The sequence below is a fragment of the Phocoena phocoena genome, chromosome X (genome assembly GCF_963924675.1).
Source record: "Phocoena phocoena chromosome X, mPhoPho1.1, whole genome shotgun sequence".
NCBI classification, from domain to species: Eukaryota; Metazoa; Chordata; class Mammalia; order Artiodactyla; family Phocoenidae; genus Phocoena; species Phocoena phocoena.
The window spans coordinates 15,042,826-15,185,495 of record NC_089240.1 but is presented as its reverse complement, the minus strand read 5'-3'; the positions used below and the strand labels follow the sequence as shown (position 1 = coordinate 15,185,495).

At 39.7% G+C, this 142,670-nt stretch overlaps 1 protein-coding gene and 1 pseudogene across 2 annotated transcripts; one reads left to right on the top strand and one right to left on the bottom strand.

Moving 5' to 3' along the window:
* Positions 1–21,665: 21,665 nt before the first annotated feature.
* On the bottom strand, positions 21,666–22,160 carry LOC136142377 (peptidyl-prolyl cis-trans isomerase A pseudogene; annotated as a pseudogene). Its single transcript, XR_010657824.1, has one exon. The product of XR_010657824.1 is annotated as a peptidyl-prolyl cis-trans isomerase A pseudogene (transcript).
* A 49,456-nt stretch (positions 22,161–71,616) lies between these two features.
* Positions 71,617–138,396, top strand: SCML2 (Scm polycomb group protein like 2). The gene is made up of 14 exons (XM_065900548.1): positions 71,617–71,638; positions 74,623–74,691; positions 79,226–79,296; positions 80,098–80,332; positions 83,980–84,068; positions 95,138–95,381; positions 120,171–120,388; positions 124,091–124,217; positions 126,727–126,930; positions 127,649–127,831; positions 132,726–132,839; positions 133,534–133,788; positions 137,021–137,172; positions 138,268–138,396. The coding sequence occupies exons 1-14, from the start codon at positions 71,617–71,619 to the stop codon at positions 138,394–138,396; spliced, it is 2,112 nt and encodes a 703-aa protein (XP_065756620.1).
* The last annotated feature ends 4,274 nt before the right edge of the window (positions 138,397–142,670 follow it).

Here is a 142,670-nt window from a genome sequence, read left to right as displayed (position 1 = left end):
CACTAATAAGTGACAGGGAGAGAATTCAAATCAGATCTTTCTGTCTTCAGAGTTCATGTTCTTGATCACAACACACTGATGTCTCTTTAAGTCTAGCATGAGTTCAACTATGGGGGAAAAATTTTATATATATATATATATATATATATATGTGTCAGAGAAGATTAGGGGAAATATATGCTAAACTGTTAACAATCATTACTCTGGTCAGTGGGCTCATAGGTGATTTTCCCCTGCCCTTCTACTCTTTTTGTACTATGCGTATTTTTTTACAGTAAACGTAAATTGCTTTTATAGTCAGGATAAATAAATAATTGAATCTGCTTCTTTTCTTAAAAATAAGTGTTGAAGAGAGGCAGGCTTTCCTTTTTCTTGATTGCCATGGCATGTCTGCTGGAGGTTGCCATGGTAGATGGATAGAATGACCATGGTAGAATGGAAAGGCCTTGGTCTCAGCCCAGCTTCTGTGCTCAGCCACAGGTACAGGAACCCATCGGCCCATGGATTGCACTCTGTTTCTCGTCCTGCTGAATGAATCAGTGCAGATGAGAATAGCACTTTAAGCAGGCATGCTTTTTGATTTTACACTATAAATTCTTAGTTATCATCTATCTCTAGTTTGAGTATCACAATGGACACGTTGGTGCACCACGCTGAGCTCCCTTCAGTGAAGGGCTTGTTGCCCCAGCAGCTGGGAGTGCTGTTGGCAGGCAGCCTTGAGGTATTGGCCATTTAAGGAGGTGTCTCAGCTGCGGAAAGCCACCTGGCCCAGGTGGCCAGCATCCAATGACTGATGGGTGCAAGGTTATATAGGGCTGGCCAACTTGGCCCAACGCAGAACAAAGCTCCAGAACCTCCCGAGGCTGTGGTTGGGCCTGTATGACACATAGACTTTTCCCTCTGCCCAGTTCTGCTTCCTGTCCCTCCCTTTCACGGGAGTGGACACCAAGAACACTTCCTAATAAACCTCCTGTGTCTATCTCAGAGTCTGCTTCCAAGGGAACCCAACCTGTGACAAGTCTCAATTCTTATTTTTTCACTAAAAATTCATCTCTTACTCAATAGAGAAAGTGGAACATTATAGGAGGAAAGGAGGAATGGAAAGGCATTTTATAATTTAGAAGATATCAGCACAAATAGCTAGCTTTCCCATTAATCCAAAAAGCTCCATTATCACTAGGCAACTCTGGCTAAGAGAATGTCTAAATTATCCCTGCTGTCAGAGGAATCTGCAAATGGAAAAGCCTTTCAACATGCACCTTCCCTAAAAAAATGGAATCTAGTGCGGATATTTGGGGGCTAGTGACCCTTCTGTGCCACTCAAATCCTCTTCCTTGTGGGATGTACTGGTCACAGCGATGTTCCCGTTTCTCAACCATCTGCCTACCCAGTGGCCTCAGGCTTTATCCGGCTTGTCACCAAAAGGAATCCTTATAGCTCTTAAGATAAAATGCAAGGACAGCCAAAGTCTGACGATTCTTCTAAAGTAGACTAAATTTCTACAATGTGAAGTGCTTGCTTCAGGGACAGCAATATAGAGTAGAAATATGGAGGCCATGCACTGCTCCAGAACAGACCAGGGAAGAAAGGAAGTTTTTGGAAGCATCTGTTGGTAGTAGCTGGAAGGGAAGCAGGTGGGCCATCACTGGGTCCAGCTAAAGAACCAGGAGGGGATTGGGGGAGCATCCCAGTCCCCATAAAGTACTCTGTCACAACTCCCTGCTGTCCCCCAGGGCCTCAGGCCTGCTCCCAGCCCACCTATCAACCCATCCCTGACCACTTACCATATTGTACACGTGTACTCCCAGGCCCGGCACCTTCCATCTGCACCTGGTGTTAGGGAAGCAGCCACTTCTGCTACCCTGCAGGTGGGTGGGGGAGAAGAGGAGGGTCCATATGGAGATGGATCGCTGGCATTCCAAGTCAGAATCTTCAACACATTTTTTACAGAAACACTGCTGTCATATGACAGTGTTTGGGCTCTAGGATACTACTGTACTCCTGGAGCACTGGTTAAATGTGTTTTGTAAGTTGAAGTCTCTCTCCCCTTTGTCCTCCTCCTTTCCTTCTCCCTCTCTTCCCCCTCATACACACACACACACCATTAATTAAAGGACCTTACAGTTTTCTAAAAATACAAGTTTCAGATAATATGCATTGATTTCATTCATTCGTTAAGCTGTAACACATTTCTATAGACAGAACGTACAAGGAAGGAAGTCTGTGTGCAGGCCCACCCCTGCAGCAGTGCGCTCAGATTATACACACATGCCCTCAGCTTGCTTTGAGCTCCGCTGCTCACAAGCAGGGTAACCCTGAACAAGTAACTTCCCCTCTTTAAGTCTTGGTTTCCTCATAATTGTACCTTCCTTAGATTAGCTAGAACTCAAAAAGCATCAGGTTTTATTACCATAAAGTGACTACCCCTGAAATAACTGCAACCAGGCCTATATTTACTCAGCCCCCAAAAGGCTTCTTTGCCTCTATTTCAGATTAAATATGGTTCCAAAAGCTTTCTTTCAAAATGTCAAATTGGGGAAAAGACTTAGTCATAGTTAAACAATTTGAGGGAGCAATGGTGCCAAATTGACACCATCTGGGAAATCCTCTGTCTATATTTAATGCTTAATCTTCTCACTGTTTTTTTTTTTTTTTTTTTGCTTTGCATTTTGTCCTGTTGAAAGCATCCAGTTGTGGTGGTGTCTGTTACTCAGATACCCGAGTCATAAAAATGTGCAAATCATGGGCAAAACCCTGACCTCACACTCTCTTTCCAAATTTGTACACTTTGCTTCTTTTGTAACCCACATAAAAGTCAGCGCCTCACATAATCCAGTCTCCATACTGAATGGCATTCAAAGCAGCACAGCTCAGCCTCCAAAAGTAACTAAACTTCACTGGAGTCTCTGAGAGAGTGCCAAAGCAGGCCCAATTTGCAACTCCCATAATACTTATAATCCAGTTTTCCCCTTCTTCTCACTTGCAGTATCTCTCCCATCATGTAAGTGCCATGAATTTCTCAATCCCTCATTCTCCACTTAATATTTTTTAAAAATCTCTCTATAACACCTAACCTATATGATGTTTTCCCTTTTTGACTGACCTCCTCGCCCCCAGTTCAACCTTTTCTTCTCCCTGCTAGCATCTCTTGCTCCCTTTTCCAAAGTAACATTAAATCAGTCATGCGCCTTGCCATTCTCCAGCTCTTTCTCTTCATTACAAACTTTTTCACTGGAGGGGTATCATGGAAGGAATTGAGTTACACCAAAATTCATATATTGGAGATCTGACCCCCCTTGTAACTGTATGTGAAGATAGGGCCTTTAAAGAGGTAATTAAGGTTAAATGAAGCCCTTAGGGTGGGCTTGAATCCGATATGACTGGTGTCCTTATAAGAAAGAGAAGAGACGCCAGGGATGTGCATACACAGAGGAAAGGCCATGTGAGGATACAGCAAGAAGGCAGCCGTCTGCAAGCCAAGGAGAGAAGCCTCATGAGAAACCAAACCTGCTGATATCTTGATCTTGGACTTTCCAGAACTACGAGAAAAGAAATTTCTGTTGTTTAAGTCACCCAGTCTGTTACTTTGTTATGGCAGCCCTAGCAAGCTAATACAAAGGGCTTAGAGCAACAGATTGGTCTAGGCAAGCCTTCCCTAAAAACCGTATGTTCACATGGACACACTGTATTCTTATTTAGACAGTGTATTTATTTAAGTTAGCTTTCATGACGGTGAGGGTTGAAAATATTATTTGCGGCATTCAAGCCCCCACCTACAAGGCCCCTCTTTCCATCACCAAATCCATCTAAACCCCAACTCCTTTACTCTGAGATATTTGAGCACCCTGCTCCACTCTCTGACCTAATTTCTCATCATTTCCCAGCTCTGAAGTCTGCTGGATCCTAACCAAGCAAACCTGCCTCCTTTGACCATGGGCAGCTGGCCTCTAGGACTGGACCTCAGCATACTTTGTGTCCCTTCCCTCCAGCCTCACCTTCATCAAAGAAATGCTCATGCCATTGACCATAAGCCTCCGTAGTTCGCGCACGTACTTAGAGCACTGTGCCCAAACGAAAGAGGTACACACTTCCCCCTCTATATTCGTGTGCTAGGGCCGCAGTAAAAAGTACCGCAGGTTGACGCGCTTAAACAACAGCAATTTATTGATTCACAGTTCTGGAGGCCAGAGGCCCGAAGTCAAGTTGTCGGCAGGGTTGGTTCCTCTCCTTCTGAGAGCCGTGAGGGAGGATCCTTTTCCCTCCCTGGCTTCTGCAGGCAATCCTTGGCGTTCCTTGGCTTGCAGACGCATCACTCCATTCTCTGCCTTCATGTTCACGTGACGTTCTCCTTGTATGTGTGTCTATGTCCGAAATTTTCCCCTTTTATAAGGATACCAGTCATATTGGGTTAGGAGCCCATGCCAGTATGACCTCATATTAACCAGTTACATCCTCACGACCCTATTTCCAAATAAGGTCACATTCTGAGGTACTGAGCGTTAGGGCTTCAACATATGAATTTTGAGGGGAGAACACAATTCCATCCAGAACACCCACCTTATACAAAAATATCTCTGAAGTTTCCCAGAGCACTTCCTCCTCCTCCCTGGGAGTTGAAGACGAGAGGGGAAATGGCAGAAAACACCATGGTAGAAAGACCACTCCATTTTCAGAGAGGATTTGTGAGCACACTGTCTCTGTACCTCAGGCTCCCTATTAGTGATGTGAAGGGGCTGGGGAGTACTAGCTTGCTGATAACACTCCTAATTCAAAAATTCTCCAATCTATGGAAGTAAAGTACTTCAATTTCAATAATGAAAGGGGGTGAAGTTAAAAGTTCCATAGACTTATTCTGATGGTCATTTTGTAATATATACAGGTATCAAATCATTACTTTGTACACCTGAAACTCAGTTAACGTTATGCCAATTATACCTCAACTTAAAAAAAATTTTAGTTTAAATTAAAAAATATATATATGTATACCAGACCTTTCCACTCACATGTTTAAAACCCTCCAGTATGTAAATCCACTATACTTCAATAAAAAGAAATAAATAAACTTAAATACATAAATGAATAAATAAAACTCTCTGGTGACTTCCCATCATATAAAAAAAAAGAGTTCTAGAGCAGGAATTCTTACCCTGAGGTCCATAGATTTATTTCCAGTGGGCGGGGTGTCTATGGCTCCCCCAGATTACACGCAGAATGTGGATTGGTCATGTGCATCCCTCTGCCTTTCTTAGGAGACAGTCCATATTTTTCATCAGATTTTCAAAAAGGCCATGCCTCCCCAAATTTACAATCTTTGGGACGTTGAAAGGCTCACGTCTGGCAGAACTGACCACATAGCGACCACCAAGCAGCGCCGCCATGGGCTGAGGCCTCCCATGATCACCTATAACTTTTCTTAGGAATGTGTCTCTCTGACTCAGCTTCTCCTGCCTGTCGCCTGTCATCACCACTTCTGCTTTCATCCCTGACTTGATTTCACTCAGCCTGTCCCGCCCACCTCATCACTGATGAGGCTCCACTTCTTTGTGGGTCAATCTCCCTGTATTGTTTTTTTTTTAATTTATTATTTATTTATTTATTTATTTCATTTATTTATTTTTGGCTGCATTGGGTCTTAGTTGTGGCACGTGGGATATTCTTTGAGGCACGTGAGATCTTTCATTGTGGCACGCGGGCTTCTCTCTAGTTGTGGCATGCAGGTTTTCTCTTCTCTAGCTGTGGCGCTGGGGCGTGGGTTGAGTGGGCTCCGTAGTTTGCGGCACATGGGCTCTAGTGGAGGCACGCCAGCTCAGTAGTTGTGGCATGGGCTTAGTCGCCCCACCGGCATGTGGGATCTTAGTCCCCTGATCAGAGATCGAACCTGCGTCCCCTGCACTGTAAGGCGGATTCTTTACCACTGGACCACCAGGGAAGTCCCCCACTGCATTCTAAACCAAATTATTTAATCTCTCCCTACCTCCATCTCCTGGCCTCACTTGAAAACTGTGTCTATCCAGATACCAAGTCTCCAGATCTCCAAATCTTCCCTTTATCAGACATCAGAGAGGGTCATGGTGGGGCAAGGTTCTGACCCCTGAGCTGCCGTGCGCTTTCCCCCTCCCCACCTTGAAAGTTTAGCTGGACTGAGGTGGAAGGTAAAGGCTGGGACCTTGGGAGCCTGGGTGCAAAGGAGAGCAAGCAGGTTTACAATCTGGGAACTGGACCAGGTTCCTGTTAGGAGCAACATGGGTTATGTAGAGCCAGAGGGACAAACCTAGTCAGAGTCCCTGGAGACTCCAGTGGAGACCAAATACAGACATTTGTTCCAAAGGCCAGAGACAGGATCTAGATTGTCTTGCAAGGCTAAGAGTTACACGTCAGAAGGAGACCAAACTCGGATGAAAAGCAAGTCAGGAACAAGCGAGAAGGGTCCAGGACCACAGTCATGGTTGGTCTAAGATATTCATTTTTATAACGGCAGTAGAGTGGTTAAGAACGTAGTTCAAATTTCAGCCCAGCCATTTCCCAGCTGACCTTGGACAAGTTACTTAAGTCCTTCATGCCTCAGTTTAGTCATCTAAGTGAAGTGAAGCGGTGAGTTCAGTAACACTTGGCTTCTCTGAAGTTTCTCCGGAATAGAATTTCTAAACAGAAACACTTGAGCTGATGTATTGCTTAAGTCTGCTTTGGGGGACTTCCCTGGTGGCGCAGTGGTTAAGAATCCGCCTGCCAATGTAGGGGACACGGGTTCGATCCCTGGTCCGGGAAGATCCCACATGCTGCGGAGCAGCAAAGCCCGTGTGCCACAACTACTGAGCCTGCGCTCTAGAGCCCGCAAGCCACAACTACTGAGCCCGCGTGCCACAGCTACTGAAGCCCGTGTGCCTAGAGCCCGTGCTCTGCAGCAAGAGAAGCCACCGCAACGAGAAGCCCACGCACCGCAACGAAGAGTAGCCCCTGCTCGCCCCAACCAGAGAAAGTCCGTGTATAGCAACAAAGACCCAGCGCAGCCAAAAAAAAGAAAAGAAGTTTAAAAAAAAAGTCTCCTTTAGGCATACATGTACTATATAAGCACATATACCTTTATCTGTTTGTGCATGAAAACTTCAAGGATTCAGTACAGGATCAGTTTAAGTAATAACATATTTGGCATGATGGTTTTCTCAGCTAATTACTACTAAATGGTATTTAAGATTTGTATTTCTTCCAAAGAAATTTTTTAAAATTTTAATAAAAGAGAGGCAAGCTCCTTCCCTTGGTGCTTATGATTTAAATCCTTCCCGCCCTCTTCCCAGTTATTAGTCCTACAAGATTCCTTCCCTTTCCAGCTCTTGAACCTACATTGGTTCTTTTCTCCTCTCTTCAATTACACACAGGTCTTCACTATCCTGGAAAAGCCCTTTCACTGCTTCCTCTAGTTACCATCCCATTTCTCTCTGTTCTTTACTTCTGTACTTCTTGAACACATAATCAATATTCCCTGCTTATTGCTGAAAATATCGTGGTGCCGACAGAATGAAAATATGAAGACAAAGCAGGAGTGATGTGTGGAGCCAGTAGTTTTGCAAAATCTGATCTAACTCAATAACTATTAACTGCATTAGTCACTGTGTTAGGCCCCCAGGATACAAAGTGAATCAAACATGGGAGGTAAGGGCTTCCCTGGTGGCACAGTGGTTGAGAATCTGCCTGCTAATGCAGGGTACACGGGTTCGAGCCCTGGTCTGGGAGAATCCCACATGCCTCGGAGCAACTAGGCCCGTGAGCAACAATTACTGAGCCTGCGCGTCTGGAGCCTGTGCTCCGCAACGGTGGGGGGGGGCTGCGATAGTGAGAGGCCCACGCACTGCGATGAAGAGTGGCCCCCGCTTGCCACAACTAGAGAAAGCCCTCGCACAGAAACAAAGACCCAACACAGCAAAAATAAATTAATTAATTAATAAACTCCTACCCCCAACATCTTAAAAAAAAAAACCAACATGGCAGGTTCAGGAATGGGCTCCAGGTCACAGATAATAATTGATGGAGCCCAGATTCAAACTTAGGTGTGTGACCCCACAATCTTCTTTGGATGGGTTTACCTGATGGCCAATGAAAAGCAAGAAATGTGCCGTGGAGTTTCAGAGGCAGACGTGCTTAATTATTAGTGCCATTTCAAGATAGACAAGAAGTGACAGGACTGGGAAAATGAGAGCTTCTGAAGAAAACTGAAGATTATCCAAGATTCTAAGTCCTCCTGGGTGTCTGTGACTAGCCAGAGCTGAGAGAAAGCTAGAGAACATTAGAAGCTCTTCTGGACTAGATTCTATCCTGTTCAAAGGATGCTAGGTGGGCAAGCAATTGGCAATGCCCATGGAAACCTGGCGTTCCTCTTGTGCTGGTCAGCATGGCCCTAGAGGCCATACTCTCTCCACCATCTGCTTCTCCCTTTCTCTCTTTCCCTGGTTCCTTGTATCTTCCTATCCTTATTCTCCGAGAAAAGGCCTTTGGTGCACCATTTTTTCTCTTAATCATTCATCTCAAAAAGTATATATAATACAATCCTGTGGCTTTTAAGACTGCACCCAAATCTGTATCGCCAGCTGTGACTTACCTCCCAAGCCCTCAGTCTCAAATCTCCTGCTTAATGGATTGGCCACTTAGATGTCACTTTAATCTCAAAATTTATACAGGTGAACTTCTTATAATGTTTCCCAAAGCTTCCTGCCCTTCCCAATGCCATTTACTGTCCTTAAGGACATCACTATTCTTCCAACCCTTAGAGCCCTCTTCAATTTCTCTTTAGTCTTCTGGATGTATCAGTTGTTGAGTTCTGTCAATGAGCTCCCAGTTTCTTTTCATTTCTTCCTTATTTCCACTCCTGGGGCCATGATCATAGCTCAGGCCATGACCTCTGCATGTCATTCAACAATGACTTTGACCTCTGAACAGCTTCTCCTGCCTCTGGCTCTCTCTCCCCTTCAATCCACCCTGTGTGGAGTTGCCAAGCAGATTGCCTAAATCACAACTTGGATCCTGTCACTGCTTGGCTAAGAAAAGCCATGACTGCCCATACTCTACTCTACAAAGAAAGATCCAGGCTCCTCAAGGGACTGTGGAGACCTTTTGTAGGCTGCTCTTCCCCTGGCAGGTAGAGGCACAAGCAGAATGACCCAGATGGGGAGAAGCTTCGGACTTAACAGAGTCCTGCTCCAACCAGCTTGCCATCGTGGGCCAGAACTTTGGACTTACCCAACCCTCTGCTGGCCATCCAGGATGCCCCACTCTGTGACTGCTGTGATTTGACACATTCTGTTTCCACTGTTTGGAGTACTAACCCTGTTCCTGCCCACTATACAGATGCCAGGCAGCATCAAGATCCCATCCCAATAAGGACCTACTCTATAGCACAAGGAACTCTATTCAATACTCTTTAATGGCCTATCTGGGAAAAGAATCTAAAAAAGAATAGATATATGTATACATATAACTGATTCACTTTGCCGTACACCTGAAACTAACAACATTGTAAATCAACTCTACTCCAATAAAAATTAAAAGAAAAAGAGAAGACCCTATTTCATTCCCACTCTTCCATGAAGCTTTCTCAGAATCTTCTCAGTGCTCCTCCCCTCTTCTGACCGTCTCTGAAGCCGTCATTTGAGCATTAATCTTCTACTGCCATCACTAGATTTCTTGCACTGGCATGCCGAATTGTCAGTTTTCTCCACATCTTTGTATGGTCAGCACCAAGGAAGCACTAACATAAAAAGTTATATTTAATGACTCTGCACAATAGATAACCTTGTTACACTTTTAAATATTTAAAACATATGAAGAATAAAGACACCAACATAACAGACAACCATACTACAAACACCCAGATTTAACAGATGCTAATATTTAACAAAATTTGCTTCAGAAATCTTTTTTTTTTTTTGGTTGCGTTGGGTCTTTGTTGCTGCGCACAGGCTTTCTCTAGTTGCAGCGAGCAGGGGCTACTCTTCATTGCGGTTCACGGGCTTCTCATTGTGGTGGCTTCTCTTGCTGCGGAGCACAAACTCTAGGCGTGTGGGCTTCAGTAGTTGTAGCACGCGGGCTCAGTAGTTGTGACTCGCGGGCTCTAGAGCGCAGGCTCAGTAGTTGTGGCACACGGGCTTAGTTGCTCCGCAGCATGTGGGATCTTCCCGGACCAGGGCACGAACCCGTGTCCCCTGCCTTAGCAGGCAGATTCTTAACCACTGCACCACCAGGGAATTCCCCAGAAATCTTAAAAAAGAAAATTAAAATGTTACAGAGAACAATTAAAGCCTGCCTCCTCCTCCAACCCACAGATATACTTGCTTCTCCCCTTTCTCTCCAGAGGTCACCACTGTCCTCATTCCCATGAATGTTTCTACTTTTAACGATATATGCATATTTCTATAATTGTGTGCTTTAAAATTTTACACAAATATTTTGTATCTATCCGTTCTGATGTGACTTTTTTTCCACCTAATGTTCTGTTTTTGAGATTTATTCATTGTGTCATTATAGCAGTTGAATCAGTCAGTCCCTATGAGAAAGAGATGGGGAACCTGAAAGATTTAACTGAAGGAACTCTTTCTAGACGTGTGGGGGGAGTTCTTTGGCTGCTGGGGAGTGACCTTTATTACAAAGCAAGGTGACAAATTAATGCCCAGAAACGCATTATGATGGTGAAATGTGTTGCCTTCCAAGAGCATTTGTGTTTTAAGCAGTAATTTAAATGGCTGGAGGTCTAACAATGGATTTTAAGACAATTTCAGAGAACCTTTATGACACTTAACACATATAAAAGCAACTTCTTTCTCCCCTTCCAGAGGAAAGTCCTTGTCTTCTTTTTCATCACTTCCTCCACAAGCTTATTTTATTTTTTCCTCATCCAGAAGAGCTCCTAATCTTCTGGCCTTGGAGGTGTAGATTTTAAATAGGTCCACATCTAGCTGAAGACTGCTGTGTTCCATCCTTCTTGTTTCCAGGGCTTCCTCCTGGCTGCAGGAAAAACAGTGGCTTTTAGTGTTGATCCACAGTGCCATCTGCTGCCTGAAAATGGGAGGTGTCGCAAGTTCCTTCGGCGCGTATTTTCCAGGAGCAGTTTTTTTCTTAAAGGGGACAAACATCATTTTGGTTTGTTTTGTTTCGTTTTGTAACACTCATGAACATATGCACTTCTACGTAACTGAAAACCTTTCCAAAGCTTTTCGTCGGCTAAGACGACATTGCCCAAGGAGTGGATTCTGTCTCAGGGGGTCTGAATCTGAGATTGTGCATTTCTAACAAGCTCTCAGGTGATGCCAGGGCCCCCGGTCCCGGGACCACATTTGAGTAGCGAAGGGATAGAACAGAGTAGTACGTGCGCCTGGGCAGGGGACTTTTACAGATAACCCTCCCTGGAGGTGTAGATTTAAAATAGGTCCAGATCCTGTACCAGATTGCCGTTTCATTTTGTGTTGCCCTGGCTTCCTCCTAGCTACGCAGAACAGTCACTTATACTTGTCCCACAGTGCCATCTATTGTCTGAGAGTGGCAGGCACCTGAAAGTTACTTAACTGTGTACGGTGTTTTATCAGGCGAGTTCCTTCTCTAGAAGGGAACAGAGATTACTTGTTTCTTTGGTGTTTTGTTTTGAAACACTAATAAATAAGGGTTTTAGAATTTGAGCACCTGAACTATCTAAAGTTTTGATTTTTATTATGTCTTCATTTGACGGTGCCAGAAATGAGGTTTTCATTCAGTTAGGCTGTTGGGGGAGGAAAAATCATTTTCCCTCTACCCTTCTAGGTTCTTGGCTGAGACCTTCCTGTAATATAAGACAGATTCACAAGAGAAAAGCAAAGAGAAGTTTAATAATATATACCCTCCTGTATAAATGGGAGAGACCCAGAAAAAATGAGTAACTCTTGGAAATGGCCCAAGCCATCACCTTAAATACCATCTCCAGCTAAAGACAAAAGAAGATGTTGGTGGGGGTAGGTTATCAGGCAAAGCACAGAAAACAAAGGTAAGGGTGTTATGCAGATTTACGTCCAAGCCTTGTCAAATGGTAAGCATTTCTAGAGATTTAGAGTCCTCCTTTTCCTGGAACAGAGAGGGAGACACCCTTACAAATGAAGATTTCCCTTATAAATATAAATGTCTCTTAACAGAAGGTAACTTCTTCTGGGTTTTCAGAGCTTTTCCTGTCTGCAGTTTCTTAAAAATAACAAGGTCAAAATAATCCTTATGCCAAAGGGGCATATTTAGGGGTAATCTGTCCCCTTCAAGGCTTTCAACCCATCAGTATTTTTGGAGCATCTACTGGGGGCAAAGTTCTGTGCCTAGACCTCTGCAGGGATTTGTAGGTAATGAGAGCTCCCCAGGGATTGGGCTGGAGCAGTACAAAATCCAGGTGGAGCGTGAGGGAGCTGCTGGAGAGCCAAGCTTCCCCTTGGGAGAGAGAAAACTCAGAGGGGCTTCTTGCTGCTGTTTGGGGAAAGATACCAGAGAGGGACCATCTCTCTCCTTCCCAGGTCTGGAAAGTAATCTCTAGCAGGGGCATTTACAGGCCACACCCAGCATTAGGGCACCAACCAGAAAGCCCCTCTCACCAAAGCATCAGTTGTGGCTTTGAGTCAGGATGCTTTAGTCTGCAAAACCTCCATTGTATTTTGTATGGAAGCAGTGAAAGTGCCTCTCCTTCCCCTTGGAGTGACCCTTTGTCACAGGGTACAAATTCAGGATTGCTTTTGTGCCAAACTCCTACAGAGTTCATAATGAAACCATTTTCCCACTTAAAAAAAAAAATCCTCCTCCCTTACCCACAGGACTTAGGCCTGGTTCTGAGGGAGCAAGGCCACGAGATAAATTTGAGTGACCAGTTTCTTTCTGGGGGTTACTCCTCACACCGCCAAAGCTCTGTCACTGCACCAAGTTTGATCCTCTGTTTCTGTAGGATCAATTTGTTCCTGGGAGGCTCCCCAAGCTGTGCCTGGGTTCGTGCCCTTTCAGTTGCAAGAGTTAGAAACCCAAGTCATCTGGCTTAAGGAAAAAAAAGGGGGGGGCTAGTGTCACTGGGAAATCTGGGGGTGACCCTCAGGCATGGATGGATCCAGGGGCCCACTGGATGTTAACAGAACTTTCTCTATTTTAACGCTTAGTTCTGCTTTTTTCTCTGCTTGGCTTCATTCTCTCCTCCACATGGTTAGAAACATGAGCAGCAAAATCTTCAGACTTATAGCATTGCAGCTTGAGAGCCAAGGAAGATGAGAGTGACTCTCATTCCCAGCACCCATATATGTGATTCTCAGAGATGCATTCTAACAAGCCTCATTTGAGACATATGCCCATACCTTGAACCAATCAGTGGCTAAGGGGACATGGTAGTGAAGTCAAGTGCTGCAGTAGTCTGCCTCCATGATGGTCCCCAACGATCCCCACCTCTTGGTATGAATGCTCTTGTGTAATGTCCCCCCCAAATTGTACCAGGCTAGTCTGTGCAACCAATGGAAAAACGCAGATGTGCCGATATGTGACTTCTGACACCAGGTTATAAAAGACCCTGCAGCTTCCTCTGGGTCTTTCTCTCGGATCATTCCCTCTGGGAGAAGCCATCTGCCATGTCCTGAGGAGAGACCCACATGGTTTGGAACTAAGGTCTCTGGCCAACAGGCAGCAAGGAACTGAGGCGTTCTGCTAACAGCCACTAGCCTTCAGATGATTGTAGTCCTGGCCAACATCTGGACTGCTACCTCATGAGACGCCCTGAGCCAGAGCCACCTAGCTAAGTTGCTTCCAAATTCTTGATGCATAGAAATTGTGAGATAATAAATGTTTCCTGTTGTGAGCTACTAAGTTCTAAAGGAATTAGTTACACAGCAATAGGTGACTAGCCCATATGCCAACCTTCGTGGTCAGGGAAATGAGGTAATATAGTTGAAAGTCCCATCCAAACCAGAGCCAAACCAAAGGACCTGAGTGGAAGTTTCCCAAAGGAAAGCTGTGGTGCCGATACCTTAAAAATGGAGATCTTGCTGATCTTTGAAATGATGCTGGACAGGCCAATATAACAGTTGTCTAATACCATTCCTCATACAAGCAGGCGTTCAGCCACCTGCCAGGCCTTCAAACCTGCCCAGGTTGGCCTGAAGCTCAATGGTGGCCTTGGCTCCAGTTACTACTACTACTACTAGAGGATTAATTATCAAATATACACAGATATTTCTGGTCCTCATTTTCCCTGTTACCAAGAGATGGGTCTTGGCTGCCAGCTGGGTGACTGTGGACAAGTTACCTGTCTAAGACTCAGCTTCCTCATCTGTAAAATGGGGTAACAGTTGTATCCACCTCTTGGGGTGATGGTGAGGATTAAATAAACATACGTGCATAGCTCAGTACTTCCCATGTGATAAATCCCAAATATATGTTGCTGTTAGAGTATCTGGATTGGCCCTAAATGCAATCACAAGGGTCCTTAAGAGAGGGAGGCAGAGGGAGATTACACGCACAGAGGAGAAAACAACGTCGCCACGGAAGTAGAGGTTCGAGTGGTGCTGCCATGAGTCAAGGAATGCTGGCAGTCTCAACAAGGAGGAAGAGGCAAGAAACAGTCTCCCCTAGAGCCTCTAGAGGGAGTGTGGACCTGTTGACAACTTGATTTCAGCCCAGTGAAACTGATTTCAAACTTCTAGCCTCCAGAATTGTAAGAGAATAATAGCCTGTTATTTTAAGCCACCAAGTTTGTGGTAATTGCAACAGCCACAGTAAACTAATACAGTATTATTAACTAAAAAGTCACCTACAGCTGTCCAGTCCATGGCAGGCAATGTAAAAGAAGATGCAGAAATGGGAGTGGTTTTGTAATTAGACTTCATTGTTCCTGACCTTTCCTATGAAATATACAGAGATAACCTATATTACAGAGACATAGGTATTCACTTTTACCTTGCAAGCTAAAGAAATAAAAAGAACTTGGCAGAATATTTGACCTGAAAGATCTAAAGAGAGAAAAAGAGATTTTAAAATGCTGCTTATGCTTCTTTACTACCAATGGCATAAACTTCTGTGAGATCTACTCTCCTAAAAAAAACTTTAAATTGTATAAACACATTAGTTTTGGATCTCTTTTCTGACAATTCTCTTTAGAATGCTTCTTTATCAACTTATCACCTTCAAATTTTGGTAGACTGAGGATATTGCTAGTAAAATTTGTCAGTGGAGCAAAGACTTATCTAAGCCATCTATTCAAATTCTGTTTGCAGACTTCTATTTCAGGAATGTAATTAAAATCCATTACAGAAGCTTGAATTCTCACAGGATCTAATCTCTGCTGGCCAATCGCTTTTGTGAATTCCATTCCAATGCTATATTAACTACACGTTGCATTTAATTAAAACTCCTACTTTGTGGTCCTTCTCCTACGCTTTATGCCTTGATATTCCTAAGGTGAACCTGGCAGTCACTGCTTTGTATGTGCATCATGTGTATGTTTTGTACTTACAGGCAGTTCTACAGTGTAGAAAATTAGAGTTTGTGCCTTGAAATTCATAATGTCTGGGGGACTCTTTCCAGCAAATGTTGCCCCATTGATGGAGGATCAGTAGCTCTAATATCTTGGTTCTCACCAAGCCACCTTCAAAACTACCCTATCCTGGGTGCTAGGGCAAAGTATGTTAGAACTGCAGGGCACAGTTGCCTGGGTGTTATACAGACAAAGACCCAGATAGTACAGCCATAGAGACAAGAACTCCTGTTGCCCATTGATTTAATTGTTGTGTGTGGATACCAAAAATAGAAGCAGATTCCACCTCTCCTTTCCTGGCGTCCCACTAATGACATAATGATGGATCAAATGTTAAAACTTCCAGAGCTTAAAAATCCTGATTTCACAGTAATTGAGCTCCTTTAAAATTGTCATGACAGTGTGACACAATGACAAAGGAGGTGGTTGTGAGAGACACAAACCTAGCAGAACAGCAGCAGGCGAAAGAGAGAGGACTGCAGCCCATATGCCCAATACGTAGACACCATACATGGTAGGTGACTGGGCCAACACTCATGTGCACGAGGGGATCTGAATGTGAGATCTTTTAAAACATTAAATTATATACCATGATTTTCAGTGTTTGGATCATCTGGATCCTGACACCCTTATCTCATGAGTGCTGAAGCTTTATCATGACTTTTCATCTGTGGCCCAATGCATGCTGTTTATCTTCTGCGGCTGACTCTGCTTTGGGCTCGTGTTCAGTTTGTTCTAAACTGAAAATAAAATTACATTTAAACATAACTGCTCAGGGTCAGAGACTTGGTGGGTCGTAGGGAAAAGGGAGGTCCCTGAAGCCAGTCAGATCCTTCCATAATGCCACATTGCCTGCTTAAGAGGTGGGACATAGATTTATTCATGTAAGTTATTACTCACTAGAAAATTCAGAGGCAATACAAGGAGGCAGGTTGTCGGGTACAGTGATGTAATAATATTTTCTCAAATGATCATTGTAGCTGCTACCGCAGCTAATAATTACAATTAAACTTCCTTAATGAATATACCAGTAACATTGACTTTGTGGTTGAGCTGAAGCATATTGTTGTATTTTCTTTTTTTTTTTTTTGCGGTACGCAGGCCTCTCACTGTTGTGGCCTCTCCCGTCGCGGAGCACAGGCTCCGGACGCGCAGGCTCAGCGGCCATGGCTCACGGGCCCAGCCGCTCTGCGGTACGTGGGATCCTCCCGAACCGGGTCACGAACCCGTGTCCCCTGCCTCGGCAGGCGGACTCTCAACCACTGCGCCACCAGGGAAGCCCTGTTGTATTTTCTATAATGAAAATCTGTTAAATAAATTAATTGTGTAGACCAGACTATTGAGTGGAGAGGCTGTATTCAATCCCTTTAGAGGCGACAATTTACATATAATACGTAAACACTTGATATGCTAAATATAAGCGCTAAATCAGTATGCTGATGACAAAAATTTTTATCCTGGGCAATCCAATCCAAAAATTGGTTTCCTGGGCAAGGCATCACTAGTCCAATTACAGATGCTATTATATATATTCTTGAAAGCATGAAAATGTGTTTTGCTTTAGATCGAAATATTCCTGCTCTTCTCTAAATGAATATGCTGCTCTTACTTCAATGTACTTATTGAGTCTGACTATTTCTAAAGTAATAGAAATCTGGTCTAACCATGTCATTTTATGAGTTAGTACACTGAGGCTCAAGAGCTTCCATGATGGAAATATACATCATCTTGTGACAATCAGGCTACTGTCATAGACTTGAGCAGTTTCTTTCATACGAAGTCATTAGCACTTTCCTGCTGCTGCTGCCACTGTAAGCTACTACTTCTGCCATCTATTCCTCCCCCATCTATTTGGTTGGTATGGTCAATTGGCACCTGGCATGCATTTCAACCTCCTTCTCATGTGTATGCTGGGCTAAAAACTACAGGGGCTAAAAAGCTAAAAACTACATTCCCCAGTGGAAGTGAGGTAGAAGGCATCTTCCTGATGCTTCAGTGTTACCGCTGACAAGCACAATCCTGAAGACGAGAGGTTTATGCATCCATGATCTGGGGTCTAGTCAGCCTGGTGGGTGTCAAGAGGCTGTAGCCATGGAAACTAGATTTTAGCTATGCATCTGTAACAGGGAAGAGCTAAATCAGACTCCATGTTGGATCTGTTTCTTTGACTTTAACCTTTGTTTTGTTTTGTTTTTAAAATTTATTTAATTTTGGCTGTGTTGCGTCTCTGTTGCTGGGCACGGGCTTTCCCTAGTTGCGGAGAGCGGGGGGCTACTCTTCGTTGTGGTGCGCGGGCTTCTCACTGTGGTGGCTTCTCTTGTTGTGGAGCACGGGCTCTAGGCACGCGGGCTTCAGTAGTTGTGGCACACGGGCTCAGTAGTTGTGGCTTGTGGGCTCTAGAGCGCAGGCTCAGTAGGTGTGGCGCACTGGCTTAGTTGCTCCATTGCATGCGGTATCTTCCCGGACCAGGGCTCAAACCTGTGTGCCCTGTATTGGCAGGTGGATTCTTAACCACTGCCAGGGAAGTCCCTAACCTTTGCTTTTCGTTGCTTTTGTTATTGTAATCATACATAATGGCCTGCCTCTGGGAACCCTGCCCACCTGTGAGTGGCTGCAAGAAAAAAAGAAACTAACACATCCCCTCATCAAGACTGGTGATTCCAGGAGATGTTTTGCAAGACTGATGGACCTTTTCCTTTACTTCCTCACTGCCTCTCCCTCTCTGATTCTATAAAAGAAACTGGCATCCAGACCTAGATAAGATGGTTTTTCAGAGACACTAGTCTGTCATCTTCTCAGTCGGCCGGCTTTCCGAATAAAGTCGTATTCCTTGCCCCATCACCTCGTCTCCGATTCATTGACCTGTTGTGCGGCGAGCAGAGCGAGCTTGGACTCGGTAACACATCCAGTCATTATAGCAGCAACTCCTGCTTTTCACCTTCTCCTTCACTGCATTATGCACTTTTCCCCCAGGAAAAAGTGGCCACTAGGACTTCCTCTCTCCCCACTTTAGCTACTCTGGGCTGCTCTAGGACAGCTGGAGGATCCAGGACTCTATGTCCACCTTGCCCCTTGCAGTCCCTGTAAATGAAAGCTGGTGGGGAGCCCTGGGAGTTTTAATTCTTTTCTTGCAAAAACAAACAAACAAACTTATCATTTCTGGAGAAAAAAAAATCTTCCTCATAGTATAAATTTGGATAGACAGCATAGGAAAAAAATATGGAGGCACTTGAAAACTTTCGTACTTGATCTGTAAGAAACGAGGAGCAATTAAATGCTTTTAGCGTGATGACGGTGGTGTTTTAGAAAGATAAGTCTAACAAGCATTAAAGGAGAAGAAGGTGGAATCAGGTAAGCTATCTATCTAGCAGGCTATTTTCGTAGAGACTTCGTTCATTCGTTCATTTGACCGACACTTATCGAGTTGTTATTCCCCAGGCTTTGTACCAGATGCGGAGGATACAGTTGAAGCAAGACTGACTCTGCCTTAGTGAAGTTTATAGTAATTAAGTGAGAACTGACAATCCAGCATAGTAAGTGCTAAATAGAGGATACTCTGAAAACACAACAAAGACAAGTAGAAAAAGCAACATTTAAGCTGACATCTGAAGGATGAGTCAGGAGTGACTCCACCGAAGGATGAGGCGAAGCGGCGGGAAGAACCATCCAGGCAGATTGAAAAGCACATTCAAAGGCTCAGAGGTGAGGGAAGAGAGCTTCTTTGAGGAACTGGAAGAAGTTCGGTATGTCTAGAGCCTCTGAGTTGGAGGGTAGGGAAGAGGAGGGGGAAATGGGGAAATATGAGATTGGAGAGAGAGAATGAAGCCTTGAAGGGCTTTCCAAGCCTGTTAAGAGGTTCAGGATTTCTCTAGGGAGCAACAGGCAGCTACTTAAGCAGAGCAGGGACATGATTACTTTTGCACTGTAGAAATTCATTCTGGTTGTCATATGGAAAATGGATCACAGGGGAGGAAACTGGAAGTTGAGAGACCAGCTGGGAGGTTGCTGCCCTAGGCCAGGAGCAAGACAACCATGGCCTAGATTAGGGCAGTGGCAGATGGCTGTGGAATGGACCCAAAACCCTTTTCAAAGAGGGATCTTCAAGACACCCCTTTGTACAGTTTCTCTAAAAAAATAATTTTAGTTTTTCAAATTGCATACGTAGAATTGTGGGCTTTGATACATCTCTCACTTGGCCATGTTGGGATGTCCTAACCACTGGACACTATTAACAGGCACCACCATACATTCAACGGCAGCTGCTAGAATGAATGGCTTCGGGCCACAGAGAATATAACCAATTCCTATAGGTAGTCGTGCAAAATTAAATCGATTTTGTGATGCCAAATGTCTTTCTCGGTTCTCCAACTGAATTCTTAGTTTCTAGAAGGCAAGGCTTGTGGTATGAGATGACCCTGGAGAGGAAGGAAGGAGTCAGCTCCTAGGGCCTTGTAAAACCCAGTAAGCACTTTTGTCTTTATCTGAAGAACAGTGGGAAACCGTGGAGGGATTCTAGGTAGGGAGTTGACAGAATCAGACATGCCTTTTTTTTCACATTAAAAAAAACTTTTTAAACTTAAAAATTCCACTTACTCAAAGGTATAGAGAATAAGTATAAGAAACTGGCAGAAAACCATCCCTCCAGTTTTAACAGCTATTAACATTTACCACACTTGATTCATCTATCCCTTTTTTCCTTCTCTCTCTCCTTTTAGTTTTCATTTTCTTTTTGTTGTTTAGTTTTAATTTCATAATCATAAACTGAACTTTGCAATCCAGTTAAACTTGGAGGGGGATAAGGGAAATATGGAACCGAAAGAACTGCAGTGAGAGTGTTACCGAGCCCAGGTCCGCTGCTCGCCGCTTGAAAGCCAATTCTCAAGAGACAAGTGTTGGTAGGAAAGGAAAGGTTGCTTTATTTCGGAGTCTGGCAACCGGAGGTAGGGGGGGGCGGGGGGTGCACACCTGTCCAAAGGCCGACTGCCCCCCTGACAATCAGGGGACAAGAGCTTTTATAGACAGAGAGAGGGGGCTACCTGCAGAAAAAATACAGTCAGCTCTGACAGTCATCTTGAAACTGGTCGTCAGTGGTCTGACCAGCATCAATCTCGATCGTTTTAGGTACAGTGTTGTAGTTTATCTTATGACAGGGCCGAAAGCAAGCTCATCACATGAGATGAGTTGTGCCGAAGTACAGCAGTAGAGGGCTGCCGCTCGCTCAGGCAAAACAGCGCCGTCTGTCCTGCTGTGGTAGCTTTTATTAAAGCATTATCTAGGTTTACACCTTAAGGCTTGTTTTCTTAACATTTCAGAAATGCCAAAGCAGCAACTATGTTTTTATCAATTACACAGGCAATAATTGGCTTTCTTGAAAACATGCTGTGCTTCGTCCTTGAGCGTAAAAGCAGCACAAAGCTCCCACCATTATTCTGATTATACTGAAGTAGCACAAGGACATTTCCTTGTGTTCCCACCATTCTGATTATACTGAGGACATCTCATGGATCAGTGCCCAAAGCACTCAATGCTTCTTCGCAGGCCCCCGGTTTGCCAGGGGGCGGGGGGCTCAAAGCATCCAGGACTGTTTGCAGTTCTGGCTTATTCGCATGCCCCCGGTTTGCTGGGGGGTGGGGCTCATGGGTCACGTCTCCTTTCCATGTCCTCAGTTATCCCACTACAGTACAGTTAATCTTCAGTTCCAGGATCGGTTTGTTCCCATTTCTTTGAGGCCAGTAAGAATTGTGGCAGCTGATGTCATGGCTACAGCCTGCTCATCATGTAGGTAAGTTCTTCCACATGGTGGGGGTCTCAGTATCTATAAGGCAGCTCACAGGATACAGCTCAGAACATGATCTATAGCCCTTAAGGAGGAACTAAAGGTCCTTGACGTTGCTTAATGACTAAACTATTATTATTTGGTCTCCTTTGACTGTTTTCCTTTGTTTCTGCATTTTCTCACTTCTCTGATGAAACTTATTCTTTGGCTAAAGTTTTTCACAGGCAAAAGGCAGGCTGAGGACATGGAGGGGGGGCGGCAAGGACCATAGGGTCCTGCTCCTTTTCAAGAGCACAAAGATTATAGGATATTTTGAGCAGATGAGGTTGAAGGGGTGCTCTCCTGAGCTACAGAAGGAATGGTCTGGTGGTTAAGATAAAACACAAGTCAAATTTATTAGATTTGTCCACAGTCAGCAATGGTGATCTTCTTGCTGGTCTTGCAATTTCTGGACCCAGAGCGCTCCATGGCTTCCACAATATTCATGTGCTCCTTCACCTTGCCAAAGACCACATGTTTGCCATCCAAGCACTCAGTTTTGGCAGTGCAGATGAAAAACTGGGAACCATTTGTGTTGGGGCCAGCATTTGCCATGGACAAGATGCCAGGACTCGTATGCTTCAGGAGGAAATTCTCATCATCAAATTTCTCCCCATAGATGGACTTGCCACCAGTGCCATTATGACATCTGAAGTCACCACCCTGGCACATAAATCCCGGAATTATTCTGTGAAAACAGGAACCTTTATAACCAAATCCTTTCTCCTCAGTGCTCAGAGCACGGAAGTCCTCTTCTGTCTTTGGAAATTTGTCTGCAAACAGCTCCAAGGAGATGCGGCCCAAGGGCTTGCCATCGATGGCGATGTTGAAGAACACGGTGGGGTTGACCATGACTGGGCGGGGCAGGAGGCTCAGGGGCAGCAGTGTCTGCAAGGTGTCTCTCTCTCTCACTTTTTAAAATGGAAATATTTAAAAATAAATCCCATACGTTATGACATTTTACCTCTGAAAACTTCAGTGTGCATATCTAATAAATAAGAACAATTTCTCGGGACCTCCCTGGTGGCACAGTGGTTAAGACTCCACCTGCCAATGCAGGGAACATGGGTTCAAGCTCTGGTCCGGGAAGATCCCACAGGCCGCGGAGCAACTAAGCCCGTGCGCCACAACTACTGAGCCTGCGCTCTAGAGCCTGTGAGCCACAACTACTGAAGCCCGCACACCTCGAGCCCGTGCTCCGCAACGAGAAGCCACCGCAGTGAGAAGCCCACACACCACAACAAAGAGTAGCCCCCGTTCGCCGCAACTAGAGAAAGGCCACACGCAGCAACGGAGACCCAACACAGCCATAAATAAATAAATAAATAAAAGGAAGCTGTCAAACTGTTTGCCAAAGTCATACATCTCCATCATTTGTATATAAGAATTTTTCAAAAAATAAACCACAATTTCTCAAGTGACCACAATACTATTATCACATCTAATAAAATTAACAATAATTCCTTAACATCATCTAATACCTACTCTATATTCCCCAATAGTCTAAAAAAAATGCCTTTTGTTACCGTTGGTTTTTTGGAATTAGGATCTAAATAAGGTCCACACATTGTGTTCATTAGGCCTTTTACTATTTTTTTAAATTCATCTAATTTATTATTTTATTTTATTTATTTATTTTGGCTGCGCTGGGTCTCCGTTGCTGTGCGTGGGCTTTTCTCTGGTTGCTGCGAGCGGGGGCTACTCTTCATTGCGGTGCGTGGGCTTCCCATTGAGGTGGCTTCCCTTATTGAGGAGAACGGGCTCTAGGCACGCGGGCTTCAGTGATTGTGGCACGTGGGCTTCAGTAGTTGTGGCTCACGGGCTCTAGAGCGCAGGTTCAGTAGTTGTGGTGCATGGGCTTAGTTGCTCTACGGCATGTGGGATCTTCCCGGACCAGGGCTCAAACCCGTGTCCCCTGCGCTGGCAGGTGGATTCTTAACCACTGCACCACCAGGGAAGCCCTATTAAGGGCTTTTAAATCTCTTTTACTTTACAACAGTCTTCGCTCCCTCTTCTTGTTTCATGCCTTGACTTTTGGAGGAAACCAGGTGAGTTGTCTGATGGAATATTTAACCCTCTGAATTAGTCTGGTTACTTCCTCATTATGTGTTTAATTTGTTCCTCTATCCCTCATATTTCCTCTAAAGTAGAAGTTAGATCTAAAGGCTCGATTGGATTAAGGCTCAATGGTTTAGAGAACACAGCATTTCATAGGCAATTCTATGTACTTCATCTTGATCACATCAAGATGCATAAAATGTCTGTCATCCCTCTTTTAGACTGAACACTGGGTTCAGGTGATGACAGTCTGATCCATCCATTGTAAAGATGCTTGTCCTTTACAGTGAGTGATCAGTGACGTGATACTTTGGTCTCCTGATATCGTCTAGTTCCACGGCCGCCTTTCCTGTAATGGTTTTATCACCCCTTGATGATTATTATCTGTATCAGTTATTTCATTAGGCGTGTCAAAAGTGGAGATTTTATAATTCTGTCATTCCTCTTGTGCTTATTAGCTGTAATTCTTCCGTGGGGAACTTTTTTCCATCAATTAGGACTATTTGGCAATCCTAAAACAGGATTATTATTCTTTTTTTTTTTTTTTTTTTTTTTTTTTTATGCGTTACGCGGGCCTCTCACTGTTGTGGCCTCCCCCGTTGCGGAGGACAGGCTCCGGACGCGCAGGCTCAGCGGCCATGGCTCACGGGCCCAGCCGCTCCGCGGCACGTGGGATCCTCCCAGACCGGGGCACGAACCCGTGTCCCCTGCATCGGCAGGCGGACTCCCAACCACTGCGCCACCAGGGAAGCCGATTATTATTCTTAATAAAGACTAATCCTTTCCCCTTCACTACCAGTTTTCAAAGCAAGGTGTTGATGACCGAGCTACTTCCAATGGCAACTAGTAAGTCTATTTGTTTGTTTTGGCTTTCTCTTTTCATATTATCAATTCGAACTCATGGATTTTACACACTCAATGTGTTTTAATCCATTCTATCATTATGTTTTATGCCCAAATTGTCTCCTTTTAGGCCAATGGGGACCACTCAAGGTGGTTCCTGCTTCTTTTTTTTTTTCTTCCTGTTTCCTTCTGACAGACTTCTTAGTCTTTGATAGCTTCCTTGCTACCTGGCAGGAAAAGGGTTATCTCATGCATTTCATGCCGCTGACCTGGAATCAGCCATTTCTCCATGGAGTCCTGGTTCCTTTTAATGGAGAGTGGCATTTAAAGACCAGAGTCTGAGTGGTAAGAGTAGATTTGCTTTTGAGTAGATCACTTAGACTTCATTGAGAAGAACAGGAATCTAGGAGGACAGAGTGGATATTTGGGGACCAGCTAGGAAGCTATTGCAGTAGCCAAGGTCAGATGGCTTGGATGAGGGAGGTAGTGCTGGAGATAGGGTGAAGTGGATGGACTTAAAAACTATTAAGGAGGTGCAATTGACAAGGCTTAGTGAAGGATTGGAAATGGTGGATGACAGAGAGGGAGATACCAAGGTTGACTCGTAGCTTTCTGGTTGATTGATTTCTGGGAATCAATTGATAGACTTGATACTCAGAGCACTGGTAGGATCAATTGATTCTTTCAACTCCAATTGAAAAAATAAAAATGGTAGATTGATATTTTCATGGAGAAAAAAGAATGTTGGAGAAGACCCGGTATGTGTGGGAAGATCATAAATTCAGTTTAAGGCCTGATGAGTTTGAAGAGCCTTTGAGTCATGCAAGAGATGTCAAGTAGAAGGTGAATACAGATGTCTGGCACTCACAAGAGAGGCCTGGAATGAGCATAAAAATGTGTGTGTAAGTCATCTATGCATAAGTGGTAATCTTTTTTCTTAAACTCTGGTTCTTTATATATTATGGAAATTAATTATGTGACTGTAATTTGTGTTACAAATATTTTGTACTAGTCTTTAAACCTTTAGTGTCTTTTAAAATGGGACAGAACGTTTAGTTATTACTTAGTCAAAATTATGAATATTTCCCTTGATGGTTTGTGAACTCTTTTCTTCCTCAGGATGAACAACTCTGCATCAGGTTTACAAACATGTTCCCATATGTATACTTTTACTATTTTCAGAGATTTTTATTTTTACAGTTACACCCTCAATCCATCTGGAATTCCTTTTTGTTTATCGTGTGGAGTAGGAGTCCTTTTTTCCCCCAATGGATAGCTAATCATTCCAACACTTCTGACCAGGCTGTCCTTTGAAATACCACCTTTATCGTATGCTAACTTTTCACATATATGAGTATATTTCCAAACTCCTTATCCTGTTTCATTGATTTGGTTTCTTCATCAGTACCTTGTTGTAGAGAACATTTTGATAACTGGTGAAGTGTTATCTCTAGTTGGGTATTATTAAATTCTAGTTCTGAGATTTAACCCTCTTCTTTTGTTAAAGAATCCACAAGGTCCGTTCTCTGCTTGCATTTGTCATTACAAAATCTCATTGTACACATTATAGTTCCCAGGTTTACTGGAAATTTTCCTTTATATTTTAGGTTCAGAAAGGATTATAATCTTAGCATCAGTCTTTCTTAAATCACACCACACTGGTGTATCCTGGGATACTTTCTGTCAGCCAACCCTCCCCATGGGGTCTAGATTCTGGTGAATTTCTAATAGTATTCATTTCTTTTTGATCTTGGGTCTATGTTTAGGAGTCTTTCTATGTTAATTTTGACTGCTCTCTAGCCATCCATTAAGTACCTCCTTTAGACTAGGAAACTGAGTTATCTCAGCCTTTTCGTATTTAATTGAATGCCATCAAATGTTAGCTTTGCTTTCATTCTGACAGGTGGGCAAACTCTTACCATTATTAGAATTTAAGCAGCAAAAGAGCACAGAGGAGAATGTCTAACTTTTCAGCAACTTTTAGGTTGCTTTTAGAAAAATGTTTTTCACTGCTCCCAGACCATTAAGAAAGTATTTGTGTGAGTGAAGGTTTTGTGTGAAGCTAACTTTGTAGCTAGGAAAGGAGGGGTGGCTTGATTGCTATGGCTTGCCTAATGCATATTTTTTAACTAGAGAAATGAAATATAACATCTTTTAACTTGAAAAGAAAAAGAGCATGACATTAATCTGATCAAGATGTGACTAGTAAACGTTTTCACTGTTCATCAAAATCCTTATCATTTAAACTATTATAAGGATTTTTTTAATGTGAAAAATACAACACAAATTAGTTATACAAATAGCCTTTGTCAGAAGGCCTTCCAGCCTGGAGTCTGCCACATGTACAGAATTTTGAAACCGATTAGACTTAAGTCCTTTTACAAAAAGAGCTTAAAAAAAAAACACCACTCATCTACATCCTGATGAGACAAGTCATTTGCGTGTTCGCTGAGTGTCTCATAAAGCCCCAAACTCACCTTGCCCACCCTTACAAAACTCTATGATATATTTGTACATTTTCCCCCTCAGTCCTTTATAGGGGCTATAGCGATTTCTTTGTCTCTTGCCCGAAATTTTCTCTCCTGAAAACTCCAGTTCATCTATCAAGATCCAGTTCAAATGTCACCTCCTCTGAGAAGCCTACTTTTATTTTCCCAGGCAGAATTAGTCACTTTTCTCATAGTAGACCTTCCTTACTTCTGTAGGTATCAGTTTACCGGCCTTTCAAAACTCAGAGTTCCTCAGCACCAAACAATATTCCATGGTAGTTGTGCTCAATAAATGGAATGAATGAAGGAATAGTAAAAGCTGAGGCTTATCTTATCTTTCTCTTCTTGATATTCCAGTCCTTATTCTTTTCCTTAATATGCTCTCAGAATTTTTTCAATAATAATAATAATGTCTTGTTTTTTATAGTGTTTTATATTTTCTCAAGTAGTGTCATCTGTTTCTTTTCAGCCTTTCAACTATCTTTGGATGGGTAGGTGGATCCCCCCCACCTCATTTTTATCGATGAGGAAACCGAGACCCAGAAATGCCAATGCCGTATGACTGCCCAATCAGTAAGAGAATCAGAAATGGATCCTGGGTTTTCTGATAACTAGTCTAATGTTTTTTTCCACGATATGACACTTTTTCTACAATATCTTCTATTCTCCAGAGATTTAGTTGAGTTAAACTACAAAAACATGCAAGGCAAATAGCATTTTAATGTGAAACTTTGAAAACTTTCCTTTAAATAGGGAAAAAGACAAAAATGATTATTCTTACCACTTCTAATTCATCATTCTTGAATGTCTTAAATATTGCACAATTTAAAATTTATTAAAAGAATAGTTTAAAAAGCAGAGTCTACTCTTAAATCTCTAACTTTGTATTTTCTTTAATTCCTGCTCTGAGCAATAGTATTTGTTTTGATCTGAAAAAGAACCCACAAATCATGATTTTTTTTTTATTGGTACTCTACATACATAAATTACACTGGCATGCTTCATACATTTTTGGATGAACTATGTCTCTTTATAACATCCACATGAAAAGTTTTCTGAATTACATAAAGAGAGAAAGCAGTACCAAAATATGTTCTTGATTATTAGCCATTTCTTGAACTGGTGCAAGCAAATGCATGAATGTTCCAAAATTATTCAGCTATTGATTTGGAACTTGGCAAATATTGTTCCACATAATTGGTGTTCCCAGAATTTCTTCCTTTGTTCCTCTTTTCTTCTTCAAATATGTGTTCTCCTTGGATGATCCCAGCTCTTCCTACGGCTTCACCTTCGAGGTGCCAGCTTACAACTGCCAGCATTTTAACTCTATCTGTGATCAAAGTTCTTCACTAAGAATTCTCTCAAGCTACTTGATACTTCTTCCTTGATATCTCAGTTAAACTGAACATGGACTTATTATTCTCTCCACTTCTGGCATTTTGTCTCCTCCCTCCCACCCCCTCCACAAATCCTGTAGGACCCTCTTCTCTATTCCCAGGACCACTTCTGTGTCTCTGGCCTAGTCTGTCCCAAGAGTGTCTTATCTGATCCTTTGGTCCTCTGCCTTTCCCTACTCTATCCCCTTCTTCACACTGCTGTTAAATTTTCCCTCCCCAAACCAAATCTGACAGTACAATTTCTTTGCTTAAAATTCTTCCCTGAAGAAGAGACAAATCTCCCATGCAGAAGAATTGCAAATAATTTATGTAGATACTCCACCCTCAAGAAGGTGGAGCTCCACACACACACACACACACACACACACACACACACCCCTCTTGAGAGCGGGCTGCACTAAATTACTTCTCTCCAAAGAGTATAGTATGGAAATTGTGGGGGATCAGAGGTGAGAGGAATAACTTTATAGTGGAGAAACCTGGTAAACACTATTCAGCCAGTTGATCAAGGTCAACAACACCAGTGATAAACCATGTTGATAGTATGTTCCCTTAATATAATGTGATAATAATGACATTTTACCTCTGTGTTCTTCTTGACAGAAATGCATAACCCTATCTAATCATGAGAAAAGCACAAGACAAATTCCAGTGGAGGGACATTCTACAAAATACCTGACCAGTCCTCCTCAAAACTGTCAAGGTCATCAAAACCACAAAAAGTCTGAGAAACTGTCATAGAGAAGAGGAGCCTAAGGAGACATGATGACTAAATGTGGTATGGTCTCCTGGATGGGATTTTGGAACAGAAAAAAGACATTAAGTAAAAACTAAGGAAATCTGAATAAACCATGGGTTGTAGTTTATAATAATAATGCATCAGTATTGGTTCATTAGTTGTGACAAATGGACCTTACCAATGTAAGTTGTTAACAATAGGGAAAACTGGGTATGCAGTATATGAGAACTTTCTGTACTATCTTCACAACTTTTATGGAGATCTGAAACTATACTAAAATTAAAAATGTATTTAAATTTTTTAAAAAGGAAAAAAACGCTCTCCTGGCTACCTGTTACCTATAGGATTAATCCAAATCCAATATCATTAACATTAGAAAACCCTTCACAATCTGGCTCCATCTACCACTTCAGACAAATTTTCTGCCACTTCCTACATATCCAGTGCTTCACTCTCAATTAACTTTTCACTGTTCTCCAAATGTACCAGGTTTCAGCATATTTTGTTGGGTCAATGGTTAGGTCTGCATACAAAGTCCTATTTAACCCAAATACACATGACGTGTTGGTTGCACTCATTCTAAAAGACATTAGGTATTCTAAGCTTCTTAAAAAAGAAAAGTAAGCTGCCTTCTCCAGTACCTTGCCCATCACCCAGACAACCTCCTACACAATGTCTTCTACCTCTACCACTATAGGACATTGGTCTTTCAAAGAACTCCAATAAGATTAGGGCAAAATATTAATAAAGAGAAAAAACCAGTTTTGATCTCGATTTTGTAAGTTTTGCAGTATAATTTCAATTTTGTAAAAACACACGAAGCAAAGAAAGGGTATTTATGCCCAGGAAAAGAGAAGAACAGGAAGGAAATCCATTAAAAAATAGACTATTTGTATTCCCAAGTGGTGGATTACAGACAATGTTTCTTGCTTTTTTGTGCTTTCTCTTTTAAAATTATGAAATATAATATACATATAAAATGTATGACAAACACATGTATTTTAAACCCAAAACCAAATACAGGGTAACTGTCACCCATGTCAATAAAATAGAACCTGACAGACGTTCTCCACATGCAACCTACTTGACCATGACCCCCAACCTCCCCAGAAGTAACTCCTAGCTCCTGATAATCATGTCCTTGTTTTTCAAGTTTCTTTGTTTTTTTTACCCCTAGGTATGCATCCTGGATTGAGTATTGTCTGAATGGAATCATACCATTTGGGTTATCTTTCTCTCTCTCTTCTTCTTTTATTTTTTGAAAATATTTATTTATTTATTTGGCTGTGCTGGGTTTTAGTTGTGGCATGTGGGATCTTTAGTGGTGGCATGCAAACTCTTAGTTGTGACATGTGTGATCTAGTTCCCTGACCAGGGATCGAACCCGGGCCCCCTGCATTGACAGCACGGAGTCTTAGCCACTGGACCACCAGTGAAGTCCCACTTCTTTTTTTTAACATTATGTTTTTGAGGCTTCATCCACATCACAGTGTGTAGCTGTGTATTTTCGTTGCTATTGAGTATTTATTCCATTGAATGATTATACCACAATATATATTTCTATTTTACTATAGATGGACTTGGGTTTTCATTTTGGGGGCTATTACAAATCATGTTGCCATGAACATTCTTAAAAGTTTATTTGTTTATGATGTGCATGCACAAGTTCTTCTGGGGTATATACATAGAAGTAGAACTGCTGGGCCATAGGCTATGTTTATCTTCCACTTTATTAGATAATGCCAAACTGTTCTCTAAAGCATTTGTACTAATTTAGACTCCCACCAGTGGGTGTATGAGAGTTCCTATGCTCCACTTTATTCTCAAAACCTGATAAGGTCAGTCTTTTTTTTTAAAACACCTTTTTATTGATGTATAATTGACATTCTTTTCAAAGACTGCAAATTAACATTTTTGCCAACCTGGTGGGTTTGTAGTGGTATCCCACTGTGGCTTTAATTTACATTTCCCTGCTTGCCAATGAGGTTAATGGAGTTTTGTCAGGTTTTGATTGGTGGCCAAAGATTCCTACTTGCGATTTCAAGCTTATCCTGTTTCTTGTCTAACTTCCCTTATTCCCACATCTAAGTTTAGATGAATACCAGTGTCTCAGTTACTAATTTATTGACTGTTGGCTCCAAACCCAACCTTCTTTTTCCTACTTTCTACAATAGTACCAGAGCTGGTCTCTGCAAACCCTATTTTCTCCTTTGGCAGCTGGTTCCATGTTAGGCTCTGCCAATAGGGGGCGCCAGAGGACTTTTCTGCTTCCGGTTTGCTTATTTGTTTCTTCCCACTGCTGTGAGCAAGTGGTCGCTGTGGCGTTCTCTCGGCAGGGCACTGCTCTTACAGTTCTGCCTAGCCGCCTCCAGTGGGTTTCTTCCTCCTTCTGGCGGTGGATTGATGTGTTCCTGCAGCCGTCGCACACCTAGAGGTTTGAATCTCAGCTCTGGGGGAGTGGGAGTGGAGGGGGGTGAATATCCTCGAATTTTCTAAGTTCCTTCTTTGTTTACTTTTCCCTCAGCCCTGGAAGTGGTAGCCTCTTTCCGCAGTGTTATTTCTTTCTTTCTTTCTTTTTTAAATTTTATCTTATTTATTTATTTTTGGCTGCGTTGGGTCTTCGTTGCTGTGCGCGGGCTTTCTCTAATTGCGGCGAGCGGGGGCTACTCGTTGTTGCAGTGCGTGAGCTTCGCATTGCGGTGGTTTCTCTTGTTGCGGAGCACGGGCTCTAGGTGCGCAGTCTTCAGCAGTTGTGGCTCACAGGCTCTAGAGCTCAGGCTCAGTAGTTCTGGTGCATGGGCTTAGTTGTTCTGCAGCATGTGGGATCTTCCCGGACCAGGGCTCGAACCCCTGTCCCCTGCATTGGCAGGCAGATTCTTAACCACTGCGCCACCAGGGAATCCCCGCAGTGTTATTTCTGTTACACCTTTCAGTTCTCTATATTTCAGTAGTTAACCACCCTTTGCCAAGTTAACAATTCTTTATATTCAGTTTTCCCTGTTCAAATCGCTGGTGTGGCTCCCGTTTCCTTACTGGACCCTGATTCTGATTTTGATCTCACCTTTCTCTATATCCCATCTAGTAGCTGCAGGTTAGGGGCAGTTCCCCAGTTCTTGCATGGACCCCAGGCTAATGAAAAGATATCATACTGTAAAAGTTACTAGAACCAAAACCGAGGGGCGGAGGCCAAGGTAGAATTGAATGATAAGGTGTGGAGCCCCTAGTAGGGGACTGAGATGTTAAGCAAGTTTCCAGAACAGGACCTAGGGTGCAGTGACAAAGTGAGAACCAAATAATGCGAAAAGGCAGATGAATGCCTATGTCCAGCCTTGCAGGTGCCTGGAGACTGTTAAATGCTTCCTGCCTTAGGTCACATTCATCCTGGGATCTGGATCAGTGTTGATTTTATAGCTGTGTCCAAGACTTGACACATTACTTTCTCCCTTGTAATTATTTCTGCTGTACGTGTGTCATCTCCTCCACTGGTCTGCATGTTCCTGAGGCAGGGCTTCTTTGGTTCACGTTATATCTCCCATTGTACCTAATTCAGTGCATTGAATATAGTGAAAGTATATTTGTAAATATTTGTTGAGTGAAGAAAGGAATAGGCCTGGTCTCGAGTGAAGAAATAGGGACTGGGGTGTGGTTGTTGGGGATGGAGAAGGAGCTGTGCATTCAAAAAGCATAGACCAGGCTTCCCTGGTGGCGCAGTGGTTGAGAGTCCGCCTGCCGATGCAGGGGACACGGGTTCGTGCCCCGGTCCGGGAAGATCCCACGTACCGTGGAGCGGCTGAGCCCGTGAGCCATGGCCGCTGAGCCTGCGCGTCCGGAGCCTGTGCTCCGCAACGGGAGAGGCCACAACAGTGAGAGGCCCGCGTACCGCAAAAAAAAAAAAAGCATAGACCTGCACAGGCAATGAGATGCGATGAGAAGCCGGGATCAGTGAAGTGTGAGAGAGATGCTAGGCTGGAGAAGGGTAAGCTGGGTTGAGGGGATGGAAACCCTATCTGTCAAAGTTGGGAGAGGAAAGTTGTGGGAGGTCCCCTGGGTAGCTATTTGTATGAAGGAGATTATATATGTAGAGGATTTATATGTATATATATATATATAGAGAGAGAGAGACAGACAGACAGACAGAGATAGAGAGGTCTGAAAGCGGAAACTTACTAAATATGTAAATTAGGAGATAACTATATGCACAGCAGAGTGGTTATTTACCTTACAGAGAGATTTGTTATAGGGTTGCTCATAAAAACAAAAATAGCAACAAAAGACAAGGTCCAGTAAGACATTTGGAATTTGATTCCGTTCCACTGGCAAAAAAAAATGTTGTGTACAGTTTTTCAGAAATATATGCACAGGTTCAAGTGAGTGTGTGCTTTCTTATTTTTCTATTTTCTTTAATTATGAAATATTTTATCTGTGACATGTTTTTAGTGGACCTTAGATACACAGATTTGGATTAATTTTAATCCTTGGTTCAGGACTACTCTCATCATTATTCCATTCATGACACTTTCTAACTACTATGTCTATCTGTCTATCCATCCATCTATCTAATAAAATTTACAATTAAGTAAGCAGCAGTGAACCTACCATCTAATATGAAAGCTAGGACTTGTACAACAACGTACATCCAGCTATGTGGTCTTCAGCTGTTTCATCACTCTGCTCCTCCTGAGCTAAGCTAAGCATCCGAATCCTTTGTTAGTCATTCTCTTGCTTTCCTTTTATTTTAAAAAATTTTTTATTGGACTATAGTTGATTTACAGTGTTGTGTTAGTTTCCGGTGTACAGCAAAGTGAATCAGTTATACATATACATGTATCCACTCTTTTTCTTTTTTTTTTTTTAGATTCTTTTCCCATATAGGCCATTACGGAGTATTGAGTAGAGTTCCCTGTGCTATACAGCAGGTTCTTATTACTTATGTATTTAATATATGGTAGTGTGTACGTGTCAATTTATCCCTGCCCCCCCTTACCCCCTGGTAACCATAAGTTTGTTTTCTACATCCATAACTCTACTTCTGTTTTGTAAATAAGTTCATTTTTACCCTTTTTAAAAAATTCCACATATAAACGATTATCATATGCTATTTGTCTTTCTGTGTCTGACTTACTTCACTCAGTATGATAATCTCTAGGTCCATCCATGTTGCTGCAAATGGCATTATTTTGTTCTTTTTTTATGGCTGAGTGATAGTCCATGGTATATATATGTGCCACATCTTCTTTATCCATTCCTCTGTCGATGGACATTTAGGTTGCTTCCATGTCCTGGCTACTGTAATTACTGCTACATTGAACACTGGGGTGCATGTATTGTTTCGGATTATGGTTTTCTCAGGGTATATGCCCACTAGTGCGATTGCTGGGTCATATGGTAGTTCTATTTTTAGTTTTTTAAGGAACCTCCATACTGTTCTCCATAGTGGCTGTACCAATTTACATTCCCACCAACAGTGTAGGAGGGTTCCCTTTTCTCCACACCCTCTCCAGCATTGATTTATTTTTTTAAATAATTTTATTTATTTGTTTATTTATTTATGGCTGCGTTGGGTCTTCATTGCTGTGTGTGGGCTTTCTCTAGTTGCGGTGAGTGGGGGCTAGTTTTCCTTGTGGTGTGCGGGCTTCTCACTGCAGTGGCTTCTCGTGTTGTGGAGCACGGGCTGTAGGAGTGCGGGCTTCAGTAGTTGTGGCGCACAGGCTTAGTTGCTCCACCGCATGTGGGATCTTCCTGGACCAGGGCTCGAACCCGTGACCCTTGCATTGGCAGGCGGATTCTTAACCACTGCACCACCAGGGAAGTCCCCAGCATTTATTGTTTGTAGGTTTTTTGATGATGGCCATTCTGACCGGTGTGAGGTGATACCTCATTGTAGTTTTGATTTGCATTTCTCTAATAACTAGTGATGCTGAGCATCCTTTCATGTGCTTTTTGGCCATCTGTATATCTTCTTTGGAGAAATGTCTATTTAGATCTTCCTCTTGCTTTCCTTGATCTCATCTATATTCAGACCTAAAAGTCCATTTTTAATTTTAGTTGTTTTTAACTTTTAAAAAGGGTATCAAGTTGTATGACATATTTACACTTACTCTTTTCACTTAATATTATGTTGCTAAGATTTGTCCTTGTTGGTATGTGTTGCTATAGCTTACTCATTTTGACTGGCTATAATATTCTATTGTATGAATATATTACAGTTGATCAATCCAGTCTTCTATTGATGCATATTTGAGTTATTTTCAGATTTTTGCTATAGTGAACAATGCTACTATGATCATATACGTCTCCAAGTATACATGTGTAAGAGTTTCTCTGGGATAAATTTAGGAATAGAATTACTGTATCATAGAGCATGTGACTGTTCAACTTCATGATATAAGGTGAAACTATTTTCTATAATGATTATATCAATATACACACCTAACAGCAACAATTCTTTTGAAATATATCATTCTCAACACTTGATATTGTTAGACTTTAAAATTTTTGCCAATTAATATGTGGAAAATAGTATCATCTTATTTTGGTCTTGATTTGAATTTCCCTGATCATTAATGATATTTAACAGCTTTTCACATGCTAATTGGTCATATGTGTTTTATCTTCTGTGAAATGTATGTTCTTGCCTGTCTTAGTCCTTTTGGGCTGCTATAACAGATACCATGGACTGGGTGGCTTATAAACAACAGAAATTTATTTCTCACTGATCTGGAGGCAGGAAGTCCAAGATCAAAGCACTGGCCAATTTGGTGTCTGGTGAGAACCCACTTCCACATTCATACATGATCATCTTCTTGTTGTGTCCTCGCATGGGAGCCCTCTGGGGTATCTTTTATAAAGGCACTAACCTCATTTATGAGTGCTCCACCCTCATGACCTAATCACCTCCTAAAAGCTCCACCTCCCAATACCATCACTTTGAGGGTTAGGATTTCAACATATGGATTTTGGGGGGACACAAACGTTCAGTCCATAACAATGCCTTTTGCCCATTTTTCTATTTGATTGCTTGTGCTTTTCTTATTTATTTGTAGGAGTTCTTTATATATTCTAGTTGTGTGGATTGAAAATATCTTCTCCTAGTTTGTAATTTGGAAGGAGGACTATATCTGGGTTTGATGGTCTATTCTAGGACCATATAGTTGTCCTAATTACTATAGCTTCATAATTAGTTCTGAGATCTGGGGGACCAGGTCTGTTCTACTGTAGAAGTATTCTGGCTATTTTTGGTCCTTTCCCTTTAAAGCTATAAAGCTGTCGTTCTCTTCTGGAAGAGATTTTATCACCCCCACCCCCACCCCTGCCACTGCATTGGCAATGTCTGTAGTCATTTTTTTTTTTTTGCGGTACGCGGGCCTCTCACTGTTGTGGCCTCTCCCATTGCGGAGCACAGGCTCCGGATGCACAGGCTCAGCGGCCATGGCTCATGGGCCTAGCTGCTCCATGGCACGTGGGATCTTCCCGGACCGGGGCACGAATCCGTGTCCCCTGCATCGGCAGGTGGACTCTCAACCACTGCACCACCAGGGAAGCCCGTGTAGTCATTTTTGATTGTCACAACTTGCAATGCGGTAGGGGGTAGGTTTCTACTAGTATATAGTAAGTAGAGGCCAGGGATACTACAAAACATCCTGCAATGCACACAGGACAACTTCCCAGGACAAAAGTTATTCAGCCCCAAATGTCAACACTGTCAAGAGTGAGAAAGCTTGATAGAAAGTTTATAATCAGCTTATGGGAATTCTTGAAAAAAACCCATTGGAATTTTGACTGGAATTGCACTGAATCTACAGATTAATCTGGGGAAAACTGATTGACTATATGAATCATTTCTAATGTTGTTGTTGTTGTTTTAAGAACCAAGTTTCAGCTTTGCTAGTCTATTCTTTGTTTTTCATTTCATTGATATTCTCACTTGTTTTTTATTTTTTCTTTCCTTCTACTTTCCTTGGGTTTATTCTTTCTTTTCTTTTTAACTTCTTAAGTTGGACAGTTAACTAATTAAGTCTTTCTTATTTTCTACTCTAGGCATCTAGGGCTATAAAAGTTAAGTTATAAAGCATAATAATAAAATTAATATCTTAGAAACAACAAACTTTTGTTTTCTGACTCTGGACACTTCCCTATCATGTTTTGACACTTCTCTTTTTGCTACCCACTCATATCTTTAGGACTGTTAGTTCTTCATGGGTGGGTAGTCTTTTTTCTGGGGCTTTCTTATCTGCTGCTGTTGCTATTAAAATACTGTGGCTTTGTTTTATCTGGGTCTCATTATCGGTTAATATGAGTCAACAAGTGTATATTTTGTGGTAGGAGTCATAGGCTCCAAAAATTAGAAAGTCTTATTTTTATCCTCGAGCTAGTCATTTTATTTAGAAAGCCAAGACATAAAAAAATAGATAAAACATAACAAAACCAAAAAAGTACCATATAGAATTCTGATTATATAACATAGAAATTGGCAAAGTAGCCAAAACTTTATATCAGTGCTTCCTGTTTTAGCTCATGGAATACAGAACAAGCTCTTTAGCTGTATTTCTAAACTGCATAGACTGTTAAATTTACTTTTTTAAAATTAATTAATTGATTAGTTTTTTGGGGGCTGCGTTAGGTCTTCGTTGCTGCACGTGGTCTTTCTCTAGTTGTGGCTAGCAGGGGCTTCTCATTACGGTAGCTTCTCTTGTTGCGGAGCAAGGGCTCTAGAGCACATGGGCTTGAGTAGTTGTGCCGCATGGGCTTAGTTGCTCCGTGGTATGTGGGATCTTCCTGGACCAGGGATCGAACCCTTGTCCCCTGTATTGGCAGGTGGATTCTTAACCACTGCACCACCAGGGAAGTCCCTATATTTACTTTTTTTTTTTTTTTTTTTTTTTTTGCGGTACGCGGGGCTCTCACTGCTGTGGTCCCTCCCGCTGTGGAGCACAGGCTCCGGACGCCAGCAGCCATGGCTCACGGGCCCAGCCGCTCCTGTGAAACGTGGGATCTTCCCACACCGGGGCACGAACCCGGGTCCCCTGCATCAGCAGGCGGACTCTCAACCACCGCGCCACCAGGGAAGCCCCTATATTTACTTTTAATGTCATTTCATTTTTCATCTATTTAAAAATCCAATACCCAATTTTAAGACCGGAAGTAGTTTTGAGATCTAATAATTTATAGCAGTGGTTCTTAACCTGGGCTGCCCATCAGAATCCTGGGGAGTTCTGAAAAAATATCAGTGCCCAATTCCAGAGTAATAAGAATTACTTAGAGTGCTTATTAAACATACAGATTCCCAAGCACCTGTTCTGAAGAGTCAAATTTAGTAGATCTAGAGCAAGGCCCTGGACCCTGAATGATTCATGAGTGCACTAGGTGATTCTCATGACCAAGCCAGGTCTGGGAAACACTGATTTAGAACAATGCTCCTCAAACTATGTACACAAATCGCCTGGGCGACTTGTTAAAAATGAAGATTCTTAGGACTTCCCTGGTGGTCCAGTGGTTGACTCTGCACCCCCAGGACTTCCCTGGTGGAGCAGTAGTTAAGAATCTGCCTGCCAATGCAGGGGACAAGGGTTCGATCCCTGGTCCAGGAAGATCCCACATGCTGCAGAGCAACTAAGCCAGTGCGCAACAACTACGGAGCCTGAGCTCTAGAGCCCTCGAGCCACAACTACTGAAGCCCGCGTGCCTAGAGCCTGTGCTCGGCAACAAAAGAAGCCACCACAATGAGAAGCCCACGCAGCACAACGAAGAGTAGCCCCCGCTCACCACAACTAGAGAAAGCCTGCACGCAGCAATGAAGACCCAACGCAACCAAAAATAAATAAATTAATTTAAAAAAATGGAGATTCTGATTCAGTGCATTTGGTGAGGGGCATGGATTCTGTCTGCAACAAGTTCTCAGAATTCCCTGGCTGTCCAGTGGTTAAGACTCCACGCTTCCATTGCAGGGGGCGCTGGTTTGATCCCTGGTTGAGGAACTAAGATCCCACATGCTGCTCGGTGCAGCCAAAAAATTAAAAAAAAGAAAAAGACAAACAAGCTCTCACATGCTGAAGCTGCTGGCCCACCTTTTGAGTCATAAGGATTTAGAACAACTCAGTTCAATAGAATTTTCTTTGAGATGGAAATGTTCTGCACTATCCAGTATGACATCCGCTAGCCACATGTAGTTATACAGCACTTGAAAGGAGGCTAGTGTGACTGAGGGACTGAATTTTTAATTTTATTTCATTTTAATTAGTTTAATTCAAAATAGCTACACGTGATTTGAAAAAGGATACATGTATATGTATAACTGAATCACTTTGCAGTGCACCTGAAACTAACACAACATTGTTAATCGACTATGTTCCAATATAAATTAAAAATTTTTTAAAATAGCTACATGTGGCTAGTGACTACCATATTGGAAACCAGATTTAGAACAAACGTCCTTCAGGATAACTTGCAGAAAGAACTCTAGAATCATTTCAGGTTAGTAAGTTATACTGGTGTGTCAAACCTTTGATTTAGAAATCAGCGTTCTCATGTGGTCAAAACTGTGGGTGTATATTATTTTTGGAAGCCTCAATAGAATCATGTTCTCTTTAAGTATGCTTTCTAGGAAATTATTATTTATGTCATCCTCTGCAATTTGGCTACTAAAGTTGGTTTCTCATTTACAAAGTTTCCCAAAGTCACTGATATTTGAGAAAGGGAATTAGGATAACTCATTTATTGAAATATTTGTTGTTGAAAAATATCCCCTTAAAATAATCCTGAATGTCCAATTCAGAAATAGTAAAACATATTTGGGACTGTTGACAACTCTATTTACCAAGGATTTAAAATACTTAAGGTTGTTCACACCAAAAAACATTTGCAGTCATTTCCTTAGAGAGACGGCCAAAAAGCTGGCCCATCCTGCACTGCCAAAACGTTTTATGAAAGTTTTGAGCTTGCCTGTTATTTGTGGAAACTTGCTAGCAAATGGGTAGACGACAAGGACCTGATTGTTCATGACACTAAACCTTTAACGTGTTGTGTCGTGCTTTGGAAGTTCATGGACTTAGGCTTGGTATTTTTTTCCCCCTTTCCTAGCCGACACTATATAATAAAAAAGGTTTGCACACTGTGGGTTTACACAAAGCAACCCACAAAACCACAACTTTCCATCTTCTTTTCTCAAGCACCTGGGTTGAGGTCCCCAGCACTAGAGGGGAGAAGAGAGGCCATTGAGAGTGCTATGCTGTTAGAGGTCTGCAGGACCCTGGGCTTTAAACCGTGTGGTTGACTGGCTCCCTCCCTCCAGATGCCTAGAGGCATGGTTTGGAAAGAGAACTTGCTGGGAATGTGTGAAGGAGAGTTTGGTGGAAATTTCCAAAAGCTAGGAGCTAAGGAACTTCTTTAAGAAAAGGAGGAAAATATTCTCTGAGTGAATTTCATGTTGGCTTGTCTGATTTCACTGTGTCCTATATTCAAAGTTTACAGGATTTTGTATGAAGGGTTATTTTTATTCATTTACATAAACACAGGTAAGAGTCCATTTGCTTAACAAGTGAATAAATACCTGTTGGTGCCTATAATTGGTATGTTAACTTCACTGATAGCTCTTAACGTTAAGATCCTTCTTTACTTGTCTGCAGATTGTATGCATCTAGCACGTGATCTGCATGTAGTAGGCTCAGTAAATACTTCCTTCCTGAATGAGGACTGAATGTCCCCAGGGTATCGTGCAGATGGATTACAATGCCAGATACTGGCTTTAGACCAGCCCGAGAGGGGCTTATGGCCGGCTGGTGGGGTTGTTTTCCATTCACTTTGAGTCTGGTGCACTTTAAATCAGTCCCAGTCCCAGAAAGGAGCAGAGCCAAATTTAACCCACGTCCCCTGACTCCCCATGCTTTCTCTAATACCCTCATGATAGACCCTGTTTGGAAATCATGTACCTTTGGAATAGAGATACTGCTATAAAACCTGTCTAGAATGTTTGAATTGTGGTTATGTCTTTCTGAATTCAAGCCTTTGAATGCCCAAGTGTCCATAGTATTGCTTTTTATTCTTTCCATCAGTTTGCGCATTAACTCAACATTGCTGTTGCTATTGTTCTCCATTTTTAAAAATCCTTCCTAAATCTTGATGAGAGATCGTGTGGATTCCAAAACATTCTTTTTTTTTTTTTTTTGCGGTATGTGGGCCTCTCACTGTTGTGGCCTCTCCCGTTGCGGAGCACAGGCTCCGGACGCGCAGGCTCAGCGGCCATGGCTCCCGGGCCCAGCCGCTCCGTGGCATGTGGGATCTTCCCGGACCGGGGCACGAACCCGTGTCCCCTGCATCGGCAGGCGGACTCTCAACCACTGCGCCACCAGGAAAGCCCCCCAAAGCATTCTTAACTTACCCTGTTATTTCAAAGGAATAAATTTATATATTCTTAAAGGGTAAGCCTTTGTTTTTGAGTTTCTGTAATGTGTTTTGGGAAGCTAGGATTTTTCTCTCTTTTTTTTTTAGTAAGTTTATTTATTTATTTATTTTTGGCTGCATTGGGTCTTCACTGCTGCGTGCAGGCTTTCCCTAGTTGTGGCGAGCAGGGGCCACTCTTCGTTGCAGTGCGTGGGCCTCTCATTGCGGTGGCTTCTCTTGTTGCGGAGCACGGGCTCTAGGAGCACTGGCTTCAGTAGTTGTGGCGCGCGGGCTTAGTTGCTCCGCGGCATGTGGAATCCTCCCGGACCAGGGCTCGAACCCGTGTCCCCTGCATTGGCAGGCGGATTCTCAACCACTGCGCCATCAGGGAGGTACCCAGAATTTTTCAACTATCAAATTGCAAGGGGAAAAAAAATAGAGAGATGGAAAAGCGACCTGTAGATGAAAAGGGACTCCAAAGTCTTACCATCCAAACTTGTGGATCTTACTTGCATCCTTTTTTTTTTTTTTTTTCTAAAGCTGTGGAAGAAGTATGATACTTTATGGGATAGTTGGAAATTTGAACAGGGAGTGGATATTTGATGATATTAAGAAACTATTTCTAATTGCTTAGCTCATTGTGTTATTGTGGTAGACAGGATAATGCCTTTCTCCAAAGATGTCCACATCCTAATCCCTGGAGCCTGTGAATGTGTGGCAAAAGGGACTTTGCAGATGTGGTTAAGTTAATGATCTTGTATGGGGAAATTATTTTGGATTATCCGGTGTGCCCAGTGTAATCACAGGGTCCTTATGAAGGAAAGAGGCAGGGCAGGAGAGTCAGAGTCAGAGGAGATGTGACAATGGAAGCAAAGGTCAGAGTGAGAGAGATTTGAAGATGTTGTACTGCTGGCTTTGAAGATGGAGGAAGCAGCTGTAAACCGAAGAATGCAGGTGGTGTCTAGAAGCTGGAAAAGGCAAGGAAACTGATAGTCCTATAGGGCTTCCAAAAGAAACACAGCCCTGCTTACTCATTTTGGACTTAGACCTCCGGAACTGTAAGATAACAAACTTCTGTTGTTTTAAGTTGCTAAGTTTGTGGTAATTTGTTATAGCTGCAATAGAATACTGATGCAGTTATGTTATACAAAGAGTCATCTTTTAGAGATATATAATGAAATGTTTACAAAATAAATATGATGTCTAGAATTTGTTTCAAAATAATAGAGGATGGGGGAGATCGGAGAGGGGTGTGGATGAGGTAGGATTGGCCATAATCATTGGGGCTGAGTGATGGGTGCATAGGGTCCATTACACTATTCTACTTTTGTGTATTTTAAAAATTAAACACATTCACACACACAAGAAAAAAAGTAGTTAAGTGTAAGTGTTATGACCTAAAAGACTTCCAAAGACCTAGGCTGGTGTAATCCAAGCTGGACTTACCTAGGGATGGTAACATAGCCAGAGTAAAAGTATTATCAGGATGGGAAGTCAAAGGGGCCATTCAAGCTGGTGCTGGGACAGGAGGCTGGCCCAGAAAAACAGGGGCTGGAAGGGAAAGAATGGTGGGAGGCCCCAGGGAAGTGGAAGAGTTAAATCCCCAGACATCCATATGCACAAAGGAACAGAAATGCAATTAATTGAACCAGTCAAGGAACAAAGAACATTCCATGCTTCACAGGGCAAAAAATGATACGTGCTATCTCTTAGGCTTCCAGTCACCTTGGCCTTTGAAGGTAGGCAGGTGACCACTTCTATTCACCACGTTCCTGCTTCTCTTGAACCCAGACTCTCCTAATTATACTCTTCCCTTTGTCAGATGCCATTGCCTGCTTTTCCACTATTGCTTATGTTAGTTTGCCTTTCTACTTTTTCAATCAAACTCTCTTGGTAGTTGGCTTTTTTTTGCTTGTTTGTTTTTGGCCAGGAAGAAGTAAATAGCAAACGAAACCCAGCTGCCCAAATCTATGGACTACATGGAATCCAAAGGGCCTCTTACGTGTTTGTCTTCCCAACCACTGTGTTGGTTTACAAATCTGTATTTAGACCAGAGGACCCAAAATGGAAGAAGCGTCAATAGTTTACCTACAGAGTACCCATTGCAGGTATGAAGTGAAATCTGCCCTTGACTTTGAATAAAGCAAAGCTTTCACTATCAAGATAACTAAAGTTTAACATAATTGGAGGCCAAACTACTGCCTTAATTAAAGAGAATTCATCATAAGAAGGAGAAGGAGAAAATAATTGGAAGACAAATTACAATAGCTTTAATAAAAAAGAACAGCTTGTGGGAAAGAGGGGGACAGCGAAGTTGTCTGCAACGCTTGCTAAGAATGAGGGTGATGTTTCAACAATACAGATGAATCTTGGGGACAAAACGTTAAGTCAAGAAACTGATCTATAATGATAGTGTGGTGTAACTGAGCAGGCCTTCCTGGGACAGGCCTTCCCCCATATCCTCTGCTTTAGCTCCTCTCTGAAGTACCTAGATAATAGTAGTTGATGCAAATTTCCTGAGTTGTTTTGCAGATGTGAAGACCTCCCCCGCCCCCATCAAATGGAAGAACTACTTGTTGACCATGGGCACAGAGCCCCAGGCCTCCTAGAGCCTAAGGACTGATAATGTGAACCCCTGTGACAAGACCCTGCTGCCTCACCATCAGCCAATCAGGGAATTGTGCACAAGCTGATCACGTACCCTGTGACCCCCGCCCCACCCTCTTCTGGCCTTGAAAAATGCTTTGCCGAAACCCTACGGGGAGCTCGAGGCTTTTCAGGGCATGAGCCACCTTGTCTCCTTGCATTGCCTGGCAATAAACCTTTCTCTTTCTCTGCTCCAAACTCTGACGTTTCAGTTTGTTTGCCCTCACTGTGCGTCGGGCACACGAACTTGCCTTAACAATGGAAGTCAGAATAACGGTTACTTGGAGGCAAGGAAGGGGATATTCTTGACTGGAAGGAGTCATAAGATTTTATGGCATGCTGGAAATCCCTATACCTTGATGTCAGTGTGAGTACATCGGTGCATACACATGTAAAAATTAATCAAGTTGTACATTTATGATGTGTGTACTTTATTGAATGTAGCTTAAAGCTCAATTGAAAAAAAGCCAAGAAGGAGAGCACACTTGTTGAAGTGGCCTTGTAAGGTAGTCAGTCTGGCTTGCTGGCCGCCTGCTGTGTTGCTCTGGTCCTCATCCTCCTCCCTGTGACCGTAAAAGCCTAATTGCTCTGACAGTTCCCAGCCTCTGCCCACTCCAGCCCATGCTCTCCGGGGCTGCTGCTGGATGGCCAGTGACGTCCTGCCAGTGCATGCCCATCTCGGCTGCTCTCACAGAGGTCAGGCTTCCATTAGGAGAGGGGAGCAGAGCCCTCAGCACTGTGGCAACAGCTAGAGGGGTTGCAGGGATCTGCAACTCTCTTTCGACAACTACCCTGCTTAATAACCTTCAATAGCTCCCCATCCACCCACTGAATAAGGTTCAAACACCTTAGCATGGCACTCAAAGTCATCTCTAAATTGACCCCTTCTTATTTTGTTCAGCCCAATGAACCTTTTGAACCTTTCCCTCTTCAAAGACCATGCAGTGACTTTTCATTACTTTGCACATATGTTGTTCCCTATGATCTTGTTTGCCTGTTTGGCAAACTCTGTATTCTTCCCCTCTAAGTTCAAATGTCATTTCTTTTACCCTCTTAAGAAATAGGGGGAACACATGGAGTACTATTTGGCAATAAAAAGGAATGAAGTATTGATGTGCAGTAGATGAATCTCAAAATAATTTTACTCAGCGAAAGAAGTTAGAATCATATAGTATGTGCTTTTTTTGTCTATGCAAAATTGTTGAAAATTAACTTATAATGATAGAAAGCAGATAAATGGCTACAGGAACAACTTGTTAGTGGTAAAGGGAGGGAATGGCAATGGTGGATGGTAAGAGAGGCAGAAGAAAGGGATTACCAAAAGAAGGGAGGGGTGACAGATGTGTTATCTTGATTGTGGCAATGTTTTCATAGTAGCAAACATACCAAAACTTATCAAATTGTATCCTTTATATATGTGCAGTTTGTATGTTAATTGTACCTCAACAAAACTTGAAACAATAATAACTGCTTAACTATTAAAAAAAAAAAAAGAAATAGGGGGGACTTTCCTGGTGGTTCAGTGGTAAAGAATCTGCCTTCCAATGCAGGGGAAGCGGGTTCGATCCTTGGTCGGAGAACTAAGATCCCACATGTTGCGGGGCAACTAAGCCCGCGCACCACAACTGGAGAGAAGCTTGTGCGTCGCAACTATAGAAGCCCGAATGCCACAACAAAAGATCCTGCATGCCGCAATTAAGACCTGACGCAGCCAAAAAAAAAAGAAATAGGCATATGGGGAACTAGTAATTGTGGAATGTTTATTATCAATAAACAGACAGCATTTAGGTGCTTTCCACACATTATCTTCTTTAACCTTCACTCTAAGACAATATCTCCAAGTTGTTTTATCCACAGTATTATAGTGACTTGTTTACAATATAACAGGCTGTAAAATCCTTAGGTGCTATAGACACAGTGCCTCGGGTTCATAAGTTCTCAAAAGGCTTACAGAAATATCTGAAACCCCTACCCTGTCCTCTCAATTGCTCTGCTCGAAATATGAGAATAAAACTATTTCAATAATGGTCCAAGCGGGAACAGAAGGTACAGTCATATATGATTTTGAAGAGCATTGAATGAATTATTTAAAGAAGTGTGGGTAGGTTTAGGGGAACTAACAAGGGATGCTGAGGTTGCCCAGGGATTAGTAAAAACTGGAAGCTGGAAGCTGTACCTGCTCCTCCCCTTCCTGAGGACCCAGTGAGAACCAGCCCTGAAAGGGGAGCCACTGCCACTACCAGACTGCGGTCCCAGGCAGGAAGGGAGTGGGGAAGAACTCCTCCCCGCCTCTGCCACCCGCTTCAGTCACACTTGCCATTGGCCAGACCAGCTGACAAAAGAGCTAGCACTACTGAAGTAACTCCCCAGGGACAAAGAAGGGTGAAAATGCATGGGGGGGTGATGGCTTAAATGGAGAATAACCAGCACAAAAAGTGTAAAATCAGAACGAATAAATGTTTTAATTAAATGTCCAAAGGACATTATGTCAGTTGGTCAGCTGCAGTTCCATTCATCTAGTTATACAGGATTATATGGTACATCAAAAAATGTTCTTTTGAAGACGTTGAAACAACCCCCCCGCCCCCCCACCACTTTTTCTGGACTCTGGGTGTAAACTGGAGTGTTCAGTTTGTCATATTCATTTTGGTATCCCCATCTCCATAAAACAAGCACTCAATAAATGTTTGTTTTTGAATGAAGGACAGAGTGAATGTAATAATGGCCAAGTGTAGTGTATAATGTTTATTGAGGTTATGCCACTTTTCACAACATATAAAATATTTGACATGGCCAAAGTCAGCTTAGATCTCATACGTTTTGTTGGTAAAAGATGAATTTATGTTTTTTTAAAAAGTGTGCAGATCCATTAAGGGAAGACCATGTGGTTTTCTGATAGATTTGAGTAGCACTTTCTCATCTGTGGAGTGTGGCAGATAAGTGAGGCATGGAAAGACTCTAAAGAAATCTAGTTAGTGGATGATAGACTAGGAACTCAAGACAAGGGCTCAGACCTCCTGATGCGATTCTGTCCTTTGACAAGACATAGCCTTTCTGTTAGACTGGCTTCTCTCTCTTCATGTCACAGACTTCACCTCTTGATATTTTTCCAAGGAAGTTACTATTTTGAAGTTAGAAAAAGAGGTTTATTTTAACCACCAATAACAATTCTAAAAACAATTTATATCTTACTGATATGTGCTCTTAAATTTATTTATTTATTCATTTATTTATTTATGGCTGTGTTGGGTCTTCGTTGGTGCACGTGGGCTTTCTCTAGTTGCAGCAAGCGGGGGCTACTCTTTGTTGTGGTGCGCGAGCTTCTCATTGTGGTGGCTTCTGGTTTTCTTTTTTGAATTTTTGAATTTTTATTTCTTATACAGCAGGTTCTTATTAGTTATCCATTTTATACATATAATGTATATATGTCAATCCCAATCTCACAGTTCATCGCACCACCCTCCCTCCCCCCGATGCCGGGCCACTTTCTCCCCTTGGTGTCCATACGTTTGTTCTCTACATCTGTGTCTCTATTTCTGCCCTACAATCTGGTTCATTTGTACCATTTTTCTAGGTTCCACATATATGCGTTAATATACGATACTTGTTTTTCTCTTTCTGACTTACTTCACTCTGTATGACAGTCTCTAGATCCATCCACGTCTCTACAAATGGCCCAATCTCGTTCCTTTTTATGGCTGAGTAATATTCCATTGTATATATGTACCACATCTTCTTATCCATTCGTCTGTTGATGGGCATTTAGGTTGCTTCCGTGACCTGGCTATTATAAATAGTGCTGTAATGGACATTGGGGTGCATGTGTCTTTTTGAATTACGGTTTTCTCTGGGTATATGCCCAGTAGTGGGATTGCTGGGTCATATGGTAATTCTATTTTTAGTTTTTTACGGAACCTCCATACTGTTCTCCATAGTGGCTGTATCAATTTACATTCTAACCAACAGTGCAATAGGGTTCCCTATTCTCTACACCCTCTCCAGCATTTGTTGTTTGAAGATTTTCTGATGATGCCCATTCTAACTGGTGTGAGGTGCGGTGGCTTCTCTTGTTACAGAGCACGGCCTCTAGGTGCACGGGCTTCAGTAGTTGCAGCACGCAGGCTCAGTAGTTGTGGCACGCGGGGTCAGTAGTTGCGGCATGTAAGCTCTAGATCACAGGCTCAGTAGTTGTGGCTCACAGGCTTAGTTGCTCCACAGCATGTGGGATCTTCCCGGACCAGGGCTTGAACCCGTGTCCCCTGCATTGGCAGGCGGATTCCCAACCACTGTGCCACCAGGGAAGCCCAGTCTCCTGATTTTCATGTTATCTAGGCAAAATTAATTAAACATCATAATAGTAGGAATTCATTCATCTATTCACTCATTAAACTTGGTATTTACCAAGTTCCTACTGTGTGCAAGATGCTTCCATGTAATGTAAAAGAAACAGTGATGTTTCAAACTATGCTAACATCATTAAAAAGCAGTCTTGAGTTTATTTTGGCAAAGGGGGAAAAAGCAAGGTATAAGTAAATAAAAGAATTTTTATTGAATGTTTATATACATAATCTATGACGAAAGCATATGATTAATGACAAAGATGGAAGGGATAGTTAGGAGAGTTTCAAGTATATGTTCAGAAGCTGATTCTGCCACTTATTTGCTGTGTGATATTCAATTTCCTCGTCTGTAAAATGGGAATAAGGGTACCTACCTCATAAGAACTCTGTGAAAGAACATTATGAATATTGAAAATTATGTAACTAAAGAGGCTAGCATGATTCTCAGCACATGGTAGGTGCTCAATCAATGGTAGCTCTTATCATTATCAATAACTCATATTTAATATAACAAGGAGACACTTCTATAAATGCTTAGGTGAACAGAGTCATTGAGAAGATGTTCTAATATAGATAATGTGAATTACATTTTTAGAATAAGGGCTTCAGTAATTTCATGGGAAATATGGGAAAGAAATATGGGAAGTAGACAAGGCATCCCTGAGACAGGCAATTTACAATCAGAGTAGTATTTCTACAACTTAAGAAAAGGTCCGTACATGTGAAAGAGGCATAAATGATAACTCAAATCTTTCATAGAATGTAGAGATGACTTTCAAATATTTCCATTGCAACCAGATTAGAAAGACAATGGCCAGTAATGAAAAATTTGACCCCCCCTCCCCCACTGTAGCCCATACTAAGGGCTTGCTAAGATTAAACTTAAACCTGTTTAATTTCTTTCTGTTAAAGGTACCTTTCTGGCTCTTAAAAACATTTTCGAACCTTCATCTTAGACCATTTCAACATTCCCTCCTATGTGATATATGTTATACAACTGATGGACCAAATCTCTCTTTAATATTTGCACATCAATGGGCTAGTTTTTCTATTGTTGCCTTCAAGTTTTCTTGAATTTTGCATTAACATTTACTTATTCTTTTTTTTTTTTAACATCTTTATTGGGGTATAATTGCTTTACAATGGTGTGTTAGTTTCTGCTTTATAACAAAGTGAATCAGTTATACATATACATATGTTCCCATATCTCTTCCCTCTTGCGTCTCTCTCCCTCCCACCCTCCCTATCCCACCCCTCCAGGCGGTCACAAAGCACCAAGCCGATATCCCTGTGCCATGCGGCTGCTTCCCACTAGCTATCTACCTTACGTTTGTTAGTGTGTATATGTCCATGACTCTCTTTCGCCCTGTCACAGCTCACCCTTCCCCCTCCCCATATCCTCAAGTCCGTTCTCCAGTAGGTCTGTGTCTTTATTCCTGTCTTACCCCTGGGGTCTTCATGACATTTTTTTTTTCTTCTTAAATTCCATATATATGTGTTAGCATACGGTATTTGTCTTTTTCTTTCTGACTTACTTCACTCTGTATGACAGACTCTAGGTCTATCCACCTCATTACAAATAGCTCAATTTCGTTTCTTTTTATGGCTGAGTAATATTCCATTGTATATATGTGCCACATCTTCTTTATCCATTCATCCGATGATGGGCGCTTAGGTTGTTTCCATCTCCGGGCTATTGTAAATAGAGCTGCAATGAACATTTTGGTACATGACTCTTTTTGAATTATGGTTTTCTCAGGGTATATGCCCAGTAGTGGGATTGCTGGGTCATATGGTAATTCTATTTGTAGTTTTTTAAGGAACCTCCATACTGTTCTCCATAGTGGCTGAACCAATTCACATTCCCATCAGCAGTGCAAGAGTGTTCCCTTTTCTCCACACCCTCTCCAGCATTTATTGTTTCTAGATTTTTTGATGATGGCCATTCTGACTGGTGTGAGATGATATCTCATTGTAGTTTTGATTTGCATTTCTCTAATGATTAATGATGTTAAGCATTCTTTCATGTGTTTGTTGGCATTCTGTATATCTTCTTTGGAGAAATGTCTATTTAGGTCTTCTGCCCATTTTGGGATTGGATTGTTTGTTTTTTTGTTATTGAGCTGCATGAGCTGCTTGTAAAATCTGGAGATTAATCCTTTGTCAGTTGCTTCATTTGCAAATATTTTCTCCCATTCTGAGGGTTGTCTTTTGGTCTTGTTTATGGTTTCCTTTGCTGTGCAAAAGCTTTGAAGTTTCATTAGGTCCCATTTGTTTATTTTTGTTTTTATTTCCATTACTCTAGGAGGTGGGTCAGAAAGGATCTTGCTGTGATTTATGTCATAGAGTGTTCTGCCTATGTTTTCCTCTAAGAGTTTGATAGTTTCTGCACTTACATTTAGGTCTTTAATCCATTTTGAGCTTATTTTTGTGTATGGTGTTAGGGAGTGATCTAATCTCATACTTTTACATGTATCTGTCCAGTTTTCCCAGCACCACTTATTGAAGAGGCTGTCCTTTCTCCACTGTACATTCCTGCCACCTTTATCAAAGATAAGGTGATCATATGTGCGTGGGTTTATCTCTGGGCTTTCTATCCTGTTCCATTGATCTATCTTTCTGTTTTTGTGCCAGTACCATACTGTCTTGATTACTGTAGCTTTGTAGTATAGTCTGAAGTCAGGGAGCCTGATTCCTCCAGCTCCGTTTTTCGTTCTCAAGATTGCTTTGGCTATTCGGGGTCTTTTGTGTTTCCATACAAATTGTGAAATTTTTTGTTCTAGTTCTGTGAAAAATGCCAGTGGTAGTTTGATAGGGATTGCATTGAATCTATAGATTGCTTTGGGTAGTATAGCCATTTTCACAATGTTGATTCTTCCAATCCAAGAACATGGTATATCTCTCCATCTATTTGTATCATCTTTAATTTCTTTCATCAGTGTCTTATAATTTTCTGCATACAGGTCTTTTGTCTCCTTAGGTAAGTTTATTCCTAGATATTTTATTATTTTTGTTGCAATGGTAAATGGGAGTGTTTTCTTGATTTCCTACTTATTCATTTTTAAAGGATGCAAGAACAACTAGAGCAATTTGATCTTGTGCCATTCGCCAGGGTTCAGATACAATAGAAAATACTTTAATTTGGCCCTTGTTTAGCATTGCAAAAGTTGTGCCGTATGAAAATAATTTTATTCTGCATTGTAGAAAATGGCTATATTCCGCGGTTATTTTTTTAAATTTTAGGTTCTGATTTCCGAGTTATGATTTAAAAAATACTCATGTCCTATATACTAAGTTAAGCAGATCACGGATGCAAAACTTCCATCCGACTTTTGAAAAGAGTTGTAGAGAGAGAGAAGGCCTGCCAATGGTTTACTTTTGGCTAACACAGCATGTTGTATTATTTTTCAAACAAAAGTTTTAAATCTGCCTATACCCAACCTAACAATGAAGCATGGGATGTTTTTCTCTGGATTTCTGTTTGCCACATTTTGTGCGGAGAGATTTCTTTTGGAGCTATTTTTACGCCCTTCCCCTCCCCCCTGGTGCGACCTCCACCTGCGCAACCGCTCGGTCCGGGGCGAGGGGGATAGGGCAGAGGAGACCCCAAAATGCACTCTCGAAGACGCTCCCGAGCACCCTGAAACCTGTGAGCAAATTATTTTACTCTCCAGGTTAATCTAGTTCCCGTTATCTCAAACCAGGGTTTAGAGGAACAACTAAATCCGGAATGTGGAGCTGGAGGGGAATGCGTGGCAAAAACCCACGGGAAAAAGAGAAAAGCTGTTTCAAGAACTATGCTGCAACCCGCGAAGGAATGGCTTTTCTCAAGCTGCTCTAACGAGCTGCTTTTTCCTTGCTCATCGAACTTGCTTGAGTTCTTAGGGAAGCGCCTGCCTTTTCGGTGCGTGGCGAGGGTGGGCGGTGGCCGAGAGTCGAAGTCGATGGCCAAGGGGAGCGAGTTCCCCTTGGATGAAACTTGACGCGGACCCTGGGTTCCCAACTGGGGGCCCACCACGGTCTTGGGTGCATGGGCTGCGACTGGCTTTTTTTTTTTTTTTTTTTGGCGGGAGGGCAGATTGGGGCGGGGGGAGGATGAGGGAGAACTGCCTAGGGCTTTCCCCGAGCCGCAGAGTCTCATCGCTCGCCACCGCCCGTGCGGGCTTCCGGCTGAGCCGCGGGCTCGAGCCCCGCACGCGGCCGAGGTCAGAGGGCAAGCTTGCGGCAACCCCAGGGCACGCGGGCAGCGGGGCGGGGGGCGGGGCAGCGGTGGCGGTTGCGGGGCATGCGCGGCTCCGCGCGCGGCTTCTCAAACATGGCGGCGGCGGCGTGAAGACCCGTACCGGCTCGCTGGACCAGTGTGACAGAATTTCCCTCTTTTCGCCGACGAGACTCGAGGTGCGTGGCGACTCCAGGCCCCGTGAGTACCGGAGAGGCGCAGCTGTGGCGTCTGGGCTCTGGCCGTTGTCCGCGGGCGGGTGGGAGTCCTCGGCGGCGCGTCTCCCGCGCGGAACGCCCCCTCACCGCCCCGCGGGGTCCGGCCCGAGCTCGGCCCCGCACTACGGTCACCCACTCTCGGTGGCCTCACCCTCGAGGCCAGAGCTCCCCTGCCCCTCGGCGGCCTCACCCCCAAGGCCGGGGCTCCCCTGCCCCATGTAGCGCTCTCCGCGACGCCCCTCACTCACCCGGGGCCCGGTCGCCGGACACCGGCCCATCCCGCCCGCGGCGTTCGGGTGCCGGACCTCTCTTCCCCAGTCGTCCCCTTACCCGAATCTCGGACAGCACTCTCCAGAGCATCCTCCGGCCGTGGATGGGGCCGGGCTGGGGTCCCGGGACAGCGCGGGTGGGCGGCGGGGCTGAGGAGTAGGGATGACTGCGTGGTCTGGGCTGAAACTCGCCCGGGAACCTTCCGGGGACTTGTGAGATAACTTTTGGAGTTTGGAGGTAAAACGTCAGTGCGGAAGGATGCGCCTGTGGCCAAGCGCGGGCTCGGGTCCCGGTGCCAGGTGTCCGTTGGACTCGCGGCCCGGGACTCCAGGCGGTTGGGTGGGGGGCAGCGCCGGTGGCTCGCCCTCGGGGGAGAAGCGGGGCGGGAAGGCGTGGCCTGCCCTGGGGGTGGGGTGCGAGTGGCAGTGGGGGCCGGAGAGCCGGGCACCAGCTCTCCCCAGGAGCGGAGAGGCGGCCGCCGTGCACTCGCGGCATGAGTGGGTCAAAGGACCACTGTTGCCTTCACTTTGAGATACCGTTCTCGGTTTTTCCACCAGGATATTGGTTGTGCTACACCCTAGTGTGAATCGCCAGGGGAAGAGCGAGTAGACGAATTTAATAGATTTTGCGTCTTGAGGTTATACGTTGCTTTGAGGGCTGAGCTGAAAATTCGCGCCGCCTTCCTCTCGGCCCCCCCCCCCCACAAATGTTAGGGCAGCACAGGTATTTAGTTACAGGTTCCCGTTTAAGGTCTTGATTTTTTTAAAAAAAAGGTTTTAAAAAAAAAAAAAAAAAGGTTTTAATACGTTTGTCGTTCATTATAAAGTGTGATTACAATTTGGTGTTAGCCTCTTCTTTGAAGAATTAGAAGATTAACATTTATGACGTACCTATAAGGTGATTTTAGGACAGACATCTCTAAAAGTGAATGGGTCGGTTTGGAGGGGAAAACTGAGGCAGGGAAAGTGAATACTTCCTTTTGATCATATGATTTGCGAAATTATTGGAGATGGTTTTCTTCCCGAAAACAACTGCAGATGCTGCTGCATTTTTAATGCTCCCAGAGCTATTCATATTTCTAGTTTGGGGAAAGAGTATTATAAGATGTATAACATTTATGGAGTACAACTTCATATGACAAGCAGTTGTATTATAACAATGGTTAATAGACTCATATTTAATTTTTCTCAATTAACACTGCTTGGAAATGTTCTTCAGTAATGACAGTTCTGCCTTTCTTGCCATTCTTTTTTTAAATTACACGTTAAATAATGTATTTCCAAGGATGAACGTTCTTTCACTATGTTTGTGGTTTTGTATATTTAATAGCAGGAATGTGAAAATAGCTTTTGGAATTGAGTCCACTTGGGATTTTGAGAAAAGTTTGAGTTCTCACCTGATGCCTTGTATTTGTTTGGCTATGTCTTTATCCATATTCTTCAAAACAGTCGGATAGAATTTTTTATTTTTAATTTATTTTATTTATATATTTTTGGCCGCGTTGGGTCTTCGTTGCTGCGCACAGGCTTTCTCTATTTGCAGCGAACGGGGGCTACTCTTCGTTGAGGTGCGCGGGCTTCTCATTGCGGTGGCTTCTCGTTGTGGAGCACGGGCTCTAGGCGCGCTGGCTTCAGGAGTTGTGGCTCGTGGGCTTCAGTAGTTGTGGCTCGCCGGCTCTAGAGCTCAGGCTCAGTAGTTGAGGCACATGGGCTTAGTTGCTCCACGGCATGCGGGATCTTCCCGGCCCAGGGCTCGAACCCGTGTCCCTTGCATTGGCAGGCAGATTCTTAACCACTGCACCACCAGGGAAGCCCCGGGAAGCCCCTGGAGTCAGTCTTCAAGAGGTGGTGTTTCTCATGAGGCAGTTGGTCAGTCTTTTTGATTTATGCTTCAGTCAACACATTTTTATTAACTATCTGTGCTGCCTGTAGTATGGGGTTCAGTTCAACCTACTGCTATGTGTGCTGGTTTCTGGGGTGTTTAAGGCTTCCCATTAGTAGTTTATTCCTGAAAATTTCAAGGTTATAGTTAAGAAAATCAATGCGAATGTATAACAAGTAGTCCTCTTATTTCAATGGCAAATTCAGGGAGTCAATGTTTTGGTCATAATTCTCTAAACAAAATTTGAGTGGAACTGTGAATTATTTCTGACTTACGTGATATTAACTTTGTGCCTTTTTTGTTATGATTATGTTGATATAAAGATATATTTTTATGAGAGATTGTTTTCTGGGTCAAACAGGTAACATACTGGTTAGGCTTGAGAGAGAAAATGAATTACTGGTATAAATTGAAATCAGTATGGGCTCTGGATAGTGAGTTTTTAATGCTAAGTAACTTTACTTCTATGACCAAGAAGTTTAGGCTGTAACAAGATATGAACTGATAATTTAGAGCACTTTCTGTTTTCAGAACGTTTCAGAAATCTCTCTGAGCTAAAAAATAACAAGGGTTATGATGGTCAGCTTTAAGCCAGATGTGACTCTCATTTTCTTTTGGGTTTGTTCCTTTTTAGCTGCCTGCCTGTTCCTCCCAGATGCTTCCTATCGCCCCTCTTCCTGCCCCTGTTCCCTTTGCTGTTGGTGTCTGTTTCCGCATCAGTGAAATGGTCAGGGTAATCCTGCACTCTCTCACTGAGAAATAATTGATGATAGTAAAGTGCCTTGAGAAGGCTGAGTAAATGCCAAATTTTTTGAATGAAAATGATGTAGCCCCTTTTTCCACTTAAGGAAGATCCAAATCCCAATTTTAGTTTGAGCTCTTGCAGGGTGGGGAGAGAGGGAGGGAGGAGGAAAACTTCACTTGAATATTTTACTGCCCCTCTTTTTGGGTTAATAGAAATGACTGTTGGAACTTTGGTAACTGGAACACTGGAGGATGCAAAGGATCCTCTGCTATTTGAGTTATTAGTCACCTCTAGTTTTTTTTTTTTTTTTGCCAGGTTACTCTGCTGCTTTTTTTCCCTTTAGGCCAGGGCAATTTTCATTCCAGTTGTGAATGGAAATCTGAGGTCATGTTCTCTATTAGGTCACCTCCCTGGGAGTCTCATTGTCTCCTCCTAGTAATATTCCTGGTTTTTAGGATGTATAAGATATGAACAAAGTGAACTCTGCTAGCCATCAACGTTAGAGCCATGAGGCTATGGTATGAATATTGGTCTGCCATTGCCAGATATTTTGTACTTTGGAGTGAGCAAATCAAGTGCCCCTAAGAATTTAAGGAACATTATTAGTGTCTGAAAATTACTATCTAATATCTTAGAATTTGAAGTGATTGATGATTTCAGGAACCAAAGATGTGGAAATTTTGAAAATGGCAAATGTTGGTCATTTTGAAAGGAAAAGTTTACCCTTCCTTGGCTTGGAGTCTTTTTGTTTTTGGCTGTGTTGGGTCTTAGTTGCTGCGCGCGGGCTTTCTCTAGTTGCTGAGGGCTTCTCATTGCGGTGGCTTCTCTTGTTGTGGAGCATGCGCTGTAGGGTGCGCGGGCTCCAGTAGTTGTGGTGCGTGGGCTCAGTAGTTGTGGCTCATGGGCTTGGTTGCTCCGCGGCATGTGGGATCTTCCCGGACCAGGGCTCGAACCCGTGTCCCCTGCATTGGCAGGCAGATTCTTAACCACTGCGCCACCAGGTAAGTCCCATCTTGGAGTCTTAATCTTTATAATCCTTTCGTCTTGGGGAAATAAATAAGAGAAACCACTGCTCTTAGATTAAAATAGGTTGGTATAATTTAGTGATAAGTTTTCCAGGCTCTAACTAATTTGAGTTTTGGTTACTCTAAGAGTAGAAATGACTTTACTGTAGCGATAACGTCTCATTTTTTAAAAGATAGCAGAGGTGACCATTCTTTTTTTTTTTTTGCGGTACTTTTTTTTTTTTTTTTTTTGCGGTACACGGGTCTCTCACTGCTGTGGCCTCTCCTGTTGCGGAGCACAGGCTCTGGACGCGCAGGCTCAGCGGCCATGGCTCACGGGCGTAGCCGCTCCGCGGCATGTGGGATCTTCCCGGACCGGGGCATGAACCCGTGTCCCCTGCATCGGCAGGCGGACTCTCAACCACTGCGCCACCAGGGAAGCACGCGGTGACCATTCTTAAAGCATGATAACTTTAGAAAATTTCAGAAACCATCTAAGATTTGAAATATGCATATGTTGTTTGGTTTTCACGAGTAAGGCGTTTTTGCTTATTTTGTCTTTACGTTGTCTAATAAGTAAACCTTGGCTACCTTAGAAATAATAATACTTGTGATTTTTATGCTAAATGATTTCTACTAAACATATATTCCTAAACCTTTCTCTTACTTTCATTTTTTAGGCATGTGATGGAAAGGTTTTAGCTTAAGAAATGAGAATATCTTACTGTGTTAACAGTAAAAGATTTGAGGCTCCTGTAAGCAGTTTATATGATGGTGCTGTTCAACTGAATTTCATACTCGTCTGACATAGATAAGGTGAATTCATTATTTAACCAAGGAGTTAAAAAAAAAAAGATAAGCTTTGTATGAGTAATGAGCTGGGAAACATTTGAAGGTAGAGAGCATTTGACTACCTACTACTTGTGACCTGTGTTTATGGCTGTGGCTCTGCCCCTTCCTAAGTTTATAGGAGCAAATTATTGTAAGAGCGGAAAGAGAGTACCCACCTTTTGTGGTAACATGCCATTGTAAACTTCTGGAGGGACAGATATATTGCAATTTTAGGGCATATCTTGAGGATGCTTTCTTTTCTCAGGGGAAAGGTGGTGGAACTCTCTTTGCTTTTTAGGTTTAGAATACATATTTGATTTTTCTTGACCTCTGTTTCTCATAAGGATTAACTGGTGTTGAATTCCAGACAAACAGCTCCGTTTGCTTGGTATGTACCTTGTAACCTTGACATAGTCTTTTAAGCAAATGTATTGACAAACTTCTTTTAGTTTTAAATTAAGCAGTGAATTAATCACATGCTTATTTTCTGCAGTTCTCTTGCCTCTCTGAATACAGTTGTAAACTTGTGCCCTTTGCTGTGAAACTGCCTTTTTTTTTTCTTTTGAAAGATGTTAAGTATTATTTGGAGTGTTTTCCAGTATACTTTAAAGTTATTTGGAAAGTAGTGTTCATTATTCTCTTTATTTTTTATTAATTTGGTATAGTTTCATAAATCTGTTCAAATGAACTACATTGTCTTTGATGGTTACTAAAAGAATTAAACTATAGTACTCAATAATTTAAATACCTTTGTATATTGCTTGACTTGAGATTAGAAACTCTGATTTGAGATTTTTTTGTGCTGAGGTTTTGAGAGGTTGTAGAAATGTTTAAATGGGTAATTTACTGACACCTGCTTCATGTTTTAAGCATTGTCAGGGATGTTTAGTTTTCTGGTCACTTCAGATTGTGGTTTATTGCATGCTTTTCTGTAATCTGTTGTCTAGCAGGGATTGTTGTTGTCATCATTTCCATTATTTCTTGTAGGGCCAGTGTTAGAAACTATAAATCTAGACTGCTGTGTTAATAGGAGCAGGCTGTAACCTGACCCAGTTCTTTTGTCAAAATGTCGCACCGGAGAGCTGCCTGTGGTAAATTGACATGCCCTGCTATTAACTTCAGTCCTTTGCAAATGTCGGTGGGCAACAGGTCTTTGGGCAATTAGCCTGTGGCCGTGCTTTAAAACCTTAGGAATTTACAATTATAAACTGGGATTTTGGCAACCCTTGACTTTTTTCATTTATCTGTTTTCTGAATGACTCACTTTTTAACTAAATGCATAGCATTCACATATATTGTTTTAAAATTGTAAGGGATTAATTATTTAACTTGGAGACTATAATTTATTTATTTGGCTGCTTTGGGTCTTCATTGCTGTGCGCAGGGTTTCTCTGGTTGCGGCGAGCGGGGGCTACTCTTTGTTGAGGTGAGCGGGCTTCTTATTGCAGTGGCTTCTCGTTGCAGAGCACGGGCTATAGGCGCGTGGGCTTCAGTAGTTGTGGCACGCGGGCTCAGTAGTTGTGGCATGCAGACTCTAGAGTGCAGGCTCAGTAGTTGTGGTGCATGGGCTTAGTTGCTCCGCGGCATGTGGGATCTTTCTGGGCCAGGGCTCGAACCCGTGTCCCCTGCATTGGCAGGCGGATTCTTAACCACTGAGCCACCAGGGGAGCCCTGGAGACTATAATTTGTTTGATAAATTAAAATGTTTTTAAAATAGTTGTTTTCTTCTTGGGTTTGCTTTAACACAGAAAAAGATTAATTTCTAAGTCGTTGGGGGTAGACTTTACTAAAGCATAAGTAAAGTTGCTCCTCCAGAAGGCTTGATTTGATACATCCTCACTACTAAAAATGTTCATTCTTTTAAAAAAATATTTATATTTATTTATTTGGCTGCACTGGGTCTTAGTTGCGGTGTGCAGGATCTTTTAGTTGCAGCATGTAGGATCTAGTTCCCTGACCAGGGATTGAACCTCGGTCTCCTGCATTAGGAGCGCAGAGTCTTAACCACTGGACCACCAGGGAAGTCCCTAAAAATGTTTATTCTTAATATTGACTACTCATAGTTGAGAGATGGGATCTTATTTTTAAAAGTAATTACAACATTAGAATTTAAATTTTTTTCTGATTATATTTATAAATATATCAGAAAATGGGGAAATTTGACTACTAAGTAAATAGAGTAGATGCTTGTGAAATCTTAAAATGATGAATCATGTCCAATTCAACAAGTTATGTATAGCTGTGCAATGGATATCCTACAGTTGTCCCTCTGTATCTGTGGGGTATTGGTTCCAGGACCCCCTCGGATACCAAAACCTGTGGGTGCTCAAGTCCCTTATATAAAATGGCTTAGCACAATCGGCCCTCTGTATCCGTGGGTTCTACATCCCTGGATACTGAGAGCCAACTGTATACACTTCTGTAAACCTGTTAAGATAATCGTCTTACCAGGATCAAATTTTTAGTTAGAAGAGCCAGCTTCTCTTTGTCAAAGGAAAACATATAGCTATAATATATTTCAATTAAGTCAAGTGCTTTTGCATTTATGTATAAATGTGAAGTACTTCTTGAAATGAAAGTAATAAACTATTTTCAAGTCAAAATGAAAAACTTAACGGTGTTATTTTATGCAGTTAATTTAGACTTCTCTATCATTTTCTTGCATATTGACTGAGCAATAAAGAAGAACTTTTTTGTTTGTTTTTCAAATTTGAAAACAGTGTCTTTATAACAAGATAGACTAAAAAAGAAAAAAAGTTCTACCTGTGCTACTTCATCAATAGTTTGTGGTGAATCATGTGTGTGTATAACTTCAGTCACTTCTTTCAACCTTTTCTTTAAAACTACCAGCAGACATATATGTAAACCTCTTTTAGCCTTGAAACTTCTTATACTATTGATTATGCTCAAGGGGATATAATGAAATATTTTTGCAGTTAAATTATTTTGTGTGTAGGGACTGTGTCTTTTCCTTTTTTTGTGAATATTGGTTTAAAACGCATATTTTAGTTCAAACTGCTATGTAGTTGCAATTTATAAACTGAATTCTGGTACAGCATAGTATATCTAGTTCTTCTCCCTGGAAAAATGCCTGTAATAATAACACATTTGTACTGGGGCCTGTCTTTTTGAGACTTCAAACATCCTAGAAATCAAATTCAGAGTAAGAAAAATGAAGGTGTATTAGATGTTGGGAAGGAGGGAGATGTGGGGACTGGGGGGCTATCTCATATCTCACAGAACTTTCTCCTTGGCCCACCGATCTAGATTTGTGGGTAAACTAAGACAGCAGAGTAGACATTGCAGAAAAGAATGGAGAACAATGACAGCCAAAGGAAAACCTCACCAAAATTATTTAAAAAACCCACAATGTTCTGGGACTATATGGTTTAGGTATAAGTATACTGTAGCACAACAGATTTACTCATTTTGCAAACATTTTTGGGGCCCTACTATGTGATAGACATGGTGGATAGACACTGCAGAATACGAAGGTGAACCAGACATGATACTGCCCCCAAAAGCTTATCTAGTAGGGGAGATAAGGCATGCACACAAACACAACAGAAGCAATTTTAGCATAATGGCTTAGCATTCATGGACCTAGGTTTAAATCTAGCTGGGTAATAATTGTACAGGTCTTTGAGCTTCAACATCTTTAACTTTCAAATGGCCATTAATAACAGTATTAACCCTACAGGCTTGTAATAGGCTTTAGATAAGAAAAATGACTATAAAGGCCCTAGTTGGGTACCAGACATTTAGCAAGAGGTCAGTAAGTGACAGCTCTTAGTATTTATTATTACCACTGCCAGCACCACCATCAGTAGACCCCAGGGACCATAATCTTTATTTTCTCCTGCCTTCAAGGATCCATTCTGTGCAGGGTGCATGGTGTGTATGTCTCTTTACTTCTCCCTTTCAAAGCGTGAACAGTGTATTGTATCCCTGTCTTTTGGTGTCTGACATACTTAGGTTTGAATCATTTTTCTTTCACTGCCAGCTTTCTGAGCTTCTAGAATCAACAGAACTTGGTAACTGATAAGATATTGGGCAAAGGAGGAGGGGACTCAAAGATGACTTCTAATTCAGAAAAATTGGGAGTTTGTGATGTCTAGAATAGGAAGCAGAGGAAGAGGAGCTCATTTTGGAGGACAAAAGAGTTTGGTTTTTTTGTTTTTCTGTTTTCTGGCCGTGCTACTCGGCTTGTGGGATCTTAGTTCCCCAACCAGGGATTGAATCCAGGCCCCCTGCGGTGGAAGCGTGGAGTCCTAACCACTGGACCACCACGTAATTCCCGAGTTTGATTTTTAAAAATATGTAATATTTGAGGAGTTGTGAGGCATTCAGACTGATGTTCATTTGGCTAGAGTAGAAATTTTGGAGAGAGATTGGGACTAGAGGTGCTGATATAGCAGTTATGCACATAGGGATGTTGCATGAACCGTGGAATAGAATGACATTCTAGACTCTAAAAATTTGTAGAATATAGAGGAAGAGACTGAGTGACTACAGAAGATCAATGGCTGGGACAGAAGGAGGAAGTAGACACAAAGAGATAGAGGTAGGACCACCAGGTCCTACCTACATATGAGGCTCAGAGAGGAGCAGTGTCTAAGATGAGAGTTGACGGATCTATCACAGAGAGTTCCTGAAATGTCAAGGGGAAGTAGGACTGAAACACTGTAACTGGGTTTGTTGTCTGGGGGGTAATTGGGGCCTTGGAAAGCAGTTATAGAAGTGGGGAGGTAGAGGCCAGAGTGCAGGAAGTGAGGTAGCCCAGCAACTCTTTGTGTTACGGGTGTTATCATTATATTTATTACCAAAAACCCTGGTTATCAGGAAACGGTTAGTCCGGTAAATGTATAATATAGTTGAGAATTTTTCTACACCGATAAAAAATTCAGTGTTGTCTCAATTTAAGGTCACTTTACTCTTTCAAAAAATGTGGATTTTAATGTCTGTCAAATGGCAGGTTGAGTGAACAAGTGAATAATGAATGCTTAAATTTGGACTTTATTCTCACCTATGGGACTTCTGTCTGGCACATATGGCAGCAAACCTTGCTGTTGGTGAGGGAACAAATTTATTTTTTTTAGTTTAGCATCTGTATTTTGTTTATTTTTATATTCTCTCAGGTTGAGATTCTGTAATTCCATCCATTTTATAACATCTGACTAATGGCCTAAAGTCGAAAAGGGCCCTGGGAAATTTCTTGCTAGTTCCTATCCTTGTCAAAATGTTGCCCCTTATTGACTCTTCAGGTAGTGGTCTCTAATTAGAGACTCAAGGTGTATTAATTACCTCATCTTCAAAACAAAACACAATGGAAAGGCAAAAAGAAAAAAAAAGCAAACAAATAATGGAAGAGCCCTGTAATCTTAGAATTATGGACCCATTAACTTGCTAAATAGTCCTTTAAAACTGTCTTTCTCAAAAAAAAAATTGTAGAATTTTCTCCAGAATCAGATAAGAGCCATAGGAGTTTTAGGTTTAATAATTTCACTTTAATCAGTGTTTTACATTGTTTAATCATACTGAGAAAATGCAAGACTTTCAAAGCATTTGTTGATCTATTATCAGCCCTTAATTCTGTTATAAGATACAATCTGCAAAACAAATGGTTTTGTAAAAGACCCCAGTGTATCTATCCTTGTTCAAAGTCTGCTGGATACAACTACTAGGTTTAGTGTAACTGTGGTCTTGTGGTAAAGGAAATAAATGTCAATGTCAGACGCTATAACCTACTACATTTTTGGGCTTATACTTGAATTTTTGGATTTATTTTTAAAAATATTTTTGAGCACAGTGGATGTGCCAAGAGCTGTTATGTGATTCAAACACACAGTACCAGGTAATCTTTATTATTATTATTTTAAAATATTTATTTATTTATTTGGCTGCGTCAGGTCTTCGTTCAGGCGTGTGGGATCTTCGTTGTGGTGTGCCGGGATCTAGTTTCCTGATCTAACCCGGGCTGCCTGCGTTGGGAGCGTGGAGTTTTAACTGCTGGACCACCAGGGAAGTCCCTGGATTTTTTTTTTTTTTTTAATGCAGTGAAGTTGCTCCTTATATACATTTAGTGAAACAACTTCTCTTAGTGCTGGCAAAAATAAAACAAAGCTTTTAATTTTTCTCTCCCATGTAACATGGAGAACTACTTTGGGGGTCTTATTTGAGTTTTTCTTGAAGTGCTGAGGCAGTTCAAAGTATATTGAGAGCAAAGCTAAGCTTTTCTGTAGTTTCTTCTGCAGACCACCATTGTGGAAATGAGGTACGTCTTTATTTCTAAAAGAAGGTCAGGCTCCTAATATTTTCCAGAAAGGTGATAGCTGTGCTGTCTGTGTATGTGGTATGTAAGTCTTAACTCCACAGTATATCTTTATTTGACGCATTCTGAGGATTCAACTATGAATTGATGCTATCCAGGGTTTACCAACAGATCATGGTGTAGGCCCTTAACTCCTATAATCTCTGTCCTTCTACTGCGACTGAAGGACATAGGTGAATTACATTGTAATGCTGGGGCATTATAACAGGGACAATGCAACTTTTATTTTTTCTCAAATTATAGTCAAAGATACTTCCTATTAAATTAGCCAGTATTCCTTTACATCAGAATCTGTACAAATTTCTCCTAGTATTCAGTCCTAAGAAAATGTCTATCTTTCCCATTCAATTTGTATGTGCTTTTTTTTGGCTGCATTGGGTCTTCGTTGCTGCGCGTGGGCTTTCTCTAGTTGCGGCGAGCAGAGGCTACTCTTCGTTGCGGTGTGCGGGCTTCTCATTGCGGTGGCTTCTCTTGTTGTGGATTGCGGGCTCTAGGCACGTGGGCTTCAGTAGTTGTGGCTCGTGGGCGTAGTTGCTCTGTGGCATGTGGGATCTCCCCGGACCAGGGCTCGAACCCGTGTCCCCTGCATTAGCAGGCGGATTCTCAACCACTGTACCACCAGGGAAGCCCACAAAGGCCATTTTAGTTCACAAAGAACCTAAAGCTATTTCCAATACTCACCAACCCTAAAGGAAATAATATATTCATGAATAATTATACCTCAGAGTCATCCAACATGGGGTGACATCAAGTTTTTTTTGGCTTTAGCTAGAATATATAGGCTTTCTGATAATGCTGGTTGGGAGATGGTGGCTGCTTTCTTTAGTAATTATATGTCTGGGCATTTTATATATATATATATATATATATTTACTGCTTAATTTAAGAGTGCCTTAAAGTTAGCATTTGTTTCTTTAAACAACACCTTTTTAGTTTATACTTTGGAAGAGAATAAGTAATGCTCAGGAATCAAAGTAGGAATGTAGTTCCACTTTACAATGTAATTAATGTTGTGTTAATGCTAAAACTCACTCACCTTGGGGTGTTGGGATGGGATAGAAAACAGTCTTTGAGCTTCCAGTTGTTCAGGGTACTATGCTAGATGCTGTACCTATACTATCTCGTTTAATTTCATGACTACATTTAATTTCATGACCACACTATGAAGTGTAGATGGTATTAGCCTTAATTTACACATGGGAAAACCCAAGACTCAGGGAGATGAAGTAATTTGTAATGGCTTTAAGCACTAGAAATAATATTTCTGTGTAATTGTTATGGCTGCCAGTAACCATCACAGTAACCATATAATTTGTTTAAACTTATGTGATAAGCCAGGATTGCATATACAGAGCTTCTTAATAATATAACAACATTTAGGGATTATTTTTAAAAAACTGTCAGGGTACATTCCCCCCACAAATGAAAATAACTTTCTCTGATTATTTAATATATACCATTGTAAAGAATTCAAATCATACATAAAAATATAAGGAAGAAAATAAAGGTCACCTGAAATCTCACCACCCTGTAATGCAGAAAAGGAGGATCACCAAAATATTTTTGCATTACTTTATGCAAGCTTGTGCAAAATTTTATACAAATAGAATTATATCACACAAAATATATTTATAATGCCTTCTCCCACACACACCCCATCATCTTTACCCTCCCAGGTAAGCCTTATTAACAGCCTAGTGTGTGTCCTATGTTTCTCTCCATGCTTAAATAATCTTTTACTCATATGATCCTACAGAGACCTATATATACATTTAGAGTGAGATTTTAGTTACTAACAGAACCTTTGAGTACTTTAAGTGCAAGGCTTTGTGCTAGCTGTGGGAGAGCTACAAGGAAGAGTAATTCTCAGTCACTTTACAGTCTGTGAGGAGAGGTGAGCAGGTAAACAACTCGTATTATATAAGACTTGCTTCCATATCTCCACAGCCTGGGAGCCCTGCCGGGGAGCTCCCAGAGGGCAGAGGCCTTGTCTTGTTGATTCTTATGGGCATAAACCCTTGACACATGGGATTATGCCCACATGTCTGTAAATAAATGTCTGTAATTAAAAGTCATGTGTTCAAGTAAAACAAAAAAGATTATTCTCTTTGCAGGTTTAAATGGATTAGCTTTTGTAGTTTTGAGAGCCCAGTAGAGAGACAGTTGGTATATTTACTTTGTTCCTTTGGAATGGAACTACCCATTTTCCCATCAGAGAGTTTGATTGGGCATTTTTCTAACAAGGAGGATGCTGTAATATTTTGCTGTACAGTTTTGTCTGTATAGTGCATGACACTTCGAAGTTTAAGATAGTTTAAGTAGTGATACTTTTTAAGACAGAACTCTATTTGCTCAAAAGTAAGTTTAAGCATTCACTTTGGTTGTACATTTGGTACATAAATTGAATGAGAATTTACACATTTGCATAGGCCAAATATAGAACTTGGATAGTAGGAATATTGGAGAGAGTAGGAAATAAAATAAGTCTCCAGTGAAGTTTATGAATTTCAAAATATTTGAAAAGAAATAGTTTTATTAAAGGTTGGTGAATATTCACTCAGGTGTTCAGTTTGAATCTACCTGTGCGTAGTGCTGTTCTAGGTGGTGTGGAATATATATAAAGGAAATAAAACAGGGCAGGATCATATTCTCTTAAAGGGAAAACTATTTCATTTTACATTGGAATGATTGGTGCGGTGGAACATGGAAGCTACATGGCTCAAGAGGGAAGACAGTAAAGGCTGTTTATAGTGAAGGAGAGTGTTTAGGGCAAATGATTTTGACTTTATCGTGACCCTGCAAGAACCCTTAAATTACCACAGTGGACACAAGCTCACTTTTGATGATGTCTTCCTAAAAACTCACTGCACTGTAACACCATAATGACTGAAAGGGAAGGCTTATTGAATCACTGACTCATTTCCTAAAGAGTTTGGGTTCTTTTTTTATGTTGAAGTCTTTTTTTTGACATGACTTCGGACTTCATAAGAGTATATGTCTGCTCAGTGGTGCTGAATGACTATAATAATTGAAAAGGAAACGTTTCCAAACTCTGAAAGAGTTGATTTTATCTAATATGGCTAATCTCAAACTAAAGGGGTCTGGAATTCTTTCTGTTTTTATCTAGGGATAAGTAGAATATTTTATTCTTTGGTCTGTGGTTCTACCTCTAAAGGAAGTGCTTTGGATTCCAAAACACTGGTTTTGAAGTTAAGAATATTTGCTTTGCATTTAACTCTAAGAAGGTTCTATTTTAATAGGAATACTTATTTTACATTGCCATCAACCATGAATGAGAGTTCCAGTTCCTCATCTTCACCAACATTTGGTAGTGTTAGTCTTTTTAATTTTAGCCATTTATGTGGTGGTATATCATTGTGGCTTTAATTTGTGCTTCCCAGAATACTAACGATGTTGAACATCTTTTCACATGCTAGTTGGCCGTTTATGTATCTTTTTTATCGAAGTGATTGTCCAAATCTTTTGCCAATTATGTTTTTATTGGGCTCTGTTTGCCTTTTTAAAATTGAGTTGTCAGAGTAGTTTGTATATTCTGGGTACAGATCTCTTATCAGATATGTGTTTTGCAGATATTTTCTCCAATCCTGTAGCTTATCCTTTTATTTTCTTAACAGTGTCATTTGAAGAGCAGTTGTTAGTTCTGAAGTCCAATTTATCAATTTTTTGTTTTATGTGTTGTGCTTTTTTGTGTCATATCTAAGAAATCATTGCCTAACTCAAAGTCACAAGATCTCTATGTTTTCCTCTAGAAATTTTATAGTTTTAGGCTTTACATTTACATTTATGATCTATCTCAAGGTAGCAGTTTTTGTCTGTTGTGAGGTAAGTGTTTTTTTTTTTTTTAAATTGAAGTATAGTTGATTTACAATGCTGTGCCAATCTCTGCTGTACAGCAAAGTAACTCAGTTATACACATACAGACATTCTTTTTTTAATATTCTTTTCCATTATGGTTTTTTTAAAAGATTTTTTTGATGTGGACCATTTTTGTTTATTTAAATTTGGCTGCGTCAGGTCTTAGTTGCGGTGCTCAGGCTTCTCTAGTTGCGGCGTGTGGGCTTAAGTTGCCCCACGGCATGTGGATCTTAGTTCCCCAACCAGGGATCAAACCCTCTTCCCCTGCATTGGAAGGCGGATTCTTAACCACTGGACCACCAGGGAAGTCCGTCCATTATGGTTTACCACAGGATATTGAATATAGTTCCTGTGCTATACAGTAGGACCCTGTTGTTTATCCATCCTATATAAGTAGTTTACATCTGCTCATCCCACACTCCCAGTGTGGCATTTTTTTTCTTTATTGTTTTGGCTGCATCGGGTCTTAGATGTGGCATGTGGGATCTTCGTTGAGGCATGCGGGGTCTTTTGTTGTGGCATGTAGGCACTTTGTTGCAGTGCGTGGACTTCTCTCTGGTTGTGGCGTGCAGGTTTTCTCTCTCTAGTTGTGGCGCGTGGGCTCTGTAGTTTGTGGCATGCAGGCTCACTCGTTGAGGTGGGCGAGCTCAGTAGTTATGGCCACGGGCTTAGTTGCCCCACGGCATGTGGGATCTTAGTTCCCCGACCAGGGATCGAACCCACGTTCCTTGCATTGGAAGGCGGATTCTTTACCACTAGACCACCAGGGAAGTCCCCAGCATTTGTTATTTGAAGACTTTTTAATGATGGCCATTCTTTTTTTTCCCCACCCAGCTTTATTGAGGTATAATTGACTAATAAAATTGTAGTATATTTAAAGTACACAAAGTAATAATTTGATATTCATATATAGTGTGAAAGGATTTCCACAATCAAGTTAATTAACATCTCCATCACCTCACATATTTCCTTTTTTTTTTTTTTTTTAAGATTTCACATGTAAATAATACCATGTAGTATTTGTCTTTGGCTCATTTCATTTAGTATAATGCTCTCCAGGTTCATTTGTATTGTCACAAATGGCAAGGTTTCCTTCTTTTATAAGGTTAAATAATATTCCATTGGACATATACACACCACATTTTCTTTATCTGTTTATCTGTCGATGGACACTTAAGTGTTTCGATACCCTCACTATTGCAGATAATGCTGCAGTGAACATGGGAGTACAGTTATTTCCTTGAGATGATTTCATTTCCAGTGATGGCCATTCTGACGGGTGTGAGGTGGTACCTCATTGTAGGTTTTTTTTTTTTTTTTGTATGTAGATACGTTCTAGCACCATTTGTTGAAAAAATAAGCAAAAAACCAAAACCATCCTTTGTCCACTGAATTACCTTGGCGCTTTGTTGAAAATCTATTGACCGTATATAGGTGGACCTTTCAGGACTCTCTGTTCTGTTCCATTGACCTGTATGTCTGCTCTGATGCCAATACTACTCCATCTTGATTAAACAGTACCTTTGGATAAACAGAAAATTTAATCATGGTTAAATCCAGTTCCTCTTGTGATTAGTGCATTTTTATCCCTATCCAAGAAATCTTCCAACTTGTGAACATGATACATGGATTTCTTTATTTAGGTCTTCAGGAAAAGTGTATAAAAAAGAATGTGTATAGAGTCACTTTGCTGTAGAGCAGAAACTAACACAACATTGTAAATCAACTATACTTCAATTTAAAAAAAGATAAAAAAGATTTGGTTTTAATTATTTCTAAACATATATTTTCACCTTCTAGGATTTACAAAATCACTTACTCAACTAATGGGAGGAATTGATACCAGTTGAGATTCAGAACTCAGTTATGAGTTAGAGATTTTAGAGAAGGACATGGGAACCTGGGTATATCTTCTATGTGTGACCCATCCCTGAGTTTTTTTGAACTGAATCCCTTTGTGTAGTAATGGGACTTAACTTTAATGTAATTCACAGCTTTTTACTTTCTGACTAGAGTTGGTTAAGTGCCTTTGTTCCCTACCTGGATTACAGCTCGTCTCCCTTTACTTTCTGCTTCGATTCAGCACTCTCTATATATTTCACTTTTTCTTTTGCTGCTAGGCTATAGTTCTTAATTGACAGCATCTTCCCAGTGGTATCAAGTAGCCAATCCATTTAATTATTTCAGTCTGACTTTCAGAGAAGTCTGGGAAGGAAAGGTAATGCTTTGCAAGTCATCTGTGTATGGGTGGCTCCTGAGAGACTATAGAGGGAGATGAGAGCCCAGAAGGTACCTGAGCAACTCCAGCATTTCATAATCAAGTAGAGGAGGCAGGCTCTTCTTTAGTGTCCACTCATTTTGTACGTTCAGCCTGAAATTCCTCTCTCATTCTTCTCTGTTCATTGAAATGCTCACCTTTAAAGTACCAGTTTACCTACCATTTCCTCTGAGAAGGCTTCTTATATATTCCCAGTTCACAGTACCTCCTAACTTCCCAAAGAGCCTGTATTTTATCCTGCTTTGTTAGATAATTATTTATTTATCTGATCTGATAATTAAATCTGATCGTTTTTTCTATGAGTTTGTTTCTTTGTTTTTAAAGTGTAATTGACCTACAACACTATGTTAATTCCTGTTACACAACATAGTGATTTCATATTTCTGTACATTTCAAAATGATTACCACGATAAGTCTAGTTACAATTATGATCTGTTACCATACAAAGATATTACATAATTATTGACTGTATTCCGCACACTGTACATTTCATACCTCTGACTCATTTTTTGCAGCTGAGTTTGAGCCTCTTAATCTCCCTCACCTTTCTTTCTTCCTCCCAACCCCTTCCCCTGTGGCAACCCCTTGTTTGTTTTCTGTATCTATGACTGTTTTTGTTTTGTTATGTTTGTTCATTTGTTTTGTTTTTTTTAGATTCCACGTATAAGAAATCATACAGTATTTGTCTTTGTCTGACTTACTTCACTTAGCATACTACCCTCTAGGTCCATCCATGTTGTTTGCAAATGGCAGGATTTTATTTTATTTTTTATGGCTGAGTAATACTTCATTGTGTATATATATAACATCTTCTTTATCCATTCATCTGTTTATGGACGCTTGGGTTGCTTCCATATCTTGGCTGTTGTAAATAATGCTGCAGTGAACGTAGGGGTGCATATATATTTTTGATTAGTGTTTTTGTTTTCTTTAGATAAATACCCAGGAGTGGGGTTGCTGGATCGTACAGTAGTTATATTTTTAATTTTTTGAGGAGTTTCCATACTGTTTTCCATAGTGGCTGCACCAATTTGCATTCTCAACAACAGTGCACGAGGGCTCCCTTTTCTCCACACCCTCACCAACACTTGTTATTTGTTGTCTTTTTTTTTTTTTTTTTGCGGTATGTGGGCCTCTCACTGTTGTGGCCTCTCCTGTTGCGGAACACAGGCTCCAGACACGCAGGCTCAGCAGCCATGGCTCACGGGCCCAACCGCTCCGCGGCATGTGGGATCTTCCCGGATTGGGGCACGAACCCGTGTCTCCTGCATCGGCAGGCGGACTCTCAACCACTGCGCCACCAGGGAAGCCCTATTTGTTGTCTTTTGATAATAGCCATTCTGACAGGTGTGAGGTGGTATGTCATTGAAGTTTTGATTTGCATTTCCCTGATGACTAGTGTTGTTGAACATCTTTTCATGTGCCTATTGGCCATTTGTATATCTTCTTTGGAAAAGTGTCTGTTCACATTCTCTGCCCATTTTTAAATCGGGTTGTTTGTTTTTTTGATCTTGAGTTGTATGAGATATTTGTATATTTTGGATATCAACCCCTTATTGGATATATTATTTGCAAATATCTTTCACCATTCAGTAGGTCGCTATTTCATTTTGTTGATAGTTTCCTTCACTGTGCAAAAGCTTTTTAGTTTGATGTAATCCCATTATAGCTGATTTGTAATAATACCACCATTCAGAAATGTATTACGTTAAAAGGAGGTAGTAATTGATTTTTCACCTTGTAGGAAAGAACACCAGAGAGGGATACCATGGGGCGAACAGTGAATGAAGGTAAGATTTACTTGTCTAAAGATGATAAATATTTTCATTTATTCATTGGGAATGAGTATCTTTTGGTAGATTGAATGTATGGGGGAAAAAAAGCCTTTTTAAAAGTAAAGCTATAGAAGACGTTAGGTGCTTAGAATTGGAATTTTAGAACTGAATAGCTATTAAAGGTAATCTTGTCTTCCCTTCTTAGTTTTATAAATGAGAAAGCTGACACTGAGGGAGTTTAAGTGAACAGGTCATATAACAATCTGTGACAGCCAAGATCACAGTCCAGATTTTCTTACTCTAATATGGGTGATTTAAAAAATGCTTCATCCTGTCCTGCTCTAGTGAGAAGTTTGCTCACTGTCCCATGAATATGCCACACTCATTTGCACTCTCTGTTTTGAGTTGTGTTTTCTTTCCTGTTAATACATTCTTCATACCTTTGTTGTTCTAAATCCTGTTCTTCCTTCAAGACCCAGTTTAAGTCTTCTGTCTCTCATGACTTTTTCTCTGGCTGCATGCTGAATGTTGTGCTCTGCTATTTCCATTTTTGTCAAGTGTATTAGTTTAGTATAGTCTCTGTACCTAGATTCTTAGCTTCCCTAGAGCAGGAACCAGGCCTTTATAATTTCACTTTCTTTCCTATTAGAAAATCTTACTGTAGAACTATTTAGTAAATATAAATGTGTACTGTCTTCATACTAGCCAAATTATTTAAATAGAGAGCAGCCCATACATCCCAGTCGAGTGTTCACGTATCTTGAAGAGTCACTCAGTCATAACCAGAAAGTAGATCTGTTACCTTAAATGGTACACCTGGCATCATTCATACATTCTTTTTTAAAAAGCTTGTCACTTGACAATTCAAGCATCAGTAAGGGTAAAACAGCAATAGATGAAAACACATGAAGTGTGGTTAAATTCGTTAGTTCATAATGATACTAAAAAACAAAACAAAATTTATTTGTCATCTGTGGAGAATGGTAGGGATACGACTCTTTTTTTTTTTTAATTTTTAAAATTTTTTGGCTGCACGGCACGTGGGATCTTAGTTCGCCAACCAGGATCGAATCCATGCCCCCTATATTGGAAGCACAGAGTCTTAACCACTGGACCGCCAGGGAAGTCCCACGGATACAATTCATTATCTTGAAAACTAGAAAATAAAGGAAAAGAACAAAGTGTTGATTGTGACTTCCCTTTGTGAGCTCTACCTCAAGGTAACTGAATGGTTGAAGAGGGGAGGTTTCTCTCTATAGAAGTTTTCTGGCTAATAAAGACAGGACGATAATTAGAATACCTCCATTTTGCAGCCACTAATGAACTAATGGATCTAGGCAATAATCATCCATGGCAGCTCATATCACAAAAAGAGAGAGAACTAGGTATATTAGGAACCCCCTGTGAGAAGTACCTATGAAGTCATCTTCTCTCTTCCTCCCAAAGAAGCCAAACCTGAATCTGGTTAAGCTCTTCTGGCTCGAAATAGCAATACGAATTTAGAGAAAATATAAGGACCAGAAGAACCCAGCATTATGAGGAAGTAGTCAGCAAACTCCAGGCTGGAAAAATCTGAACTGGTATCATCGGCAAAAAATTGCTAGGGGAAGGGGGAAAGAAGGAGGAGGAGGAGGAGTCTATAGATCAAAAGAGATTTAAGAAATGTATCTGCCATTGCTCTGTATGGACTTTATTTGGGTCCTGATTGAAACAGACACATTTAAAATATTTAGGACAATGGGGAAAATGAGAATACTGACTGCTTATTTGATAATATTAAAGAATTTTGGTTAATTTTTCAGCATAATAATAGTATTATGATTAATTTTTAAATGAGTCATTTAAGAAATATATACTGTAATAAATGTGGATGAAATACATCTTAGACTTGAAGTCCCAAGGTCCAGTACTGTTTGAGTTCCTCAGCCTAGCACAGAGAAAAACTTTGCCTAGTCCATTGAATTACATTGTATTTTAGCTTCCCTTTTTTTTTTTTTTGCGGTACCCGGGCCTCTCACTGTTGTGGCCTCTCCCGTTGCGGAGCACAGGCTCCGGACATGCAGGCTCAGCGGCCATGGCTCATGGGCCCAGCCGCTCCGCGGCATGTGGGATCCTCCCAGACCAGGGCACAAACCCGTGTCCCCTGCATCAGCAGGCGGACTCTCAGCCACTGCGCCACCAGGGAAGCCCCCCTTTTGTTTTAAATTCTCAAAAGCATGCGCTTTATTTCTGAGGCACATTAATCTGAACATTGTAAGGATCAGCTCAGCTCATTTTGGTTCGTTTGTTCATTCATTTAACAAATGCTCAAGGGTGTTCTGTATGCCAGGTCCTTTTCTAGGCACTGAGGATACAGCAGTGAACAAAGGAGACAAAGTAAAATTTAAAAATTCCTGATCTTTTGGAGCTTACATTTGAGTGAAGTGAGACATACAATCAACAAATAAGCAAATTATAAGGTACATTATGGGCTTCCCTGGTGGCTCAGTGGTTGGGAGTCTGCCTGCCAATGCAGGGGACACGGGTTCGAGCCCAGCTCTGGGAAGATCTCACATGCCGCGGAGCGACAACGCCCGTGTGCCACAGCTGCTGAGCCTGTGCTCTAGAGCCCTCCAGCCACAACTGCTGAGCGCACGTGCCACAACTACTGAGGCCCACACGCCTAGGGCCCATGCTCCGCAGCAGGGGAGGCCCGCGCACTGCAACGAGGAGTGGCCGCCGCTCGCCACAACTGGAGAGAAGCCTGCACGCAGCAACAAAAGACCCAACTCAGCCAAAAATAAAAATAAATAGATAGATAAATAAATAAATAAAAATTTAAAAAAGGTACATTATATATTGGAAAGTGAAGTCCTATGCAGAAAATGAGGATATTAATTATAAAATTAAAACTGACTTCTATTAGAAAATAGTTTAGTTTATGGTTTTTATAAGTACTCTTTCAAACTGTTTCTCTGGCCTTCTGTTATTTCTCACTGTTTTCTTTCTTTTTTTTTAAGAGTCAATGGATGCAAAGAAGGAGAATCAAGAGAAAGCTCCTCAGTCAGGCACATCTTCTGTGCAAGATGGTAGGTTTTAAATTAGTTCAGTACAACATATTTTTCTTCCTCACTCAGTGTTGATATAAACTCTTTTCTTACTGCTTTTGGTATAATCTCTGTTTAGTAAGCTCCTGTAAATATAAAATCTAAGCAATAGGAAAGGTCAAAAAGATAGTGTTTAATTTTGGAAATTTTACTTTGGTTTCACGTAGAGAGGGATTAAGTTAAAAGATAACCCTGTATTTCAGTGCAAATGTTGCCAAATTAAAGATATATAGTTATTAATTACCATGAATTACCAATTTAAAATAATTTGATTATTAATAAAAACTCTTCTAACACTAGAGTCAATGTGAAAGTCCTTTTTTGATGGTCAAAAGACAGTCCAGTGGATTAAAGCTTAGGCATTGAGGGGGTCTGACAGACCTGTTCTAGAATCTTGGCCTCATTCTTTACTGGCCTTGTGACCTTGGGCAAATTACTCAACATTCTTAGTCTCCTTTTTCTCCTGTGTAGCACAGGGATAATACTACTTATATCGTGGAACTATTAGAATTAAAGAAAATGAGTGTAAAGCACCTAATATAATGCCTAGGCTTATAGTAAATGTTCAGTAAATGTTAACTTTATTTATGAAGTCTGAGTTATTAATTCATGTTTTAAGTTTTTTTATTGTGAACAGCATGTATATAGTACTACATCAGAGACTCAGGAGATAGAATCTGACTCATTGCACCTGCTCTTAAGGAAAATGAGAAAATAAGTCATACATAGACAAAAGGCTGAATTTAAAAAATACTACAGCAAACTTACTGTGTTTACCAGAGATTTCCAGGCAGACCCCTTGCCCCTTGTCTTTCTGTTGTACCTGCCCTGCCAGCCCTACTCTTGGAGTAAGTAGTTCACCCATGACTTTCTGTTCCTACAGGAAGATTGCCTATGGAGGTAATCCCCATGGAGTCATTCTTTCTCACTGTAGCTGTGTCCTCAGTGTTTCCTTAGCTCTCTTTCTCATTGGCCTTGTTTTGTTCCTCAGGTCTTCCTTCCAACCCCCAAAACCCTCCAAAGGAAATGGAGGCCATTAGGTTAGAATGTTCTTCCTTATCCCTACAAATTCCTTTCCATTTTTTTAATATAACAGTTTTATTGAGATATAATTCGTATATCATACAATCCACCCATTTCAAATATACAATTCAGTCCTTCTCAGTAGTACATTCCCAGAGTTGTGTAACCATCACCGTAATCAATTTTAGAACATTTTCATCACCCTAAAAAGAAATCCTGTACCCAATTAACAGCCACTCCCCCATTTCCTCCCAGTGCCTCTCCCTAGGCAACCACTTATCTATTTTCTGTCTCTATAGATTTTCCTATTCTGGAAATTGCATGAAAATAAATTTGAAAAAATATATTCTTAAAGGTTGAAACTAGTTAACTTTTCAAAATTCTCAAACTCTCTGTTTGAGAAATTCTGATTAAAAATGATATTACTTAATCAAATTGACAGACATCTGCAGATATTTCTCAGGGCTCTCGCTCTAACATCTTATTTTAGAAATCAGTGAGTGACTGCTGGAAGGTAAGCTCCAAGAGAGCCAGGATTTTTGTCTGTTTTATTAACTGCTGCATCTGCAGTACCTAGTACAGTGCCTGACACATACTGGTGACCTTCTATGGGAATCCATTGATGAATAAGACAGACATGATTCTTGCTGTCTTTGAGCTTAAGTAGACATTAAACAAATGCCCAGTTACAGTTGTGATAAATGCTATGAGGTATTGGGTGCTGATCATTCAGCTGAGAAGCTTCAAGCTCTAGATATTTTGCCCATTTTCTTTACATAGCCTCTGAACCCAAACCCAGCACTGGTAGAAGACATTATGATTCTGATTTACTCCGTAGAAGACTGGGGGGCCTCATAGATTATGTTCAGTTTGCTGAAAGGTGTTTGGGTTAATGTATGGACTAGAATAGAGTACAAATCAAACAAGAAGGACCATAAACATGTGCAGGTGACAGATCACAAAGTTATGTATGTACATCTGTCTCATGAACAGGCCTATGAGTTCCCAGGGCTCCTTTCTGAGAGAGGGTAAATCCCCCCCCCCCAAATCTGTCAGTGAGGATAAGATGCAGAGGCAGACGGGAACTTCATGCTTGTCTGTGACTTTGACTGTTTTGGCTCCTGGTCAGCAATTCCAGCTGTGATATTGTAGATGTTTCAAATCTAAATTAGTAAAGCCTTTTGCTATGTGTGTTTCCCCCATGTTATTGGCAGACTCTCATCATATGGGCAACCAAGCTGAACGGTCCTGTGGACTAAAAATTTTTGCCTTATGAATAAAGAAAAAAATTAAGGCTTCAAAGGTTAAATTAACTAGCAGTGCAATAGAAAATAATTGTATTATGGAGCACTGGTATAAAGGATTTGCTAGTTCAAATTATAGCCCATTAAGACACAAATAGTAATAGAATATTTTAAAAATTGTGTTGGATAAAGTATTTTCCAATGTCATTGAAAATTTTACAAATGTAACTGGTTTGTGGAAGAGTCTTAATTAAGTTCTTTGAGGTATAATTGTGAAATGGTTTTGATTTCTCAGTCATTATTTTCAACTTATACTCCTTTCTTCCTGGTATGGTGGCTCCTTAATGACATCCTAGTCAGATTTTTTTCCCCCATTCATGTTTTGTTTTGTTCTTCTTTTGTAATGCTCTCCAAGGTCATATGGTGGTAGAGCTTCAGTTAGAACCTTGGGTCTCTTGATTGTCAGGTTAGTGCTTAGGAGGTCACTGAAATAACCTGGTCAGTTAAATTTTGGAACCACAGATCTCAGTTTTCACTTTTAATAAAGCTATCCAGTATTCTTAAGTTTAGGCACAACTATGACATTTAGTTTTAGAATAATAACATAAACCATTTATTGAGTTACTTGCATGTGTACTACTTTACTTAGTTCTCAAAATACCTTATACCATATGTATTACTTTCCTCATTTTATAGATGAAGGAACTGAGGCTGAGAAAGTGAAATGACTTGCTCAGGGTCACATAGCTAGTAAGAGGCAGAGTCTGACTGAAAGGCGGCAGGTTCAGCTCCAGAGCTTGTGTTCTTGACATTCTGCTGCATACCTTTCAGCACTGTGGTAGTGCTTGCTTTACATTATCTGGAAGAAGAATTAAACCCAGTAGTTTTTTTTTTAGTGGAAAAATCTCTAAAAGGGTATACAGTGTTACATATGACATGCTTAATACCATATATAATATGTGTACATACACATATAAATGCATACTTTCAGGTAACAGTGGTATTCTGAAGCTGGCTCACATCAGCTTGGGAGAGCCAGTGGTACACATTTCTTCCCAACTTTGTGGTTGGTGACTTTACCTTGGCACCTTGCAATCAATCAGCCATGGTGGTAGTATTTACACCACAGAAATCTGCAAACACTACCAGTCAGGCTTTTTGTTTGTTTGTATTTTATGGAAAGTTGGCTGTTAAGCATTTATTAGCAGTGTGTAAGTGGAACTGTTATATCCTTTGAAGGATATATAAGAGGCTAGTAACACAGATTCCCCTAGGAGGGAACTGTCAAACCCAATATTTTTATAGTGAGGAAATTAGACAAGAGTATAGAAAAAACCTCATGGTTGATGAGAATTAAACTTTGTATGAATTAATAGTACCTTTAATACTGCTATCAAGTCTTTCAGTGTCTTGGCAGTGTGACTGGCACAGTGAATTGAAGTGTCCAGGCAAAGTATACTGCTTTCTGACCTTCTCTTCTAGCATTATAATATATCATGAAGACTGAGTGAGAGAAAGGACAGCAAGAGTTTGTAGAAAATATAGATAATTACAACAATGCATATCAGTCATTGCACTGACGACTGGTTTCTGCTTTGTTCTGCTACCATATTCTTAACACCCTGGATGGGGATCTAATAGTCAATTGAGAAACAATGCTGGTTCTCAGAGTTTTTCTTTCCATAAAGTATTGCTTTATTTCTGCTATACCACACATCTAAACACCTTTAGATCCCTGTGAAAAACAAAGAAGCACCTTCACAGTAATGGGATGAAATGGTAAAAACACGTCTTGAGTAAATTTATATTTGAGACATATGAGTAGAATTTGCTATTACTCTATAAAAAGTCCTTTAGTTATTTCTAGAGTTCACATTTTCGGAATCACTGTGCTGCAGTCTTCATTTCATTAAGATGATCTGGATTGTAATTTATATCAGAGCTGTTATTAGGAAGTTGTCTTATTTTTTATTTCCATGCCGGTAGTCAAATGTAGATCAGGAAATTTGGTTCTTTAAGAAGTATTTCTTGGAAGAGATATGGAACTAAAACCCATTTTATTCCTGAAAGTTAGTATACATATTATATGTATTAATGGGAATTCTCTGCTGGTCCAGTGGTTAAGACTTGGCACGTTCACTGCTGTGGGCCCAGGTTCGATTCCTGGTCGGGGAACTAAGATCCCACAAGCTGCATGGCATGGCCAAAAAAAGGAAACAACAGAACTATTTTTGCGTGTTTTTTTCCAGATGATTTTAACTGGGAAAATTACTTGAAAGAGACTGGATCTTTAAGTGCTCCTTCAGAGTGTTTCAGACAGGTATGCCAAAATTCTGTAGATGTCATGTTGTATATATTGATGTAAACTATTAACTTGTTGAAGGGTGCCTGTGTGATTGTTAGGTTCTAGTAGTGTGAGGAGATAGTGGGATTGTGGTAGTGCTGCTTAAGAACCAGATGGTCTCTTTGCATCCATTCATTAAGAATTTACTTTATGTCAGATCTGGAGAGAAAGACAGACATGTAAATAATTAATTATGAAAAGTGTGATAACTATACTGGGAGGGCTTACAGAAGAGGTGGCTATCTGAGGTGATTGGGATGAGGGGAGGGATATTCCAGGCAGAGAGAACATCCAAAGGAAAGGCACGTGGGTGTAAAAGAACCTGAGTGTTAAGGGATGGTATGGAGTGGCTGAAGCACAAAGTGGGTAGCAGTGATAGTATGGGAATGAGATTAAGGTGTGGTGGCTTTTAACCTGTACTGAGGATTTGGACTTTATGTTAGGCGGTGGTGAGCTGCCGTTTGGCTTATTTTAAGGGGGATGGCCTAATCATATTCTTATTTTAGAAAGCCACTCAGGATGCATTTTTGAGGCTGTATTTGGGTTGCCTGGAAGTGGGCAGATTAGCAAGACCAGCAGTGGGCAGCCAAGTCAGGCTGCATGTCAAGCCAAGGAGAGGGTTTGGAGATGTTTTTCTTAACCCTTATAGCTCTTACTTTGTTCACCAACTGCTGTGACTGTTACTTAAAACGTACTTAAAAATCAAACTGACCATTTGATTTTCTTATAGTTGATGCGTTTTAACAAAATTTTATTTATATGTGTGTATATATATAGTCCCAGATTCCACCAGCTAATGACTTCAAAGTTGGTATGAAATTGGAAGCCCATGACCCTCGCAATATGATTTCAATATGTATCGCCACAGTCGTTGGAATTACTGGTGCCAGGCTACGTTTAAGACTGGATGGTAGTGACAACAGAAATGATTTTTGGCGGCTTGTTGATTCTCCGGACATACAGCCTGTTGGGACATGTGAAAAGGAGGGGGACTTACTTCGGCCTCCACTGGGTAAGGATAAACATTTCTTAAAATAACATATTTTTCTTAATGTAATATTCAATAGAAGTAATTTTAACTGGCCTTTTAAAAATCTCTTCTTCTGGGCATTCTTACAAATAGATAGTCAGGTGGTTACTGTGGAGAATGTATGAGAAAGTAACTCAGTACCATATGTTACAGAGTTTCACCTAAGTACATATTTGGCATTTGTGTGCTAAAGGTTCCCCACTCCAGAGCAAGACTCATTCTGCCTTAAAACTTGAAATGTCAGAAGCAGCTCTACTGGATTACACATGCAGATTCAGAAACCCTTCTGGGGGAGAAGTTTGTAGCATTTGATATGAGTCTCTTCCTCCCTCAATATTGTCTAATGAGCCATTCATCATTTTTGGTATGGGGATGAGCACAGCAGAAGGGTATGATTTTACATCGGGACTCCAGTTTCAGACTTGGAAATTTCATTACACCTATGTGGGAAGAAGTCATGGTGAGAGGGGTAGAAGTCAGTACCTATAGATCTTTGAAAAGGAGGAGATGGATGGAACTCTTCAGCAAAGATTTTTAATACAAAGCTCTCAATTTTGACCAGGTTTTTAAAAGGTAAGAAGTGTGTGACACTAATTTTGTGCAAAATTTTTCTCTTTTAATAAGAGTACCATGGTATTCTGTAGAATATAAGGGTTTAGTTTATTACTTCTACATTGTGAGTGAATGGTGGGTATTGGCTTTTGTTTCTTTACAATGCTAAAAATGAAAATTCTCTATTATAAAACACAGTGAGAGAATGGATTTTTTTTGTCTCCTACTAGTGAAAAATTCCCTGAGAACCAAAAATGTAAGATAATAATAACTACACTTTTAGCAATATCTTTTTATACTGTCCTTGCTGTAATTGTTACTTATTCCTAATTTGGTTTAAAATATTTGAAAAAACTAATCAGAGATGTGTTATTCCAAGAAGATGGTTTAGGGTGTATGTGTTTTATGCTTTTCCCCTTTTCTTTCTTCATATCATTCACACTTTTCGTTGTTTATAGTATTTCTTAAATCATACAGAATTCTGTAAGAGACATAATATAAACCTGAGACTTAGTTCTTCCCTGTTTGGATTTTATTTCTCTGTTTACAATATGATACTATGTGTTTGTATTTTGTTTTAAGGAAACATACCTATTGTGATTGTCAGCATTTCAAACACATAACCAAGTTTATAATCATTCTTTTTTCAAATTACTTTTAGAGTTTATTAATTAAAAATATGAAATAAATAGCAGTACATGCTGATGAGTGTGTTTTTTGACAGCACATAATAAAAAAATACAGTTTTTGCCAATTTGCTCATCAGGCGCTTTTGAATAGTTTCCATTTTAATATAACACAACTTATTTCATTTTCCTTTTTAAAAGGTTTATTTATTTAAACCTTAAAGGTTATTATTTAAAAGTGTTTTTTTTGTGTTTTTTTTGGCTGCGTTGGGTCTTTGTTGCTGCTCACAGGCTTTCTCTAGTTGTGGCGAGTGGGGGCTACTCTTCGTTGTGGTGCATGGGCTTCTCATTGCAGTGGCGTCTCTTGTTGTGGAGCATGGGCCCTAGGCACCCAGGCTTCAGTAGTTGCAGCACACAGGCTCAGTAGTTGTGGCACACAGGCCCTAGAGTGCGTGGGCTCAGTAGTTGTGGTGCATGGGCTCTAGGGCGCACGGGCTTCCGTAGTTGTGGCGTGTGGGCTCAGTAGTTGTGGCACACAGGCTTAGTTGCTCTGTGACATGTGGAATCTTCCTGGACCAGGGATCGAACCCATGTCCTCTGCATTGGCAGGTGCATTCTTCACCACTGCGCCACCAGGGAAGTCCCTAAAAGGTGTTTTTTAAAGTTTCAACATATATGGAGAAAAGTGTACAGCTTATAAATGAACACACTTGTATAACCAACACCCAAATCAAGAAATAGAACATTGTCAGCACCCTAGAAGCCCCATTCCTGCTGATCCCCAGTCATATCCTCCTCCTTCCCAAAGGTAACTACTGTCCAGACTTCCTAATATCATGGATTAGTTTTATCTATGTTTGAATTTTTAACGTGCACTTTGATCTTTTTTGACCTTTTAATCTATGTTTGACTTTAGGCAATTAAAGAACTAAAAAAAATGCTAAATTAAAAAAGAAAATCGTGGTACATCATGTAATAGGATAAGATGGGGGTTAAGAGAAAGGCATAAGGACCAGAGGATGATTCTTATGTACTATTCTAACCACAGTGTGGAGAATCCATGCTGTGGATAACTATTTATTAGATATCACTAATAATACTGATTTATTTTAAGAGAGTGTGTAACAACCCTCCCCCATTTTTCCCTAGCAACAATTATTTTCCTAGTCAGATTAAGGGTGTTTTGGTACATGATTATTATAGGATGACTTTCTGTCTGAACTTCCTTGCGTATTTTATCCTATTGATGGACCCATTGCCAATGTGATTCATGTGCCTCCCTATCTTAATGCATGTATTCATCAGGGATGCATGCCAAGTTCTCACCGATTCTGGCATCAAGGGAGGCAAGTGTTGCATGTAACAGATTGCCCTCAGAAAATACTAAAACTAGCAGACCGCTGCTCCCCGCTGCACATGCCAGATGCTGTGATATTCACCATTAATTGATGAGATCTCTAGAGAAGACACCTGTTGAGTCTATTTTGATAGTATCTGATAAAAGTTCTAAGATAAGATCATTTAGTGTGAGCAAAGTTTACTAAAGTGAGAGCTGTCTTTTTTCCCAATATAATGTATGAAAAATTTCAAACCTACAAAAAAGGTGAAAGAATTTTGCAGTGAACCCCCACATACCCACTACCTAGGTTCTACCAGTTATCATTTTACTATACTTGCTTTATCACTTATCTGTCCATCTGTCCTCCTGTCGATTCATCAGTCCATCATATTTTTAAATGCACTTCAGGGTAAGTTATTGACATCAGTGCATTTCTCCTAAATACGTTCACATGCATATCATTAACTAGAGTTCACTGTTTATTTACGTGTTTTTTCCTTTTGAGGCGAAATTTACATATGGTGAAATGCACCATCATAAGTGTACATTTGCTGAGTTTGACAGAAAACTGTCTTTCGGAAAGGAAATAAGGCAGGGGCTCTGAGGAAAAAGAGGGACTGGAAGTCTTTTTTTTTTTTTTTTTTAAACATCTTTATTGGGGTTTAATTGCTTTACAATGGTGTGTTAGTTTCTGCTTTATAACAAAGTGAATCAGCTATACATATACAGGGACTGGAAGTCTTTTGCGGCCTTTTTACCCTGCGTGTGTGATTGTTGGTGGGGAATGGAAGCTCTCCTGGGCTCTGGCTTGGATTTCTCCTAGTATTATGGCCCATTCCCAACATATATGTGTATGTTGGTGAACCCTAGCTAGTGGCTTCTTTAAGATGAGAATTTCTACCCCCACTGTAGCATTCTTGTTTAATAGTACAGTGGATACAGTAGCACTGATTGGAGGGTACACCAGCTCCTCTTGCCCATTTTGAGTTCGTCAATAAGAAAGTCATTCTCTGGAGGAGAATGGTAAATGAAACATTTTTTTAAATACCACCTTGCTGTAATATCACAGGGAGGCTTTTTAAAATTGATTTCTGCTTTATTTTATAAAATAGGGTACCAGATGAACACATCATCTTGGCCAATGTTCCTCTTGCGAACACTGAGTGGATCTGAAATGGCACCTGCAACATTCTTTAAGAAGGTGAGAAAGAGTTATGAAAAGCTTCCATCAACTGGGCTGTGGTTTTATTGTTTCAGTGGGTGCTTAAATGCTTTGTCTTCTCTGATATGGAAAGCAAAAATGGTTTTAAAATTACTTGATTGGCAAGTGTATTAGTCTGCTCGGGCTGCTGTAGCAAAGTACCACAGACTGGGTGGCTTAAATAACTGAAATTCACTTTTTTACATTTCTGGAGGCAAGAAGTCCAAGATCAAAGTGTCATCAGGGTTGGTTTCTGGTGAGGCCTCTCTTCTCAGCTTATAGTCTTTTCGCTCTGTCTTCACACGGCCTCTTCTCTGTGCGTGCGTGGAAGAGAGGGATCTCTGGTTTCCCTTTCTCTAGAAAAGACACTAGTCCTGTGGGCTTAGGGCCCCACTGTTAGGACCTCACTTAACCTTTATTACCTCCTTAAATGTCCTGTTTCTAAATATAGTCACATTGGGAGTTAGGGCTTCAAATTATGAATTTTGGGAAGATGTAACTCAGTCCATAACAGTGGCTTGAACAGAAATTTATTTTCTCACAGCTCTGGAGGCTAGAAGTTGAGATCAAGGTGTCAGCAGGCTTGGTTTCTTTTGAGGCCCCTCTCCTTGTTTTATAGATAGTTGTCTTCTCCTCTTTGGGAGGAAAAGATACATGAGCTACGTATCTGCATCCTAACTTCCTCCTCTTATGAGGACATTGGTCATATTGGATTAGGCCCTACCATAATGGCCTTATTTTAACTTAATTATCTCTTTAAAGACCCTATCTCCAAATGCAATCACATTCTGAGGTACTGGGGTTAGGACTTAAACATATGAATTTTGGTTGGGTGGGGGGTGAGACACAGAAACACAATTCAGCCCGTAACAGCAAGTCATAAAAAAGGCTCAGTTTTAATCATCCAGTAGTCAAAATGAATTAGTACCTTCCTTCTTGACCTCAGATACAAAAAGGGGTACTCTACCGGAAGCAAATGTTCGTTATTATTTTTTATGTACCTTCAGAAGTGAAGCTTCGCCTCAGTTTGCTATGTTAGTGGTGTCTTTGATATTGGAGAAAATGATGGGACAAAACAACCACTTGAAAGTTACTTGGAGAGATTTGGTTGCAGAAGTAAAAGAATGTTATAAACAGTCATCAGAAAGAATTTGTTACAAGGAAATACTTGTTATATAACAAAGAGGGAAAATTCCAAAAATAGTTTATGCTCTTGAGAAAATGTTGAAAGAGTACACTGTGTTAAGAAACAATGAATGAAAGCCAAGTTTTAGTTAAATTACGGGTCAAAATATTTCTTTCTCACTGTCTGTCCTCATTGTTCTCTCAGTCACTTAAATTTTATTACAACCATTCATATCAGGAATGGTAAACATTGATTGTACGTTTTAAAAACTTTTCAAGAAGATTAAAGATATAAAGATGTGCAGTGTCAATTGACATGATTCCTGCATTGCAAAGAAAAAATCTTGGAGTATAGCTTTGAGCAGCATGAATGCTGTAAGTGGGCTTGCCCTACCAGCAAGGGGCACAGGTGAATGCAATCCCTTTGGGCATTGTGTAAAGCATACAATGAGGATAGCTAACAACAAAAGAGGTGTTTAGTAGTAGTCTTTATTAAATACTTACTAGCTTAGGCTGTGGCTTTAGAAAAGCCACTGGATCTATTTTACTTATTAAGTTGCTTTATCAGCTAGTCACATGCCGCATGTCACATTATGTTTTTCATTTTTAATATTATAAAAGTAATTTACCTTTGTGTGTGGGGAAAAATCAAACTATATACTTAACTAAAGTGAAAAATGAGTGTCCATTTATCCCGTCCATTCCTCCATTCTACTGTTCTCTCCAAAATGTTCTTCTTGACCTTTATCTGTGCATTCACAAACATATATGGGCTTTTATTTCTTAAACATAAATTGGAATATATTTTGTGATTTAGTTTTTCCCCTAAAATATGGATTTTTTTGAAATTTCCGTTTCGTTTCATATATATTTTAGGTTGTATTGTACTCTTCTGTGGTATGGATTACCGTAAGTGATTTAACCTCTCCCTAAGGATTGATGTTTAGATTGTCTCCATATTCTTGTTTAAGTCATCTACAGTGGACATTCTTATAGAATGTTCTATAGTTCATATAGAACTTTTTATATAAGTGTGAATGCCTACATTCTTAGAAGTAGAATTCCTGGTTCAAAGGGAATGTATGCTTTAAGTGTTGAAATATACTGTTAAATTGCACCTTAAAAGGGTGTTCCAAACTATGCTCCAGTATTAGTGTATAGATATATTCATATTCCCACACCTTTACTAGCAATGAATGTTATCTATCTTTTAAAATTTTGTAAATCTTTTTTTGGAGGTGGGAATGGTAATGGTATCCCATTGTAATTTGCCTTGGGAATGGTAATGGTATCCCATTGTAATTTGCCTTGGGAATGGTAATGGTATCCCATTGTAATTTGCCTTGAAGTGATTACCAGTGAAATTGAACTTTTAAAATGTGTTTAATGGCCTTTTATTTTTCTGTGAATCGCCTGATTATAGCCTTTGCCTTTTTTCTACTGGATTTCTTTTCTTACTCTTACTGATTTGTGGGGTGCTCTTTTCAGCCAAGCTTGGAACTTGGCCAGGAGCCATCTTAAATCCTCACTCCTCCTTGACCCTGGCCTCTGGATAGCCAATTAATTAGGAAGGCCCACCTACTTAGCTTGCTAATTATTTCTTTGTTGTGTCTCTTCTTTCTAACCTTAATACCACTGCCCCTTGTGCAGGCTTTCCTCTTGCCTAGACTGTTCAACTAGCCTTATAACTGCCTATAATTGTCACCCTTAAACACAACTGCTAGAAATATCTGATACAGAAGCCATATCACATCATTCCATACTTAAAACTCCTTTGAAGTTCCCATTTGCATTCAGGATGAAGTATAAGTTTGTTAATATGGCCTTTAAGGTGCTCTGTGATCTCTCTGGTTTACAGTTGCCACTTCTTGCTTTGGATTTTATGTTCTGAATTGCTTATAATAGCCTGTCCATACAATATTCCTTTTTTTAGGCTGATTATCTCTGGTTAATTCCTATTTTTATTTTAAGATTCATTTCAGGCATTAAATCCTCCAGGATACCTTCCATATTTTTGCCTCTGTATTCTTATACTTCTGTAGCGCCTTGTGCATATGTCAGTCTTTTTTTAAAATAAATTTATTTATTTATTTATTTTTGGCTGTGTTGGGTCTTCATTGCTGCATGCGGGCCTTTCTCTAGTTGCGTCGAGCAGAGGCTACTCTTCATTGCGGTGCGCGGGCTTCTCATGGCGGTGGCTTCTCTTGTTGTGGAGCACGGGCTCTAGGCGCGCGGGCTTCAGTAGTTGTGGCTCGCGGGCTCTAGAGTGCAGGCTCAGTAGTTGTGGCGCATGGGCTTAGTTGCTCCACGGAATGTGGAGTCTTCCCGGACCAGGGCTTGAACCTGTGTCCCCTGCACTGGCAGGCGGATTCTTAACCACTGCACCACCAGGAAAGTCCCCCATATGTCAGTCTTTGTGGTTATTGGATTATATTATTATTTTCACAGTCTCTTGGTTCCTAGACTGTGAGTTCGTTTTTAAAAGTTAACATGGCTTTGTATTTGCAGTGCCTATCATACGTCCTGGTACGTACTTGTTTGTTCGATGAATGAAGAAAGGATGGGGGAGTACAGGAAGATGAATACATAGAGAGGGAGAAGTTAGGTTTAGTTTTTGACATGTTGAAGTGCCTCTGGGAAGTTTGAGGAGGAATGTCTACCACCAGACATTAGACATAAAGTATTTAGAACCTAGAAATAAGGTTTGGCTTGGGTACATGGATTTGGGAGTTTTCAGCTTAAATGGTAGGGGTGGAAGCCTTGAGCATGAATGAGCTAGTCCAAAGAGAATATATAGAAGGAGAAGAGAAGAGTGTCAAGTTTAGAACCTTGAGAAATACCCACTCACCTTCATGATGTATAAGTACCCATATCAGGTACTTAGTAGAGGTCAGTTAAAAGGAAAGCTGATTCTTGACTATTTGGTAGATAGGAAGTTCATCAGTTACATTAGCAAGAACTGAAGACCAGCTGAAAAGTGTCCCCAGATAGAGTTAAATTTGTAATTATGGGGGCAGAATATTGATAGAGTTCATTCCTGATGGCCTCGATTTACTGTGAAATAGGATACTGACAAAGGCTGGAGGGAAGGATTCATACATTGATTGAAAGTCTACTATATTCCAACACCAAGGCAGAGAGCTTACTCTGTGGTTTAGGAGAAAGTCAGTTAACAAATAAATTGATGAATGTATAGTGAGGAAACATTATTGGTCTTAAGGCAAATGATAAAAGTTTGGAATAGGTGCCATGTGGGATGGGAGAGGGATCGACCTAGGGACATATGACAGTATTTTGGAGGGTTCACCTGAGGATGAGGACTAAATATGTGTAGCACTACATGTAATAAGCATGTGGGACTTTTCTCCAGCAGTGCTTGGAAACTGAGAATAAATAGTAAAGTGGATGGTGATATTGAACTAAGGTTTGGAGGTAACAGAACAAGGACAAGGGGATAAGTTGGTTTGGGGTGCTGAGAAGAAAGTGGTGATATGATGCACTGTAACCTGGATGTGAACAGGTATGATAGAATGTTAGAGTGTTTGGTCCTCTTCTCTTCTTTTTTTTTTTTTAATTTATTTATTTATTTATTTGGCTGTGCCGGGTCCTAGCTGCAGCACGTGGGACCTTTGTTGCTGTGTACAGGATCTTCATTACGGCATGCGGACTCTTAGTTGCGGCATGCATATGGGATCTAGCTCCCTGACCGGAGATCGAACCTGGGCCCCCTACATTGGGAGCGTGGAGTCTCAACCCCTGGACACCACCAAGGAAGTCCCCTCTTCTCTTCTTTATACAGTGGTTCTCAACAGGGGACGTTTTGGGTTATCACAACTGTGTGTGTATGTGGGTGCTACTTATACCTAGTGAGTAAAGATCAGGGATGCTACTGAACATCCTACACTGCACAGAACAGCCCCTACAACAGAATGTTCTGGTCCCAAATGACAGTAGTGTCATGTTCGAGAAACTCTGATCTGTATTAATTCCTTGGTGATCTCATCTAATTCCTGGCTTTAAATACAGTTTGTATGCAGGTGACTTTCAAATTTATATTTCCGCTCCATATGTTTTGCTCCCAACTCAGACTTGTATATGCAGCCTACCTACTCAGTATCCCTACTTGGATGTCTAACAGACATGTCAAACTGCTCCACCTGCGGCCTTTCCCATTTCAGGGAGTAGCAACTATCCTTCCATTTGCTCCTGCCAAAAACCTTGGTGATTATTTCTGTCACATACTACATCCAGTCCATATGGAAACCCTTTTTGCTCTACCTTCAAAATATATTTGAAATTCAACCAGTTCTTGCCATCTCCGTTGCTATCAGGCTGGAACAAGCTGCCTTTAGCTCTCACTTGGATTACTGTGGTAACCTCTTCATAGATCTCTTTATTTATAACCTTACAGTCTGTAGTCAACACAGCAAGCAGAGTATTCCGTTTAAAACATAAGTGAGGGGCTTCCCTGGTGGCGCAGTGGTTGAGAGTCCGCCTGCCGATGCAGGGGACACGGGTTCATGCCCCGGTCCGGGAAGATCCCACATGCCGCGGAGCGGCTGGCCCCGTGAGCCATGGCCGCTGAGCCTGCGCGTCTGGAGCCTGTGCTCCACAGCGGGAGAGGCCACAACAGTGAGAGGCACGCGTACTGCAAAAAAAAAAAAAAAAGTGAGATTATATCACTTATCTGCTCAAAACCACCCAGGGGGCTCCCTGTTTTACTCAGAGTAAAAGCCAGAGTTCTTACAGTGGCCTCCACAGCTCTACATGATACGACCCCTCACTCTCTCTCTGACCTCGTTTCCTACTGCCCTCCCACTTGCATACTGCATTTTAGCCACACTCTGCTTCCTTGTTCTTCGAATATTTCAGACACATCTCCTGTTTTAGGGCCTTGGCTCTGCTTAGAACACTCTTCCTCTAGATAACTGCATGGTTAATAATCACCTCCTTCAGGCTTCTGTTCACATGTCACCTTCCAGATGAGGCTTGTCCTGATTACCTTGTTTACAGTTGCACAACCCCTCCCCTACATTGCTCTCTGGATCTCCCTTTACTCTGCTCTTCTCTCTGTCTCTGTCTCTGTCTTTGTCTCTCTCTCTCTCTGTTTTTGCAAAGCACTTATCATATATAACATAGAATATATTTTACTTATTATGTCCTCATCTTTCTCTTTACTAGCATGTGAGCACTGCAAGGTGAGATTTTTATTTTGCTAGCTAATACATATCAAGAACCTTCAGTAGTGTCTGGCATTTAGTAGGCACTCAGTAAATATTTGTAAATGAATAAATGAAGGTTAAAGGACTACAATTCTTGATGAGGTCAAAGAAGTAATTGATTAAAAGTAAGGAAGTAGAAATTAAGGATAGGAGTTTGTGATCACAGGTAGACTCTAGGAATGTAGCTGTAAACAAAGCTATAAAGAACTCCAGGCTTTATGGAGCTTACCTTCTAGCTTGATAAATTTATAGTAAGCCATAATAAATACATGTGTATTATGTTTGATAGTTGTATATGCTAAGGAGAAGGGAGGGTGACATTTTAGATAGGTTGGCCAGGAAGGTCTTGCTGAGAAGTTGCCATTTGAGTGAAGATGTGGAGAAAGGGAGAGAATGAACCTTGAGACTACAAGGGTAAAAATATTCCAGGCAGAAGGGTAATGTAGGTAATGCTGAGACTGGCTTCAGTCACAGGGATATGTGAAAAAGTAGCCTGTAAGGAGAACCATATTGTAGGTAAGCAAGGAGGGAGGTTAAAAGGCCATTCTTTGCTAGCCACCTTCTAGAACAGAATCATTTTCTTACAGTAAAAGAGAATGATCCCTTGTTTATTTTAGCTATTGCTTTTGCAAATTATATCGTTGTGTTTAGGAAGTCATTCAAGAATGGATGATGACAAACTATATATATCTTAATTAATTAATTAATTAAATTTGGGGGCTGCATTGGGTCTTTGTTGCTGCGTGGGCTTTCTTTAGTTGCGGCGAGTGGGGCTACTCTTTGTTGTGGTGCACGGGCTTCTCACTGCGGTGGCTTCTCTTGTTGCAGAGCACGGGCTCTAGGCGTGTGGGCTCTAGAGCGCAGGCTCAGTAGTTGTGGCTCACCAGCTTGGTTGCTCCGCGGCATGTGGGATCTTCCCGGACCAGGGCTCGGACCTGTGTCCCCTGCATTGGCAGGTGGATTCTTAACCACTGCACCACCAGGGAAGCCCACGAACTATATTCTTTAAAAACATATTTTGGGGCTCAAGCCCTGGTCCGGGAAGATCCAGCATGCCGCTGAGCAACTAAGCCTGTGAGCCACAGCTACTGAGCCTGCGTACCTAGAGCCCATGCTCTGCAACAAGAGAAGCCACCGGAATGAGAAGCCCGCGCACCACAACGAAGAGTAGCCCCTGCCCGCCGCAACTAGAGAAAAACCGCGCACAGCAACGAAGACCCAATGCAGCTAAAAATAAATAAATAAGTAAATAAATTTATTTAAAAAAAACAACACATTTTAAAGCAACTTTGTATCATTACCTTTTGTGGACAGCAGAGGGAACCATTTTGCCAGTTACCTAAATCTGGAAGGAGGTTGTTTTGAGATAAAGTCCTTTCATTTACTGTGTTATTAAAACAGTAGTTCCTTTGATTTTTTTAAAATAAAAATTTGTTTTCTCCTAGAGCTTTATTAATATTTATTTGTATGGCTGTACTTATGTAAGAAAATTTGATAGAATTTTCATGAAATTTAGAAGAATTAATAAACAGCATGAAAATCTTTAGAGAATAAATTGCATTTTGTCTGTAATCATTTTCTGGTTTTTGTTACTTGCCAGCCAATAGTGACATTGATAACATACTGTCATATTGGGATTTCTTTTTAGGTTATACATTTGAATTTTAAAATTAGTTCTGTTTCTCTTGTCATGACTGTCTTAAATCTGTTTTGTAGCAGGAAATGTATATTGCCATTTGATCTAGTTTACTTTGCTATGGAAAGACTTATTCTGTTGAATGACAGTGTAAGGCCCTGTGATCCTTATATGTGTCTTGAATGTTTTTTGCATTCTGTGAATGTCTAGCACAAATATATCAACCTCCATGGTTATACTTTATAAAATCTGCCCCCCCTTCTTTCCATGTGTAATAACTGATAACGGACCTTTGGCCCTTTCATGAAGTGTCAGTATGTGACTCTGCTTCTTACTTACCAACTGTTTATCAAATACTTTGATCCTTGATCAATCTAACTTTTGCCCTGCTGACTTTCCGGGTGGGTTTTTTTTTTTGCGGTACGTGGGCCTCTCACTGTTGTGGCCTCTCCCGTTGCGGAGCACAGGCCCCAGACGCGCAGGCTCAACGGCCATGGCTCCCGGGCCCAGCCGCTCCGCGGCAGGTGGGATCTTCCCGGACTGGGGCACGAACCCGTGTGCCCTGCATCGTCAGGGGGACTCTCAACCACTGCGCCACCAGGGAAGCCCTTCAGGGTGGTTTTAAGAATCATATTAAGAATATGTAATTAAAAGGACTTTGAAGGCTAAGAATTAAGGAATTTTCAGATTGCAAGGCTAAAGGAAACAGAGAAAGCATGGGATGTTGAGATGAGTTTAAAGGAGGCTTCTGTTTTTTTTAACATCTTCATTGGAGTATAATTGCTTTACAATAAAGGAGGCATTTTTAAAAGGAACCAATCTACCAGATAGGTTTTTAAAATTATGTCTTGGTGAAAGAGTTAGTTGAGAGCTCATTTACTGTTCTCCAGGTGATTCCTTGGTTCATTCATTTAAAAAATGCTTACTGTTGGGTACTGTGCTGGAAATAACAATATGTAAAAGATGTGGTACTTGGTTTTAAGAATCCCTTTGTCTCATAGAGGAGTGAGCACATTTTATTTTTTAAGTTTTTGGCCACACCCCACGGCATGTGGTATCTTAGCTCCCCAACCAGGGATTGAACCCACACCTCCTGCATTGGAAGGCAGAGTCTCAACCGCTGGACCGCTGGGGAAGTCCCAGAGGAGTGAACACATTTTAACAATAGTTTCACAGTTGAAGGCAAGAGCACCTCTTTGGTGGGCCTTGGAGTGGGCAGGCATTGGTCAGGGAAAGCTTAAAGAGATCAGGAGAATTGGGCTTCGAAGTGTGGATGAGTTGGAGTTGGCCCAGCAGATGATGGGGTGTAGGGTGTTTCACAAAGTTGGCTATTTAAGTTTAAAATCTAGCTCTGATACTTATGGTATAGTCTTAGGCCACTGTGCATCAGTTTTATCTGTAAAATGGGTATAATAATTGCACTGACTTCATAGGATTGTTGTGAGAATTAAATGAATATGTGGAAAATATTTAAACTGTGCCTGGCATATACTAAACAATTGAAGGTTACCTTTTTTATATATATATAATAAGCACTCCTTAAGGTTAACTTATTTATTTATTTATGGCTGCGTTGGGTCTTCGTTGCTGGGCGTAAGCTTTCTCTAGTTGCGGTGAGCAGGGGCTACTCTTTGTTGCGGTGCACAGGCTTCTCACTGCGGTGGCTTCTCTTGTTGTGGCTCTCGGGCTCTAGAGTGCGGGCTTCAGTAGTTGTGGCACGTGGGCTTAGTTGCTCCGTGGCATGTGGGATCTTCCCGGACCAGGGCTCAGAACCCATGTCCCCTGCATTGGCAGGCGGATTCTTAACCACTGCACCACCAGGGAAGTCCCCTGAAGGTTTAACTTTCAATATCGTTATTCTAAAGATCTAGGGGGTGGAATTGGCAGGTTGTGGTCTTTGATTGTGTTAGGGGGAAAGGATGCATCTAGGGTAGTCGTTCTCAGCCTTGGATCTGGGCAATTAAAACATGCCCTGGGCCCCACCTAGACTGATTTAATCAGTAGCGCTGGCAGTGTGGCTCCAGGTGATTCTAATGTTCAGTCAGGCTGAGAACCGCAGGTCTAGGACCATTTCCACGTTTCTGGCTTGGGTGATTGGATCGCTGATGGTGCCATTTACTAGGATAAAAAGCAAATTGAAAAAAAAAAAAGATGCTGCTTTTAACATAGCACTTGGTCTTTCTAAGAATCCTGTTAGCATTTGCATGCTTTTCTGTAACTAAGGAATACTTTTATTTAACATTTATTTGTTTATTTGGCTGCTGTCAGGTCTTAGTTGTGTCACGTGGGATCTTTCATTGCGGCATGCGGGCTCTTCGTTGTGGCGTGTGGGCTTGTCTCTAATTGTGGCACGTGGACTGTAGAGCAGGGCAAGCCCCGCGGCATGTGGGGTCTTAGTGCCCTGACCAGGGATCGAACCCGTGTCCCTTGCATTGGAAGGTGGATTCTTAACCACTGGACCACCAGGGAAGTTCTTAAGGAATACTTTTAAATATTTGTTTCTGGATTGCTTATCATAAATGACCCCAGACTTGTGTGACTTTCATGTTCTTGTATCTGCATTTTATACTTTGAGGTTTTTTTTGGATATTACCTGCTGCTGTTCCTTCTCTTTGGACTTACTATCTTTCAAAATACCCTATAATTTTTATATTTTTAGGTTTGTTTGACTCTCTTTTAAAATTTCTTGTTATTGCTTCCTCCCCTTCATCCTATCTGGCTCCCCTACCCCTGCTACCACCACTACTAGAATATAAGCTCCACCAGAACAGGGATCTTGATATTTTTGTTCACTTACGAATGCTAAATCCCTGGTACATAGTATATAATACATACTTCTTGAGTGAATGAATGAATGAATTACTATCAGGCTGGTTTTGTTTTCTTCTAGGTTCTTGGCTCTGCTCCAGAGTAAGTGAGATATTGTAGAGCAGAGTTTCAGAGGAATCTGTGAGAACTGTTTCTTCCTGTATTTAATTGATAAACATGAAGCTTAATTTTTGGTTGCTGAAGGTTGTAAGAATACAGTTGAGCAAATGCTTCTTAATACATTTTAACAATGAAAACTTTTTTTTATGTTTTGGTAGGAACCACCAAAGCCACCTCTAAATAATTTTAAAGTGGGAATGAAACTTGAAGCTATAGACAGAAAGAACCCTTATCTGATCTGCCCTGCAACTATTGGAAATGTTAAAGGAGATGAAGTTTATATCACATTCGATGGCTGGAGTGGAGCTTTTGATTATTGGTGCAAGTATGATTGTCGAGATATTTTCCCAGTTGGGTGGTGTCGCCTGACAGGAGATGTATTACAACCACCAGGAACTTATGGTAAGATAATAACTAACTAATACCTGTTCTTTTATTTTCTTGAAGTTAGATCTAACTGCTCTTGGCATTGAGGGTAGGATTTCATGTCCAACTGAGGAGCACCAGGCAGAACAGCAAGGGTACTGTCCAGGTTAGAGAACTGGAGGTAAAAGTTTACAATTAGAATTTTTGAGGGCCAACGCAACATCGTGGTCGGAATTGACAGTCCACACTGGGGAATATGGACAAAGCTACAAGTCACACTTAGACTATTGAAGCCTTGCTGCTAGAAACATTTTGGGGTGCTCAGGTACCTTTATAGTTGATATTCTATTTAAAATTACACGTGGCATTCCATTGTTTGTATCTTGAAGATAGTTTTTTAAAGGTTGGGCATAACAAGTGTTATATACATGTTTTACATGATTTTGGTTGTTTTTTCAAGTTAAATTGATACTTTTTTTTTTAAATTAATTAATTTATTTATTTATATTTTTGGCTGTGTAGGGTCTTCGTTTCTGTGCGAGGGCTTTCTCTAGTTGCGGCGAGCGGGGGCCACTCTTCATTGCCGTGCACGGGCCTCTCACTGTCGTGGCCTCTCTTGTTGCGGAGCACAGGCTCCAGACACACAGGCTCAGTAGTTGTGGCTCACGGGCCCAGTCGCTCCGTGGCATGTGGGATCTTCCCAGACCAGGGCTCGAACCCGTGTCCCCTGCATTGGCAGGCAGATTCTCAACCACTGCGCCACCAGGGAAGCCCTAAATTGATACTTTGATAATGTTAAGTAAAATCTACATGTCCGTAAAAAGTTTTGACTGTGGAAGCCATCATAGATCAGTATGTTATTTCCGTCATGTGTTTATCAGTTGTAATGCTGCGCTTCCTAAGTTGAATATAGTGTCATCTAGTCTAGATATTTTCTTTCAAAGAAAAGTCATCAAAATATTGAAGCTTCTTGCTTGACTCTTCCAAGGACGTAGACACGCCTAACCTGGTCTTCTGTGATGGAATAACTGCTGAGATTTAAGTGGAGTCTAAGCACAGAACCCAATCATTTGGCCTAAGTTAAATGTAAACTTATAAGTGGAATCAAATGTAAACATACTTAAAATTTACCCCACTAAATTTATTTATTTATACCAGAAAAAAAAGATGGGTGTAGCAAATGAGTAGGTAGTGTGGTGGAGGAGGGCAGTGGCTAGGTATGAGCACATAGCCGTATTATTCTTGTAACTGCTATTAGAATCTTCTGTAATTTGGAACTTTAACACATCCCATTATACTACAATACTACATACCATGATGATCTTTTTGTTAGATACCTCTTTGGTTCCCTGCTGCCATAATTTTAGGAAAGAGATGTTAATGGTTGATTTTTGTAAAATTTAGTGTGATACAGATTTATGTGCATATGATACTAAAATAAGGCATGGGAATCCCCTCCCGGTCCAGTGACTAGGACTCCATGTTTCCACAGCAGGGGGCACGGGTTCAATCCCTGGTCAGGGAACTAAGATCCCACAATCCCTGTGGTGTGGCCAATAAATAAATAAATAAAGTAAGGCATAGTCTCTGCCCTCAAGAAGTTTACCTTCTAGTGGGAGAGGGATGAATGGAGGGATAGACTTGAAAAAAAAATACAGTACAAAATTAGCAGTGTAAAACTGGAGATGTATGCTAGATATGAAGGTGCCCAAAAGACCTCCGGTCTGTTTAGGCTGGCGGAAAGGTGGTTGGGTAAAGGAAAGCTTCACAAAAAGACACATGATGTGAGTATTAAGAGAGGAGAAGGAGTTTGCCAGGCAGAATGGAGATAAAGGTAGGGTGGACACATCACAAAGGTGTGAAATTGCACAGTGTGTTCTGAAAACTGGTGAGTTCAATTTGGGACATGGTAACGTTGGAATGTGTAGCCCAGAATGATATTGTCCTTGAGTATCTGGTCTCCCTATATTTTTCCTTAATAACGCAGTTTGGCTGCCTGACATAAAGACTAGATTTCCAGCCTTTCTAGCAGTTAGTTACAGCTGTGAGACTTAAGTCCTTGTCAGTGGGATAAAAGCACAGGTAGTGTGTTACAGAGAAGTGAATGTACCATTCTCTCTTCCTTCTTCTTGCTTCTGTCCTGCTGCTAGGAATGCGGTTGTTTTGGATGGAGCTCTATCTTGGATTATGAAATGGGGACCACATTCTAGGCATTTCGAAGTGGAAAGCAGAAAGGAGCCAGAGTCCCTGAGAACTTTGTGGAGCAGAATTTTTATACTAGCCTATTCCAGACTATTATTTGAGAGAGAAAAATTTCTGTGTTATATAAACCACTGTTTTAGGCTTTTCTGTTACTGTTAGCTGAATTTAATCCTAACTGATTCAGGGTAATTTAGGACATCTAGATAGACATGTCCATTGGATGGATGTACATGCAGGTATGAAGCCTAAAAGAGTTAGGTCTTGGTTGACAAAGCAGGTTTGAGAATCATCACGTTCATTCAAATAAATACGCTTTGTGTCAGGTGGGATTATAGGTGCTGGCGGGGGAGTTGGTGTGGAGGTGGGCAGCTTACACATCCTGTTGATAGCAGTGGGTGTGATTTTATTTATACATGTGTAACAGGTGGAGGTGGATCAACCACAGAACCTTGTGCGTCAACATTTAAAACAATAATTCTCACACTGGAATCACCTGGGAGAGCTTGTTAAAAGGCTGATATCCTGATGCTCACATCTAGGGGTTCTGAATCAGTAGGTCCAGAGTGGGGCTCAGGTGTTTCCACTGTACATGGTTTGAACTTTGAGAAACACAAGAATAAGAGATGGGTAGGAAAAAAAAAAAAAAAAAAAAAAGAGATGGGTAGGGCTTCCCTGGTGGCGCAGTGGTTGAGAGTCCGCCTGCCGATGCAGGGGACACGGGTTCGTGCCCCGGTCCGGGAAGATCCCACCTGCCGCCGAGCGGCTTGGCCCGTGAGCCATGGCCGCTGGGCCTGCGCGTCTGGAGCCTGTGCTCTGCAGCGGGAGAGGCTACAACAGTGAGAGGCCCGCATACCGCAAAAAAAAAAAAAAGATGGGTAGATGATAGAATTCAATTTAGGACACTGAGAAAAAGTATATAAATGTAGGAAAAGCACTAGGTTGATTTCCCCCAACAACAGGAGAGGAAAGATTTTTAAGCAAATAAGTATTCAGCACTATCAAATACAGCATAAAACTCAAGAGAGAGAGCTCATTAGTGGTCTTAAATAAGTAAAAGCATGGTTGCTAGACTTCTTTGAAAAACCAGATTTAGAAAGTTGAGGAGTAAATAGGAGATGCAAAGTGTTTTTAAAAAAGTGACTTCAGGGCTTCCCTGGTGGCGCAGTGGTTGAGAGTCCGCCTGCCGATGCAGGGGACACGGGTTCGTGCCCCGGTCCGGGAAGATCCCACCTGCCGCCGAGCGGCTTGGCCCGTGAGCCATGGCCGCTGAGCCTGCGCGTCCGGAGCCTGTGCTCCGCAACGGGAGAGGCCACAACAGTGAGAGGCCTGCGTACCGCAAAAAAAAAAAAAAAAAAAAAAAAGTGACTTCAATACTTTCTGAAATATGCCTCCTCTGTCCTTTACCCCACTAGACAGTTCACCAGTTAATGTGAAATTTAGAACCTTTACCTCAATTTATATTCCTTTACCCTCTACCATTTATAGTTGTCTTAAATATTTCCTGTATATTCATTGAGAGTGGCATTATATAGTGTGATAATTTTGGCTTCAGTCATAAAACATAATTTAGAAAACTCAAGAAGAGAAGGAAAATCTTGTATTTATGCACAGTTTTGTCCTTTCAGTTCGTTCTTCTTTCCTGGTTTTCAAAGATTTCTCCTTTTATCATTTTTTTTTTTCTGTTTAGAGAACTTCTTTTAGTCATTCTTTTAGGGTATGTTGGCTGGCAACAAATTTTTAGTTTTCCTTCATCTAAGAATGTCTTTATTTCCCCTTCATTCTTGAAAGGTGGTTGCTGGATATAGAATTCCAGGTTGGCAGTTGTTTTCTTTCAGCACTTTAAAAATGTTGTGCAACTTCCTTCTGGCTTCCATGGTTTCTGATGAGAAGTTTGCTTTTATTCGAATTGTTTTTCCCCTATAGGTTCCATTATGATTATGGGTCTGTTTTTCCTTGTAGTTCTTCTAGTGTTTACATTATGCTCTGTTTTCTGGCTCCATTATCAGGTGTGTACAAATTTGAATTCTCTCATAACTTTCTGGTCCATTGAACCTTCTGTAGTAATCCTCTGTTTTTTTAGCTTAAAGTCAGCTTTTATCTTGTATTAATGTAGCTATACCAGCTTTTTGTTGTTGTTATACCAGCTTTTATTTGGTTGGTGTTCTTATTCTCTCTCTTTCTCTTTCTAATGTTCAGCCTTTATCTATCCTAATCTAAAGAGATGTGTTTCTTGCTAATAGTCAGATTTTTATTTTTTTGCCAGTCAGCCAGTCTGACTGGAGCTTTTAATCTATTTCTATTTATTGTAATCACAGATATATCGGGTTTTCAGTATGCCATCTTATTTTGTGCTTTTTATTTGTCTTGCCTTTTCTACGTTTTGTTTTCCTTATCCTTTTTTGGATTATTTTTTCTTATTCCATTTGTTCTCCTCTTGTTGGGAAGTTATACACTGTATTTTCCGTTCTTTTAATGCTCTAGGAATTTTAACATGCTTTCTTCAAGGAAGTCTGAAATTAATATCTTTCTTCTGCACTAGGACAATAAAAGGAACTTAGAATACTCTACCTATTTACTCCCTTCAAATTCATGTTATTACTGTTGTATATTTTAATTATATATTTTTGTAATCTTATAAACTATTACTATTATTGTTTAAGTAATCAATATTTGTTGATATTCACCAACGTATTCAACATGTTCTTTGCTCTTTATTCCTCCTTAGTAGGAATCCTCCTCAATCCCTTTCATCTGGGATTAATTTTCTGCTGCCTGAGGTAGATCCTTGAGAATTTCCTTTAGTGAATGCCTGCTAGTGGCATGCTTTCTCAGTTTATGTTCATCTGAATATGTCATTATTTCACCTCCTTCCTTGAAAGACATTTTTTCTGGGTGTAGAATTGTAAGTTGACAGCTATTTTCTTTCAGCACATTGAAGGTATCATTATTTTGCCTTTTGATTTTCATTGCTGTTGACAGTTCAGCTGTCATTCTATTTTTCCTCTGACTGTAATGTCATTTTTTTTCTCTAGCTACTTTAATATTTTCATGTCATCTTTGATGTTTTTTATTTTCACTCTGATAATTCTAGGTGTGGGTTTTGTTGAATCTTGGCAAAACCACACAGATACAAATGATAAGTTGTTTACTTTCATTTTGAAAATTTTTAAATGTTGGATATTATAATTTAACTGTTTTATCATTATTAAGGATTTCAAATGCCACAAGTAATTTGACATTGTGAAGCATTTTTTATGACTCCTTTTTTTCATTTTGTTTTTGTACTTTAAAAAAATTGAAGTACAGTTGATATACAATACTGTGTTAGTTTTGGGTGTATAGCAAAGTGATTCAGTTATATATATATATTTTTTCAGATTGTTTTCCATTATAGGTTATTAAAAGATATTGAATATAGTTCCATGTGCTATACAATAAATCTTTGTTGCTTATCTGTTTTATATATAATAGTTTGTATCTCTTAATCCTATACTCCTAATTTATCCCTCCCCCCTTTTCCCCTTTAGTAACCATGAGTTTTCTATGTCTGTGAGTCTGTATTCTGTTTTGTATATAGATGCATTTGTATTATTTTTTAGATTCCACATATGAGGGATAGCATACAATTTTTGTCTTTCTCTGTCTGACTTACTTAGTATAATAATCTCTTGGTCCATCCATGTTGCTGCAAATGGCAGTATTTCATTCTTTTTAATGGCTGAGTAATATTTTATATATATATATATATATATATATATATATATATATATATATATGCCACATCTTCTTAAGCCAGTTGTCTGTTGGTGGGCACTTGGATTGTTTCCATGTCTTGGCTATTGTAAATAGTGCTGCCATTGGGGTGCATGTATCTTTTCGAATTAAGAGTTTTCATCTTTTCCAGAAATATGTCCAGGAGTGGGATTGCTGGATCATATGGTAGCTCTATTTTTAGTTTTTAAAGGAACCTCCATACTATTTTCCATAGTGGCTGCACTAATCTACATTCCCACCAACAGTGTAGGAGGGTTCTCTTTTCTCCACACCCTCTTCAGCATTTATTATTTGTAGACTTTTAAAAATAGATTTTAAAATTAATTAATTAAGTTTTGCCTGTGTTGGGTCTTCGTTGCTGCTCACGGGCTTTCTCTAGTTGCGGCACGTGGGGGCTACTCTTCGTTGCGGTGCGTGGGCTTCTCTTGTTGCAGAGCACGGGCTCTAGAGCACGTGGGCTTCAGTAGTTGTGGCTCACGGGCTCTAGAGCACAGGCTCAGTAGTTGTGGCGCAGGGGTTTACTTGCTCCACAGCATGTGGCAGCCTCCTGGATGTGGGAGACCAGGGATTGAACCCGTGTTCCCTCCATTGGCAGGCGGATTCTTAACCAGCTGCGCCACTAGGGAAGTCCCTATAGACTTTTTGATGATAGCCATTCTGACTGGTGTGAGACAATACCTCATTGTGGTTTTGATTTTCATTTCATTAATAATTAGCAGTGTTCCGCATCTTTTCGTATGCCTGTTGGCCATCTGTATGTCTTCTTTGGAGAAATGTCTATTTAAGTCTTCCGCCCATTTTTTGATTGGGTTGTTTGTTTTTTTGATGTTCAGTGCATGAGTTCTTTGTTTGTTTTGGATCTTAACCCCTTGTCGGTGGCATCATTTGCAAATATTTTCTCCCATTTTGTAGGTTGTCTTTTTGTTTTGTTGATGGTTACATTTGCTGTGCAAAAGCTTTTAAGTTTGATTAGGTCCCATTTGTTTATTTATCTTTTATTTCTTTTGCTTTGGGAGACTGATCTGAGAAAATATTGCTACAATTAATGTCAGAGAATGTTTGCCCATCTTCTGTTGTAGGAGTTTTGTGGTGTCATGTCTTATATTTAGGTCTTTAAACCATTTTGAGTTTATTTTTGTATATGGTTTGAGGGAGTGTTCTAATTTCATTGATTTACATGTAGATGTCCAGCTTTCCCAGCACCACTTGTTGAAGAGACTTTTCTCCATTGTATGTTCTTGCCTCCTTTGTCATAGATTAATTGACCGTAGGTGTGTAGGTTTATTTCTGGGCTCTCTATTCTGTTCCATTGGTGTGTGTCTGTTTTTGTGCCCTGCCATTGCTGTTTTGGTTACCTTAGCTTTGTAGTATCATTTATGACTACTTTTTGAATACAAATAAATCAACCCATGACAAGGTAGAATTTGGAAACAGTAGAGTAGAAACAAAGATGTGCCCACTGGTGCCACATTCTGATTTGTAAAGATTCACAGAAGTCCCCAGAAGAACCTTAGGATTCTGGGGAAAGTATGGTTAAAGATTGTTAGTTGATACTTAACGTTGCATATATGATTCATTTTGATTTTTTTCAAGCATTGCTTATTAATTGCAGAGAGATTAATAGGGTTAGTACTGTACTTGCTTACACTAGGTGAAATACTCTTTTTGAGTAGAGAAAACATTTACTTTAGCCAATATATCATTCATTAAATGGCAGCTATAATATATAAGTATCATTTCTTAGATATAATGTGATATATTCTTGAAAGCCAAATATTTTAAAATTATTTTTTATTAGTTTTAAATCATTTTACTCTAATAGGAAAAGTAATGTTCAAAGGAAAAAGTTGAGAAAAGCGTTCAGAGATAACCATGGCAAACAGTTTTATCTATATTTGGGTTCATAGTGCCTTTTTTTCTTTTTGTTTTACACATGCACCTTAAGAACACACACACAGCCAAATCAGTAGAAAAATGTTAAGTTATGGTGTATTTATTCTTTAAAATCATATAGAACAGTTTAGAAGAATGAAAGTGTTCCTGTTTACTAAGAAAGAAAACTCTCCAAGATGTATTAATTGAAAAAAACAACCCCCCCATACATACAATATAATACCATTAAGTTAAGAGAAAACAAGTAGTTATGTATTTCTATATTTAACTGTAGATATATGTATATAAATACACAGAAAGGATCTGAAAGACTATACAGTATATCAAATCTGTGTCATAGTGATAATTTCTGAAAAGGGGTATAGGGTGGTAAAGGAAGTGGTAATGGGGACTTTTGCTTTTATCTGTGGCCTTTTTTTTTAAACAAGAATGTATTGGTATGTTACATTTGTATCTTTAATTAACAGTTTCAGTTTGAAGACAGATTATCCTTCATATTCCACTTTCTTGCCTACTTTTTCATGCTGTCTTGTGACTGTATTCCTATGTGAAATATATCCCTACAAATTCAATTTTTTTTTTTACTCCATCATATGACTATACCATAATTTATTTAACCAAACATCTATTTTGTTTGGCATTTAGAATGTTTCAACATTTATATTATTAAACTAGATGATATGAAGAATATATCTTTGCATACCTTTCTAATTATCTACATAGAATAAGTTTGCTGAGTCAGAGGCTATGTTTCTAAGGCTGACAAATTGTCATTCAGAAAGCTATACTCACTTCCACTCCCCCTCAGTGGTGGGTGAAAATGTTTTTTTCCTTCTCTGGTCAACTTTGGGCATTATCTTCTTATTTTTGCTAATTTAAAAAATGTTATTTAAAAAATTTTTCATTTCTTAGATTACTAGTGAGGTTGAATCTTTTTCTTTCCATGTATTTTGGCCATTAATATTCCTTTATCATTTTCCTAATTGTCTTCTCCCATTTTTTTCTTAGAGTGTTCCTTTCATTGTTGATTTGTTTGAGTGCTTCATTTATTGCACATATCAACCCTTTGTCATAAAAGTAAAAACCTTTTCTTGGTCATTTGCTTTTTAATGTTATATATGGCCTTTTAAGAAAATGTACAGAAATGTTAAATTTTTTGACTTGAATATTAAATAATTCAAGGGCCTTAGAATTAAATAATTTCAAAAGGCACAAATAATATTAAATCAATTGAATTTTATGAATTAAAAAAATCTATTGTTTTCATTTGTTTTGAGTATTTCTTGAACACATTGGAAATGTTTGTTTTTTGACCTTTGTTTAATTGCTTTTCCAATTTTTTTTTTTTTTAGACTGCAGCACATAAAACCTTTTCAAATAATTAATGACTAAAGACAATTCACTAGCATAGTTTCTTAAAGAAATGTAGTGAGGCTTCCATGAGTGCTACTTTATTTGACTTTACATTAAAAACCTTATTTAAGCTTTACTGGTTTTCCTTTCAAGAATAGTAATAAGGTTTAATTTACTTTAAAACTTTTTCTAACAGTTTTTCTGCTGGTGTTAACACTTCTATAATCAGAAACAGCTAAGTTCTTATCAGGCCTATCATTGGTATAAAAATCCACTGAGAAACATACCTTCAATAGAAAATAAAGCAAGCTGAGTGGCTTTTTTTCCTCGTTTATTTAGATTTTCCTTTCTTGGCTCTTGTTAATGACTCTACAGTCTTTCAAAGCTCTTTACTTCTGGTTGGTGCTGTCACAGCTCATCAGATTTATTCTAGAGACCTGCACAGGGTGTCTGGTGAGAAAGAGGAAAGAACTATGTATGCTGCTGTGTCCTTGGCAACTTAAGGCTGAGTCAAGTAAACTAAAACAAAGTTCATTGTAGATTTTTTTCTTGCAAAATTTATTTGATCTTGCTGTTCTCTGTTTCGATTTTTCCCCCTCCCTTTGTATCTCATACTTAGTTCTCTCTAAATAAATGATAGAAATTTAGGAATGCCCAGTAAACTATTGGTTAACTATTGGTTTCTTCTCATATTGCCCTTCTTTTGTCTCTGGCATATACAGTCATAGGGATTTATAGCCAGTCATTTCATTAAAGTCCACATGTTTAATACATGAAGGACAAGACTTGGAATCCAGCAACTTAGCATCAGAACTGGGACACCTGTTATTTTAAAGGCTATGTATGATTTTTTAAAAAAACTTTTCTTTTCCCTGTCTTTATTTGGGAAAGTTTATAAACAAATAGGTTACTATTTTGTTTTATAAACACAATAAATATAGGTTTTTAGTCTTCTGAGAAATTGGGGAAATTCAGAAGCAGAGGATTCTTTTTAAAAATTTGACCCAATGTTAATTTTTTTCTAATATTGTGGGATATTCAAAGGTTTTTGTTGTGTTTTATAAATATAGCTATATTATAAACCATTCTACCTGGCTTTAAAGGTACTTAAATACTTTTAAAGTTAACTATATAAATTAAACTTTAAATTTATATAATTTCGGAAACATTAATGAATTAGTTTTATTTAATGTAGTTTCAGATTTATGCATCATTGATTACAAATTAATGACCCATACTAGTGTGAAGTGTCATCTTGTAGTCTAATTCTTTAAGCATTTGTGACCATACACACCAAGAAAGAGGGCAGCAAGCTTCCAGATGCTTAGAGTATAAAATTGCAGGATCCCAAGGGTATAGAGGAATTCCTCTGGTCCAAAGGGAAATGCAGAGGAGGGGAAAACCTAGAATCAGAAAGGTGTAGCCAAGCATTCCTGTCTAGTGGCACCATATCCTGGCAGTGATCATTTTAACTCTTCTCTTGATAAAAATCCTTCAATTTATTTGGGTCCCCCACCCCCTGCCTCTCATGGAAACAGCTTTAATTTCCAGGTGGAGCTCAATGGTAACATGACATTTCCTTCACAACTTTGTAAAACATTTCTGATTATGAATAATTGATAGAACTGGCATATTAGATTTTCTTTGTTGGTAATTCAGACATAAATTGTATGAATAGGAACTTTCTTCTTAAGATTAAAGTGAAAAATAGATTTTAAATATAATTATCCTGGGCACTGTTAGCTGCTTCTCTTTTTTTTTTTTTTTTTTGCGGTACGCGGGCCCCTCACTGCTGTGGCCTCTCCCGTTGCAGAGCACAGGCTCCGGACGCGCAGGCTCAGCGGCCATGGCTCACAGGCCCAGCCGCTCCGCGGCATGTGGGATCTTCCCGGACCGGGGCACGAACCTGTGTCCCCTGCATCGGCAGGCGGACTCTCAACCACTGCGCCACCAGGGAAGCCCCTTAGCTGCTTCTTTGAATGGTGGTTTATTTTACATCGTGTGTGCGCGCACAAGTGTATGGTTTAGCTTTTAATTAAAATTTTAAGGGAGTGGGTTTTAAAATCTAAACTTTTGATCTTTAAAAAAAATGTAATTAGTCATTTTATATTGTAGTCTTATTTTCTCCTATGTAACATTTTCCTTTGGAACTATTTAAAAGTTAGTCTTTTTAAAGTTTTATTGAAGTATAGTTGATTTATAATGTGTTAATTTCTGCTATACAGCCAAGTGGCTCAGTTATACATATATATATTCTTTTTCAGAGTTAGTCTTTTGAGAAATATTTCAAAGTTTCCATGTGCAAACAAGAAATAGCTCTGCTCCCCACCGTCATCTCATTCTCATTTTTTTAAAAAACAAAACCAGAAATTATGGTTATTTTTGCTCTTTGTTTGGGTAACCAGAGGAGTATGTGGTTTCTATAACTTGTGCTTCACCTCTTTCTAAATTTTAAAATTAAGATTTTATAGTTTTTCGGACATATCTTTACCAAATTTTTCCCTCTTTTTATATGACTGTGTGTGTTCAGTAAACACCACATAAAGCAGCACTTTTCCTCTCTCTGTGTTATAGTGGGTCAGAAGTAGCAGAGGTACGTAAAATTAAGGCTGTAAAAAGTTCAAGGTGTATCAGTCCCATCCGAAAGGTTCTGAATAAAAATTCGAGTATTTGTTTAGATTTTTGCCCTTAATGTAGCTCAAAATAAAATACAGACTAATAATGCTTAGTATATTTAGTACTTTTCCTGTTTGGTATAAAAGAAATAGGTAGAAATGCTATCAACCCAAATTATTCACTCAAAAGCCAAGAAATTTTCGACAGCTGATATTTTCTTTTTCATACATACAGCTTGGAACAAATGTTTTGCTTGTGCAAATGAGACAGCTATTATGATGCAAAGAAGTATCTTGAAGAAAAAAACAAATGTCCTTTTTCTGTTTTCAGCTAAATACTGCAGTAATTGCAAGCAGAGCCTGAAGCTTCTTTCTTGTTTCGGTTCTGTGATATATTTTAACAAGTTCTCTTGAGACTATTAAAGTGTCTTGGTTTTTAGGACATGTGGTCCAGCGGGAATAACTTTGTCTACAGACGCAGTGAGTTGGCAGTTAGATTTTTGCATGTCTTCTCATTTGTTTCCAGATTCTCTGACCCAGGGTAACCTTTGGTTCTTTTCTGAAGGCAGGAGTGAAGGAAGTTTGAGCAGGTGACTGATGATCACTGTCTATACAGCCCACAGACAATATGCGAATTACTTTAGCAGCCCTCTTAATCCCCCCCTCCCCCCCGCAACCAACAAATGCAAATAGCTTCATCCCATTTGCTAGAAATTCAGGCTTGCTCCGGCAACATGGGCTTTGTTGTTAACTCGCTTTCTCCAGAAAGGCAGTTTTATTCCTGGTAGAGGAGAAAGGCTATCAAATGGAACCTAAATCACCCTTGTGGTAAATACAGCAACAGTTTGGTTCTCTGGAATATTTCTAAAGGTAGGAATTACCCCAAAAGTTTCTTTCTATTGCAGTTGAAGTTTGGTTAAAGAAATTCATTGTCTGCTTTGTTAGCTTTTGTATATTAAATATCCCAGTCATTTCTGTTATCTAAAAAAAAAAAATCCTCTATTTTGTTCTAAATATTACGTGCTGAAATTGTTGGCACTATTATTTGATGAGTCACTTCTAAAAACTGTTTTACAGTACAAGGGAAAAGTCAGATTTTGGTTATTTCCACCATAAAAATGGTTTAAAATAAGAAAGGAACAACCCTATTGTAAGTCAAACTTGATCACTTAAATCTCCAGTTTGTAATCAAACGTTGCCAGATGTTTTTCTATAGCTTTGAGGAATACAACATGATTTTTCACTGGTATTACGTGAGACTTATTAAAAGGACTTTTATGATATAGAAATGTGGATAACATATTTTACTAATTATTGTGTCAATACATTTAATGTGCTTTGTGGAAATTATAGTGGTGACTGCTATATTTTTTTTTAGGAGCATAATGGAAGTCACTCTATAGAAGTCATTCCATAAGAAAAAAGACGTTATGGTTTAAAAATTGAGTGACTTTTAAAAGCTCAGTCTTGATAAACCATAATGGAATAGAATATGAAAAAGAATACGTATATATATAACTGAATCACTTTGCTGTTTGCCTGAAACTAACACAACATCGTAAATCAACTATACTTCAATAAAATAAAGAAAAAAGAAAAGCTAGTCTTGTTAGGTGAATTGTGAATTGACCTGAAACAACTGAAGTTGCTTCTTTTTGTGTGAACTTTCTTCTCAAAATATTAAAGATTTTGGAAACTGTCATCTTCTTTAGTAATGTCATTTTAACCAAAATCTTGGTTTCTCATGAACTGAGCCAGATATGAGTAGTAATTGTGAAATAAAATGATCTTCACGGGAAGCACCCCCAGTGAAGCTGACAGGAGTGGTTTACAAAGCATCTATGATCCGAAAGTAGAAAACAAGTATATTTTTAAAACAACACTCTTAAAGCCCTTCTAAATTCTAATTGTAATTTGTAGCTTGTTCTTGCATTTTTATGATTTCCTTTCTAGACTAAATACATATGAGAAATAATTATACAACAGGGTAGAAAAATAATGTAAATTCTATACATATGAGAAATAATTATACAACAGGGTAGAAAAATAATGTAAATTCTATACATATGAGAAATAATTATACAACAGGGTAGAAAAATAATGTAAATTCTACTAAATTAGATTCCCCCCCCCCCCGCCCCACACGGGCCTCTCACTGTTGTGGCCTCTCCTGTTGCGGAGCACAGGCTCCGGACGCGCAGGCTCAGCGGCCATGGCTCACGGGCCCAGCCGCTCCACGGCATGTGGGATCTTCCCGGACCGGGACACGAACCCGTGTCCCCTGCATCGGCAGGTGGACTCTCAACCGCTGCGCCACCAGGGAAGCCCCGATTTTCTTGTTTTAATTTTGTATGTATGCCAAGGGCAAAAGACCTTGTCACTTAGGTATGGAGATAAATAACTGGACTTTTGTAATTTAAGTTAGAGAGCTATCCTTTCAATTTTGTTTGGAAAAATTTTCCCAGTAACATTTTTACAAGTTTTAAATCACCTTAAGATAGAATATTCTATGCAGGTTAACGTATGTTTTATAAGGTATATGTATGAAGAATTTCTTCTCTCTTCTTTAATCTGTTTACCTTAGATCTCCAAGCCCTGTTTTGAAACGGGGGAAGGAGTGACTCAAAGCTGCAGATCCTTTCAGTATATTTGGTTTTGGTTTACTTGTCCAGACATAATTTTTGAAGGCTACTGGAAGAGACATAGCAGCACTTCCCAAATGGAGACGCTCTATCAGACCCCAAAAGCAAGTTCTTTTAAATGAGATCTTTATTTTTCCGAGTGAATGATTTATTTCTTTTTATGTGAAAGTTACCTTCTATTATATGTTTAAGGTGTTTTTAATACTGTAAAACTGTGGTTCTTGGTGTTGAGAGAAACCTACGTGGTTCATGAAGGAGAATCAGGAGGGGCAGTGGAGGAGCTAAGGGTTTGTTCACACTACTGGACTCTCACCACGCCAACCAAACCACCTCTGCTTGGTCAATGAGCAGGGAACTGGGCAGAGCCCTCAGGTCAGAATAGATAACTGGCTGCAAGGCCCAACAAGGGTTAAATTTGAAAAGACAGGTTCTGTCTCCATAAAAGCCAGGATAACTACCACTAAAAATTAGAGATCTTGTTTTTCTTTGTAACTTTTTTTCCCTTGTAGTGTTGAGTGGTAAAACAAATAAACCTTTTAAAGTGAACAAGGGGTGAGGGTCAAAAAAGGACTTCTGTGTTTGTTTTGGGCAAGTAAGAGATAGAGTAAAAAAGTGGTATGGTAGAGAAGTCTTTAAGTAATGATAAAAGGAAGAATGATAAGCAGAGACCTGTGGGAGGCAGGATTGAGGTGTGGGAAGGTATCTGACCAGGACAGAGAGTGCCCCTGCTACTATGAATGGTAGGCCCCATATGTCTCTGATGGTCAACTGCTTGGGCAGTAGAGATGCTTTTATGATTATGTTCTGCTGAGTAAGCTTCTCTGAAAGATTTCTGCCTTGGTAATGAGGGGATCTGCTCTTTAATTCTGAAACTGCTGGAGACTGAGCTATAGATTGTAAAGGTCTCTATAGGTATGCAGTGAACCTGTGTAGGTTTTTCTAATGTTATTTTTAGTGAATACATATATGCTAGTCTAAAAGTTGTATGGCTTTTTATCAAAACAGAATATTATAATGCTTATGTTGAATAATTGTTTTCTCTAGAGACATCTAAATATTTAGAGTGACTGGTTATATTCTTATTCAAAAAGTGGCTAGGTTGTTAATCTTTGTTGGGGCATTTTATATTTTTAATGACAAAAATTGGTATTTATTGTAGAACATTTAGAAAACAAAGATAAGTGATGAGTAAAATCTAAAAATTGTTTATATTCCTGCCATCTGGATATAATCACTGATAATATTTTTGGTGTATAAACATTAGGAAACTTTAATTAAAAAATCAGTAATGTTCATTGCCAAGAGTCATTGAGACCAACTGAGGACAGCATATGTTGTATTCTGTTCCATGTATACAGAATTGTATTGGTTTGGTCCCATCTACTTAAGTAGTCTTACTCTGTTATTCTAGTAATTAATAGATAAATATAAAATGTGTTATGATTGTAAACATTTGAATTAGAGAAAATCCACAAGAAAATTTAAAGAGTAAAGAAGGACTATCAGAAGATGCTCCAATATTTGATGCAGTTTTTTTCCTTAAGGGTTTATATTCAGCCAAGAGAATTGAAAAAACTGAAGCACCTAAAACACTGGATTATTAAGGGCATGTTGATAGTTTGTTTTCAGTATTACTTTAAATATTTTTCTTTGTTGTTTACATGTAAGCTTCCTCAGATTTGAACCTGAAAAAATGTTTAAGCCAACCACTTAATTCTGCATTTTGTTCATTAAGTTTATAGAAAATATTTTAATTAAAAGACCGTGTCTTTTCATTTTTTCCCTCACTAATTAAAAATATTACCCGGTTTAAGCAGAGAGCGTGGGCTTTGGGGTGAGATAGACCTGAATTTGAATCCCATTTCTACCACTTCTAGACTAGATGTGTGATACTGGATTGGATGTTACTTACCTCGCTGAGCCTCTATTTCTTTATATGTAAAATCGAGAGAATAATACTTGCTTTACAAAATTGTAAACACAAATTTTAATAATATATGTGAAGTCTCTGGCTCATTTGAAGTATACAAATTTCTCTTCCCTTTTCTCCCCCAGTGTGTTTTTTTTAAATGAGGTGAAATTCACATAATATAAAATTAGCCATTTAAAAATGCACAAATTCAGAAACACTTATTAGTACATTCACAATGTTGTGCAACTACCACCTTTGTCTAGTTCCAGAACATTTTCATCACCCTAGAAGGAAACCCCGTGCCCATCAAGCAGTTGCTCCCCACTCCCTCTTCCCCCTTGCCCCTGGTTATCACCAATCTCGATTCTGTTCCTATGGATTTACCTGTTCCAGATATTTCATGTAAATAGGATCATATAGTATGTGATTTTGTGTCTGGCTTCTTTCATTTAGCATAGTGTCTTCAAAGTTCATCCATGTCATAGCATGTATCGATTATTCCTTTTCATGGCTGAATAGTATTCCATTGTATGTATATACCACACATTTGTTTACCCATTTATCTATTGATGGACATTTGGGCTGTTTCCGCCTTTTGGCTACTTTTAATAGTGCTGCTATGAACGTGCCCATACATGTACTTGTTTGAGTCCTTGTTTAACTTTTTCTTGGACCACCAGACTGTTTTCCACAGAGCTGCACAACTTTACATTCCCACCAGCAGTGTATGAGGGTTTCAGTTTCTCCATATCCTTGCCAACACTTGTTATTTTCCTTTTTTTAAAATTATAGCCATCTTAGTGGTTGTGAAGTGGTACCTCACTGTGGTTTTGATTTGCAGTCCTTCCTTCATTTTTGAATGGAATGTATTCTAGAAGTTGATTTTTAAGTTGGTTGATTAGTATTTGAAGCGTATTTTTCCAAGAAATCTGTAATGTGATCAAGCTGTGGTCATCTATTTAATGCATAAACTACCTGAATTGTCTCTATAATAATATAAGATCAGAGACAAAACTTGAATATTAAACATTTATTCATTTAACAAGCATTTATTGGATGCCCATTATGTGGCAGATGTTGGAGATATAACCAGATGTTGGAGATATAACAGTGGAACCCTAGACCAGATGTTGGAGATATAACAATGGAACTTACATGGTTCCTTCCCCTAAAGGAGCTCACAGTGTGTCTAGACAGATAGATATGTAAATAAAGATAAGATGCTGTAAGATCTGTGCCAGTAGAGATAAATGCCGTATGTGTGGTATATGACCATTAAGATCCTACAGTTTGCCTCGGAGCTTAGTGCTAGAGTTTTACAGAGCTGGTAATTGAGCAGAGTTTCAAATAATGCATGGTAGTTTAGCTAGTGACAAGGGAGGGAAGACTTTTCTTGGGTCAGCCTCTGCAAAGGCAGTAAAGGTCAGAATGTTTGGGGATCTGAAGCAGATGATTATGGCTGAATCTATAATGATAGATGGGGAAGAGATGAGATGAGGCTGTGAAGATATCTAGAGGGCCTTGGATACCAGGCCAAGGAGTTCAGATTTTAGCATATGGGTAATGTGGCATCACTGAAGATGTTTAAGTGGGAAAGTGACATACAATTTCTATTTTAGAAAGGTCATGCTGATGTACTACAGAGTGTGTATTGGAAAGGGCAGCCAGGAGTGCCAATTAAGAAGCTAGTATTGTAGCTTATGTGAGAAGTCATGAGGTCTTGGACCAAGTCATTGACAGGCATAAAGAAGAACACAACTAGGAAGTACTTAAAGGAGGTAGGCTTGGTTAGACATGTGAAGGGAGGAAGAGTACAAAGATGACTTCAAGATTTCTGACTTCTGGTAATTTGGTGAAAAAAAGGTAATGGCATTCATCAAGATAGAGCATATAGGATAAGCATGATGATTCTCCTTTTGGACATGTTGAGTTTGAGATGCCTATTTAGATTATCTGTTAGCTATTGAAAACACAGCTCTGGAACTTGAGACAGGCCTGTTGGGGATGTGGTGGGGGGAGGTAGGCACGTGAATGCTTGAATGAGCAAGAGAACTATTTGGGGATCATTATTATGTGTAGGCAGTAGCTGAAATCAAGGGTGTGAACCAAAGTGCTCAAAACTGAGATGAGGGTAGGGAGAAGATAGCTAATCCTGGGGGACTCCACAGGAAAAGTGACAGAGGTACAAGGAGAACAAGGAGGGAGTGGCCATGTGAAATCCAAGAAAGAATTTTAAAAAGAAGTGTTTAGTGCTTGCTGGAAGTCAAATAAGATCAGGAAGAAGCATCATTGTCAGTGGCTGTTAGGAGGTTATGGGTGATGTAAGCACACAGATTCCCTAAAAAGAGGTGCCTGAAGTGTGCTTGCAGAGGGTTGAAAAATGAGAAAATGACAATAATAGTGACCATGAGCTAGTCTTTCAGGAAGTTTGGTTATAAAAGAAGTGAAGGTATTAGCTGTAGATAATGTAGATAAATAGGAGTTCCTTCTTTGGAGGAAACTTCTTTCTTCCATTTGTTAGGCATTGACAGCGATGTTTCCCCATTATCCAATCCATTGATGGAAGAAGGCAAGGAGCACCCTTAGAATCTGGGAAGGGAGAGTGAGAATAGAGGCAGGGATGGTGATGGTGTTGATAATAACAGCTAACATTTATTGAGTGTATACCATGTGCCACGTATAGATTTCAGTTAATTTGCCCAAGCTATTATTTCTCATAGATATTATGTGGTAAAGCTGGATTTGAATGTAATTAATCTGGAGCCAGTGTCTCTGCACTAGATAGTAAGAAGCAGGGGAGAGAATAGGTGTAAAGAGTGGCTCGTACCAGAGTTCCATGTCCATCTGATCTCTACCCTGCTTCTTCTGAGAAAATTCATAGTCCTCAGCTAGTTCCTGCCTTCCAAAATGCCCGCTGTGATAAGTGTCAGGAACATGCTTCCTTGTTTCCTTTTCCACTAGTAACTACCCCTTGTGGTTTCCTTCAAGAGTTTTTCTTAGCTTATTTGAGGTTTTCTAAAAGGATTTTTTATTGCAAAAAATAAGGAAATAAGTGCATTTAAAAGACTGTCAGTATGCTTATGAAAAGGTGAAGTCACTCTTATGTGACAATAATAGTCCTTCAAAAAAAGTATTCAAAAAGCTAGTTTCCGAGGTAAAGCAAACTCTGTCCGTTATGAACGTTTGATTCCTAAAGCAAGGTTTCTGGGATAGGATTGTGGCTTCTCTGGTACAGGTGTGGGGAGAGGTGAGAAGAAATAGGGTAGTGTCTGAAGATACCAGTCCAGGAGGCCAGTGCTATGGCGTGGGATGGCAGCAGGAATGAAGGAACGAAGTTCATAGGGTTTACACTTGATTCTGCCTCCCCTTGGCTTTTATTGCTGCCCATGACCCATCAGTTTGTGGCAACATGGGCTCTATGGAACAGGGAGCAAAGTTCCAGGTAGGGGCATTGGGTACCTTGACTGAGTTTCTATGAATACCAGGCCTCCAGGTTGGATAGTTTAGGTGTAACCATCTCTGTTGATATCTCCGTGTTTTTCATAATTGAGGCTTGTGTTGCTTCTTTGGTTTTATAGTTACCAGTATGAAAGATCCTTAAAATAATGACGGTTTCATTGTACATGCATTTTTAAAATAAGGAAGATGACTTGCAAAGAATTCCTCAGTCTGAAAAAGTTTCCAAAGTCAAATGTTTACAGTGACAGATTTTTTTACTCAATTTTGTTTTTTCTAAACCATATTTTACTTTTCTATTTTTGGCTATCATATTTTAATTTTGTCTATTTCTAGCCTCAGATTCAAGGCATCTGTTTTTACAGTAGTTTCTGCCCTTGTTGTCATATGGTTATATATATAGCATTCAATCTGTTTGAGGAGAAGGAAATCATAAATCTGTCTTCTTAAGGAGATAGGAATTATATATATATATATATATATATATATATATATATATATATATATATATATACACACACACACACACACACAAATATACATATAAAATATGAACTGTATGACTGGGACCGTATTTATTTCTTCTGGATTTCCTAAATTGCCTTGATTGGTAAAAAGAACACACTAGGTATTAAGTAATGGTGGATGGAAAAATCTGGAGAGCAGTAAGTAGCCATACCTCTATCATGTCTTTTTAGATCAAAAGCAAGATACGTATTAATTTATATCTCTAATCCATTTTAGTTCCTCTTCAAGTCAGCCATGTGTAAGCCAAACCAGCACATGTATAACAGTAACTGGAAATGGGGGTTGCTGTTCATTTCTAAGTGTATTTCCTTTTCTATGGTAATTGTATGTGCTACTCTCTTTTCATAGCTCAGGAGAATGCAAGCAGTATCTTTCAATAATAAAGCATCTTCATGTGTCAACAGAAACATACATTTAATGAGTACTGTCTGGCAATAAATATTAAATAAGGTTAAATCTCCAGGCATGAAAAGTTTTACCAGCATGTTTTGTCTGTACTTGTTAATGTTTTCTCCTTATAAGTATGCCTCCACATCTGATTTTAAAAAAACTCAAGACTTCCTCTGTCAGAGAGCACCTAGCAACTAGTGAATTATCATAGGAGTTCACAGGGTTGTCGTTTGGGCCTTCTTCTTCTTTTTTTAAAACACATGCACTTTGACTCAGAGGAGTGAATTTAATAGGCTTTTTTGTTAGAGGACAGAAAGCAAGGTGGCATATTAGAAAAAGCATGCACTTAGGAGATAAAAGTCTCTTAGCCAAATGGGTGATCTTGGCAGTTACCTAATTGCACAGAGCCTAAGTTTCCTCAGGTATAAAGTGGGGAATAATACCTACCTCATAGGACATTTGGGAGGATTACATGCAATAACAGATATTGAAGCACTTAGCACGTAACGAGTAGCCAGTACATGTTGGCGTCTACCTCCTTTCTTTCTTCAGTTCCCCCTGTTCCAGGCTTCTAGGCCTACTCTTGACTTTATTTCCTGCCTTCTGATTGTTTCCCAAGATTTATTCATTTCTTTTGCATTTTCATAATTGAGTAACTTCATATCTCCTGGACATTTTTCTTACCCAAACATTGTCTGTTCTACCTGAAGATAAACTGAGGAACCAGATATCTTTTGTGTTAGGTATTCACATAAAACTTTTATTAAAGATGATTAGCACATCCTTCTGTATATTTTACATACTTTTTTCAAAGAGGTTTTTACTCACTTTGTTACCACTATGAACACATGGTTGTAGTGCTATATATAATTTTTACCTTATCTTTTAAACAAATCTGTTTTCTTTTTCAATAGTTTAATACTGAATAGAGTTTTAGCCTGGTGTGTATATGTTATATGATTGCTCTTTGGAGGAGAGATAAAAATACATGTATAATGTATATAGTTTAATTTTGCTGTTCAGTGTATTGAATGTTTACTCATTTCTCTTTAAAGTAGTTTAAAAAGTATTTTGTTCTAGGTGCTGGGGATATGGCAGTGGATCAAATTGAGTCTTTGCCGTTGAAAAGCTTGCTTTCTAAAGTGAAAAATTTTTAATTTTTTATAATACATTTTTCTTACTTTGGTCATACATATATATATACCATGCATCAAGGAGTTTTATTGTAATAGAATATTATATTTGGGGGGAATATTTGAAGCTATGGCTCAAATATTTTGTGTCCCAAGATTTATTAATATCAAATGTCAAATTTTTTAGATCAAATAGTGATTTCATTACATTTGCCATGTTCCACAAAGTAATATTTTATTACAATTCTTTATATAAAATATACTTGTTTTGGAGGTCTAACATTGGCTTGCAGGTTGAAAATATTTTTCATTCATTTAGTAAATATTTTTTGAGGACCTCCTATACGCCTAGGTTCTGTCTTAAACTAACCTAGTACAGGAATTTAAACTCAGGTCCAGAGCGCAATCTATTTCCTTTTCTTCATGCCATATATTAAAAGGTGGGGACAAGAGAATGAGGATTTATTTGGATTTAGTTACTGGGAAGGGGTCATTACCTTGGAAAGAATTCTTTTTAAATGGTTGGGGGAAGAAAAGCTTATTATAGGAGACTAAGGAAGCCCAGAATAATAAGGAAACTGAATTATGAAGTATAGGCGATTCTTCTTTGTATCTTGGTAGTGAATAGAAGGAAGATTCATGCAAGGGCTTGAAAGTACCAAAAACTGGGGAAGGTGACTTCAAAATAAGGGATATATGAGGGTTGTAAGAGAGAGCAAGGAGTTGGGGATCAAGTGATTAAATACCATGAAGCGAGGAGATAATTGAAACTGTAATGTTCCAGAGGAACCAGAGAAGATAGTTATTAGGACAAAAGTGAAAGGGGATTTGGCTTAGAAGAGTAGGGAGAAAACTTCATTTGATATAACAGGAAGAGATGAGAATGAATGAAAATAAAAGTATTTTAAGATGGAGGAATGGGATGGTTATGATCACTCCTGAAAGATAGCCTTTAATTTTCTCATAAAGTACGGTAGGGTCATTTGCTGAATGGAATAGGGTGAGAGGGAGAGGGGAGCTTAAAAAGGGGAAAATGTTCTGCCATTGAAACATACTTGGAAATCAGTGAGTTGAAGCAGTGACACCCCAGTTGAGGTTAGCATGGATGTTACAGTGATCTACAGTATCCCAATGTTCTGTAGCAGGAGTTGGCAAACTACAACCTGAGGGCCACATTTAGCCCTTGTAGCCTGTGAGCTAGGAATAGTTTTTATATTCATAAAGGGTTTAAAAAGAGAAAGACAAAGAAGATTGTATGACAGAGACCATATGTGACCTTCAAAGCCTAAAATATTTACTGTCTGGTCCCTTAAGGAGAGAACTGACCCTTGCTCAGGACCAGAGAGAGCAAATGATAGTGTGACTCAGTGGTTGGAGCTGACATGTTGGACATGATCGAAGATCAGGGGGTGATAACGTAAGGGATACTAGTTATGAGGGTTTTGGTGGAGGTGGACAGTTGGGTGCAGGTTGATAAGGGGGTAAGGTAAAGCCAGAAGAAAGCTAACAGATTGGATGAAAATGGAGAGGGCTTGTGGCTAGATCTCACAATGAGAATGAAAAGCATGATCAGTTGGTATAAAGCAAAGATGACAGGTAAGGAAGTTGGAGATGGAGAAGGGAAGCACAGTTGGTTATCTTGGAGGTAGAAGAGCTTCACAAATTGTCTATTGATGAGATCGGGATGATGGAGCATCAGAAGTATGATATTTAAATTCCTGAAGATGATAACAGGGAGACTCTGTAAGAAGAAATAATGTGAATTAGGTTACTAGAGTTATTTGAAGAAAGTGGAAGTGGGTATCGAGTATGAGGTAGATGATGGTAAAGAGTTAAACAAAGGCTGGTGTAAGTAGGTAAATTACTATAAATAAGGGGAGGGGGAAAGTGATGGTGGCAGTTAAGTGGTCTTCCATTTGCCCTGGCAGCTGTTCCATTCTCTTGACTAGGTAATTGATAGAGGTAGATAAAAAGGCTGCAGGGAAGATGTGGGAGGTCATAGGAGGTCACATTTACACATAGTCTTTGAGGATGGGAGAAGCAAGGTGGTAGATTCATTTCAAGTTGTAAAATGAAGCCCTCAAAATAAAAGTAGTTGATTTTTTTTTTTGCACAGATGTATAAATGTGTTACTTACACAGCTCTTCCTGTAAAGACTTTTTGACGTTAGTACTATTTACTATGTAAAGTTCATTTTTTTGTACTAATGAAATTATTAAGGGATTAATACTAAAAATATCTCTCTTTACTTAACTATGAATATATACAAGAGTAACCTGGCAGGTAATCTTCATTTGGAATATTAAAACTGTCTTGATTGGGCTACAAATAACTAATAAATACAAATCACTTGGGCATGATAGTGGTCCTTCCATGACAATGTTAATGTAGAGTCTATATTATAGCTTATGAAGCTTTACTATTAAACATACATATAGGAACATAATGTATTTTAGCCACTAAAAATCTAGTTAGGGGGATTCCCCTGGCGTTTAAACGATGAAGCAGGAGCCGTTGGTAGTTGCTTTGTTATGTTTTTCTATATTGGTGGGCAAAATGATTCCTGTATTTATGGCATAATTTTCTGAAGGAAAAACTCTTCTGTGCCAAGGACTAAAAATATGAGAAGCAGACAAAAGGTAAATTGACAGAAATTTTCACTGTGCTAATTAAGTGGGAAGTTACTGGTTCTTATTATAAAAGCCTCTTTATTTTTTCTGGAGAATCAGACTATTTCCTGATAATCTGAACTCTTAAATACTGAAAACGTCATTTTAAATGGTACCTTTATTTTAAGTGGTTTTCAATGAATGACCTTTGGAATATTTTTAAAGATTGAGTTAAATTTCTTTTGAATCATAAGAAGAAAATACCTTAATTATGTCATTTATTTTAATTGTATTTTTGTGTTGTGTTTTTTCCCTCAGTTCCTGTTACAAAGAATATAGCAAAAACACAGCCTTCTCCTTCCAAAGCAACCCAGCGTTCAATGCAGTCTCTACAGAAAACTGCTGTAATATTACCAACACAGCAGATCAGGAAATCAGGTCGGACTAAACCACCAGCACATACTTCAGTCCCCAAGAAGGGGAGTTCTGTTAAAAATATCACACCAAGGAAAAAAGGCCCAAACTCAGGAAGAAAGGTTAGTTGTATCTCCTACTAATTTGCATTACAGGTCTCTGTAGTGCCTTATTATTAAACACACAGTTTAGGACTTACTAAGAGTGTTATGATGCCTTTTAGGAATGTACCAAGAGTATATAAGGCTTTTTACAAGGTGGAGCGGGGAGGGGAACGGAAGGATTGGGAGTTTGGGACTAGCAGATGTAAACTATATATAGGATGGATAAACAACAAGGACCTACTATATAGCACAGGGAGCTATATTTAATATCCTGTGATAAACCATAATGGAAAGAAATATGAAAAAGGATATATAGCTGAGTCACTTTGCTATACAGCAGAAATTAAACACAACATTGTCAATCAACTATACCTAATTAAAATTAAAAAATAAGTATATAAGGCTTTTTAAGGCCTGTGTAACAATCAAGATTGTTACTTCTTTTCTTGGATAAATTTAAAACTGAATAGTGTTCGACCTCTTCAAAACCACATTGAAAATACTGCATGGGTGTATTTATGTTCGAGCCAGTTTATTTAAAACTCAGTATACTTTAAAAATCAATGTGAAGTGAATTTTACTGTACATAGATTATACCTCAGTAAAATGGGGGTGAGGGAGAAATCAGTGTGATAAATTCAGTGATGCTAAAGTCACATCCTACCTAACTGACTCTCCCCCAAAGAAAACAACTCTAAAACCTGGAAGTAATAGAAAAAGCAGCTACCCGAAGACACTGGAGAATGAATGGAAGCAGACAGACTGTGGTTGGGGGAAATACACATAGGAGGAGGGGTGTTATACGAAATGCTATATTCAGCAAACATACTCTTCAAGAATGAAGAACTAAGGACATTTTCAGGTAAAAGCATACAAAAAATTCATCACTGGCAGACAAACACTATAAGAAATGCTGAAGGAAGTTATCTCTAGGTAAAAATACTAATGACTTTCTTTTTTCCTCTTAATTTCCTTATAAAAATAGGACTATTTAAAGCAATAATTATTATACAGTCTTGTGGGGTTTATAACATACATAGATATAATACATAAAAAATTATAGTATAAAGGCTTAGGGGTTGGGGATATGGATTTGTAGCATTGCAAGGTTTCAACATTTTCTGTTAAGTAGTACAATATTAACTTTGTGTGGATTGTACATTGAAACTCCCAGAGCATATTGTAAAAATACAAATGCAAAGAAATATAGCTAAAAAGCCAATAGGAAAATTAAAATAGAATTCTAAGGACTATTCAGGTAATCAACAACAACAAAAAAGAGGAAAGTAAGACAGAGGAACAAAACACAGAGGAAACAAGCAGAAAACAAATAATAAATGGTAGACCCAGACCCAAACTTATTAATAATTACTTTAAAAATTAGTAAACTAAACTTTTCAATTAGAAGACAGAGATTATCAAAATGGATTTTTTAAAAGATCCAAATACATCCTGTCTACAAGAAATATACTCTAAATATAAAGACATAGAATCTCTCTAGATCTGTTAGAACTGAGTTAAATTTCAGCAGTATTACCTTAAACATTTCTGAGTTCAGCTACCTGATATCAATATATATAACGTTTCTATTTTGTTACAACTAATGTTTGCAGTATGGAGCAAAATGACAGTACCATTTTGATTTTAAAAACTTACATTGGTATTTTATTTTAAAAGGCATTCAAAATTTATAAAATAAAAACCAAAAGTCAGGGCTTCCTTGCTGGCGCAGTGGTGGCCTGCCGATGCAGGGGACATGGGTTTGTGCCCCGGTCCGGGAAGATCCCACATGCTGCGGAGCGGCTGGGCCCGTGAGCCATGGCCGCTGAGCCTGTGCGTCTGGAGCCTGTGCTCCGCAACGGGAGAGGCCACAACAGTGAGAGGCCCGCGTACCGCAGAAAAGAAAAAAAAGAAATCAAAAGTCAATAAAACGGAATATTTTTCAAATATAAAATCATAAATATTGAAAAAATCAAATAAGCAGATTATTCTAATGTAAATTCTTAGCAGATGAAATTTTTTAAATTAAAAATAAATTATAAGGGGACTTCCCTGGTGGCACAGTGGTTAAGTCTCCACACTCCCAGTGCAGGGGGCCTGGGTTCAATCCCTGGTCAGGGAACTAGATCCCACACGCATGCCGCAACTAAGAGTTCGCATGCCACAACTAAGGAGCCCTCGAGCCGCAACTAAAGGAGTCCACCTGCTGCAACTAAGGAGCTGGAAAGCCACAACTAAGGAGCCTTCCTGCCACAACTAAGACCCAGTGCAACCAAATAAATAAATATTAAAAAAAAATAAATTGTATAAACTTAAGGAAAGTTAATGAAATGTAAAGGCAAATCATTTATTTTAAATGCATTTTAAAAATTAAAATGTATCAAGGGTGTCATTGATGCATATATTTAGTACATATTTTCCAGTTGCTGAAAAAAGTCTTTGTGATTAGCTGGTATATGGTCAAGATATGATAACTCCCAAAAATTTCTCTTCATTCTTTTACTTTCAAATAATTCCAGTGCTGGTTTGACAATTTTGAAGAGATCTTTTTGAAAATATTGTTGTATGGCGGTGAGGAGGGGCAAGGGAAAGATAATGTAATTTTTTTGATAATAAACTTTTTTGTTGCAAAGGAAGCATTTCAATCCACCTTCATCTTTTTTAGCTTCATTATTTCATCATAAAAAGATGAAGATTCAACTCTTTGAACTAGAGTAAGAATTGTTCTTGCTGTACTCTCCTTTGTCAATTATTTTCTTCCCTTCCTTAAGCATTCTAGAAGTATGGAAGTGTGGAAGCACATTTTCCAAATAAATGTATTCAATTTACATTGTTAGTGCAAACACACTATTTTGGTATGTCTTAAGTCAAAGGATTTAGATTTTAGATTTTTAAAATACTGAAAGAACGAGAATATATTGACACAATAATTGTAATTTAGTATTTTCAAAATAATTTACTAAGATACTGTGAACCCAAATGACAGTCACTAATTTAAACAAATAAAGAAAAATCCAACAACACTGTTTGTGTTTTTCTCCTTTTTCCCTGCCTTTTAAATATCTTCTATTATTACCTTTTCTAGGCACAAGATCCCCTTCTCTGATACTGAAGAGTTGTGTTAGAAGATAGCTCCTAGAAAACCCCAAGAGTTGATATAAAATAAACAAAACACTAGTGATGTTAATAATACCCATGAGACATTTGGTTCTTACATACAATAGGCATAATTTTGTATGGACTTTAGCAAGCCACTGACAATTTTGTCATAATTATCGTATGTAATATGGAGAATTGCAGGCTAGATATGGTAAAAACCTAGATGAGTGACTGCTTTCTGAAGACAAACTTTGTCCTCTGCCTTGTTGAGGTCCTCCACCCTCATCTGATGAATTGCTGGATTAGATTTCCAAACTACTTCAGCAGTGTAAAAAACTTACTGGGAACCTCAAAAATAAAACAAGTTTTACAGAGTGAATTATTTTGGCTGAAGTGTGACTAGTTGGAACAGGGGATAGCATTGGGAATCCCAGCCTCTTGGTCTCTTCCTCTCCTACCTGACCAGCTTATGGGCCCCTCTTAGGAGCACAGTTTGAAAAGTACTGCAGTTTGTGACACAGGGATTTCCAACCCAGAGGACTTCAGACAACTGATCATTTGTGAACCAGTGATGCCAATAATTTTATGACCTCCTTATCTAGGAATATTTTTTTTTAATAGGAAAAACGTATTCCTGTTGTATGTTCCACATCTTCAGCTTCTGTCAGTATGCTGGCCAGAGGACGTGGTGGTGTTTTATATGATAAGGATGCTGTTCCTGGGTCATCTAAAATAGTGATGTCTACAGGTAAATTAATATTTTTAAAAGAGTGTAAAATTAGTTATCTTTTGTTGTATTATTTCCAGTGTCTTTGAAGTCCTGGAAATAAAATAAGAGGGAAAAAAGATGATAGTAAACATTTCTTTTAGCATTTTTCATATTAAAATATTTTGAAATTCTGATTGTTCATTTTGATGTCAAGGAAAAACAGTCTGTTTAAATACATAAGTCACTTGAAAATTCAACACCCTTAAGATATCCCTCTTGGTAAGATTTATAAAATTTACATTATTGTCAAATCTATTCTTGTTTTCCCATTATCTCATTTCACAATTTGTCTTTTTTGTCTTGTGTGTATTTTTAAGGTACCTCAAACCTTATTTTAATGCCTTATAAAATTTTCAAAGATCCTTGCCTGTCAGGGGGCATGATGACTTTAAATTGTTTTTTGCTATGTGAAGAGTGTGAAATGACAGACACCCAAACTAATCAGTCCCTTTTATTTGTCATTTCCTGCAAATTTCCTTATTCCTTTCCTGCTTCTTAAAGCAAGTTTTTTTGCTCCCTCTCCTAGATCCTTAATTATCTCTCTTACATTCTTCTGTTCCTTGGACTTTTCCCCTCAATTTTTCTTTTCTTATTAAAAAGAAATTATAATTTAATTTTTTGAAATAGAAATCACTTTAAAAATGATTATTGTAACATACCCTCCCCTTTTTTTTTGGCTGTGTTGGGTCTTTGTTGTTGCGCATGGGTTTTCTCTAGTTTTGGTGAGCGGGGGCTACTCTTTGTTGTGGTGCACAGACTTCTCGTTGCAGTGGTTTCTTCTCTTGTTGTGGAGCATGGGCTCTAGAGTGGAGGCTCAGTAGTTGTGGTGCACGGGCTTAGTTGCTTCGTGGCATGTGGGATCTTCCCAGACCAGGGCTCGAACCCGTGTCCCCTGCATTGGCAGGTGGATTCTTAACCACTGCGCCACCAGGGAACCCCGTTACATACCTCATTTTGTCTCTTTATTATTTCTGATTTTTAGTCCATTAGGAGGGGAGCCTAGCTAAATGAGTATAAACATTGAAATCCTTGTTTAGCTCACTTATGCTCAGTAGAACTTTGTCCATGCCATCAGCATCTTAGGTTAAGTTTTTAATAGGTGTTTCATTTCTGTGACAGAGTCCATCCTTCCTCTGGCTATTGCCACAAAGCTTAAGTATCATATATTTCAACATAGTGAAAGTGAGATTAATGTTTTTTTGTGTTTTTTTTGCGGTACGCGGGCCTCTCACTGTTGTGGTCTCTCCCGTTGCGGAGCACAGGCTCCGGACGCACAGGCTCAGCGGCCATGACTCATGGGCGTAGCTGCTCCACGGCATGTGGGATCTTCCCGGACCGGGGCACGAACCCGTGTCCCTTGCATTAGCAGGCGGACTCTCAACCACTGCGCCACCAGGGAAGCCCTTAATGGGTTTTTATTGTACTAAATATAGACTGTATACATGAAAATTTTGCAATAAATTGAGTAGTGGATAAAAATAATATGCCTCTTGATTTAGGGGGACAATATATTTTCTGTTTGTTAATGATCATATTATATTGTGTGTTAATTTGTATTTGTTGATTCTCAGTGAAGAAAAATTATAGAAACTTGACTGATTGTGATTATAGATTATTTGTTTCTAAATTCTAAATGCTTTTATTATACGAAGGAAAGCATTTAATTTAAAAATTTTCTTCCATGAACCTCGGCATGTATATAAAGAACATTTTTATTTTCTTAAAAATTAATGAAAAGGGCTTCCCTGGTGGCGCAGTGGTTGAGAGTCCGCCTGCCGATGCAGGCGGACACGGGTTCGTGCCCCAGTCCAGGAAGATTCCACATGCCGTGGAGCAGCTAGGCCCATGGGCCATGGCCGCCGAGCCTGTGCGTCTGGAGCCTGTGCTCTGCAACGGGAGAGGCCACAACAGTGAGAGGCGTGTGTACCGCAAAAAAAAAAAATTAATGAAAAAAATTTCTCTAGGTCATTAGAACTTACTGTGACACATATCTGAAATGATTTGGTTACTTTAGAAAATACTATATAATGAGAGTGCAATATTGTTGATTTAAAATAAATTCAGTCCAAAAGGAGTGTGCTGATATGACCAGTTTTGAAAGAAAATTCTTATACTGTGATTACTGTTAAAAAGTGAAAATATTCTTGACTTTAAGCCATTTTATATAATCTGAGAATGTGTGAAGAATTGTTTTATGATGTTACTAAAACTTGTATTGTTTTTATTATGATCAGTTTGGGCAGAATTCTAGAAAATTGAATAAGCATTTGGATTATTTATTTCTAGATTTCATATATTTACAAAATGTGAAAATATATTTACATACATATTTTTAGGTAGCAGAAATGATCACCGATAGTAACTATGTTTAGGTTATCTTTAAGTGAAGCATGGCTAATGGGATATATGGTGATTGATTATGTAGTGTTTATGTTCCTTCTAACCAATCTCATTGTTTGTTATATCTATATACACATTTTTAATCAAGTCTGTGTCTATGTAAACAAATATGGAAGCTCTGGCCCTTACCTGGATCAGAAGAAAATCCAGCAGCTGCCCGATCACTTTGGCCCAGGCCCTGTCAATGTGGTGCTCCGGCGGACGGTGCAGGCCTGTGTGGATTGTGCCATTCAAAGTAAGACTGTTTTTGGATTCCTTAAGCCAGATGATCGTGGAGGAGAAGTGATAACCGGTATGCTCATCTAATCCTTTATGAACTTTTATTCCCTAATTTGTTTTTAGGTTTCAAGAAGGCAAGGATTTTATAATACATAGATTATTTTATAAATTTATATTCTGTTAACTATAATATTTGAATACTATATTAATGTAATAGAATATGTATAATAATTATATGTTTATAGACTTTTAACCCTGGTTTGGAAAATTTAACTTTCAAAATAGACAAATAATGTCAGAGTAATACTGTATATTGAGGTAAGAGGTACAGATTTTTCTTTTTACCTGCTGTATTAAGCTCACTATAGATAAAGTGAGCTTAATATATTTTAATTTTTTTAGAAAACAGACTAATCTGTAAGAATCTCTAAGTAAAAAATGTGATTCAAGAAGTGAGTAAGAGGTAAGATACACATGGCTTTCATGATTGTATGATCAGATACTGCATTTGTACCCATGGAATGTTTGGAAGAGCAGAAACTATTGTACATCAGTAGGTTTCTGTTGTTGTTGTTTACTTTATGAATATTTTTAAATGAGAATGCTTTTATTAGTTCAGACTATTGTGTTTGAATGAGAGGAACTTTTATAATTTAAGATTATTCCTTTATAAATTACAAAAACCACACGTTAGATTTATAATACATTTCCTAAATTGATGACTTTCATTTTTGTTGATGTGGTTCTCATCTTTCTGTGATGTAACTGACATCTTTTCTTCCCTATAATAGCCTCCTTTGATGGGGAAACTCATTCCATCCAGCTCCCTCCAGTGAACAGTGCATCATTTGCTCTTCGCTTTCTTGAGAAATTGTGCCACAGCCTGCAGTGTGATAACCTTTTGAGTAGCCAGCCTTTTAGCTCTTATAGAGGTAATGGTCATAGTCCTGCAGAGCATGATCAAAATAATTCAGGTAAGAGAAAATGTAAAATTTTATACTGTGCTTCTATTTTATATTAGATTCTACATTAACTTGAGAATCTTACATAATTCAGTTTTTCCTGTGTCTTCCTCAAAGTAAACCTTTTAGCCACAGTGAACTAATTAGACATGTATAATATATAGTTTTTGTTCATTCAAAGTGGAAAAGTAATTTCTTATTGTACTCATAATTAACTTGAGAATCAAAACCTGAAAGGTGTATCATTGTGGGGTCTTTTTGTTTTTTAAAATTTATTTATTTATTTTTGGCGGCGTTGGATCTTCGTTGCTACGCATGGGCTTTCTCTAGTTGTGGGGAGCGGGGGCTACTCTTCGTTGTGGTGCGTGGGCTTCTCACTGCGGTGGCTTCTCTTGTTGCGGAGCACGGGCTCTAGACATGCAGGCTTCAGTAGTTGTGGCTTGCGGGCTCCAGAGCGCAGGCTCAGTAGTTGTGGTGCATGGGCTTAGTTTCTCTGTGGCATGTGGGATCTTCCTGGACCAGGACTCGAGCCCGTGTCCTGTGTGTTGGCAGGCGGATTCTTAACCACTGCACCACCAGGGGAGCCCCCCCAGTCCTCTTTTAAGTACTGTCTGTATGGTATATTTTTTCCCATCCTTGTACTTTCAATCTATTTGTGTGTTTGAATTTAAAGTGTAGTAAGTTTGTAATACAACTTTAAAAAAAAATCCATTCTGCCAATCTGATTTTTTACTGGAGTGTTTATTTCATGTACATTTAATTTAATTACTGATAAGGTAGGATTTACATCTACCATTCTGTATGTCTCTCTTTTTTTCGGGGGGGGGGGGTAGTCTTTTCCTCCATTACTGCCTTCTTTTGTTTTAAGTAGATGTATTCTTGTGTACCATTTTATTTTCCTTGTTCTTTTTACTATTTTTTTGAGTTATTTTCTTAGTTAGTTGCCTTGGGGATTACAATTAACATCTTAGTTTAAAACAGTCTAGTTTGGATTAATACCAACTTAATTTTAATATTATGCCAAAACTTTGCTCCAGCATAGCTTTATTTTCTGCCCACTTCTTTGTGCTATTATTGTCATACAAATTATATTTTATACATTATAAGCTCCCAAATACAGTTTTATAATTATTGCTTTTTTAAAAAAATTTATTTATTTTATTTATTATTTTTGGCTGTGTCAGGTCTTTGTTGCTGCATGTGGGCTTTCTCTAGTTGTGGCGAGCGGGGGCTATTCTTAGTTGTGGTGCACGGACTTCTCATTGCAGTGTCTTCTCTTGTTGTGGAGCACGGGCTCTAGGCGCGTGGGCTTCAGTAGTTGTGGCTTGCGGGCTCCAGTAGTTGTGGCTTGCGGGCTCTAGAGCACAGGTTCAGTAGTTGTGCCTTGCGGGCTCTGGAGCACAGGCTCAGTAGTTGTGGCGCACAGGCTTAGCTGCTCCGTGGCATGTGGGATCTTCCTGAACCAGGGCTTGAACCTGTGTCCCCTGCATTGGCAGGGGGATTCTTAACCACTGCGCCACCAGGGAAGTCCTATAATTATTGCTTTATGTAGTTGTCTTTTAAATGAGAAAGGAGAAGAAAAGAGTTATAAACACAAATATATTTACTGGTACTGTTTTTTTTTTAATGTGGATTTAAGTTATTCTCTATTTTCATTTCAACTTGAAGGAGTCTCTCTAGTATCTCTTATAGGGTAGCTCTCTACAAGTGAGGAATTCTCTCAGTTTTTCTTTATGGAGAATTTCCTATTTTCTCCTTCAGTTTTTAAAGTTTAGTTTTGCTAGATATAGAATTCTTGGTTGACCGTCTTTTTGTTTCAGTGCTTTGAATGTCATCCCACTTCCTTCTAGCCTCTGTAGTTTCTGATGAGAAGTCAGTTGCTAATCTTATTGAGGATCCTTTGTATGTGATGATTTGCTTTTCTCTTGCTGATTTCAAGATTCTCTTTGTCTTTTGCTTTTGGTGGTTTGACTGTTTTTTCTAGGTGTGGATATCTTTGCATTTATCATAATTGGAGATCCTTGTGCTTTTTGGATTATGCAGATTAATGTTTTGCATTAAAGTTGGGAAGCTTTTAGACATTATTTCTTCAAATAGTCTTTTTGCTCCTTACTCTCTCTGTCCTCTCCTTCCAGGACTCTCCCATTATGTTTATTGTGGCATGCTTGATGGTGTCCCACAGGTCTCTGAAGTCTGTTCATTTTTTCTCTCTCTCTCTCTTTTTTTTTTCTGTTCCTCAGACTATATAATCTCAATTGACCTCTAACAAAATTTGGTGATTCTTTCTTCTGCTAATTCACATCTGCTGTTGAGCCCCTCTAGGGTTTTGTTTTGTTTTTTAAATTTCATTTATTATACTTTTCAAGTCGTGAATTTCTATTTGGTTCTTTTTATAATTTTTATCACTTTATTGATAGCGTGAGACATTGTTCTTATACTTTCCTTTAGTTCTTTAGACATGATTTTTTTTTAAGTTCTTTAAACATATATAAAATAACTGACTTGATATCTTTGCTTAGTAAGTCCAGTGTCTGGGCTTCCTCAGAGGCAGTTTCTGTTGACTTTTTTTCCCCCTGTGTATGGGTCATACTTTCCTCTTCCTTGCATGTCTCCTAATTTTTTAATTGAAATTTAAAAGTAATATAATGCAGCAACTCTGAAAATTAGGTTCCTTCCCCCTTCCTAGGCTCTGTTGTTGTTGCTGGTGCTGTTTGGATTTTTAGTGACTCTCCTGGACTAATTTAATGACTTTTCCAGGTCTAATTTTGTTATATGTGGCTACTGAAGTCTGTTCACTTAGGTTAGTGGTCAGCTAATGATTGGACAGGGATTTTCTTAAGTGCCTGGAACCAGTATGTCTCCCAGCCTTTGCCAAGGGGTTCTTAGTGTGTGTTGGGACTTACCTTGAACATTCCAGGAGGCAGTTTACAAATCTGCTTTGTGCAGAGCTTCAAGGTCAGCAAAAAATGAAAGATTAGGGCCTTCTAAAGTCTTCCTGAGCATTCATACAACCATGTACATACATATGGCCTTCTAGATTCCCAGGAATATCTCAGTGCTTTTCAGAGTCCCCTAATGGACATCTCATTCTCCAGTTTTTCCTTTTAAGCTTCTTGGTCAGCGTCTTGTCAGCCCCAACTGGTAATACTACCTCTGGAAGCTGCAATGTTAAACAATTGCCATTGTTGTGGGTTTTTTGGTTTGGTTTTTGACCAGTGCTTTGGATAGGGCTGTTCACACAGAGCAGGCTCTGATTTAGGTCAAATAAAACAAGCCCAGAGATCAGAGGTGTTCAGTGAGCTGCAAGATTGATCAAATAGTGACACTTCTCTGTGGGTGGAGCTTTTGGAGAGTTCCAAATCCTTTGTGCCCCCTTCAGTGCTAGGCTGGCTGCTGGCTTTCACAGCTACTGTAGTTGCAAAGCTGTTGGTTTGCAAGGCTGCTGCAAAACTGGGGTGAATGGGATTATATTAGGGAAGGTAAATGCCACAGAATTTGTTGTTCTTTCTGAGATTCAGCCATTTTTCTTGAATAAAATGCTTTTTGGGTTGTTGTAATCCTTTAGTTAACATCCACAATTTTGAAAAAGTTAATTTTGCCAGCGCTGTCACTATTTTTATGAAGGAGTGGATTTTCTGAAGTCCTTAATCAGTCATCCTGGAAGTGCTTCTCTGTGATGACTTCTGAAGTACTTTGTAAATTATCTGGCCTTTTCTAGTTATCTCTGCAGGAACAGTTTCATGCCTGAGCTCACTACGATACCCAGAAGCAGAAGTCAAGAATCAGTTTTATGTTTGTATCAACCTCAGATAGTAGACCATATACCAGCTTCATAAACTTTTCATAAAGAATGTATTATAATATTACAAGTAAAAGATAAGTAAAGACTTTTTCTGATCTTCCTGTGATTCTGAGGTAAATATCTATAGAAAACTATAGAAACTGTATATTTTAGTACTCCAATTTTCTGTATCATTAAATGGGTATGAAAAAAGTCAATTATTTCTCTTCATAGAATTTAACTGTCCTAATTGTAGAAATATCTCTCATTCACTGAAGTATGTTTTGCCTGTTAGTTTTATAGTTGATGATTAAAAATAAAATCAAATGGTGAGAGCTCTCTTAGACTCATTAGTAATCAGTCAGTAAATGGATGGCTAAAGATTGCTCATCAGACGATTTTGAGAGGCATGCCTGGCCCCCAGCCATTTTGAACTAGATGAAGTTTGACTTTGGTACTTTCTCATTGCAGTCTTTCTTCTCTCTGGAGGTCTGTTATCCTACTTTATAGATTTCTATTGCACTTTGTTTTTCCTTTTAGTTGGAGATTAAATCAAAATATTGATCGATAATGTAGTGTAACGTAGTCTAATGTAGTGTAATAGTGTAATTAATAAATTGAAATGTCTTTATTTTCAGGATTATGCCTTAAAGTGTGGTCCTTTAGGAAGAAATGCATTTGGTTGAATGATAAGTAACCAGTAGGATTGTTGTAAGTGTACCCCTAGGCCAGGATTGTTGCCTATAAAATGGAGTGTTCATTGTACCCTATCTTATCTTTAACTTCTCTGAATTCTTAACTTTTCTTGCTCATGGGAGCAATTTTCCCAGGTCTTTTTAGACACATTACAGTTGGTTGCCTAACTGTTGGCCTGAGAGAGTTAGAAAGATGTGATGACCCTAGAATAAATGAAGCCTAGACACAGTGCCTTTAACCCTTGAATATAATATCACTGAAATATTTAACAGGATGAAATGAACACATCTTGTTCATAAATAATTGATAGATTATTGATGAAGTTATAGTAGGCAAATGATTTAGAAACAAAAGTGTTTTATGCTGATGATATGAAAACGCTTGAGTATATTAATTAGTTATAACAGATATTTCTTTTTTTGAAAACAGTAAAAGAAGATACAACAGAAAAGAAAAGCACCAAACGACCTTCTCAGGAACCTCTGCCTTATGTTGCTCCTCTCTCTCCTAAGCTCCCCAAAACAGAAGTGCATGCCTCTGAAGGTAAATAGTATTTACATGTTGCAAGACTGGGGAGAAAAGTCACTCTTCTATCACTTATATGCTCTTGAGTGTTGATGCTGGAAGTAGGGGAGTATATTCCCCCAAATCAGTTTGGCAGTTAGGCTACTACTTTGGCAGCTTTGTTGAGCACTTCATTCCCTTCAGAAGTGCACAGTTGTCATTTCTTCTTAGATTAAAGAAAAACAGTTATAGCCATATTTTCCATTCAGCTTTGTATTGCTAAAAGCTGATAGAAAGAGGAATAGAAAACCCTAGTACATTTCTCCAGTGCAAGTTTTAAGTGCCCAAGGAGTAAGCAAATATTAGAAACCAACTCTGTGATCATATTGTAACAAAGAGTTGTGAAGAACTGCATTCCTAAAAATAAATGCTTTAGTGAGGTGTTCATAGTCTTGGTGGCAAGACTGGCAAGGGTTAGTTGCCGTGAGAAAAATAGATGATATCATTAGAATCAATTTGAATTTCAGGACAGTGTCCATTACTATAAACACCAAGAAGGGGATGGCCATGTGCTTTGTGTTAGAGGTTAGTGGTTCAGTAGAGTATGGCTTAAGTGAACTGTTGTTGGCAGTTAAGGGATTTTTGACCTTTTAATAGTATTCGAGCTGTAAGTCTGTTGAAGATAATTGCCTTTGTCTTTTTTCTTATTGCCTTTGTCTTTTTTTTCTTGTAGAAGAAGTATTATCTTCTGAGGGAAATGGCATGCCCAAAGGGGAAATGCTTTCTGAAGAGTCCAAAAACTCACCACTAAATCCAGCAAGTTCTTTGAATCCTGCCAGCACAAGTCCTATAAGCACTCATACTCCGGTCTCCAGTAGTGTTTCTCAAAGTGTGCCATGCACCTCGAGTTCAACACTGGTAGGGACCGAATCACCTCCCAAGAGCAGTCACCATGAAGTTACATTCCAGATGCAGAGGAAAAGTGAAGGTATATTCAAAAACAGTGATTCTCAGCCAGTGTGTTTGTCTTTCCCCTTAAGGTTTCCATGCCCCACAACATTCCCTGAGAGTTTATCGCATTGGAGAAAGTGCCAAAAGTGAGGAGGTCGAGTCCTCCCCTTCACATCATTTTCAGGGCCAAGCTGCTACACATGCTCTAATCCTCATGGCATTACAGAACTATTTCTGGGAATCTGGATCACCAACCATGTTTCTGATGGAGACTTCTCAGTTTAGTGCTTTTCTATCCATTGTAATTTATCATTTCCTTGGGTACTGCCTGGACTCACAACCCTCACATGACTCTGAGGCCTGGAAGGATGCACTCCCTCTTCTTTCTGACGTACTCTCTTCCTTGTCCCTATTGAGACCTTTCCTGGCCCCAGCCTGTGTGTGGTTCCCAGATCTAGGCTCTGGCATTCTGTTGCTGCAGGCGTTTCCCCATTTTCCACACTCCCAGTCATTCCCTCAGACCCCGCAGGAGAACATGATATGTATAAACAGGACAGCATCCTACTCTTCATTTGGAAAGAGCCAGAGCAGCCTTCCATGTGCAAAGATAGCTACTATCCTGTACCCTTTTAAGGGTTAAGGGTGCTGTGGTGAGAGGAATAAGTGTTTTGTCTTTTGTCACCAGATAGGCATCTAGGCAAGGTTGAGGAGTAAAGGAAGTAGGAATCAACTAACTCCCCTGCCTTTCATAATGGATATTATCTATGGGCAACTGCACTGTACACATGCTGTGATACATTTAATATCGTCACCCCCATCTCCTACTCTGTGTAGATTGTCTTTGGTTTTGGAGTGATTTTTGTAGAGAGACTGAAGATAGATGTTCATTTTATAAAGGGGTAACGTACCCTGAATTTTTAGATACTTTCACAATATATGAGTTCATGAAGACAGGCCTTCTGGTCTCCTAGTGTATATAAGACAGAGCCATTAAGGAGAAGAGCATGACTGGACTTTGATTATTTTTCACATAATTATTTATTTCATGTAATTATTTGAATAACACTAATGTTCATAACTTTCTCTGATTATTTTGAAGATGTGGGCCCAGTTAAATTATTTTCCATGATAGATTAGAAATAGATGAGCTCACAGTTTTATTTTTTAAATTTTTTATTTTTTAAAATTTTTAAATAAATTTATTTTATTCATTTTATTTTTAGCTGTGTTGGGTCTTCGTTGCTGCACGCGGGCTTTCTCTGGTTGTGGCGAGCGGGGGCTACTCTTTGTTGCAGCGCGCGGGCTTCTCATTGCGGTGGCTTCTCTTGTTGCGGAGCATGGGCTCTAGGCATGTAAGCTCAGTAGTTGTGGCTCGCGGGCTCTAGAGCACAGGCTCAATAGTTGTGGTGCAAGAGCTTAGTTGCTCCGCGGCATGTGGGATCTTCCCGGACCAGGGCTCAAACCCATGTCCCCTGCACTGGCAGGCGGATTCTTAACCACTGCGCCACCAGGGAAGCCCCTGTTTTATTTTTAATATAAAATTATAGTTTTATACCAGAAGTCATATCTTTACATATAGTTTATTTGTAGTAATCCGTAAAAGTAGTTATATGTTATTCAAAACATAACTATACCAGATTCTGATGACAGAAACCAAAAATCCCACACAAATATAAGTAAGTTAATTTAGAGGTATGGTTAGCCTTGCCAGTAATTTTTTTTTTTTTTTTTTTTTTTTTTTTTTTTTGGCGGTACGCAGGCCTCTCACTGTTGTGGCCTCTCCCGTTGTGGAGCACAGGCTCCGGACGCACAGGCTTAGCGGCCATGGCTCATGGGGCCTAGCCGCTCCGCGGCATGTGGGATCTTCCCGGACCAGGGTACGAACTCGTGTCCCCTGCATCGGAGGCGGACTGTCAACCACTGTGCCACCAGGGAAGCCCCACCAGTAATTTTTTAAGTATTAAATTGAGTCTGTTTTGAGTTAAAGGAGAAGACTTTTCTGTCTGGATTGTTAGAATGCCTTAGGCAATGCCTCCATGGTCTATACCATCATCGTTTTTACTTGGGTTGATACAGCCCAGCAGCATTTCTTGGTAGACCAACATTTTTATCTCTGACAAGTAGAAAGTAGGATAGATTTTACTAAAGAGTTTTTATTTCATATCAAAGTTACGCTATTTAAAAAGAAAATAAATAAGATTTACCATTGTGAGTTCTTTTATCTTCTGTTTTTCTTTGCCCTTTCCCTGGGTGAGTACTCAAAATACTCATAAAATGGCCAGAGCTCAGAGGATAGGAAAGAAAAGGTGCACTTTTGGCTAATTCACACATACAAAAATACTAAATTTGTATTGACGATCCTTGTTTAGAGAAACAAATCCTCCTAGCAAACTACAAAACCCACTTCTCTTATCATACACTAACTTTAGAGAGTCAAGCACTCTGGTTGAGTAAATGAATGCGTGTCTGGACACAAAGAAATTTCAATACAGTGTAGTGAACGGCACAGATATAACTTTTTGAGGTATGAGCACTTAAATTGTTTCATGTCTTAGTTACTTCTTTTTTAAACATATAAACCTTCAACCAAAATATCTATTACTATGCAGTGAAACTTGAAAGAGGCATTCAGTATAATGTTAAAGTTACTTCTGACCTAGCTAAGCACAAAATAATCTTGTTTTCTTCAAAATTCAGATAAGCATGTAAGGCTTGAGAAACAGGAATTTAAAGAATAAAGTGATGCTAAAAACCATCCATATTGAATACATTAAAGTGAATAAATTTAAGCAATTATCAAACTGTAAATTCTGGGGATTTCCACTGCAATTAGCTAGTAAAATAAACCTAATCTGGAGATATCAAGAGGAGAAAGATTGAGAGAAATTCTTGGAAATATTTAAAGTAAGAAAGCAATAAGTTAGCTTAGATTAGCCTAATTTAACCCAAGTAACAGATCTTTTGCTGTATTTTCCTGTGGCCAAAGTGGCCTCGGATTGCTCAGTCTCTTTTATGATCTTTGGAACTGTAAGGTGTCTTCCGAAGCTGCTTTTGTTGTTTGGGGGAGGTCAGGTGGGACATTCTTGAGTAGCCATCCTCAGGTCATCTTTGTCTAGGCTTTCCCTGGATTTTACCTTGGAGTCCTGGGTCCATGCCGGGGTACTTCACACAAGGTTCCAGGAATGAGACAATTACTCCCTACCTAACATCTCTTCTTTCAGGATAATGATCAGGTCAAGTATGATTTGTCTTTTTTCCCCCCATTGAAGCTCCAAGTTATATAGCTGTACCTGACCCCAGTGTCCTGAAACAAGGCTTCTCTAAGGACCCTTCAACCTGGTCTGTGGATGAAGTGATACAGTTTATGAAACATAAAGATCCTCAGATATCAGGCCCCCTCGTCGACCTCTTCATGCAACATGTAATGTATCTTTTGATCCGGTTTTCCTGCCGTAATGACTTTGAATGACCTCTGTGCAGGCCCTTCAGTTGGATACTGATTAGTGTGGATGGTGGGGGAACCCTATCAACTGATTATTCCATATGCGAGAAAGTTTACTTTGCCCAAAGTTAAAGCCTTAAAGGGTGGAGGCTGGATCTGTGCTTTAAATGGGTACCCGGGTACCTAAAATACTACAAGTCTTCAAGTTCTCAAGAGAAGATGATTCGGCATGGCCACTCTCAGGTTTCTTCTCCTTTCTAACAACAGCTACAAGGATCCTCCTCCCCACCTGCTCCCTGCTCGGCCCGAGGACCGTGAGTAGGAGGGGTGACCACAGCTGTGACAGGGTGTCCTCCTTTTTATGACGCCTGATGAATCCAGTAACTGTAGAAGATTAAGTGCAGCTTTATTTTAAATAGGAACTCATGAAAACCAAATAATATGCTTCCACGACATAAATTGCTTAATTAAGGAAATAAAGAATTTTAGGAGGATGCCTTGTGTCTGTTAAATAATGTTTATAGTCTTTTCTAACAATTTCATGACCAAATATCTATGTATCCTTTTTGACGTTGTAAGAAAATCAGTAATAAGTTTTCGTATCTAATTAGCTTCACACAACTAACTGAATAGCTTTCAACATAATGACAACACTGTATAGCACATTTACAGTTTGCGTTAATACTGATATACTCATATTCCCAGCCTTTCTAAGAAAGTTAATGACTGTCTGAAATTCATTTCTACAGTTCACAGGTTTCTACCCTTTGTCATAAATACATGGTACTTGATTCAACATATAGTATTTAAAATCAGAGTTTGATGCTAAGGCCATTTTTCAAAGATACTGGGTTAAATTTCCTTTTTCTTAAAATTTGAAGTGAATTTAGACATTTTCAAATGATGCTTTCACATATAAGTTATATTTTTAATAGTTTTCAGGAAATAAATGCATATTCAGAGAATATATGTTGAGAATGTACAGCTGCTCCCTGTTTTACATGTTCTTATGTGTACGTAACGTGACAAAACATGAAATCAGTATTAGTAATTATAATTTCTTTCTCTCTGTAGGAGATTGATGGGAAGGCTCTGCTACTACTCAAAAGTGATGTGATGATGAAGTATTTGGGGCTGAAGTTGGGGCCAGCCTTAAAGTTATGTTATTATATTGAAAAACTTAAAGAAGGAAAATATAATTGAAAAAAAATGTGTAAGTTTAGACATAATTTTCAATTGTCTTGATAACTTTTTAATTTAAAAGTATTTTTATTCTCGTAGCAGTTTTTGTTCTATAGACAGTTCCTCTAAAACTACGTTATATCCAGAATTGCAGAACTACATTACAAGTCCAGTCTACTTCTTTAAAACACATTAACATGTTAGTCTTAGCATATTCAACTTGGCAGTCCTTTATTATTTTACACTTTACAGTTTATTATTTAATTGTACAGTTTACAAATATACTTAATGCAGGAAACAGAGAAACACCATTGATTTTGATTAATGTTTATATATAAAACCAAAACAGCTACATCCCAAAGGGGGGAAAGTATCAGGGACTGACAGACTCTCTAGTGAAATCCATGAGAAATTTTCCTTAGAAAAGAATTTAAAGATGCAACTGTAGATATCATCTCTTTTTCAAATATTTTATGTTTGTTACTGCAATGTTCTGTTTGTGTTCTCCCAATTTCCGGAAAGGGAATAGCCATATAAATTATTTTCCTTTCGTTATTATTTCTCTGTATGTTGTGTTTGTTCATATTTAAAGAAAAAAACAAGCTTATAAACTTTCATAAAGTGTTCTTATCAGTTTTTGATAAATTTCAAACAATTGTAAGATAGAATGGTTGTTTTATGCAGGAGATATTATACTACAAGGGTGGTTTGGATGGAGTCTGATTAAAATTTTTCAGTGAAATACCCATTATTTCAAAACTTTACATATTTTCTCTAAGCTTAGACATTTAACTAGGCATTCATTTCTCATATCTCTATATGAGGACACCTGTGCCCAAATTTTTAAAATATATATATTTTATTGTCTGTTTATTCTTCATACAGATACTATACCATATTTATATATTATTCTATACCTGTAGGTATTCAGACAAATAAATCTGTTGTTTTTGAATTTAATATGGCACTTTGCACTGCCACAGAGGTAATGGTGAACTGTTTATATAGTTGGACGTTTTTATTCTGAAAAATATACGTGCATCATTTGCTATCACTAGTACCTCTCAGCTTAGTCTTCAGGGGATAAGAAACAATCCATAGATTGGTTTCCATACAGGGAAGTTCTCTGTCCTATGCAATGTTGCTAGTTAATTTGCTTAGTTCTGAGCCATTTATTCTGCTAAATTTTGGAAGATGCATTAATTCAGCCTTATCATTTTGGGCTTTATTTTTAAAGTTAGAACTTTCAAGGGGAAATGGTGCTATATGTTTATTGTTAATTACTTTGTATAAGTTTGGTGTAATGTTAATAAGCTATGAGAATCTGTGCTAAAAGTATTAGCCATTTGTTATAAATGCCAATAAAATGTACACCAGGGGCAAGAATGTACATTTTCTTTTTTAGAAAACCAAATGTACTTTATATGAGAATGCTTCTATTTAAAGGGTGGTTTCATCTATGTTATTCATTTTGTGTTATAAGACAAAATTCTAATTTAAACTTGGTCTTCTCTCAAATTGTTTGTGTGAAGATGCTGTGCCCAGTTAAACAGTCCTCAGGTGTTTGTATAAATATACTGTTTTACAGTTTTCAGATTTTAAAATATAATAAAGTTTAATAACCACAGCCATTAATGTCAAAGCCTCAGATTTGATTTTACTTGCTTTCACCACATTATATTAATGTATGAATCAGCTATAGTTGAAAAAGCAGCACTCTAGTAAGTTTGTGGCTTTATATGTCCAAATACTTGGTTTTAACACTTGCCATTCCTAGGAGCAAAGGGCTGATCTTTTGCAGGGGCCTTAAATGAGACCCCAGGAAAGCAGTAAGAAGTTAAATCAATGAGTTTTATCTGTACTCAAGTTAGTTGGCAGTGATGCAAGTGTGCTAGAAAATGCCAGTGCCCCCATATATCTCATCCCACCTGAGTTCATGTATCTGGCTGGCAATTCTGGCTGCTCTTTTACCACTGGGGGCCAGAAGCCATACTGCTACTCAGCCGTCAGCTCTCCCAGCTTACCTGGTGGAAAAGCCCTAGAGGCTCAGGGTTGTGGTTGAATCACCTTCAAGATCCGACCCCTCAGCCCACCCGCACCAGGAGCTGCTGCCTTTGAACCCAGAAACTGTTACTGCTGTTAATTGGAGACAACCGGGCCCTGACTGAGGCTCCAGGGATGATGATCTCAAGTAACTGGAATGGAGGTGTCGATTTTCACTATCTGGTTTGTAAATTTTTGTCCAGAGACTGTCATGCCGTGTTAGCGCGGGTTACCTGTGAACTTAATTATCTTTGCTCTAGTTTTCCCCCCTCAGTCCATTCTTCAACTTTCTGTAGGCAGCAGGATTCTGCAACTTGAGCTCTAAAGCCCTCTGGGTACATTGAGCATGTGCTTTTCTGTCTTCTGTCTACGTGATTTCTAATTGTTGGAGAGTCTTATGGTACATGGTTCAGAATAGAATTTCCCAGACTTTTAAATTGGTACTCCCTCTGTAAACATGAAAAAACCATGCCCTTCTGTAATATTAGAAATTAAAAATTAAACATCATGACTAGCAACAGTGATTCTGGGAGGAAAAGTGCTGCTTTTTCAAGCTACATAAGGGACTGTACTCACAGTTGGTTGAGTGAATGAAGTATGTTTAAATTTCTGGGGCTGTTTCTACAGTGTGATGCGAGGACTTGCTTATATTTTTAAGTGCTCTGACGTTGATCCAGGAAATGGAGAGAGCTCTTAGGGAGGACATGTAAGCCAGGGCCCACCTTCAGAACGCATGGTGGACAGTTTGTGTCTGATCCCTCCTGACGTTTCTTCTGTTTTGTCCAGCATTTTGATGAAATTGAACCTTGAAAGCAGCTCTCCACAATGATCGCATACTAAGACCAAGCTTGCCCACTCTCCCTGCTGTACAAGAGGCAACAGCAAAAAGACTTTATTGTATCATTCAGTCTTTGACATAAGGAAGCAAAATTAAAGGGCAGATACTGGTATAATTAAAAAGGCATTATTGATAGACATTAGATTCAAAGAGAAAATTCACTGTTAAGAATCCATGGAGCTTTCACAAAATTGAGTACATACTAAGCTACATAGAACACTCTGAATCACAGGAAACAAAGTTAGTACAGGCTACAGTCTGGGACATAAAATTCAGAAGTTAATGAGATACTCTGAAATGCTAACAAGAAAAACAATAAGCACCCCTACCTTTGTAAGAAGCCACAGCTTCTTTCCTGAACTTTCTCCTTGAGTTCTAGGCCTGGGTATGTCACTGTCTACTGATGTCTCCACCTGCAAGCCCACAGCATCTCCTCCTCATCACACCTGAATCTTTCCCCACCTTCCTTTGCTGATGTGCCCCTCTCCAGTCCCTGCCTTAACAGCGCCTCACCCACTGATGCATCCGGGCACCTGACAGAGTGCCTGCCAGTGTTGGCCTCAACTCCTCATCGTCCACAGCCCACCGCAGCCCTGACGTCACCTGGTCCCAGGCATCCTACCTCTCACAGCTCTCTCTCGTCTGGGCCCCCCAGTCTGTTGTTTCCGGAGTTTGCTGCCAGATGCCACTTCAGAAATGCTAAGTTTCTTTCCTATGAGCACTTCCAGGGCTGATACTTTTATTTATTATTGTATTCCCAGGATTTAGCATACTACCTCCTACATAATAGATACTTAGATGTTGGTTGACGGAAAAAAACACAAAAGCAAATTTTCTTCTTAAAAACACGGCCGTTTCCAGTACCTCTCCCAGTTTACAAGAAAATCATTTTTATTGATGCTTGTACTTCATTAATGCAGTGTGGCTCCCCGCCACCACCATGGAGCAGCTCAGATGTGTCTGAACGGTCATGGGAGATGGCCGATCCAGAGGACTCTCAGGGCAAAGGCAGTTAGGCCCAGAGATTTGGGGCTTGTTGTAGGAGAACTGAAAAAATCCCTCATCTTTATGAATATACTGAAAGATTTGTCAGAGACACAAACGAAGTGCTTTCAATAAATCTGTTGGTGTTTTGCATGCGCGCGCGCGCGCGTGTGTGTGTGTTTAGCTAGGATTTGAAGATGTAACTGTGAGCTGTAAACCCTTAAGTTTAACAAAGCTGTCCCACGTCCTACTGACAATTTATATCTTATGTCTGCAAACCAGTTGCTGGGTGGTTCCATTTTGATTGAGCCAGGCTAATATTTTTCTCTCCTATTTAGGAGCCACCTTTTGCATGCTTTGGAGTTGGAATTTAAAAATATAAATATAGAAGGTCAAAGTTGTGCTCACTGTTGATAGCTCCTGTAAAACA

Excerpts from the sequence above, each read along its gene's own strand:
- SCML2 (XM_065900548.1), top strand. The coding sequence starts at position 71,617 with ATGGGGCGAACAGTGAATGAAG. Across the intron at positions 79,297-80,097 it reads CTTCAGAGTGTTTCAGACAG|TCCCAGATTCCACCAGCTAA; the intron begins GTATGCCAAAAT and ends GTATATATATAG. Across the intron at positions 126,931-127,648 it reads TGGAGGAGAAGTGATAACCG|CCTCCTTTGATGGGGAAACT; the intron begins GTATGCTCATCT and ends TCCCTATAATAG.